The 119728-nt window shown below is 49.2% G+C and overlaps 6 protein-coding genes and 1 long non-coding RNA gene across 10 annotated transcripts; 5 read left to right on the forward strand and 2 right to left on the reverse strand.

Moving 5' to 3' along the window:
* Window positions 1-509: 509 nt before the first annotated feature.
* Acsf2 (acyl-CoA synthetase family member 2) lies at window positions 510-31680 on the forward strand. The gene is made up of 16 exons (XM_070028341.1): window positions 510-659; window positions 18401-18596; window positions 18923-19051; window positions 19328-19381; window positions 19510-19628; window positions 19772-19937; window positions 20517-20612; window positions 20753-20910; window positions 21178-21269; window positions 21792-21868; window positions 27965-28072; window positions 29294-29445; window positions 30751-30892; window positions 30989-31099; window positions 31298-31366; window positions 31549-31680. The coding sequence occupies exons 1-16, from the start codon at window positions 550-552 to the stop codon at window positions 31597-31599; spliced, it is 1830 nt and encodes a 609-aa protein (XP_069884442.1). The 5' UTR covers window positions 510-549; the 3' UTR covers window positions 31600-31680.
* On the reverse strand, window positions 22056-25972 carry Chad (chondroadherin). Its single transcript, XM_070028342.1, has 4 exons — window positions 25163-25972; window positions 23450-23613; window positions 23053-23198; window positions 22056-22571 (listed from the first exon to the last, which is right to left on the reverse strand). Exons 1-3 carry the CDS (start codon window positions 25934-25936, stop codon window positions 23057-23059), a joined length of 1080 nt encoding a protein of 359 aa, XP_069884443.1. The 5' UTR covers window positions 25937-25972; the 3' UTR covers window positions 22056-22571; window positions 23053-23056.
* Window positions 31681-36803: 5123 nt separating the features above from the next.
* Rsad1 (radical S-adenosyl methionine domain containing 1) lies at window positions 36804-43617 on the forward strand. Of its 2 annotated transcripts, XM_070028344.1 has the most exons (10): window positions 36804-37032; window positions 37352-37488; window positions 37621-37825; window positions 40215-40352; window positions 40458-40580; window positions 40803-40866; window positions 41270-41417; window positions 41635-41689; window positions 42308-42411; window positions 42587-43617. In XM_070028344.1, exons 1-10 carry the CDS (start codon window positions 36898-36900, stop codon window positions 42738-42740), a joined length of 1263 nt encoding a protein of 420 aa, XP_069884445.1. In that variant the 5' UTR covers window positions 36804-36897; the 3' UTR covers window positions 42741-43617. The 2 variants fall into 2 exon arrangements, with proteins under 2 accessions (XP_069884445.1, XP_069884444.1); XM_070028343.1 differs by having other exon boundaries at window positions 40215-40580.
* A 21634-nt stretch (window positions 43618-65251) lies between these two features.
* Window positions 65252-89583, forward strand: Mycbpap (MYCBP associated protein). Its single transcript, XM_070028345.1, has 19 exons — window positions 65252-65395; window positions 74280-74407; window positions 75614-75773; window positions 75900-76003; window positions 76728-76911; window positions 77638-77753; window positions 78083-78233; window positions 79970-80085; window positions 80168-80280; window positions 80696-80807; window positions 81596-81785; window positions 82246-82433; window positions 83657-83803; window positions 84219-84632; window positions 85298-85419; window positions 86086-86201; window positions 86841-86986; window positions 87132-87305; window positions 89441-89583. Exons 1-19 carry the CDS (start codon window positions 65320-65322, stop codon window positions 89522-89524), a joined length of 2841 nt encoding a protein of 946 aa, XP_069884446.1. The 5' UTR covers window positions 65252-65319; the 3' UTR covers window positions 89525-89583.
* LOC138831162 (uncharacterized) lies at window positions 67384-82599 on the reverse strand. Its single transcript, XR_011373126.1, has 6 exons — window positions 82280-82599; window positions 81582-81739; window positions 80826-80929; window positions 75536-75629; window positions 67917-68065; window positions 67384-67440 (listed from the first exon to the last, which is right to left on the reverse strand). It is a non-coding gene; the product is annotated as an uncharacterized lncRNA (long non-coding RNA).
* A 1796-nt stretch (window positions 89584-91379) lies between the features above and the next one.
* Window positions 91380-104267, forward strand: Epn3 (epsin 3). 3 transcript variants are annotated; one of them, XM_070028346.1, is made up of 11 exons: window positions 91381-91724; window positions 92539-92643; window positions 94936-95639; window positions 96825-96943; window positions 97566-97646; window positions 97840-97968; window positions 99158-99245; window positions 99746-100015; window positions 100192-100308; window positions 100411-100635; window positions 100774-104267. In XM_070028346.1, exons 3-11 carry the CDS (start codon window positions 95081-95083, stop codon window positions 101091-101093), a joined length of 1908 nt encoding a protein of 635 aa, XP_069884447.1. In that variant the 5' UTR covers window positions 91381-91724; window positions 92539-92643; window positions 94936-95080; the 3' UTR covers window positions 101094-104267. The 3 variants fall into 3 exon arrangements, with proteins under 3 accessions (XP_069884450.1, XP_069884447.1, XP_069884448.1); XM_070028349.1 differs by lacking the exon at window positions 97566-97646 and having other exon boundaries at window positions 91380-91724; XM_070028347.1 differs by lacking the exons at window positions 91381-91724; window positions 92539-92643 and adding an exon at window positions 92931-93242.
* Window positions 104268-108946: 4679 nt separating this feature from the next.
* Spata20 (spermatogenesis associated 20) lies at window positions 108947-117447 on the forward strand. The gene is made up of 16 exons (XM_070028350.1): window positions 108947-109132; window positions 109266-109445; window positions 109537-109601; window positions 109817-109971; window positions 110052-110195; window positions 110300-110501; window positions 111246-111376; window positions 111478-111582; window positions 111793-111867; window positions 111964-112173; window positions 112262-112454; window positions 113026-113194; window positions 113738-113949; window positions 115693-115892; window positions 116828-116908; window positions 117088-117447. Exons 1-16 carry the CDS (start codon window positions 109056-109058, stop codon window positions 117256-117258), a joined length of 2370 nt encoding a protein of 789 aa, XP_069884451.1. The 5' UTR covers window positions 108947-109055; the 3' UTR covers window positions 117259-117447.
* The last annotated feature ends 2281 nt before the right edge of the window (window positions 117448-119728 follow it).

The raw sequence follows: 119728 nt of genomic DNA on the forward strand, positions 1-119728 counted from the left end.
GGGTGCTTCTCCTTTGGCCTCTGGCTCACAACCAGGGGTGTGTGTATGGAGGGGGGGATACCACGTGACCCACGCGCTAACTGGGGAGCAGGGGACGCACCAGCTTTGGCCTTGGCATCTGAATTAACGCACGGACGACTTTTATGAAGTTAACAAATTTGTTGCTCTCCTCCCTGCCTGCCCCCCACCCCCACCCCCAAATTCAGGCCTCCCGATGGCTGGGAAGGAAGAGGCCCTGTCTGGGGCTGCGGCCCTGGCTTTCGGATCCAGAGGAAAGAGCCGGGCAATTCCTGGAGAGTGGGCCGGGAGGGCTGTGGGGGGACCCCACCGCGAGGGTGGCCCCGGGCGCAGATTCGCCACCTCTTGGCCTCTCCTGGCCTCTCCTGGCCCCGCCCCGCAGGGTCCCAGTCCTCCGCACCCCATAGGCAGAGGCGACCCTCCCCGCCTCCTCGCCCGCTCCGCGATCGCCCCGCCTCAATTCGCTTTAAAAGTTTGCTCTGCTCGGGCGGGGACGCGCGGCCCAAGCGAGCCTTGGCTGTGTGTCTCGGGATGCTGCGCCTGGGGAGACTGTGCGCCCGCAGTCTGGGGGTGCAGGGGACCCGAGCCACCCTCTCTCGGGGTTGGCCGGAAGCGAAGTGGCCATATGTGCGCGCTCTCAGGTACCGGGCCCGGGAAGAGAGGGGGCTGGGCAGTTCCCCTCCCTCCCCTGCCTGCCCCCCTCCCCCACCCTGCTGGAAAAAACTCGGGGGTCCCGCTGGCAAAGCCTTCGCTGGGGATTGGCCTCACTCCAGCTAGCAACCCCAGGCTGTCCAGTTTTGGAGGCTGCACACTGAGGAGGAGGTACCCCCCCTCCTGCCCCCTTCCCCCCTCCCCTAGCACCTAGGTAACTAAAAAAACTGGAGATGGGGGATGGGGAGGGAGCTGCTGTGGTCCTGCTCGGACTCTGAGTTCTAGATCAGAGTCTAGATAGTTGTTTTCCTGGCATACTGGGCCAGGCATTGTAGACCAACTTTGGCCGTCTATCCTGAGGGGCAGGGGCAAGGGCCAAGACTTGGGCCTAGCCCTCAGGACACCGCCTCTGAGTTGGGTCCCTTTCAAGGATCAATTTGGGGATCAGTCCAAAGTGTCTCCTACTCAGGCCTCTAAAGATAGCAGTCTCTCCTATTTCTTTCCAATATTCAAGTAGGAGTATCTGCTCCTGGGCCTACTTTCTTGTCCTCAGTGCAAAGCTGGGAAGGGGGCTGGCATGTCAGGATGTAGTAGAAGCTGGTGTCTCAGGAGATTGTAATGGGAAAATCCCAGGTTATGCTGTGGGACAGGGTCAGTGTGATGTGTCCTCACCAGCGAGCAGGGGGGCGCCTGCACAGCTCAGCCTTCCCTGCCACCCAGCCCCAGGCTCCATTGTCCACAGCACATGGGCCTGGCTGTGGACAGGGGAGCAGCAGCTTACACAGAGTGGTGTTTTGATATTTGAAAACAGAACATTAAATGTTGGAGTATTGAAAAGAGAAGTTTGAGAGACAGATTTTTTTTTTGTATCTTAAAATTTTACTTATTTATTTATTGCCAGAAATCAAGCTCATTCTTGAACTTTTTTTTTGTTTTTTGTTTTTTGGTTCTTAGAAACTCTCAGAAACTAGAAGTGTGCAATTTTATTATTTATTTTTCTGTACTGTAGATTTAACTCAGAGCCTCCCTTGTGCCAGATAAACACTCTACCACTCAGCTACACCCCCTCACTACATGCAATACTTCATTTACTATTTGTTGACATTATTATTCTCATTATTATTATTAATGATACCAGGGTTTGAATTTAGGGTTTCAAACTTCCTAGGCTGGTGCTGTACCACTTTAGCCACATCTCCACCGTGGCTTTTATTTGGTTGGTCATGGGGCTTGAAATCAGGGGCTGGGAGCTGTCCTTGAGCTCTTCTGCACAAGGCTAGCGCTCTACCACTTTGAGCCACAGCACCACTTCTGTTTTTTTAGTGGTTAATTGGAGATGAGTCTCATGGGGACTTTTCTGCCTTGGCTGGCTTTGAACTATGATCCTCAGATCTCAGCTTCCTGAGTAGTTAGGATTAAAGGAGTGAACCACCAGCACCTAGCTTCCCTCACTCTGTGTGTGTGTGTGTGTGTGTGTGTGTGTGTGTGTGTGTGTGTTGGCACAAGGGCTTGAACTCAGAGCTTGGGCTCTGTCTCTTAGATTTTGAGCTACTGAGCTCCACTTCTGGTGGCTAACGAGGTAAGACTCTCACAGACTTTTCCTGTCCTGGCTAGTTTTGAATTGATATTCTCAGATCACAGCCTCCTCAGCATGAGTCACTGGCACGTGGCTGCCCCGGCTTTTTGCTAGTTATTTTGGAGATGGAGTCCTTCGAACTCTTCTGCCAAGATCGGCCTCAAACTGATCCTCCAGGCCTCACTCTCCTGAGTAACTAGGATTACAGGTGTGTGCCACAGGCGCCTGGCTGCATACAGTACTTTAACAGGGCTGTACTGTATATTTTGTGGAAACTCAGTGTATCCTGGCTGGGGAGTGAATGAAACCTGAATGAAGGGAGTTGAGTACCCTTCTAGCCTGCCCTTCTGTGTTTCTCCTCCCTACAATGCCTACTTATACTTCCTGCACACACCCCTACCCTCATCTCAGGACTTGAGACCTCTAAATAAATAAAATTAATTCCAAAAGTATATATAAGTGCTGCATTAAATCAGGCCGCTAGGGCTACTTAACAACATTTTGACCTTTGACCTTTTTGTGTGTAAACAAAGTAGGTTACTTACCTCTTCCACACCTGTGATCTCAAAAGATCTGGGAGCCAGGCCTCAGAGAAATCGCCTTTTAAGAAGAGCCTTTGGTCTCATAAGAGAGTTCCTGAGAGTCTGGCCTAACTTCTTCCCATCCCCCTTACCCCATATCGTCCTTGTAGGCCCTATATCTGCTAAAGGGTCCTTTATTTGAAGCTTCAGACAACTTAGACGTTCAGTACACATTTTTTAAAATTGTTATTGTAAAGGTGATATACAGAGGGGTTACAGTTACATAAATCAGGTAATGAGTACACTTCTTTTTTTCAGTACATATTCTTGAGAACATTTGCTGTGGAGCCTCTAGTGGACATTGTGAGAATAAAACCAAGGAACTTGGCAGTCTGGTGACAGGAAGAACTAAATCAAAATGATCACTATAGAGTGTTACGGGCCTTGTGGGAAAGGAAGCTCCGGGACTTCTGTTTTCTATGCTTTCAGAGCATGACCTACTCAGAAAGGTCATGCTCAAAAAGTAGCTGCTTTTCTGCTAGCCAACAACTCCAGGCATGTCACATCAAGTTCCTGGTTTTGCCTGACAAGAGCAAGAATTTGAAGGTAGATTATTACCACCACCACCACTACGGCCCCATCCTGCCTCCCTGGTCCTGGGGCTTGAACTTAGGGGCTGGGCACTGTACCTGAGCCTCTTTGTGCTCAAAGCTAGCATACTGACACTTGAGCCACAGTGCCACTTCCTGCTTTTTCTGAGTAGTTTATTGGAGACTAGAGTCTCTCCGACTTTCCTGTTGGGACTGGCTTTGAGTAGCTAGGATTACAACTGTGAGCCACTGGCGCCAGTTTAAGGCAGGTTATCTTGGATGACAGCCCTGGCTACTCTAACTACTCTTGAGTGGCCTTGGACAAGTTACTTTGAACTTGGTTAGTTTGTTGCTAAAAAATATCTGCTTGCTAGATTGGCTATTAGATGAACTTAAAGCCTGCTTCCCAACCTTTTTTTTTTCTTTTTTTTTACATTGTGCCAGTACTGGGGCTTGAACTCAGAGCTTTATGCCCTTAGCTTTTTTTGTTGTTGTTCAAGGCTGGTTGGCGCTCTACCACTTGAGCCACACCTCTACTTCTGGCTTTTTCCCCCTGGTTATTAGAGATAAGAGTCCTGGATTTTTCTTCCTCTAGCTGGCTTAGAACCATGATCTTCAGATCTCAGACACCTACATGTATGAGTCACTGGTACCTGGCCTAATACTTGATCTAGTATTCATCTTTTTTTTTTTTTTTTTTTTTCAGTCGTAGGGCTTGAACTCTGGGCCTGGGTGCTGTCCCTCAGCTCTTCAGCTCAAGGCTAGTGCTCTACCACTTGAGCCACAGCGCCACTTCCGGCTTTTTTCTTTTTTGCTTATGTGGTACCGAGGATTCGATCCCAGGGCCTCATGCATGCAAGGCAAGCACTCTACCACTGAGCTACCTTCCCAGCCCTTTTTTTGTTTTTTGACCAGATTGATCCTAGAAAACTAAGGCCTAGGGCTGGGAAGGTGGCTCAGTGGTAGAGTGGTTGCTTTGCATGCATGAGGCCCTGGGTTCGATTCCTCAGCACCACATAAGCAGAAAAAAAAAAAGCCGGAAGTGGTGCTATGGCTCAAGTGGTAGCGTGCTAGCCTTGAGTTGAAGAGCTAAGGGACAGGGCCCAGGCCCGGAGTTCAGGACCCATGACCGGACCCCCCCCCAAAAAAAAAAAGAAAACTAAGGCCTAGATCTCATATGTACCTTTGATTCTTTTTTTTTTTTGGGGGGGTCCAGTCATGGGACCTGAACTCTGGGCCTGGTCGCTGTCCCTCAGCTCTTCAGCTCAAGGCTAGCATTCTACCCACTTGAGCCACAGCGCCACTCCCGGCTTTTTTCTTTTTGCTTATGTGGTGCTGAGGAATCGAACCCAGGGCCTCATGCATGCAAGGCAAGCGCTCTACCACTGAGCCACCTTCCCAGCCCCTGTACCTTTGATTCTTATCAAGGGAAAAGTATCTTAAGTCAGCCCCACACCTGACTCCTAGAGACTCCTGAAACATCTCAAGGGGAAATTTGGAGTAATGACATCTCCTAGATAAAACTATTTCAGGCTTTCATAAATTTCCCCTATCTTTTTTTCCAGTGCTGGGGAATCTAACCCAGGGCCTTGTACATACTAGAGAAATCCTCTACCCCTGAGTTACACTTCCAGCCCCTCCCCTCCCCACTTCCCAGCCTCCTGTCTTCTTGGAAGGGTTTGCTGAACCCAAATCACAACTTTTGGTGTGCTTTTTCTACACATCCATAAATATACATACATAGGTATTTCCATTGGAGCTACTCAAAGTAAAGCCTCCACCAGTAGAGTATCTTGTGCAGTATCTTTATTGTAGCTCCTACTCCTTTGTAGTCTTTGTCTTTCATAGGCTGTAGATTCCCTCAGAGAGGTTATATTGGGTGGTGATCATGAGGCTTTATGGTATAATTACATGTAGTTAAATTTCACAGATCTTAAGTATATTGTTCAGTGAGTTTTAATGGCCCTACTCTTTCGTTGTTGATGTTCTTGCTCTATGGGAATACCACAGAACTGAACGATTTATAAGAGATAGAGGCTCACTTAGCTCCTCGCCCTAGAGGCTAGGAATGCAAGAGCATCACACTGGCCTCTGCTGAGCACACGCGAGAGCCTTCCCTCTGGGTCATGACTTGGTAAAGGAGATCACATGGTGAAACAGATCAGATATGCCCAGGAGAACACACTTAAAAACAAGGCAACTTGGGGCTGGGAAGGTGGCTTAGTGGTAGAGTGCTTGCCTAGCATGCATGAAGCCCTAGGTTCTATTCCTCAGTACCATATATAAACAGAAAAAGTCGGAAGTGGCACTGTGGCTAGCCTTGTGCAAAAAAAAAAAAAAAAAAAAATCTTAGAGACAGTGCCCAAGCCCTGAGTTCAAGTCCCAGGACTGGCAAAACAAACAAGAAAAGACAACTCCCTCTATAACCTATGTATCCAGGAATGGATCACTCCATTTATAAGGGTGGTGCTTTAACCATTCAATCATGTTTCCAGGGTCCCACTTACAAGTACCACTTATATATATACATCCATATATGTATATACACACATATATACATATATATGTATATATGTAATATGACTTTGGGGAGTAAGGATCCAATATGAGAAATTTGGGGACACCTATATTATTGTTTAACACCTCAAGATACAGGACAACCTTTTATTCTTTCCCTCCCTTCCTCCTCCCTTTTTTTTCTTTCTCTTTTTTTCCCTTTTTTTCTTTACTTTGCAGTCCTGTGGTTAAACTCAGGACTTTGCACTTGCTAGGCAAATGCTCTTCCATTTGAGCCACAATACCAGCCCTTTTTGCTTTAGTAACTTTTTTTTTTTGGTCCGGTCATGGGACCTGAACTCTGGGCCTGGGCGCTGTCCCTGTGCTCTTCAGCTCAAGGCTAGCACTCTACCACTTGAGCCACAGCGCCACTTCCGGATTTTTTTCTTTTTTTGCTTATGTAGTGCTGAGGAATCGAACCCAGGGCCTCATGCATGCAAGGTAAGCGCTCTACCACTGAGACACCTTCCCAGCCCATGCTTTAGTAACTTTTTGAATAAGGTCTTGAATTTTTACCTGGTTTGGCTTGGACTGTGATCTTCTTATTTATTCTTCCCATGTAGTCAAGATGACTGGTATGAACCACCAGCTTTTTTTTTTTTTTGGTCGTGGGGCTTGAACTCTGGGCTTGGGTGCTGTCCCTGCGCTCTTCAGCTCAGGGTGAGAGCTCTACCACTTGATCCACAGCGCCACTTCTGGTTTTCCAGTGGTTTATTGGAGATAAGAGTCTCACAGACTTTCCTGCCCGGGCTGGCTTTGAACCATGATCCTCAGATCTCAGCATCCTGAGTAGCCAGGATTACAGGCGTGAGCCACCGGCACCTGGCTCCACCAGCTTTTTATAGGTTCCTATGATTTTTTTTTTAAATTGGCCTGGGCTAGCCTGGAACCTCAATTCTCCCAATCTCAGACTTCCAAGTACATAGAATTACATGTGTGAACCTCCTCTCCCAGCTTTGAGAGAGAGAGAGAGAGAGAGAATATGTGTGCACATGTAGGCTGAAGTTTGAGCCTAGAGGCTGGCATACTAAGCAACAGCTCTACCACTAAGAGCTATATTCCTAACCTAATGTTTGTTTGTTTACATGAGATGTAAGATTTATTCTAAGTCCAACTTTTCCCACTTTTCTTTTTAAACATCATAGGTTTTTTGTTTTGTTTTGGTCTTTGAGCTTGAACTCTGGGCCTGGGCGCTGTCCCTGAGCTCTTCAGCTCAAGGTGAGTGCTCTACTACTTTGAGCCACAGTTCCATTTGCAGTTTTCTGGTGGTTAATTGGAGATAAGTCTCTGGATTTTTCTGCCCTGGCTGGCTTTGAACTTCTACCCTCAGATCTCAGCCTCCTGAATAGAGCCTCCTGAATAGCTAGTATTAAAGGTGTGAGCCACTGGCACCCGACTTTATTTTTGTACTTTTACTGACCACTGCTAAAATGTCCTTGAATGAAGAAAATGACTATTTACTGCTCTTTTTTTAGTTTTTATTTTATTACTATTTTTTATTGTGTTTGTCAGAATAGTACCCTCATTTTCTACAATAATAGCTAAACATTGTAGCTGGTGTAAATATATCACTATGTATGTAGGGAGATAAAAATAGCAACTTTAAGGTTGGGTGCTCACATTTGTAAACCTAGCTACTTAAGAAGCTGAGACCTGAGGATTGTGGTTCAAAGCCAGCCTGGGCAGCAAAGTCTATGGGACTCATCTTCAGTTAATCGCCAATAAGCTAGAATTGGTGCTGTGACTCAAGTGGTAGAGTACAGCCTTGAACCAAAAAGTTCAGAGACAGTGCCCAGGTCCTTAGTTCAAGCCCTAAATACCAGTAAAACATACACACAAAGTTAACTTTATTTTTTTGATAAAACAGCTATTATAGGTTCAGACTCAGCAGTTCAGTTTGTCCTCCTGGCCAAGCATCCATCAGCCAATCTATACTTATGTCCAGACCCACTAGCAGGCCAACCACTAGCATAGTGTCTAAGCAGATGAGGAAAACAAGCTCTCCCCCTCCCCCATGCAGCGCTATAGCATGTGGCTTGATGAAAGGCAGATGGGGTGGGTGGTGTGCTGGGAAGGCAAGAGCAAAGGACATGGGAAAGAAGAGCTTACCACTGCCATGAGCTTGGAGAGGCATTGGATCATTTATCTAGAACACTAAAGTCTTTTTTATATCCTTCCTGTCATAAGTTTAATGTATATTGTATCAGAGAAGCATATATAAATATATTTTTGGTATTGGAGATTAAGCACTGTTTTTCTGAATGTTAAGAAAGCTCTATCCCTGAGCTGTATACATCTAGCTAGATGTTTTTACACACACACACACACACACACACACACACACACACACACACACTCACACATATACACATATATTTGTACTAGTCCAGGGGCTTGAACTCGGAGCCTGAGTGCTGTCCCTGAGTTTTGTTTATTTGTTTTTGTTTTTTGTTTTTTGGTCGGTTGTGGGGCTTGGTCTCTGGGCCTACGTGCTATCCCTTAGCTCTTCAGCTCAAGGTGAGCACTCTACCACTTGAGCCACAGCACCACTTCTGGTTTTCTGGTGGTTAATTGGAGATAAGAGTTTCACAGCCTTTCCTGGCAAGTCTGGCTTTGAATCGTGATCCTCAGATCTCAGTCTCTTGAGTAGCTAGGATTACAGGTGTGAGCCATCGGTACCCGGCTGTTTTATATTTTTAATATGTCCCTGATTCCATAAGCAATGTTTGTGTGTGTGTGTGTGTGTGTGTGTGTGTGTGTGTGTGTGTGTGTGTGTGTGTGTGTGTGTGTGTGTGTGTGTGTGTGTGTACTAGAACTTGAACTCAGAGCCTCTTGCTTGGTTTTTCCACTCAAGGCTTGTGTACTACCACTTGAACCACACCTCCATTTCTGGATTTTTGTTGGTTAATTGGATATTAGAGTTTCTTGGATTTGTCTGCCTCACCAGTCCATGATCCTCAGATCTTAGCCTCCTGAGTAGCTGGAATTACAGGTGTGAGCCACTGGCACTTGGCATATCATTTGGTTTATGAAGTTTACATTTGTTATACCTGTCAGTACTTGTGTTCAAGCTACATGAGTAACACGTGCTCTTCGCCTACATTTTTTTTTTTTTGTCAGTCGTAGGGCTTGAACTCTGGGCCTGGGCGCTGTCCCTCAGCTCTTCAACTCAAGGCGAGTGCTCTACCACTTGAGCTACAACACTACTTCCGGTTTTCTGGTGGTTTATTAGAGATAGGAGTCTCACAGTCTTTCCTGCATGGGGTTGGCTTTGAACTGTGATCCTTAGATCTCAGCCTCCTGAGTAGCTAGTATTACAGGTGTGAGCCACCAGCACCCGGCGTTTTGCCAACATTTTTTTTATTCATACATTTGTACTTTTTTTTTTCCTCTGCCAGTACTGGAGCTTGAACTCAGGGGCTGAATGCTCTGTCCCTTAGTTTTTTTGCTCAAGGCTGGTACTCTACCACTTGAGTCACAGCTCCACTTCCAGCTTTTTGGTGATTAATTGGCAATATGAGTCTCTCAGACTTTCCTGCCTAAGCTTGCTTTGATTGTGGATCCTCAGATCTCAGCCTCTTGAGTAGCTAGGACTATAGGCGAGAGGCACTAGCATCCAGCTGCAGGACCGAATCTGTAACAGTGGAGTTGCTGTGTTGAACAGAGGACTTTTTTTCAGCTCTCTTGGATATTGTCCTGGAAATCCCGGACTACTGTGACTACAGCAGCAGCTAATGGTTGCCATTGTCCTAGTTCATTGCAATTCTTAGTATTAGGAGCACATGTTGTACTGTGCGACTCTGGAGGTCAAAGGGCAGCTCATTGTGATTTTAATTTACATTCTATGATTACCAATGAGATTGAGTATATTTTGCAGTGCTTATTGCTTATATTTTCTGTGCTTCTGTTCCTGTTCTTTACTCATTTAGTTGTGTTGCATTATTTGTCGTTACTAATTTGTGTTTTTTGAATGCTGAGGATTAACCTCAAGGCCTTGCATATTCTACTCTAGCACTTGAGTTGTACACTCAGACTTCTTTGTCTTTATTTTTTTTGGAGGGACAGGGATTTGCAGCTATCTTTTCCAAGCCTGGCCTCAAACTTGTCTCTGGAGTAGTTGGACTTACAAGTCTATACTTCACCCAATTAAATTGTGTGTGTGTGTGTGTGCTGGTACTGGGGCTTGAATTCAGGGTCTTGGCATTATCCCTGAACTTTTTGTTATAGGTTTGCACTCTACCACTCAAGTCACACCTCCACTTCTGGCTTTTTAGTGACTAGTTGGAGATAAGAGTCTCACAGACTTTTCTGCCTGGCTGGCTTTGAGTCTTGATCCTCAGATTCTAGCCTCCTGAGTAGCTAGGATTACAAGTGTGAGCCACTGGTGCCTGGCTGTTTTGTTTTGTTTTGGTCCGGACGTGGGGCCTGAACTCTGGGCCTGGGCGCTGTCCCTCAGCTCTTCAGCTCAAGGATAGCACTCTACCACTTGAGCCACAGCGCCACTTCCGGCTTTTTTCTTTTTGCTTATGTGGTGCTGAGGAATCGAACCCAGGGCCTCATGCATGCAAGGCAAGCGCTCTACCACTGAGCCACCTTCGCTGCCCCTGGCTGTTTTGTTTTTTAAAGGCAGCTAAATATCAATCTTTTCTCTCTTATGTATACATTTTCTTTCTTTTGGGGCTGGCACCTGGAGACCAGTAGGGGAAAGGAACAGAAGTCATTATTAGATCAGGCCTTGAAACCAAACAGGATAGTGATTTCGCTTTCAACTTCAAAGGCTCTGCTGATGACTGGCCTGACACTTTCCCAAGGGAGTAATGGCCTTGGCTGTAGAACTCCCGCTGTGGGGCTATAGGTACTGTATGCAATGGTTTCTGGCATTAGGAGGCTTTGTCCAGAGCCCGAAGCAGTTGAGGCCTCCAGCAGGAGCAGGATCTACCTGCCAACCTCTGATCCAAGTTCCCAGCAGGTAATATGTGCAGGAGGAAAAACAAACAGTTTCTCCCCTTAGACCTGTTTGCTTAGGTGTTAGCAATTGCCCTTATTCCAAGTGGCTGCTTCAGAGCACAGCTCTGCTGTGTGTGTTCTGGATCAGACACTAAATCAGACTAAATCAGAATGATTTAGTCCTTCTACTTTAGGCCAGCCCTAAGATGTCACAACTGTCCATCTAGATTCCCTAAACCGGCCCAGCCAGATCACTTTTGTTGTAGTTGTTGTTCAGGTTTCTCAAGGCTTTACATTGCTCTCACTAGGTCTATACAGGCAGGCATTGATGGTTTGACATGTTTATGCCAGCAGAGGTGAGCTAGGACTATGAGGGCAGAAGAAGGGAAGTATGAGGATGAATCAAAGCCACAAATGCCAGGCTCCAGTGGTTCAGTCCTAGCTACTCAGGAGACTAAAATCTGAGAGCCAACGTTTGAAGCCAGCCTGGACAGGAAAGTACAGGACAATCTTTATCCCCAGTTTACCACCAGAAAGCCAGAAGTGGAACCTTGGCTCAAGTGGTAGAGCTACCAGCCTTGAGCAAAAAAGGGCAGCACCCAGGCCCTGAGTTTAAAGCCCAATGCCGACACAAAACCAAACAAAAGTGACAAGTAAATTATGGGGTGAGTCTGTATATTTGAGGAGGACCTTGGTTGGAGGCTGTTGCTGAAAGGGCTCTCCCTGGAAAGGATTTTCAGAGGCTTGTGGCCTTCTGCAGGTCCCATCCTCAATCCCCAGGGAAGTCTGTGAATAGGCTGTGGTAGAAAGAGCAACATATTCAGAGAGGGATACAGGTTTGCCATCCATCAGTATCGGAACAAACCTCTTGCTTTTGCATTCTGAAAAAGTAGTATAAAGTCAGGTATAGTGTCCTAGAAGTTACTGGAGGCTGACGCAGGAGGATCAAGTTCAAGGGCAGTCTGGGCAACTTAGGGAGACCCTGTCTCAAAATTTTGTTGCTGGGTACTGCTGGCTCCCAACTGTAATCCTAGCTACTCAGGAGGCTGAGATCTAAAGATTGTGGTTCAAAGCCAGCTTGAGAATGGGCAGGAGCATTTATGAGCCTCTTGTCTCCAGTAAACTACCAGAAAAGGGCAGGGAAGGTGGCTCAGTGGTAGAGCGCTTGCCTTGCATGCATGAGGCCCTGGGTTCGATTCCTCAGCACCACATAAGCAAAAAGAAAAAAAGCCGGAAGTGGCGCTGTGGCTCAAGTGGTAGAGCGCTAGCCTTGAGCTGAAGAGCTGAGGGACAGCGCCCAGGCCCAGAGTTCAGGCCCTACGACCGGACCAAAAAAAAAAAAAAAACTACCAGAAAAGCCAAAAGTGGAATTGTAGCTCAAGTGTTAGAGCACTAGCCTTGAGAAAAAGAAGAGCAAGTACAGCCTTGAGTTTAAAACCAGGACTAGCAACAATGAAAAAAAAATGGTTTGAAGAAGAGCTGGGGATTATACAAAGACTTCTTGCGTATTCATTCACAATACTTAAAGAGGGGAAAGAAGAAGCCAGGAATGGTGGTATATACCTATGAATCCTAGCTACTCAGGAGGCCAAGGTAGAAAGATTGTGATTTGAGGCCAGCCCTGGGTAAAAACAAGATCTGATCAATAACAAAACAACGATCATTACCAAGGGGAAAAAAAAAGGAGATAGGAATGTGGCTCAAGTGTTAAAACACCTGCATAGCAAGCATGCAGCTCTGAATTCAAATTTTAATACTGCCCCCCCAAAAAAAATAGAAGGAGGGAGGGAAGAAAGGAAGGAAAGAGAATGAGAACAAACTGATGGGAAATAAGGAAATCCATTCAGTAGAGGAAGTACTTTGATCACAATTGGAAGTGGTTGCTCTGTTCATTTGAATGCAGTGTTTGTCAAAGGACAGAATTATAGCAGGCTTGTTTAAATATCTATTTTAGCTTTATTTTTGGCTCTAGAGTCAAGCAGCACTACATTCCATAACATCAAATAAATGTAGGGCTGGGAAGGTAGCCCAGTGGTAGAGTGCTTGCCGTGCATGCATGAGGCCCTGGGTTGGATTCCTCAGCACCACATAAGCAGAAAAATCTGGAAGTGATGCCATTGCTCAAGTGGTAGAGCACTAGCCTTGAGCTGAAGAACTGAGGGACAGCACCCTAGCCCAAAATTCAGGCCCCACAATCAACAACAACAAAAGTGATACAGAAGAGTTTGGTCGCAAAGATAGAGAAGGGAAGAAAAACAAAAGCAAAGTCAATAGTGAATTAGTCCTTTCCAAGTTACTTTCCGTATACGGTCTAGACACAGAAAACTGTAGAAAAATACTTTTAGTTACAATCAGGTTATTTTAGGTTCTGTGTGTGCGTATGCGCATGCATACACGCAAAGATTAAAGCAAAGCAGATTAATAGTATCCTGATTTGGAAATTTGGCTTTTTTTTTTTTTTGGGTCCGGTCATGGGGCCTGAACTCTGGGCCTGGGTGCTGTCCCTCAGCTCTTCAGCTCAAGGCTAGCACTCTACCACTGGAGCCACAGCGCCACTTCTGGCTTTTTTCTTTTTGCTTATGTGGTGCTGAGAAATCGAATCCAGGGCCTCAGACATGCAAGGCAAGCGCTCTACCACTGAGCTACCTTCCCAGCCCCTTGGCTATTATTTTTCCTGGCTGCTTCTTTTTTTTTTTTTTTTTTTCTTTTTTTTTTCTTGGGTGTCGTGGGGCTTGAACTCAGCCTGGGCGCTGTCCCTCACCTCTTCAGTTGAAGGCTGGCACTCTACCACTTGAGCCACAGCACCACTTCTGGCCTTATTTGTTTATGTGGTGCTAAGGAATCGAGCCCAGGGCACTCTACCATTGAGCCACCTTCCCAGCCCCATTCCCTGGCTTCTTGAAAGAGCTTAATTTTTACTGTGTTTTTGGTTTTTCATTTGTTTGTTTTTGCTTTCTTAGTGGATGTAAAATGGTGCTTCAGAATGCTTTTTTTTTTTGCCGGTCGTGGGGCTTGAACTCTGGGCCTGGGTGTTGTCCCTCAGCTCTTCAGCTCAAGGCGAGTGCTTTACCGCTTGAACCACAATACCACTTCCAGTTTTCTAGTGGTTTATTGAAGAGTCTAATGGACTTTCCTGCCCAGGCTGGCTTTGAACCATGATCCTCAGATCTCAGCCTCCTGAGTAGCTAGGATTACAAGCATGAGCCACCAGCGCCCAGCTTTCATAGTGTTTTAATTTGCATTTCATATGCTTGTTTGCCATTCATATATCTTCTTTGCAGAGATGTCTATTCAAATTCCTTTACTTTTTATTTTTTTTTCTCACATTGTGATGCTGGGAATAGAGCCTCATACATGCTAGGCTAGCACTCTACCACCAAGCCACACCTCCAGTCTCCTTGCCTATGTGTGAATTATGTCCATTATATATATGTATGTGTGTGTGAGTGTGCGTGTATGTGTGTGCCCCCGTGCCAGTACTCTACCACTTGAACCACAGTTCCACTTCTGGCTTTTTTGGTGGTTAGAGATATGAGTCTCATGGACTTTTCTGGGATGACTTTGACCCATGATCCTTAGCTCTCAACCTCCTGAGTAGCTAGGATTACAGGCATGATCCCAGTAGCTAGGATTATGAGTGAGCCACTGATGTCCTACTCTGTCATTGATTTGTTTGTTTATTTATTTATTTATTTATTTATTTTCTGACGTGGGGCTTGAACTCTGGGCCTAGGCACTGTCCTTCAGCTCTTCAGCTCAAAGTGAGAACTCTACCACTTGAGCCACAGCACCACTTCTGGTTTTCTGGTCATTAATTGTAGATAAGAGTCTCACAGACTTTGCTGCCCGGGCTGGCTTTGAACCTTGATCCTCAGATCTCAGCCTCCTGAGTAGCTGGGATTACAGGCGTGAGCTATCAACGCCTGGTTTGTCCATTACTTTTAACTCATTCAATTAGTCATTCCTCTGAGTACCTCTTTTGTTTCAGGCACTGGGAATAAAGCAGTGAATACATTTGTTGCCAACTAGAGTCAGGAGAATATTTTCTTTAAAACTTCCTTGTTCCTGATTTCTCTTATGAAGTGGAATTTCTCTTATGAAGTTTGAATATCTATGGGGGCAGCTCTCTAAGAGCATCTTTAGGTAGGACTATGCTTTGTCTCTTGTCCCCCTGTAGCTCCTCCTGGCTTTAGTCCACCTGGCCACCAAGGGCTTTGAATTCTGCAGTCCTCAATCTAAGTAGCTGATAGCTCCAACACACATTTACTTCAAATTCCTGGGGACCACCTGGCTCTTCTCCAACTCCCTAAGCTCCCTCTTTCCACATTCTCTCCCTCTCTGTCCCTCACCCTCTTCTCTCTCTCTCTCTCTCTCTCTCTCTCTCTCTCTCTCTCTCTCTCTCTCTCTCTCTCTCTCTCTCTCTCTCTCACACACACACACACACACACACACACACATACACACATACCTACTTTTCCTGAAACCTCTCCACATCTCTGTAGGAACATAAAAAAAGGAAGCAGTTGCCCTTCTTGGACATATGTGGGATATGGGGTGTTGGCAGGGGACAAGAATCCGTGTGTTTCTGCTTGTGCTTCTGAAGTGATTAAACGGCAAGGGTGGTTTTAGTGTTTATGAGCAAATTGTATTGATAAACGTTTCTATAACTTGTTTAATTGCTTGGAACAGTTACCTGGTTCCCCCTCAACGCTACCCTACCCTCATTGATTTTTATTTTTTTAGGATCAGTTATAGAAAGTGTGGAAGAGGTAAAGTTGAAGATATTCTCTGATAATCAGCCAAAGTGGCAGGAATAGAAACTGTCTCTTAAGTACTCCTGTCCTGGGTGGGATGGGCAGGGCAGGCTGGCTGTGACAGGTGAGGCTGTTCTTACTGGATTTCCAGCTTCCGGTTCAGCAAGTTACCATCCCTGCAGATCCTTGGCCTCTCTGCCCTTCAGCTTTCTTAAGAATGGGTTGTTAGGGCTGGGAATGTGGCTTAGTGGTAGAATGCTTGCCTAACACGCATAAAGCCCTGGATTTGATTCTGTAGTATCACATAAGCAGAAAATGCAGGAAGTAACACTGTGGCTCAGGTAGTAGAGTGCTAGCCTTAAGCAAAAGAAGCTCAGGGACAGTGCCCAGGCTCTGAGTTCAAGCACCAGGACTGGCAAAAAAAAAAAAAAAGCAAGAAAGCAAGAAAGCAAGCAAGCAAGCAAGGAAGGAAGGAAGGAAGGAAGGAAGGAAGGACGAAAAAAGAAAAAAAAAGAATGGGTCCTTATAAGTCTCACCGGTATTTTTTATGTTTAATTATTTTATTTTTGTTAGTTGTGGGGCTTGAACTCAGGGCCTGCCAGCTCTCTACCCCTTGAGCCATAGCAACACTTCTGGTTTTTGAGTGGTTAACTGGAGAGAAGAGTCTCGTGGGGACTTTTCTGCCTGGGATGACTTTGAATTTCGATCCTCAGATCTCAGCTTCCTGAGTAGCTAAGATTATAGACATGAACCACCGGTACCTGTTTTGTTTTTTAGTATTAGATTCATGAGTATCAAAGGAATCCCTTGTTGAGAGTGATGGTGACATAAAGAACAGAGTTTCTGGCCTAGTGCTGGTGGCTCATGCTTGTAATCCTAGCTACTCAGGAGGCTGAGATGTGAAGATTACAGTTCAAAGCCAGCCTGAGCAGGGAAGTCTGTGAGATTTTTTTTGGGGGGGGGGTCAGGCATGGGGCTTGAACTCTGGGCCTGAGCTATCCCTTAGCTCTTCAGCTCAAAGCTAGCACTCTACCACTTGAGCCACAGTGCCACTTCTAGTTTTCTGGTGGTTAATTGGAGATAAGAGTCTCATGGACTTTCCTGCCTGGGCTGGCTTTGAACTGTGATCCTCAGATCTCAGCTTCCTGAGTAGCTAGGATTACAGGTGTGAGCCACCAGCGCTCAGCTTATGAGATTTTTTTTTTTTTGTCGGTCGTGGGGCTTGAACTCTGGGCCTGGGCGCTGTCCCTCAGCTCTTCAGCTCAAGGCGAGCACTCTACCACTTGAGCTACAGCGCCACTTCCGGTTTTCTGGTGGTTTATTGGAGATAGGAGTCTCACGGTCTCTCCTGCCCCAGCTGGCTTTGAACCGAGATCCTCAGATCTCAGCCTCCTGAGTAGCTAGGATTACAGGCGTGAGCCACCAGCGCCCGGCAGCTTATGAGATTTTTATCTTTAGTTAATCATCAGGAAGCCAGAAGAGCATTGGCTTGAGCGTAAAAGCTAAGGAGCCTAAGCTCTGAGTTCAAGCATCAGTACTGACATTAAAAAAAGGAATGGAATATCTTTTTTTTTTTTTTGTTAGTCCTGGGCCTGAACCCTCAGCTCTTTAGCTCAAGGCTAGCACTCTACCACTTGAGCCACAGTGCCACTTCCAGCTTTTTCTGTGCCTGTGGTGCTGAGGAATCGAACCCAGGGCCTCATGCATGCAAGACAGGCACTCTACCACTGAGCCACATTCCCAGCCCCTGGAATAACTTTTTGAAGAATGGCTAGTGTGGTACATCCTGTTACCCAGACTTCTCTCTGAGTGTTCTGTGGTGCTCAGGATCGCCATCTCCTGCTCAGGATCGCCATCTCCTCCAAATGCCACCATCTTCTTCCATCACAATTACCTCTGCTTTGCAATATCATCTGAGGGTAAGAGCCTGAGCCCAAGTGCTATTTGGAACATAGGGGGGTTCTCCCCTTCATCTGCAGTTACCCAGTGTCTTGCTGGCACCTGATACTTCACCATGGCTAGCCTGTCAAGTAACAGGAGCCACTTTTAGCCCCTCTCCTAAAGCTGCCACCCAATCTCCTTACTTTTCTGCCTTTGAAGTTCAGGCCCAGAGGACAGAAGCTGGTTGGCCTACTGAGGATCCAAGAAGCCAGATTCTCTAAGGCCTTGGATTTCAGCTCTAGGAGCAAGTATAGGTTTTACCAGTTGCTGGGAAGGAGTGGGGAGAGACCCTCATGACCTCTTCATCCCTCAGTAGGCAGATGGGTAAGTGGTTGTGATGACGTCTTATAAGCTCTGTCTCTGTGTGAGTGGACTCTCCCAGGCTTCCGTCAACACTTCTTCCTTGCCAGGAAGGAACGGGTAGGCCTCTTTGCCCTTATTCTGCTTTCTCAGAGTTAGACTTGAAGTTAGGAAATAAGACAGTGGTGATGTTCTAGGCTTACAAGAAGATGGGGAGCTGGATGCCAGTGGCTCATGCCTGTACTTCTAGCTACTCAGGAAGCTGAGATCTGAGGATTGTGGGTGAGAGCCAGCTTGGGCAGGAAGGTCTGTAAGACTCTTCAGTGCCAAAAGTGGCACTGTGGCTCAAGTGGTAGAGTGCTAGCCTTGAGCAAAAGGAGCTCAGGGACAGCATCCAGGCCCTGAAAAAGCTCCACAACTGAAGAAAAAAAAAAAAAAAGAAGAAGAAGAAGATGTGGAGCCAACCTGGTAATAAGCAGCCTCAGTTGACTGTGCAAAGGAGGCCCAGCCTGACATAAGTCCAGCTTATGGCCCTTCTTCCCACAGTTCCATCGAGATGGAGCGCACTCCTCCCCTGCCTGTTGGAGGTCTTAGCTACGTTCAGGGCTCAACCAACTTCCATCTTATCGACCGGACTGTGGGTGGGTGTCTGGATGCCACAGCACAAAAGTTCCCTGACCGAGAGGCCTTGGTCATTGTCCATGAAGACATCAGGCTGACTTATGCACAGCTCAAGGAGGAGGTGGGTCCTAACCTTGAATCCTCAGAGTGGACAGCTGGTAGTCCTTAGTCTGCCTTGGTTGGGTGAAGCTAGAGAATGGGTACATGAGTGTGGACACCAAGGGATAGCAGTGGAAGAGGATGTGGCTGAATGAAGCAGGGGTGGCCTAGATGTTCCTGGGCACTTGTTTTAACTGTGTACTCCTCAGCTGGACTGCAGGTCCACCAAAGCCTAGATATCTACTTGGTCCCTTGCTTCTGTCAAGTCTGATTGACTCTCTGGACCGAAGGCCTGGGGTAGGAGTCATGCCTCCATCTCACTCCTTGGCCCCCACTTGTTTCCACCAGGTAGACAAGGCTGCTTCTGGTCTCCTGAGCATTGGTCTCCGTAAGGGTGACCGGCTGGGCATGTGGGGACCCAACTCCTATGCATGGATTCTAATGCAGCTGGCCACTGCCCAGGCAGGCATCATCCTGGTAAGGAGGAGTTTGTCTGGCACAATGCGGGTATATGTGTGTGAGTGGAGGGGGCAGGAGAATGTCATTCAGAGGGAGCCTTCTGGGCTCCTTAACCCCATAATCCAACCAGTCAGTGCCTGGCTGGCTTCAGAGTCAGTAATGCTTTCTGCTCAGGCCCACGAAGAAGCCTGGCAGGACAGGGTGCTACCTTGGACCTTCTGAGAATGGAGGGAGGGCAACAAATGGGAGAGTAGGCCCAGGACACTGACACACTAGTGAGGCCTGTTCCCCCAGGTGTCTGTGAACCCCGCCTACCAGGCCTTGGAACTAGAGTATGTCCTCAAGAAGGTAAGTAGGACCAGCTGGTGCCTGGATCTGGGGGCTTTCCGTTGTTTTCAAGGAAGAGTAGGCACATTGCAGAGTGTCCCTCTGGGGCTTCCTGTTGACGACCAGTTCGGGGGACTCCCCTTCTACAGGTGGGCTGCAAAGCCCTTGTGTTCCCCAAGGAATTCAAGACCCAACAGTACTACAATATCCTGAAGCAGATCTGTCCGGAACTAGAAAAGGCTCAGCCAGGGGCCTTGAAGAGTAAGAGGTGGGTGTATCCTGTCCCAGGTTTGGGAAACACCATGCATTATTCCTGGCCCATTCATCACCCCCTAACACCAAGGGTAGGGCTTTTGCCACCCCAGGCCCTTCCTCCCCCCCCTGCTTGTCACCACCTTCCCTGTCCCCCAGGCTCCCAGATCTGACCACAGTCATCTTGGTGGACGCCTCTTTGCCGGGGACCCTATTGCTAGATGATGTGATGGCAGCTGGTAGCTCAGAGCAGCATCGGGCCCACCTCCGGTACACCCAGCAGTTCCTGTCCTGCTTTGACCCCATCAACGTCCAGTTCACCTCGGTAGGGTGGAGGTCTCCAGGTCCTGAGCTCACCTGACACTGTGTCCCCCTACCCCTATGACCCTTTCCCAGGGGTGGGAGAAGGCAGAGGAAATTAGGAGAGCAGGCACTCTCCAGACACAGACCTCCAGCCTTCTTGTCCATTTTGGGAAATCCACAAATGATATCCTTGTCACATACTCGCTTCCCAGCTCTGTTGCTCCCGGTAGCATGCACATTTACCCATCTCACCAGGACTCAAAGGGTCAGTACTAGCTAAAACTGTCTCTGTTTAGCTGAGGGAGATTCAGAGGCCCAGAGAGGGAATTTGCCCAAGCCCTAAAGTCAGTGGGCAACAGAGTTCTTATAAGACACGTAAGTGGCATAAAGACAGAGACCTCTTCCAAATTTCGGGATCCCAACATCTGATACTATGCATCACATTGTAGACCTTTTGCCCATACACAAAGAATGAATGGATCTGGAGCAACAATCCTAGGCCCTGAACTCTTAGTCCTATGTTCTTCTGGGCAGTAGCCAGTCAAAGGTGGGAAGGAGACAGGAAGAAGGCGGCCAAGCTGTTATCTGCTTGTCTTCTCAGGGGACCACAGGCAGCCCCAAGGGAGCCACCCTCTCCCACTACAACATCGTGAACAACTCCAACTTCATAGGCCATCGCCTGAGACTGCCTTTGAAGGTAAGGCCTGTGATCCTCCCTTCACACACAAAAAGGCTTCCAGGCTGTTGGAACAGCCATGGGATGGTTTGTGGGCTCCCTCTGCTGGCTGGAGGGATTGACCCCATGATAGACCTGGAGCCTTCTGTCTCCATCTCTAGACAACAGAGGAGTTGCGGTTTGTCCTGCCCAACCCCTTGTACCACTGCCTGGGCTCCGTGGGGGGCACAATGATGTGTGTGCTGCATGGTGCCACGCTCTTCCTGTCCTCTCCAAGCTTCAATGGCAAGAAGGCGCTGGAGACCATCCACAGAGAGAAGTGGGCATTGCTGGACAGGCCATCTATAGGCTGATGAGACCCTCCTAGTCCTCACTCCTGGGCCCTGATCACTTTCTAAGAGGTTTTTCTGCCCTCCATCCAGGAAACCTCAGATGGGAGAGTGGGGGATTCCCAAGAGAGGACCCCTTCCTGCCTTGAGCTTTTGGCCTTGGCCCTTGCTAGAGGGTCAGCGTGGGGGGTGGGAGGGGTGCGGAGAGGGAGTTTGTTCCATTTCCAAGCCTAATTTTCAGACTGTTCTTTATGCAGAGGCTCCTTCCTGTATGGCACCCCTACAATGTTCGTGGATATTCTGAACCAGCCAGACTTCTCCAGTTATGACTTCTCCAACATGCGTGGAGGTGGGGTAGAGCCAGGTGTCGGGAGGAGGCTGCTTCCGAATGGAACAGCTTAACCTAGCCAGTTTTTAATGTAGGGGCAGGAAGGGCATCGTAGAGATAGGGGTGGGAAGAAAACCCCCAGTGTCCCTGGATACCAGATCAAGGCCAGCTAAAAGGTAGGGGAACAAAGTCAGGAATAAGGGAAAGAAGGGAGTCCAACAGGCCTGGAAATGGAGAGCTGTGTGTATGTGCATGTGTGTCTTTCTTTTGTTCTTTTTGTCTGTCTGTCTTTTCCTTTTTTTTTCCCCCTCATGATAGTACTAGGACTGGAACTCAGGGTCTTGTACTCTTGCTTAGCTCTCTTGCTTAAGGCTGGCACTCTACCCCTTTAGCACACCTCCACTTCTGGCTTTTTGCTGGTAAATTGAAGAATCTCACTCAGGCTGACTGGCTTTGAATTCTATCTTCAGATCTCAGTCTCCTGAGTAGTTAGGATGATAGGTATGAGCCATCAGTGCCTGGCAGCCTTTCTTTCTGATTCAGGTGTGATTGCTGGGTCACCTGCACCCCCTGAGTTGATCCGGGCCATCATCAACAAGATGAACATGAAGGAGCTGGTGGTGAGTGATGGATAGAACTGAAACGTGGGGGGAGTGAATATGGACAAACAAACCACACCAGGGGTCCAAAGGAGAAAGGAACAGCCCTTCCCTCCAGAAAGAGGTGGGACAAAACAGACTGACCTCATCAGTACCTAGAGAGGTGTGGAGACAGGTGATGGAGGAGCAAATATTCTACATACATAAATTTATATTTGTAGAAATCTGGGGCAGAAATGCAGCATGTGCAGCAAAGCACCGGTGTCCTATTAGCATGTCCTGGCAAATGGAGGCCAGCAGAGTTGGGAAATGGACTTGAGGCCCTTTCTGGAAGCAAAAGGGGGGGGGGGGTTGGGAAGGGTTTGATGTTTGTTTTTTAATGGTAGGGGAAAAGGGAGCAACGTAAGGCTGATTCTGGGAAGGTGGCTATTCTGAGAATCATCGCATTCTGGTTCTAATAGGGTTGGGGATCAGCAACAGCTGAGGAGCCACAATGGGATCCAGTCTTGATGGCTGAGGAGGGGCTGTGTCTGCCCCTAGACCCCACTAGTTGGAGTTGGGTTAGTAGTAGAGTGTCTGAGGCCCCCTGCCAGGACGTGTCTAGTTGTGGACAGCTCTGTGGACAGCAGAGGCTGTGGGGAGAACATGTAGGCGGCAGTGGGAAGGTCAGTAGTCTCTCCAGCAGAAGGCAGAGGCCAGTCACCAGGACTGGCTGGGTCAGGACCTGTGTGGGAAGGCAAAAATTGATGTCAGGATTCCAACCACTAGGACAATGTTGGAGGGAGCAGTGGAAGTCCAAGATACAGTCCTTGAAGGAGGGGGTGGGGGCTGCCCTCCCCACCTCTTCCTATAAAAAATGGAGGATCTTCTGGCCACCGGTAGGTCCTGCCTGTAATCCTTCTCAGAAGGCTGGATCATTGTTTGAAGACAACCTAGGCAAGACAGTCCATGAGACTCTTATCTCCAATAAACTACCCAAAAAAAGCCAGAAGTGGTGTTGTGGCTCAAATGGTAGAATGCTAGCCTTGAGCAAAAAAAGCTCGGGGACAGCAGCCAGGCCCCGAGTTCATGCCCCAGGACAGATATAAAAAAAGAAGGTCTGCCTATCTCCTCAGTGGTGGTATTATCTTGGGAGATAACCAGCATTTTATTAGAATCTCTAAAGGGGGAGAATGGGGAAGGTGACCGGACTGGCCGGCCCTTACCTGTTTAATGGCGGCCAGCTTTCTTGGACCTCTTGGTGGGAGATTTGCAACTGCGGAAGGCATCCGTGTGACGGATGTGCTGCCCCTTAAACTTGATGGGTGTGTCGCAAGTGGCATCCGAGTGAATATTCTTGGAATCTAGCCACCTGGAAAGACAGAGAGTTGCCGAGGAGGGGAGATGGAGGAGAGTACTTATGGGAGAGAAGAGTGAACTTATAGGGCTAGGAGAAACTTGGCTCTAGAACAGTCTGAGGCTTCCATGTTCATTTTACAAAGGAGGAAACTGAGGCTTGTGGGGCTTCCTGGTCCATTAGGTAGCAGATATCTAGGATGTATACTAGGATGTCTTGGTGAGGGGAGGGGCTCTAGGGGGAGCATGGCATGGGGCTGGTCTCACCGACGAAGGCCATGGAGCTGGCAGGTACACTTCCAGGGGTTGTTGATGAAGGTGAAGGTTTCCAGGTTATCAAAGGAGAAGCTGGAGGGCAGCTGACTCAGGCGGTTGTTCTCCAGATGGACATGCTTCAGTGATGTCACACCCAGGAAGGCATCATCTGTGAACTGGGGGGGGGGGCAGAGGGGTAAGCAGTGAGTACCCTAGCCCAGGGTCCTGTTCCAACACCTCAGGGGGGGATGCTAGGCACAAGCCTGCCCTGGCACTTTGAGAAGTTGCAGAGTGACCAAGTAGTCTGGATGATCTAATCCATAAAGCCCACTGGGAGATAGCTATTGCTTCTAGTATGCGGATGGAAAAGTAGAAAAAGTTTAGTCCTTCAGCCACAGTCACACTAGCAAGTAAACAGTAGCTGTGAGACCCCACCCGTCCTGTACCACACTCTCTGTACAAACACTGGGGCCTGGGGAAGTAGCCAGAGTTTGGCCCCAGACGGGCACCAAATGAACCTGGTCAGTGTTTGGTGGGGTGGGCAGTAAGCCCAGGCTCCCCACAACCCCAGGGTCCCGGGACTCCCTCCAGTTCTGTCCTCACCACTCCCTCTTGGCCTGCCAGATGCTATTTATGGAGCCACCTTGGTAAAGACTTCGGCCAGGTTGGATGCCTCCAAAGGAAATGTTCTATTGGTACCCACATCTTGGCCCAGGTACCACAGTTCCTGTCTGACCTCCCCTGCCCCCAAACAGCCTCTAATATGACTATCCTGCTGCTCACCAGAAAACCATTCTGGCATTGAGGGGCCTAGCAGGGTCTCTTTTCAGCTTAGACAAGGGCCCAGGCTGAAGAAGGCAGGCTGGGAGGCTGTGTTTATTCAAAGGTTGGTCACTGCCCAAGTAAGAATCTACTCTTGCATTGTTTAGTACTCCAGGCTGTCTTCTACCTTGTCCTGAAGGCCCTGTCCCAGAAAAAAAATTTCCAGTCTCAGTGGAGACTGGCTAGAGTGGCCATCCAGGGAAGAAGGACAATGGGATGGGCCAAGGGCAGCTCTGTTTGGAGGCTCCTCAGGCACCACGTCTGCAGCCTGGAGAGCCTTAGGGACCCAGGCCTTCGCTACTAATTGAAATGGACCTGAGAATGAAATGAACTGTGCCTATATGGGGCGGGGAGGAACCAGTTGGGGGACCCAGCATCCATCAGGGCCTCCATGGGATGTAGAGATCTTCCTTAGACATTTTATATCACACTCACTCCACAACCCCCACCTCCCTTTCTACCTTAGCACACATGCCAGCCCCCAGCAGGAACAGGGTCTCTTTGTGGGCCTGATTTTCCCAGCTTCTCTGGAAGGCTCCTCAACAGACAAACCTCCCTTTATGGGATGGTAGGCTTACCGGAGACTGGGAAAAACAGCAGAGGAGGGGTAGGAGGCCCAACAGGCAGAGGTGGTAATGCCTCCGAGTGGGGATTTGGGAGTGTTGGAGATGACGCCTAAGAGGACATTTGGAGGCCCAGGGGAGCCCCACTTCTCTTCTAAATAGAGCAGTGGCTGAGACAAGCTCTGGACAGAGATTAGGGTGGAGATGTGACAAGACTAGGGAGAGAAGTTGAAGATAGTCCTATGGACAGAAAGTCTGCCAAGAAGAGATGGTACCCAACTCAAGCCTCTGAGGGAGGCAAGAAGGAGTCAGGGCCAAGTTCTGCAACCTGAGCACTCACTTTTTCCAGGTGGGCGTGGTCCAGCCAGAGGATATCCAGGTATTTGCCAAAGGACTGGAAGGCTTTGGCAGGAATGTTCTTCAGACGGTTGTGGGATAGCTTGAGTTCCTCCAACACCCTCAGCTTGCTCAGGGCGGCTAAGGGGTAGCTGGAGAGCTGGTTCCTATCCAGGTGCAACTTGACTAGGTTCTCCACATCATCCAAGGCATTGGGGTGCAGAGAACTGATGGAATTACCAGACAGGTAGAGCCAGCGCAGATCCTTGGCACCCTGGAAAGTGCCGGGCTGCAGCTCTCGAATCTTGTTATTGTTGAGCTGTAGGATGAAGAGGTTGGGCAGAGTGGAGAAGAGCGCGGGGCGCAGCTCAGTCACCTTGTTGTGGTCCAGGTAGAGGTAGGTGAGCTCGGTCAGGTCCTCGAAGGCGCCCGGGTGCAGCACCCGGATGTCGTTGTTGGACAGGTATAAGTAGATGAGCTGGTGGAGGCCGTGGAAGGCGCCTCTGACCACCTCGCGGATGTGGCAGTGTTGCAGGTGGAGCGACACGAGGTTGGGCATGTCCTTAAAGGAGTTCATAGCCAACACCGGGAAGTGGTTGCGCTGGAGATTGAGCAGCTTGGTCTTCTCGGACATCTTGGGGATCTTCTCCAGCCCCACCTTGTCGCAGATGACATGCTGCAGGTCCCCGTGGCAGTGACACTTGGGGGGACAAGCGGCTAACATCGGCAGGAGGCCGGCGAGGAGGCCGAGACTGAGAAACAGTCTCGCGTGGGCCATGGCCAAGGCTGGGGGGTGGGGGCCGCCTGGAGCCGAGGCTGGGGTGGGGTGGGGGGAGCAGCGGCCGCCGGGGCGCGGGCAACGGCAAGTTCTGAGCGCGCGGGTCTCCGCCTTATTTATAGGCGGGTCCCGACCCACCGCAGGCCGGGCGCCGGGCTACGTGGACTTAACCCCTGCGCGCCCGGAGGCCCGCCCCCCTCCCCACGGCGGGCCATCAGGGGCGCACCCCTGAACCCCAGCCCCTCATCTCCTGCTCCCCACCCCCCGCCCAGACGCGATGCTGATTCAATAAAGCCACAAGGCCATTTTAATTCTTGGAATGGGGAGGGGGCCGTCATGGGTGTCTGTACACAGGACCGAGGAGAAGGAGGCGGGCTCTGGACTTATTTGTTTGCTCAGGTTTGGGTCTCCGTGTCTCCAAGTCCCCGTCCTCATCCCCCCCCCCCGCCCCAGCCCCCATTCACCCTGGGCCTGGGGAGGGCGGGCGGGGCGGGCACGGCTGCGTGCGGCTCCTGCGGCCCCGCGCTTTAATGGGGCCCTTGTGCGGCGCCAGCCGAGCGTGAGAGCCGCTGTTGCTCCGGCGTCTCGGGCTCCCCCTTCTGGCTAGACACCCCCACAAGGAGGGGCTGGCCTCTCACCCCACCCTTGGACTCCTGCCTAGCCCCTTCTCCTACCTAACCTTAGGCTTGAGATTCTCGTCCCCTCTTTTATTTATCTAGGGCTGAAAGCTAAGCAGAAGAGTGGGAATTAGTGAGGGGTGAGTGAGAGAAGGAGACCCCTGGACAAGTGCAGTTACACACCCCCTTCTTACTTAACCTCCCCCCAGACATCCCCATCCCCTTCCCCCCCACCGCGGTCAGGACCCGCCTCTCAGGGAGGGGGGGGTCTCAGGGTGGCAGCCCAGTGGCGCCAGGGTCTGTTTGGCAGAGGCCACATCTGGGCAGTGGCCCCGGAGACTGAGGACCAGGGAGGGGGCTGGTTCCTGGTCACAGGGCATCGGCCTTGGCCACAGCTCAGGCTGCCAGACGGTCGGTTGTGGTCAGACTCACCCCAGCGGACTAGATCTTCATGTGCCCAGTTTTGAGCCATGGTGTCTGGGGTCCTGTGGACAGGGGAGGGCCAGCCGGCAGGTCACAGCTCTGGCCAGGATGAGCTCCAGGCTGCCTGACAGTCAGTATTGTCTGTTTGGGGAGATGGGGAAGAAGAGCCCAGACCCGAGCTGTGCCAGAATCACACCAGCTGATACAGAGAGGGCAAAGACCAAGCTCTGGTAGAATATGCTAGCTGGGCCCTTCTCCACTTCACACAGTACCCTCTCACAGTTGTGGGGGACTCCAGGGCCTGCTCTTCCTCCAAGCCCCTTTTACCCCTTTCCTCTAGATTAGGGGGAGGGCAATTCTTGGCCTAGAACTTTCTCTGATGGTATTTAGACTGGCTTCTGGTTTGTCTGTTGCTCAGGATGTTCTAACCACTGCAGTGTGGTGCGGTGGGAGGGAGTCACAAGCATTTAAAATCCCTGTTCTGGCTATATTTTTATTTTGATGAGAATAAAGTTACAGGAAACTCCAGAGCTTGGGGGAGGGCACCCACCCCAAGGCCAGCCAGGCACTTGTCTTGGATTGAGGGTGTTTGTATGTGTATGTATTGCTCCTGTCAGAGACCAAAGCAGGCTGTCTTTCTCATCAAGTTTATGGGTCTTTGGCTTGGAAGGGAAGGGATGGAGGATGTTGTGGCCTGAAATCAGGAAGGTGGGGAACTCAGGCAGTCTGGGGATAGGGAAAGAAGTCCAGTGGCTTCTATGAGCCACAGGTATAGACATGTGAGTGCTCTAGTTGCACAAGGGACAGAGAGAGCCCTGGCCAGGGAAGAACGGCTTCCTGGCTGTCAGTTTTATTTTAGATCTGGGGCGGCTGCAGAGATCAAACGCCTCTGTTTTCCTACCAATGCTGCCTCAGTTACTAAACTTCCACTGTGCTGACCCTCTGCCATCACTGAGCTCCCTCCAAACTCTCTTCTGGGACCCTCTAGATTGCTTATGGAACCACAGAGAACAGTCCTGTGACCTTCATGAACTTTCCAGATGACACTGTAGAACAGAAGGCAGAAAGCGTGGGCAGAGTTATGCCCCACACAGAGGTGAGTCCCCCTTCACTGAGACCCGCCCTTCCCCCCAAAGCCCACCTCCCACCACTCAGGGACATTTGTTGCTTTGTCTCTGAGATCCAGACAACTTAACTCTAGAAGCTGAGGGCCTGGGGCAGTGTGGGCTCCCTGGGTCTGGCATGAATAGGGGAGAGCTGGGACAGCGGCCCTGAGCAACTGCCAGCTGAACCTCTCCACAGCCTCCCTTCCTGTCTGAGGTGTGTTTTTGCCAAGCTCCACTGTCTGTTTTGGGGCAGCCAGGATAGACTCAAAGGGAAGCCAGAGCACAGAGATTTTTCCTACTCAGCTCTCTCTTCCCTGTGGGCCCACAACCTCTCACTTTGGAAGAGTTCCTCTTTTGATTGGGCACAAACCCTTCATTTCCTAAGCAGCCTGGGCCTTGTGTATGTGTGTGTGTGTGGCAGGGGCTGGGGCGCGGGGAGGGAGGGGGGAGCCCTCCAAGATCACCCCAGAGCAGTTCTTAAATCTCAGATTCCCAGCTGAGACTCCTTTGGCGTTCTAACCCTGGGACTCCAATGGCAGCCAGTTTCCTTGTCCCTGTGGGGTTCTTGTCTGGCTGCCCATGCAGATGCTTCCCTGGGCTGACTGCTACCCTCGCCCCCTCTGCTCCAGAAGCCTTTTAGGGAGAGGGTGGGTGTTGTGGGGACAGACGCCCCCGCTCAGCTCATGGATCTAACACCCCCTTACCACCATCTTTGGGAAGTGGCCTGGAAGATAGATGAAGCAAACATAATGGTCTCTGTATTCCAGCTGCAGACATCAAGACACACAGAGACTGCTTCCTTTGCCTGTTGGCTAGGGCTCCTCTCTCTACTAGGCATTCAGATGCTATTTCCCCTGTTCACATGGCATGGCCACGCCACCATGTTTAGCTTCTTTATTTGCCATCTCATGGGAAGTGAGAAGAGACTGCCTTTCCTACTGAGTGGTTTGTAACTGGCAGCTGGCCTGGCCCTCCCTGGGCTGCTCCTCAGCCATCGTGCCCACCCCTGTCCACAGCATCCTGCCAGAGCTTCAAATATTCTTTCATGTCTAGCTCAGGTCTCTGACTGGGGTTGATCTACTCTGGCCCTGCTCTCCCTTCCTGGACCTGGATGGACAGAGCCTAGAAGCTTCATTTAGTTGGAGGGTCTAATAATGAAGGCCTGCCCATCCTGAAGCAGGAGACCCTGGCCTGACGCTGACCTTTCCTAGGCCCAGATCTTGAACATGGAGACTGGGGAGCTGGTGAAGTTGAACACGCCGGGGGAGCTGTACATCCGGGGGTACTGCATCATGCTAGGGTACTGGAACGAGCCTCAGAAGACCTTTGAAGCAGTTGGGCAGGACAAGTGGTATCACACAGGGTGAGAAGAAGGGATGGGGTACTTGCTTTGGCTGCTGATGGGAGGCTATGGCTGAGCTGGGAACATTAAATTAACCTGAATATCCAGGACTCTTTGAACCCCGAAAACTTAATTTCTAAAATGTGTATGATAAGGGTATATCCACTTGCCATATTGTCAAGACACTAAAAGAATGGACTACACCTGAACCCTCAAAATATGATCCAGGATTTGGTCACTGTGTGTGTGTGTGTGTGTGTGTGTGTGTGCGCGCGTGCGCGTACGCACGTGTGCGTGTGCCAGAACTGGGGCTTGAACGAGGGGCCTGGCACTGTCCCTTAACTTTTTCACTCAAGGCTGGTGCTCTACCACTGGAGCCATACCTCCTCTTCCAGCTCTTTGCTGGTTAGAGATAAGTGTCTCATGGACTTTCCTACTTGTGCTGGCTTCCAACAGTGATCCTCAGGTTTCAGCCTCCCCAGGAGTTAGGATTACAGGTGTGAGCCACTGGGTACCTGATTCTTGGTCACTCATTTGTGAGTTTAGCACTTTCCTATTGTACACTTCCTGAGTACCAGCACCCTGCTCCACCTGGTGGCCCAGTGGACCCTGGTTTTACTTCCCACATGTCTGGTAGAGGTAGACAGATAATTATAGACATCAAAAAAATTTACAGGTTACAGGAGAGAAAGTGGCTGTGGTGGGGAATGAGAGCTTTTCTTAAACTGGGTAGTCAGAGAAGCCACTGAAAACATTTGAGCTCAGGTTTGAAAAAGAAGCAAGCAAGCCAGGCATTGATGGCTCACACCTGTAAGCTCAGGAGATTGAGATCTGAAGATCCTGGTTCAAAGCCAGCCCAGGCAGGAAAGTCTGTGAGACTCTTACCTCCAGTTAACCACCAAAGAGCCATAAGTGGAACTGTGACTCAAATGTCCTAAAGGACAGTGCCCAGAGCCTGAGTTCTAACCCCAGGATACACATACACACACACACACACACACACACACACACACACACACACACACACACACACACACACACACACACACATTAAGCCACGAAAAGCCTATGAATTGATAGGGAAATAGAGAAAAAGAACGAGAGAAAGAGACAGGAGAGAATGAGGAAGGGGACAAGTATTGTACTGCTTTATTTTTCTTTGCCTTCGTACCTAAACTGTAAGTTGTAAGGAGTTTGTTTTCTACTGTGCTTCCCGGAGTCTAATGCAGTAGTGTAAGACATGTTATAGGGACTCAATGCATGTTTGGTGAATGAATGTGCAAGGCATAAGACAGAGGTGAGAAAATGCCTGGGTTTTCCTTCCAGGGACATTGCTGTGATGGACGAGCGGGGCTTCTGTAAGATTGTGGGCCGTTCCAAGGACATGATCATTCGGGGTGGGGAGAACATCTACCCTGCAGAGCTTGAGGACTTCTTTCACAAGCATCCACAAGTGCAGGAAGTACAGGTGAGGCCGTCAGCCTCGCTGAGCTCCCAGGAGACAACAGGTAACGCTGGCTGGGGAAGAAGATAATGTCCCATATTTGTCTTTGAATCTTGGAAGGTGGTCGGAGTGAAAGACCAGCGCCTGGGGGAGGAAATCTGTGCCTGCATCCGGCTGAAGAGCGGGGAGAAGACCACGGAAGAGGAGATCAAAGCTTTCTGCAAAGGGAAGGTAGGATAGTCAGCCACCCCATACCCATGGTGCTCATTCGTTCACCTATCTCTCTTTCCCTGCTCAGCAGCCTGGGGTGTATGTGGAGGGTGAGGGGGAGAGTGCTCTGCCCTGACTTAAGCCCTTGGAGTCCCCTTGGTCTCCCCTTGGAATCCCATGATCTTGCTGAGCCTTATGCTTTACCTCTCTGGTCTACAGATATCCCATTTCAAGATTCCTCGATACATTGTGTTTGTGGAAAAGTATCCTCTTACCATCTCAGGAAAGGTGTGTAAGGCGGAGGAGACTGGGGAGGGACAATTGGTTATGTTATCCAGAGTTTCTTGGGTTTAAGCACTGAAAGCCTGAGAAGCACCCTCCCAATGCTCCCAAGTCCCAGAAGACTTGACAGTAGTCACCCTAGTGGACAAAGGCTCAGCCCAACTCCCATGCTCTTATCTTTCTTCTAGATCCAGAAATTCAAACTCCGAGAACAAATGGAACAACATCTAAAACTGTGAATCAACTGAGGAGAGGTCCTCCCCACTGCTCCTCCATGTCCCTGTCTTTGTGATTTGGCATAAAAAATTCTTTGTTCGATAGGTCTCTGGCAAGTGTGCTCTTTCTGCAGCTACTCTGGGAAGGAGGGGAGAGGGTGGAGAGCCGGTACCTTCAGATCTATTCCTCTGAGTGCTTTGCTAGACACTAATTTTTTTTATATGGGTGGGGTTGCCAGTACTGGGGCTTGAATTCACGGTCTTATGTTCTCCCTTAGCTTTTTTGATTATGCTTGGCACTCTGCCACTTGAGCCACACCTGTGCTTCTGGCTTTTTCCTGGTTAATTGGTGATAAGAGTCTCGTGGATTTGTCTTCCTGGGTGGGCTTTGAACTGCGATCCTCAGATCTCAACTTCCTGAGTAGCTAGGATTATACATGTAAGTCACCATGCCTAGCTCATTTTTATTTTCTTGATCTTTGCACCTGGGGCTTCCCTGGCCAACAGGGAGCGTTAAATAAAGCAGCTTGACCCAAATACAAAAGAGTTGACTTCACAAGGCCCATGGGTACTGTTACCAAACCAGGCCTGTTTTGCCCATCAAAGGATGGCCAGCCATTGAAATGACAGGTTTTACAAAAGAGAATTCGTTAATTCATGCAGTAACCAAGCATGACTCAAGTTCAAGCTCCAGGACTAGCCAAAAAAAAAAAGAGAAAAGAATAGAAACACAAAAGATGCAGGATTGGGGCTGGGAAGGTGGCTCAGTGGTAGAGCGCTTGCCTTGCATGCATGAGGCCCTGGGTTTGATTCCTCAGCACCACAGAAGCAGAAAAAAAAGCCAGAAGTGGCACTGTGGCTCAAGTGGTAGAGTACTAGCCTTGAGCTGAAGAGCTGAGGGACAGTGCCCAGGTCCAGAGTTCAGGCCCCACGACCGGACCCCCCCCCCAAAAAAAAAAAAAAAAGATGCAGGAGATTGCATCAAGGCATTTTATTTCTGTACAGAAGGGTGCACTGACATTCTCCCTAGAGCTAGGCAGGCAGACTGGGCCAGGTGGTCTGCTTGTTTTTTTTTTTTTTTATTGTAAAGATACTATACAGAGGGTTACAGTTACATGAGTGAGGTAATGAGTATACTCCCTACTGAACATTGTTACCCCCTCCATTGTTTTCCCCCTACCATCCCTTCCCTCCCTACCTTCCCCGAGGTTCTTTTTTTATTGTGATTAAGTGATTACGTAATTTCCCAAATTTCACAGTATTGAGGAATAATGATGCTCATTTAAAGTCACAAATTCATTCTAACTTTCCTGGAGCATATTGTCTATCACAGTCTATAACATATAACGGTGTTCACATGTTATACACCATACATGTGATCAGCAGCATGGGGATATTTAGTAGTGGTTCGACCAGGTGAGTGGGAGTTCTTTGTTTCTTAAGTCCTGTTAGTTTTGTCGTATCACCTAACATTTTGGATTTAGCATCCACTTATCAGGGAGACCATGTACCGTTTGTCTCTTTTCTGCTTGGTTTTTATCCTAACCCAAAGTGTGTGTCACTAAGAAGTCAGGTTCATTTCCCCCCTCCCCACAATTGGTTACCAAGGTGATAGGGTAATACAAGGAAGTTAGAAAGCGCTCTAACCATCAGTGAAAGGTCCCTACTGGGTTGGAGTGCTGCCCTTTTTGGAGGCAAAGGCATAAATTCCTCTTTTCATGAATGTCTGGGAATGGGGCTTGGAATGAGGCTGCTGACAGTTTCAATTAGGGGAGGTTGGTAAAGTTAGTGGAAAGTTTTCACTCGGGGTGCGGGGTTCTTTTTCTTTCTTTCTTCTTTCTTTCTCTCTTTTTTCTGGTCTTGGGGCTTGAATTCAGAGCCTGGGTACTGTCCCTGAGCTCCTTTGCTCAAGGCTAGTGCCTTACCACTTTGAGCCACAGCTTCACTTCCGGTGTTTAAATGTTGATTAGCGATAAGAGTCTTAAGGACTTTCCTGACAAGGCTGGCTTTGAGTTTCTATCCTCAGATCTCAGCCTCCTGAGTGGCTAGGATTACAGGTGTGAAACTACTGGCGCCTGTCTCAGAGGGTCGATTCTTTAACTCCATTGGTAAGGACTCATACCCTTAACATGGCTGGTTGTTCACAAACCAACACAGCTGATAGTTACAGTTGAAGTCAAAAAGCAAATAATTTTAGGAAGTATTAGAACCAGGAAATATCAGCACAGCGCCACTTCTGGTTTTCTGGTGGTTAATTGGAGATAAGAATCTCACGGACTTTCCTGCCTGGGATGGCTTTGAACCACAATTCTCAGATCTCAGCCTCCTGAGTAGCTAGGATTACAGGTGTGAGCCACCAGTACCAGCTTATCTTTTGTTTTCTATTCACAGACTGGGGATTACCACAGACCTTCAGAAAACAAATTCATAAATAATATTAGTGTCTCCATCGAGGCCCTGCATCCCTTCCCCTGTCTTAAAAAAATAAAAGTGCATGAAAGGTTCACACGTCAGGTTAATAGCAGGATGGTCATTTAAGGGGGCTTGGCACACCATCTTCCAAGCTGGATTGTTATTAATGAAGCTTCATCCTCCTCCTCATCCAGTCTCCTTGTTATCAATTCAGTGACCAGTGATTCTCCAGGGAGAATGTTTACAAAAGGGAGGAAGTCCTCTGGCCCTTGAGTTCTGAGGGCTCCCCCATCCCTGCTTCAAGGCTGATGATCACTTTGGTATTTGAGCCATGCCTCTACTTCTGGATTTTTGCTGGTTAATGGGAGATAAAAGTCTCCTAAATTTGTCTGCCCAGGCATGGCTTTGAACCAAGATCTTCAGTTCTCAGCTTCCTGAGTCACAAGGATTATCGGTGTGAGGACACATTGAGGTAAAGATGAAGAAAGTTGATTTGTAAAGCAGAGTGATGGAAAGGTAGAAAGTGCATAACCCAGACAAAGGTGTGGGCACATGACAGGTGCCCGGAGCACTCTCACATTATGGGTGTTTATGGGGAAATAGTAGGTTAGGGTTTGGCTCAAATCTACCTTGGGTGAAGAGCTCTCCTTTGTTCTGATACCTGCTACATTCCGTCATTCTTGATGGTACACCATTTACCCAACCTCGAGTTTGGCCTGCCGAACTTGGGTCACTGATGTAGTTGGGATTTTTCTCCAAATCTGAGTCATTAGTGTCTGGACTTTTTTTTTTTTTTCCCAGACAAAGGATGAATTCTGTCATCTGCTTTCAAGACAGGTGTCCACCCTTGAGACAAATATTTTCCTCAGTCAGTGAGCCACTTTGTCGTCACAATAAGTGTCTCTCTTCTTTGCTCAGTCTTACAGCATGCTAATTAGCTGGGCACCAGGGCAAGGACAGCTGGAATATACCCGTTTTGAGGGGGTTGGTTTTGTTACGTTGGTGCTGGGGCTTGAACTCGGGGCCTAGGTGCTCTCACTTGGCTCTTTTACTCAAGGTTTTGGCTCTACCACTTGAGCCATAGCTCCGTTTCTGACCTTCTTACTCATTAATTGGAGATATGAGTCTCATAAACCTTTCTGTCCAGGCTGGGCTCTTGAGTAGCTAGGATTACAGATGTGGGCTACTGGCACCTGGGAGGTTTTGTTTTTTTTTAATTAAATGTTGTAGCTTATGAGAGAATGTAAGGCTTAAGGCAAAAACAGTGTTTCTGTGCTTTTAATTAAGCTATTTGTCTGTATAGTGTTTTTCTCTGAATTCTTGGCTGCCATTTTTCCTATCTCATTTTCCCTGATCTATCCTACCTCATCCTGAGTCACTGGCTTTATCTGGCAGCCACAGAAGCAGATCCTTGGTTCATTTACAGTTACACAAGTGTCTGAAGTAGGATTACTAGGCACTGATCACAAATGTGTCTGGGTCCTAAGAGGCAGACACTGGCACATGTTACATGAAGTATGTGTATTGCTTATAGAGAGGCAGTAGAGAACAACAGAAGCCCAGGAGTCAAGCCAGTGCCTCATGCCTCAGAAAAACTGCCTGGTTTGGATAGAGTCCATTTGTGACTGCAGCCCAAGAGCGCTACAAGTCTGCCTGCGCTAGGTTCTACATACCTGGGTTCATGAATGCATTGAAGGACATTTTATGTCCAGTGGGGAATGGAATAGAGCCTGAGCTTTCCTGCTCCGATCTTTATTGTTCGTGATTCTGCGCTTCCAGTACATTCGTGTGTGTGTGTGTGTGTGTGTGTGTGTGTGTGTGCACATGTACATGTGTGTGCCTGGATCCTGTCCCTTAGCTTTTTTCCACTCAAAGCTCACTCTCTGCCACTTGAGCCAAAGCTCCGCTTTTGTTTTTGTTTTTTTTTTCTTCTGGTTAATTGGGAAGAAGAATCTCATGGACTTTCCTGCCTAGGCTGGCTTTGAACTGTGATCCTCATATCTCAGCCTCCTGAATAGCTAGTATTACAAGCATGAACTACAGGCACCCAGCTACATCCTAGGTATTCTAAAGGATTATAAACTAAGAAAGAAGGGGAGAATTGAGGCTGTCCCAGGCCCTTCAAAAATGGCCTTGAACTGTGTAAGTCCAAAGCCTGTGGCCTTTCCAAGGACATAGCTCTTCTGGGGCCTATCTCCTTCCAGCAAGTGGTACCTGGGGTGGCCTGTCCAGATCAGAGTCTACTCTCCTGACCAAGCCAATTCCCTAAAACTTTTTGCTCCTCCACCATCCAGTCCAAGAGCCCTCTCCTCACACTGACTCACGTTCCAGTAGGTCCCCACCTCTCCAGCCCTGACCTGGTGTCCAGCAGGGTTTGTATTGATACGTGTTGGTTTGCTTTTTGTTTGTGGTCAGATCACACCCTGATCTTATGCACCTAGCTGTCCCCATGACCCAGCTCTTACCCAGGGAATAAAAATGAGAAGGAACTGACTGCATAAACTAGGAGCTCCTGGATGTGCTAGGAAACTTTTTTTTTTCTTTTTTTTGCTTATATGGTGCTGAGGAATCGAACCCAGGGCCTCACGAATGCAAGGCAAGCGCTCTACCACTGAGCCACCTTCCCAGCCCATGTGCTAGGAAACTTGCCCTGGCACAGAGAACCCAAAGGACAGCTGGGGGCCCCAAATCCTTGGGGAAAAGGACTCAGGCGGCTGCGACGATTGCATCGGTGTCCGGCAGGTGGCGCCGCAGGGCCGAGGTTCCGGGCCTTGTTTGCGGAGGTGACGCGGACGCTCTTCCTTCCGCCCCGACGACCCGGGCAGCTCAGCTCTGCGCGAACCTGTGCGCCCTGGACTGGGGCGCCTGGGCCTCCGGCTCAGTTCTCTCTCCCTTGCTTCTGGTCGCGCCATGGGTCTCTCGGGTGCGCGGGCCCGCAGCTGGGTGGCCGTCACCAAAGTGGCCCAGAGGCGCCACCTAGTGGACAGTACGGGAGAATCCCCTAGTCCCGAACCCGCGACCCGGCGGGCGGCGCTTTATGTGCACGTGAGTGGGCAGGGCTGGGGGCTGGGGAGGAGGGGCGGTGACCCTGAACCCCGGAATCGCTTGTCACTGGGACCCCACCTTGCTGAGATCTGGAACAGGTTTGGGGGCCCCACTAGGGACATGGAGACATGAAGTCGTTGGTGCTGGGATTGCTCTGCTGAGCCTCAGTTTCCTCAAATGGGAGCAAGCCCAGTGTGCCCTGCCTTGGGAGATGGGATTGTGGGCTAGGAGCCTTGGCAGTGGCCAGGACATCTCTTCCTCTCCTCCCTCTCCCCTCCCCGCCACACCTCGCCCTGCACGTGCACCCCCTGTCCCCCAGTGGCCCTACTGCCAGAAGCGATGCAGCTACTGCAACTTCAACAAGTACATCGCCCGTGGCAGCCCGGAGGAGGCGGCCCTGCGGAGCTGTCTGGTCACCGAGGCCCGGACGCTGCTTCGGCTCAGCGGGGTGCGAAGGTGTGTGTGTGTGTGTGTGTGTGTGTGTGTGTGCGCGCGCGCGCGCGTGTGTGCGCGCGCAAGATCTTGGGGATTGTTTGGTGGAGTTGGTAGGACCAATGCAAGGTCTCACCTTCACCCTCTTTTTCCCAGGATAGAGTCTGTGTTTTTCGGTGGGGGCACCCCCAGTCTGGCCAGCCCCCACACGGTGGCCGCTGTCCTGGAGGCCGTGGCACAGGCAGCTTATCTGCCTGCAGATTCAGAAGTCACCCTGGAGGCGAATCCCACTTCAGCCCCAGGCCCCAGGCTGGCAGCGTTTGGAGCGGCAGGAGTCAACAGATTGTCCATTGGCCTACAGGTAACTGGTCACACATCTCCTTCCCCATCCTGGGAAACCCCAGACCATCTGGGCTGGCTCCCTTCTGGTGGTGCTTAATTATTGCATAACGCTCCCCCCCTCCTTTCATTGGTTATGGGGTTTGGACTCAGGGCTTGGGCACTGTCCCTGAGCTCTACCACTTTGAGCCACAGCACCACTTCCTGTTTTCTGGTGGTTAATTGGAGATAAGAGTCTCACAGACTTTCCTGCCCAGGCTGGCTTTGAACCTCAAACCTCAGATCTCAGCCTCCTGAGTAGCTAGGATTACAGATGTGAACTACCAGCATCTGGCAGTACATCATTTCTGATATGTTCCTTTATTTGGTGTGGAGGGGGGAGGGGCGTTAGTACTAAGTTTAAACTCAGGGCCTCATGCTTGCTCAGCGTGTTACTCCACTTGCTTGCTTGTTCTGCTGGTGTTTTACTACTTAAGCCATGCCTCCAGCCCTACATTTTGCTTTTTTTTTTTTTTGAGATGGAGTCTTGTAGACTTATTTTTCTTTTGGGGCCCAGATTGGATTCAAACTATCATCTTCTAGATCTTCATCTCCTAAGTAGCTAAAAGGTGTGAGCTATCAGCCCCTGGCTTTCCTGAGATGTTTTTGCCTAAAATGTGTGTCTTGAAATTAGGTAAACCTAAATCAAGAAACCCGTGGGACTAGGGGTGTAACTAAGTGGTTGAGCACTTGTTTAGCATGCTTCCCTCAATCCTCAGCACCGAAAGGGGGGGGAGGGCACCTCTTTACTTTGATTAGAATGAAATCTTCCCTCATATCACATGTTAATGTATGTAGTACATGTAGCAGTATTAACTGTGTGCACAGTGTTTTGTAGTGGATCTCTAGCATTTATCAAAATATATTTTCAAAACAAATTGGCTTATATTCTTCAAAAAATTCAGTGTTAGGGCTGGAACATAGTTCAAGTGGTAGACCACTTGCTCAGCATGCACAAGGTCCTGGTTTCAATTCTCAGCACACACACACACACACACACACACACACACACACACACACACACACACACACACACACACACACACACACACACACACACCAATGTTATTCAAGTGGTAGACCACTTGCTCAGCATGCACAAGGTCCTGGTTTCAATTCTCAGCACACACACACACACACACACACACACACACACACACACACACACACACACACACACACACACACACACACACACACACACACACACACACACACACACACACACCAATGTTATTAAAGGCAAAGAAAAGCTAAGAATCCAGAACAAAAGAGGCTTGAGAGGCACTGACAGCTGAAGGCAGTGTGTGACCCCTGCCCTCTGGCTGGGAAAGAAGAGGAAAATTACTTCAGTAGACATTACTGGCCAAGCTTGAATATAACTGTATATTAGATAATGGTGGTATATTAGTCTCACACGTCTAGAACTCTGTAATTGGATTGTGGTTATGTAACTCAATGGCCTTGTGTTTGGGTAATACATACTTCAATATTTAGGCATTAAGGGTACAATATCTGTAACTGTACTGTCTGGCACAATAGCCACTAGCTATGTGCTAATCACTGCAATGTAGCTCTTCTCAGCATAACTCACTTATGTGTGTCCAGTACTGACTGCACTGGGAAGTGCAGATAAAAGAACATTCCCATCATCGCAGGAAGTTTCTGTGGGCAGTGCTGGCCCAGAACTCACATTCCCATGTTTCATTTAGTGATATTTAGAGGCAAAAGAAATGTGGCCAAAGGTTGTTGATGGGTCTAGTTGAAGGCGTTTATTTTACTTGCAACTTGTTTCTAGGTTTAAGTTGTCCCAAAGTAAAAAAGTAAAGTTAAACAAACCAACAAACCAAAATAGTCAGACACCAGTACCTGAGATCCGTAATCCTAGCTACTAGATAGGCTGAGATCTGAGGATCACGGTTCAAAGCTACCTTAGGAAGAAAAAGTGAGGCTCTTATCGCCAGTTAACAGGCAAAAAGGTAGAAGTGGAGCTGTGGCTAAAGTGGTTGAATGCCTGCCTTTATTGAATAAGCCACGCAGGAAGTCGAGGCCCTGAGTTCAACCCCAGTAACAGGGTACATGTGCACGTGCATGCATGCACCCACACACCCGCACCCCACCCCCACTCTCACATCCTCTCATGGGTTTGGAGTCTAAATTCCAGGTTTGACTTTGTATTTATTTGACCTCAAGAGCCAGTCACAGGATTAAATTTACTCTTAGATGAATAAGGAGTTCTGGGTACTCTTGACCATGGTCCCCATGTAGCTCCCCACCATATGCTGTGTGCCCCCCATCCTAGCATCACCATAGGGCAGAGCATTCTCTTCCCACTGACCTGGCCAGCATGCCTCTCCTGTCTCTCTCTTTAGTCCCTGGATGACACTGAGCTCCAACTGCTGGGGCGGACACACTCGGCCAGCGATGCCCTACAGACACTGGCAGAGGCCCGGAGGCTCTTCCCTGGCCGTGTATCTGTGGATCTGATGCTGGGACTGCCAGCCCAGAAGGTGCGGCCATGGCTGAGGCAGCTGCAGGAACTGCTGTGCCACTGTGACGATCATCTCTCTCTCTACCAGCTGTCCCTGGAGCGGGGCACCTCACTGTTCACCCAGGTACAGCAGGGCATCCTTCCTGCCCCTGACCCAGAGCTGGCTGCTGAGATGTACCAGGAGGGCCGGACAGTCCTGCGGGAGGCTGGCTTCCGTCAGTATGAGGTCTCCAACTTCGCCCGGAACGTGAGTGTCCGGGCAGAGGATGATGGCTGGAGGGGCGGAATGGGCAGGTTGACTTGTGAACAGGGAACCAGGATCTTCTGAAGCGAAGGACCCATACTGGGTGGGATCAGGCTTGAGATAGTGGGACAGTCTAACCAGATGCCCATTATCTGGGCAGAAAGAGGACATTCCCCTCCCCCTCAACTCTTTCCTCTATGTTCGCTCTTCCCTCCTTCCCTCCAGGGGGCGCTCAGCACCCACAATTGGACTTACTGGCAGTGTGGTCAGTACCTTGGCATTGGGCCTGGTAAGTTCCCTGTGGATGGCAGAAGGGATGACTCAGGAGAGGATACCATGGCTGGATGCGTGTGGGCAGCTTATTTCCTCCTTCCAAGCTTGTATTTCCTCCCATGTAAAGTGCAGCAAAAAGTAACATCCATCTTCTAGAACTGTTCGGGTAGTGTAAGGTGCTTGGTCTATTGCCAGGTGCGTCTCAGAATCCCCTGCAGGGCTTGTAACAACCCCACATGCCGGAACCCACCCTCAGAATTTCTGATTGGACAGGGCTGAGGTAGGGCCTGAGAATTTACATTTGTAGCCTGGAAGGTATTGTCAGTCTCAGGGCCAAACTTCTAGGAACCCTTGATTTAAGTCTGGTAAAGTGCCCATTGTTAGCTCCTATCCATGTGGGGGTGTTGTGATGTTGTCAGGGGCCCATGGCCGATTTGTGCCCCAGGGGGTTGAAGATCACCCCCGGGAGGCTCGGATCCAGACGCTGGAGCCTGACCACTGGATGAAGGAGGTGAAGCTGTTTGGACATGGAACCCGGAAACGTGTCCCTCTGAGCAAGCTGGAGCTGTGAGCATCTAAGGGCACATGGCTCTTTAGCCAGGCTCCCACCCCGGAACCCCAGAAACTTCTCCATGTGGACATCCTTATTGCCTGCTTTGCCCCTTACCCCCTGCTCCATGCTCCCGTGGTCCATTAGCTCCCATCAGCCCCCATCTGCATGTCGGGGTTAAAGACAAGAGGCTCAGTTCTCCTCTCAAAGACTCCTTGATGACTTTTCTTCCAGGCTGGAGGAGTGTGTGGCCCAAGGGCTGCGCACTGACGTGGGGATCACTCACCAGGTAAGGGGTCAGGGGGTTCTCACAGAATACTGGCTCCTCCTGAGTCTGTCTCTGTCTCTCTCTCCTGCCCAGGCCCTCCCATACACTCCCTGTGTCTTCCCATTGTAGACAGTGTGGTGCAGTGGTCAGAAAGTTGGAACACAGACTGTAGAGACTCGGTTCTCATTCCTGTTCTACTACATCCCTGAGCACAAATCCTTTCCCTTCTCTGAACCCCGATTTTCTCAGCTGTGTGAAGGAACAGACTAGACAAAGGGGTTCTAAATGTTTTTGAGCCGCATCAGCTAGAATGTGCAGTAGAGCTGCTCTGGATGAAGTCAGAGCCCCGAAGCCCTGGTTGGGGCTGGCCCTTCCCTGATTGGGAAGTAGGAGGCAGGAAGGGTTGGGAGAAGAGAAAGAGATTTGGCTTGGCTGGAGCTGGGTTTGGGCTGAGTGAGCAACAGGGTGGGAAGATCCTTACCTTTCTGTCATCCCACTGACCTGTCCCAGTGTTCCTGAGCATCCGCTACTGGGATCCCACTGGGGACGGGACCCTTCCTCAGCCCTTAGTAATATCTCAGCCACATGGCCCAGTGAGGCTTAGGCAACTCCTCACCTCTGACCTTCTGCTTTCCCCAGCACTGGCAGCAGTTTGAGCCCCAGCTGTCGCTGTGGGATGTGTTTGGAGCAAGCACAGAGGTGAATGACCTGCTAGAGCAGGGCCTGTTGCTGCTGGACCACAGGTGGGTTGGGGGAAGTGTGTTGGCATGGGCGGGGCTGACTTACAGATCCAAAGACTCAGCATGCTTGAAAAGACTGGTGAGGATGGGTCTGTGGGTGCCAGGGGCTCACGTGGGTGGGAGTGAGCTTGAACGAATCAGGACTGAAGAGTCACATCCAGGCCTCTTGATTTTGCAGGGGTCTCCGGTGTTCCTGGGAGGGTCTGGCTGTGCTGGACTCTCTGTTGCTGACCCTTCTGCTTCGGCTCCAAGAGGTCTGGCAGCAGAGAACCCCTGTGCCAGGAGGTTGGTCAGCTGTTCCTGTGTCCCAGGACAAGGCCAGACAGACTTAGAAGGCTAGGCCTGCACTGTGGACGTCTTTGGTAGCGGTGCTACCTCTGCTTCAAGTGATTAGTGCCTGACCCTGGCATTCCCAGGGGAATGACTCTAGTCAGGGTAGGGGAGGACATTTCAGGTCCAGAAACAACGGGTATTCCATTCAGCATCTTGAGACCAACAGCACCAGCACTTGGTTTATCAGCTTCTGATGGCCTTTCTGATACCCAAACAATGACATGTGTTTGGAAGTCTTTCAACAGAGAATTGCCCAAGGAAAACAAGTCTTCCTCACTCCCGAGTGAGATCCTAAGACAGTTGCATGAGTCAGGAATACTGAATCTCCTCCAGGTATCTGAAGCAAGAAGAAATTTAATATAGGAACAAGATAGTTACAAAACCATTGGGTTTTTCAGTTAAGGGTGCTTGTTGTATAGAAAGTTTCACATTCTGGGTGAGTATGATTGTTTCCCAAGGATTGGATTCAGGGTGAATATTTTTAGCAAGAATGTTACGTGGAAGCTGGGCACCAGTGGCTCACACTTGTAATACTAGCTACTCAGGTGACTGAGTTTCAAAGGATCAAAGTTTGGTGCCAGTCAAGACAGAAAAGTCCATGAGACACTAACTCCAAAATGACTAGCATAAGCCAGGTGCCGGCGGCTCACACCTGTACTCCTAGCTACTCAGGAGGCTGAGATCTGAGGATCTCAGTTCAAAGCCAGCCCAGGCAGGAAAGTCCATAAGACTCTTATCTCCAATTATCCACCAGAAGACCGGAAGTGACGCTGTGGCTCAAGTGGTAGAGTGCTGTCCTTGAGCTGAAGAGCTGAGGGACAGCGCCCAGGCTCTGAGTTCAATCTCCATGACCATATGGAAAAATAAAAAAAAGAATACTATGTAAATGTTGTTTGACTCAAGATCCATAATGTCATGTCAACCCACTGTTAGTAATGCTGATTTTAGCTGGGCACTGGTGTTTCAGGCCTGTAATGGTAGCTACTCAAGAAACAGATCTGAGCACCAAGGTTCAAAGCCAGCTTGGGCAGAAAAGTTTGTAAGATCAGGTAAAATTCTAGAAATGGAGCTGTGGCTCAGGTTGTAAAGTACCAGCTTTGATTAAGAAAGCCAAGTGAGAACATAAAGCCCTGAGTTCAGACCTCAGTACTGGCACAAAAAAATGCTATTTTTGATCACTCAATTGAGGTGGTTGATATTCTCCTTCTCCATTGTTAAGTAGTTTTTCCTTGAGTTAAGTAGTTTCTCATTTGTGGCTTGGATTCAGAGATGGTCCTGTTCCCTCTCTTTTGCCCAATGATTTTGATATTGATTGAGATCATTGCTCAGATAAGTTCTTGAGTATGGCTCTACCATTTCTTCAACATCAATGAACTAGCATTTATCCTTTTTTTTTTTAAAAAGAACTTTATTTTTTGTTTGATTTTTTCTTTTTTTTTTTAATGTTTTCTTTTTCTCTTTCCTTTCTTCCTTCCTTTCTTTCTTTCTTCCTTCCTTCCTTCCTTTCATCCTTCCTTCCTTCTTTCCTTTCTTTTTTGTTGTTGTTGGTGGTGGTTGTGGGGTTTGAACTCTGAGCCTGGGCACTGTCCCTCAGCTCTTCAGCTCAAGGCTAGTGCTCTATCACCTGAGCCACAGCACCACTTCCAGTTTTCTGGTGGTCTATTGGAGATAAGAATCTCATAGACTTTCCTGCCTGGCCTGGCTTTGAACCACAATCCTAGAATCTCAGCCTCCTGAGTAGCTAGGATTATAGGAGTGAGCCACCGGTGCCTGGCATGGATTTTTTCTTTAACTACACTATTTTTGGTCTCTATAGGTACTGTGATTAAATCTAGGATAGTGCACTTGCTAGGCAAGTGCTTTGCCACTGAGCTACATCCCAGCCCAAGCTTTCTTTTTTTTAACGCTGGAAATTGAACTCAGAGCCTTGTTTTTAAGTAAGAACTGAGCTCCACCTCCAGTCTTTATCTTCTCTTTTTGTGAAAAGCTTATATCATCTTCACCTGGAAATTGTATGTGGAGCGTGTGTGTGTGTGTGTGTGTGTGTGTGTGTGTGTGTGTGTGTGTGTGTGTGTGTGTGTGTGTGTGTGTGTGTGTGTGTGTGTGTGTGTGTGTGTGTGTGTGTGTGTGTGTGTATGAGAGAGAGAGAGGAAAAAAACAGGGATAGAGACAAAGAGAGGGGGAGAAAAGAGGGCGTATTTTTTCTGGGAAGAGTTTCTGTAACTGTATTTATTTGCATCATTGGAGATTGCCTCTCACCTGCTAGGTAAAGGGTACCATGATGCCCACGGTAACTTGGTATTACAGCAGATGGAGGCACCCTAGGCCCCGTCTTCTATGAATTACAGAGGACAGGGTACCTGCCTCTCAAAGGTGAGCACGTGTTTTTCCTGTGGGAGGCTGAGTGTGCATGTCAGCCCGTCTTTGACCTGTGGTAATGTGGTAAGTGTTACTCCCTCTTCTTTATTCATGAGCTATTCATCTAGCACCACACTGGGCACACTGAGAGGAATAAGACCTGCCCAGACCTCAAGGAACTCCCTGCCCTGCTCATAGATGTGGAAAGAGATAAAGCCCAGGCTGGTTGGTTAGGCTGCTTAGGCAGTTGGGAGAGCCTGAGGCACTTTTGGTTCTTAGAGGTGGCTGGGAGCAAGAGAGGGGATTGGATGTGTTTTTCTTACCAATTCCTCACCCTGGGACTCTAGAAAGCCCGGCCCCGGGGCAGCTTGCTGCCCAGAGAGATGTGTCTTCCTGAGCCTTCCCCTGATCTTGATATTCAAGAAGCTTCAGCAGGTGTACCATCAGATAGTCTGCACGCACTCGGGTTTCTTCCCACTGCCAGGGCTTGTGCCACCTGAGATGCCAGGCCCCTCCCTGCTGGGGCACAGGGCTGGGTGGAAGCCAGGACCAGGCCAGGGTGGCCCAGATCACCGTCATGACTCAGCCTGGTCCCGCCTTACTAGAGAATCAACCTCCAGGAGGTGGAGCCCAGGAATCTAGCCAGCTATTAAACACGTCCTCAAAGTCTGGTTTGGGAAGTGCTACTTACTTCCCTCTCCTACTTCCTGTCCTGAAAGGCTGTGGTCAGGAGAGGCACACGGATGCCCTTAGGTAGGCAGTATTAGAGTGGGGTCCTTCTCTCCTCATCCTGGCCCTCCCATGGCTCCTCCAAGAAAGGGAGTCTCTGCCTTCATGTAAGGACTTTGGGTGTCAGCTTCTCGCCTATCCTCCTGGAGTGTAAGGAAAGGGTTGGATGCGTACTTTGATGCAGAAGTTGGGGACATGTAGTATGTGAGGGTGTGGCTATTGTTTGAAGAGCCAAGCCTACCATGTGCAAGATCACTGACAGTTGTTTGTGTGAATGTGTGCTAGTGCTGGGGCTTGAACTCAAAGCCTCAAGCTCTGGCTTGTCTTTTTCACTCATGGCTGGCACTTTACCATTGAAGCCACACATTTACTTCCTGCTCTTTGCTGGTTAGCTGAAGATAAGAGTCTCGTGGACTTTTCTGCCCTATCTGGCTTTGGACCTCAGTCCTCAGCTCTCAGCCTCCAGAGTAGCTAAGATTACAGGCATGAGCAAGCACTGACAATTCTTAAGCCTTTCTTCCAAAATAATCAGGGTCTCTAGTTTGATTTCCATTTTACTAATGGAGATATTCAAAGAGGTTCTTTAACTTGACTCAGGTAAATATTGCCATGTGTTACTTTTTTTTTTGTTTGTTTGGTTCCGGTCGTGGGGCCTGAACTCTGGGCCTGGGCGCTGTCCCTCAGCTCTTCAGCTCAAGGCTAGCGCTCTACCACTTGAGCCACAGCGCCACTTCCGGCTTTTTTCTTTTTTTTGCTTATGTGGTGTTGAGGAATGGAACCCAGGGCCTCATGCATGCAAGGCAAGCGCTCTACCACTGAGCCACCTTCCCAGCCCCCATAGTGCTCATTTCTTTCCAATCTCATCACTAGAAACTATGATCAAGTTTTCTGAGAGGTTCCAGTCTGGAGAGCAAGTTTTTATTTTCTGTTTTTGGGTGGGGGTCAGGGGTTTCCAGATGGAACCCATGCTAGACAAACTGTCCATACACTGAACCTCTACCCCCAAAGACCATTCCTAACCCTGGCTTTATTATCATCTAAAACTTACTCCCAGGTCCATCCCAGGAGAGGCTTGGTCCACCTGATCTCTGTCAAGTCAGAAAGCAAAGAGTTCCAGCCTTTGGGCTAGAATGCTGGGCGTGGTGGCACTCAGCACCCAGCACTCAGGAGGTGGATGGAGATAGAAAGATCTTCAATTGAGGCCAGTCTGGGCTATATAATGAGGCCTGTCTAAAATAAGAAAGGGCAAGGGGAGTGGTGCCAGTCAGAGCAGGTGGCCCATGCCTAGAATTCTAGCTACTCAGGAGGCTGAGATCTGAGGATCTCAGTTTGAAGCCAGCCCAGGCAGAAAAGTCCATAAATCTCTTATCTCCAATTAACTGGTAAAAGCTGGAAGTGGAGCTGTGGTTTGAATGATAAAGCACCAGCCTTAAGCAGAAAAAGCTAAGGGAGAGTGCCCTGGCCCTGAGTTCAGGTCCTAGTACAGCCACAAAAAGAAAAGAAAAGGGAAAGGGGGTAGGGAGACTAGAGCTGTTTGTCCTGTCTTGTAAATTTCCTCCAGGTTTCTCTCACCCAGAACTCCCTGGGGGGCAAAGCCCCTATTTCTCTTCTGCCTTCCTCTCCCCACCTTCACTTTGAGGGGAATTTTAAAGCAAAATATGCTTTAGTCTATGCACCCCCTCCCCCGCCCCCTTTCCCTGCACTGTACTGTTTGTCTTCCCCATTTCCTCCCCCTTTCCTGTCCAAAGATGGGCCACACTTTATTTGACTGAGTATCCAGAATGGGTTGAATTTTGCAGCCTGCCCCTTTCACGTCTCATTTTTCATAAGCAGTTTTCCACCATGTTCCTTGGTTATCATCTTTCTCATTTTAATTGTTGCACAGTGTTCCAATGAGTGAATAATTTAATAATCATTACCCTAATGTACGTCTCTTACATGGCTACTGAATTTCCCCATTATGAATAAACATTGCTGTGTGTGTTTTTATAGATAGTGGATTATTTCCTCAGGGCAGGGCCCTGGAGTGACACAGCTGGGTACAAGGGCATGAGTGCTTTCCTGATTCTTGGCAGGAATTAATTGTTCCTTACATTATTCTCCAAAGGGTTTTCTTTTTTCTTTTTCTCTTGCTTAAAAATGGGGCGTGCAGGGCTGGGAAGGTGGCTCAGTTGTAGAGCGCATGCCTTGCATGCCTGAGGTCCTGGGTTCGATTCCTCAGCACCACATAAACAAAAAGAAAAAAGCCAGAAGTGGCACTGTGGTTCAAGTGGTAGAGCACTAGCCTTGAGCTGAAGAACTGAGGGACAGCGCCCAGGCCCAGAGTTCAGGCCCCACGACCGGAACCCCCCCAAAAATGGGGCGTGCATAGGATTTTCCCCCCCAATCATGTAGAATAAAGCAAAAATTCCACAATAGATACCACCATGCTTGGACAACCATTCCTGTAAACATTTTGTGATGCATAGATCTACATCTAGATGGAGAAATAAAAATAATTTTTTTTTCACAAAAGGAATCTCACATGCCAGTTTTGCAACATGGTTCTCCTCCTCCTCCTCCTCCTCCTCCTCCTCCTCCTCCTCCTCCTCCTCCTCCTCCTCCTCCTCCTTCTTCTTCTTCTTCTTCCTCTTTTGTTTTTACTCAACATGTCCTGGGTTTTCTGATTGGTCTGCCAGCTCCCATGCTTAGGTGCTAATGTAGTATGAATATATATGTATGTATGTGTATATATATATATAATATATATATATATATATATATATGCCTGGCACTGGGCCAAGAATTTTATCTGCATTAGTTCACTGGAGCTCGACCAGAACCCAATGAGACACTGTCTATTATTATTGTGACTACTTTAACAATGGAAACAGGCTCAAAGAAACTGTCTGCCCAAGGCCACAGGACTCAGGCGCTGTAGGGCTGGTGCTTAAGCTAAGTTTTTTCAGACTCTGAAACAGATGCTTATACAAGTAATATATGGACATATTCTTTAACACATACACATATTCTTATTATAAAAAATAGTAACATAGAAAGTAAAGTGTGAAAATCCCCTTTACACTTCCACGGAGGTTTGGGGTGTATGCCAGATAAATTTAAGTTCAATTGCATATAGCAGAAAACCAAAACAGCATTAGGTTTAAACAAGATGAGAGTTTATTTCTTTCACATAGAAGAGGTCTGGACATGGTATTTCAGGGCTGGCTTTAGTGAACAGGGCATCATGGGTCATGAAGACCCAGAGTTCTGGCTTCCTGCCCTGGCTTCCACTCTTAAGGTCTGCACGTGGTCACCTGTAGTCCCCAGAGCTCCAGCCATCCTGTCTGCATTAAAATATGAATATTTCCCCTTCATATGCAGTATGAAGGGGAACAGCTGGCCAGGTATTGGTGTATTTGCTCCCACTGGAATCATCCTGCCCCTACCAGCTTTCCATAAAGTCTCTGTACTCCCAAGATATCAGCTTACTTCTGATTGGCTACCTTCAGACATCAGGGAAACTGGGTAATATAATCTTGTGTGTGTTTGCCAATACTGGGGTTTGAACTTAGGGCCTGAGCTGTCCTTTAGGTACAGCTCCATTTTTGACTTTCGGGTGGTTAATTGAAGATACATTTTTCTGCCTGGGCTGACTTTGAACCTTGATCCTCAGATCTCAGCCTCCAGAGTAGCTAGGATTATAGCTATGAGCCACCAGTGTTGGGTTGCAATATAGATCTTAAGCTCAGCACATTGCTGCATCTCTTTCCCACTACCCCATAATAAAAGGGCTTAGTTAATGAAAGGGATGGAAGGATGGGTTTAAGAGGCAATCAGACAGTTCTGCCAGCGTGTATATCTTTTCCAACTCTTTTCTATAAATTTAAATATATGCACATATTTAAGAACATAGCTTTTAAAAATAGTCTAACATGTAAATGGTACATTGTTTTAATTTACATCTTGAAGTTTTGTTTCGATGGGGCACTGGTGGTACACCTGTAACCCTAGCTATTCAGAAGGCTCAGATTAGAGGACCAAAGTCCAAAGCCAGCCCAAACTGAAAAGTCTGTGAGACTGTATCTCTAATTAGTTGGCAAAAAAAAAAAATGTCAGACTGGTGAAAGTAGGAGGTCCTGAGTTCAGGTCCTGGTACTAGGGCGTGCACACACACACACACACACACACACACACATGTTTTGTTTTTGTTTTTACTACTTTTTGTATTGTGTATCCGTTTAAACTCCTTGCTTATTTATTTGAATGGGTTGGCTAGCTAAACATAACAATTGTATTAACTCTTGGTCTTGCTTTCAATATGCTATTGGTTTTGTTTATTGAGATCATCTTAATGTGAAATTCAGGCTGGCCTCTAACTCACAGTTCTCTTGCTTTAGTCTCCTGAGTGCTGGAATTACAGGCATATACCACCACACTTGACTCAATGCTACCCTTTTTATCTTTCATAGGTTTTTTTTTTTTTTTTTACTCTTTTGGAAGTGAGTTTTGTAGGAATTTCAAGTATATTTATATAGTTGAGTCCATCTGTTGCCTTGTGACTTTTTCTGTCAATCCTGGGCTTAGCCAGACCTTCCACCCCCAGAGACAAGGTGAATGTTTCAGTGGGCTCTCTCTCCTTCTGAGAGTCGTCTAGTGCTGGTGTGTGAGTCCACCTGGCTCTGAATCTCCACTCTGTCACTTCCAGCTGTCTGAGCAGGTGGGACTCTGCTCTGCTGAATCTGGTTTTCTTGACTGGTGATGAGGTTGGGCCAGCCCCAGGCCTCAAACTGATCCATGCAGTGAGTCAGAACCACCAGAGGCTCTGGTAAGATGCACATTCCTGCCTCATCCCCCAGATTTGTAGAATCTAGATCTCCCAAACCAGAAATGAATGATGGACAAGCTCTCCAGTGAGCCTGTAGCTAACTCCACAGGAACTGTCAAGGTCTGTGGTGGCTGCCTGCCCCGGCTCTGTGTTTGTGTGTGTGTGTGTGTGTGTGTGTGTGTGTGTGTGTGTGAGAGAGAGAGAGAGAGAGAGAGAGAGAGAGAGAGAGAGAGAGAGAGAGAGAGAGAGAGAGAGATGATGCTGTCACTTAGCTGCTGTTGCTGCCTCCTCCTCTTCCTCTTCCTCCTCCTCCTCCTCCTCCTCCTCCTCCTCCTCTTCCTCCTTGTCCTCATTCTTCTTCTTCTCCAGTCCTGGGGCTTGAACTCAAGGCCTGGGTGCTGTCCCTGAGCTTTGTGCTCAAGACTAGCACTACTTGAGCCAGAGTCCTCTTCTGGCTTTTTCTGAGTAGTTTATGGGAGGTAAGAGTCTCACAGACTTTCCTGCCTGGGCTGACTTTGAGCTGAGATTCTCAGATCTCAGCCTCTGAGTAGCTAGGAGTACAGATGTGAGCCACTGGCATCCAGCTTCCCTTAGCTTCCCCCCGCCCCCACACTTCAAAGCTAGCTCTCTACTACTTGAGCCACTTTCAGCTTTTTGCTGACTGATTGAAGATAATAATCTCACAGACTTTCCTGCTCAGGCTAACTTTGAACCTTGATGCTCAAATTTCAGTTTCCTGACTAGCTAGGATCACAGGCAGGACCCAGCTCTTAACAGTCAGTGAGGGGGTGGGCTGCAGCTTGGCCCCTGTATTCCCTGAAACATGCTGCCCTGGCTCTTCCTTTTGCTCAGAGCTCTCATTTCATATCCAGCCTGAACGACTGTCGTCCTCCCCACTTCCCCAGGATGGGTGATCAGAATCTTGGGGGCTGTCTCAACCACACCCTTGGGAGGGGGCCATGCCACTTACTGAGGGTCACCTCAGTGTTGGGTCACTCACTCTGTGAGTCTCCCTATCTTCACTGCTGAAAGCAGGGACCTGGCTTCCTGCAAGGCTGTTACAAGGAAGTTGATGGATGGATGGATGGATGGATGGATGGATGGATGGATGCATGCATGGTTGGATGGATGGTTGGATGGTTGCATGGATGGATGGATGAATTGAAAGAGCTGTGGACAGTTTTTGCACAATTGTGTGTGTGTGTGTCACTTACATATGGAAGACGTTGCTATTGGTGTCTGCATTGTCATTTATTGCTGTAGCAGAAGCAAGTGTTTGCTTTTATTGTCCCAGGGTTGATGGGCTGAGCCAGAGAATTAATCTTACATTAGACAAACAGAAGAGTACAAATTAAAACAGGATGTGTAACATGGGACAGGGTAGCCATATAAAGACAACAAGGCCTAAAAACATAGGACTGGACATGTAAACCCTGAATTGGACAAAGAGGAGTGAACGAAGAACATAACAAAGTAGACTTACTTGGCTGGGGTAGTTAATTGGGTGGAAAAGTGACTAGAAAGACAATGATGGGTTTAAGAAGATTGATTTATACAGATTTTCTCCTACTCATGTGTGTGTGTGTGTGTGTGTGTGTGTGTGTGTGTGTGTGTGTGTGTGCATGTATGTGTGCACGCGCGCGCACACATGTTAGGCTGAACCGAGGGCCTTGTGCTAGGCAAGTGCTGTACCACTGAGCTATACACTCAAGCCCCTCATTTGCTGCTTTTAAGAAGAACAAAGAAAATCACAATGATTTTTTTTAACCCATCCCAAGCTGACCTTGAACTTGCTGTTGTAGCCCAGGCTGTCCTCTAGCTCTTAATCCTCCTGCTTCTACCTCTGAGTACTGGGATTACAGGCTGTATTACCATACTTGGCTCAGAGTGATCACCCTGCATCTACTGTTTTCCAAGTGTCCTTATTTTTATTTATTCCTAAGGTGCTGAGGACTGAACTCAGATTTTTATCATGTTCAAGGCAAGTGCTTTACCATTAAACTAGATCCCCAGATTTTCAACTGTCTTAAACTCAAAACAGTTAATATGCCAGGGTGGACATGTTTTTAACTTGATTACACTGCCCCAGTGAGGCTGGCTCTAAAGATCTCAGGTCCCTAACAGGGATTCCTGAGGCCTGACAAGAGAGAGACCCATCATTTCCCTGTGATGCTGAAATATGTCGGTTGAGAGCTTGGACGCCTGGGAATATTTCTCATTGGCTTAATAGAGAACTTGCCACCTTCTGGCTGGCTGGATGTGTGCCATGGAGAGACTGGCAGCCTCTATGCACCAGGTACCCACCCAAAATGACTCCTCATATCACTGGCCTTGCCTTTGTCAACAAGTATAACAGGAAAGGACCCATTCTTCAGGTGGCAGATCAATCCAGGCAAGGATCGCCCTCTGCTGGCCCATTGTCCTTGGACTTGACCAAGTTGCTCAGGCCTTCAGTGCTTTCTAAGTATTCTTGTAGTCATTAAGACCCAGGAAGAAGCCAGATGCCCTTACTGAGGGCCTTAGCTGCACTGATGAGGCAGATGAGGGGGCAGAGTTAGGGTCGCAGCAATAAGAGTCTCACAGACTTTCCTGCTAAACCTAGCTTCAAACCATGATATTCAGATTTCAGCCCTCTGAGTAGCTAGGATTACAGGAATGAGTCATGGGTGCCCAGCTTCACCTTTTTTGGTTTTTGGTTGCGGGGGTTGGGCGCTGTTAGTGAGCTCTTTTGCTCAGGGCTAGGTGCTCAAGCCATAGCTCCATTTCTGGTTTTCTGATGGTTAATTGGAGATAAAAGTCTCACAAACTTTCCTGCTTGGGCTGGCTTGGAACCACAATCCTCAGATCTCAGCTTTCTGAGTAGCTAGGATTACAGGCATGAACCACCAGTGCCTGGCCTTTTTTTTTTTTTTTTTTTTAATACTGGAAATCCAACTCAGAGCATTGCTCTTGCTAGGCAAGTGTTTTATCACTGAGCTACATCTCAGCCAGGGCTCAGCTTTTGATCATTGAAGAAGTTGCCATGGAAACACCTCATCTCCACGAAGCTCAGACCTTTCAGAATAACAGTCACAAACAATAAAGGAGTTACAAAAATAATCAAACTAGTCAGGCATCGTGGTATATGCCCATAATCACAGTCTTCAGGAGGTAGAGGCAAGAGGATGTTGAATTCAAGGCTAGCCTCAGGAAAGTATCAAGACCCTATCCTGAAGACAGAATAAAAACAAAAGCGTCAAGTGGTAGAATGTCCAATACCAGCACACACACAAAAGTTAAACCTATGAACCGTTAATAGCCATATGAACCAGTAACTGCCCCCGACCAAAGTCCATTGTTAGATAACTGGATATAACTAAAATGCCATATATTCATGAAGTATACAATGGAATATTACCCAGCAATTAAAAAAAAAAGTCAAAGGGCTGGGAATGGGCTTAGTGGTAGAGTGCTTGCTTAGGATCATGAAGCCCTGGGTTTGATTCCTCAGTACCACATAAACAGAGAAGGCCAGAAGTGGTGCTGGGTCAAGTGGTATTGTGCTAACCTTGAGCAAAAAGGAATCTTGAGGACAGTGCCCGGGCCCTGAGTTCAAGCCCCAGGACTGGTTAAAAAAAAAGAGAGACAAAATATATGTATTGTGTGGATGACTTGTGAAAAATATGCTGGCAGAAATCAGATACAAAAGGCTACGTACTTCATGATTTCATCTATATGGAATGTCCACAATAGGCAAATCCATAGAGACAGAAAGATCAGTGGTTTCTAGGGACTATGGTGGAAAAGAGAATGGGGAATGATGAATGGGTATAGGATTTCTCTTAAAGTGATGGAATGTTCTGGAATTGGATAGTGGTGATGGTTGCACAACCTTGAGAGCATGCTTTAAAAAAAAACTACACACTTTAAATGGTGAATTTTGTATTATATAACATTTTATGTTATGTGAATTATCTCAATTTTTTCCAAAACAAGTCTGCATGTATAAAATGCTCAGATGCTTGTTCATGCATGGTAAGCCCTTGGCAAAGTTAGGTGCCATTTATGTATGTATGTATGCTTTTACGCTGGTTCTGGGGCTTGAACTCAGGGCCTGAGTGCTGTCCTGGAGCTTTTGTGTTCAAGGCTAGCAGTCTATCACCTGAACCATAGTTCCACTTCCAGCTTCTTTTGTGTAGTTAATTGAAGATGAGAGTCTCACAGACTTTTGGACTGGCTTTGAACTGCCGTTCTCAGAGCTCAGCTTCCTGAGTAGCTAGGATAACAGGTATGAGCCACCAGTGTCTGCCTTCCCATTTATTTTATACTGCATCAAATTTATGGGTTGGTTCAGATAAGGCAGAAGGGAAACAAAACCCTGAGAGGAACACTGCCTTTAGAGATTGAACGCACTCATTTAATATTAAAGCATTCATGTTAAAGCATTGATTTGTATATTTTTCCTTCTTTTATTTATTTTCATATTCAATCTTGATTTTTACATACTCTCCATATAGATATAGATATATGTCTATCCACACACTTCTAATGTGTAAACATTTATTTGTTGTTTAAAATTGTGATTTTCATGATCACTTTTCATTTTATTTTTTGTGTCGGTCCTGGGCTTGAACTCAGGGCCTGGATGTTGCCTGTTTTATATTCAAGGGTGGCTCTTTACCACTTAAGCCACAGGTCCACTTCTGACTTTTTGGTGGTCACTTGGTGATAACAGCCTCATAGATTTTCCTGTCCAGACTACCTTGGAACAGTGATACTCAGAGTTTAGTTTTCTGAAAACGGATGATATGACACAAATCAAGACACATTAACTGTATACATAAACTGCTTTATTAAATGGCAAAAAGTCAATACATAACCTAAAAATCGAGAAAAATGAGGGAAGAGGTGAGTTGGGAGAGGTGGGTAAGAATGCTGAAAGGCACTCAGCTGGGTGCCCGGTGGCTGACACCTGTAATCCTAGCTGTTTAGGAGGCTGAGATCCGAGGAGCAAGGTTCAAAGCCAGCCTGGGCAGGAAAGTCCTTGAGACTCCTCTCCAATTAACACCAGAAAACTGGAAGTGGTGCTGTGGCTCAAAGTGGTTGAGCCTTGAGCCTTGAGCCGAAGGACAGAGCTCAGGCTCAGAGCTCAAGCCCCATGACCAAAAAACCCCCCAAAAAACAAAACCCCGAGGCACTGAACTCATAACCTGCTTTGTTGAATGGCAATTCCTTTGTACAACTACTTAAATATAATAAAAAATATTAAAAAAAAAACATTACAGGAGTGGGAAGGTGGCTCAGTGGTAGAGTGCTTGCCTTGCGTGCCTGAGACCCTGGGTTTGATTCCTCAGCACCACATAAGCAGAAAAAGCTGGAAGTGGCTCTGTGGCTCAAGTGGTAGAGCACTAGCCTTGAGCTGAAGAGCTGAGGGACAGCACCCAGCCCCAGAGTTCAGGCCCCACAACTAGCAAAAAAAAAAACCCCACAAAACAAAAAACAAAACAAAATAAAACTGATTACAGATGTGAGCCATGGGCAGCTGGCTCACTTTTGATATTGTATTGTGTGAAATGACTCTGATATAGTATTATATTTTCATAGCATGAAATGTGTTTCTAAAGCTCAGATTGCATTTGGTTTGAACTTCAACCTAGTTGAGTCTAGGGCTGCCATGTGGCTCAGGGAGTTTATTGAAGGATAGAGCTGGCTGCTTCACTGACCTTGAGGTGGAAAGGCCTGACCTTGAGGCTTAGCTCTGTTGCCTACAAGTGGTTTGATTTGGGACAAGCCTAAGCTTGTTGATTGAGAAAGCAAAAATCCCAGTGTCCAGTTACATTTGAATTTCAGAAAACATTTTTAGTGTAACTGAGTACCTTTTCAGTATAACTATGGCCCAAGTATTTCATGGGCTGATTTTTATACTAAAAAGGTACTTCTTTAAGCCAATCTATAGTTTATCTGGTAACCCAGACAGACTTTTTATTTCTGTGAAAAGAAGGCTTGTCGAGGAAATCACATTTAATTTTCACAACTTCCGAATTTTGAAATGGAAGAGCCTGACTCAGAGCTGTTGGGTGATCTGACCCAGGGTCATCCAGCTTTGAACTTGGGTGTGTCCAGTGTAGCATGATCTGCTAAAATGGAACTCAAGGCAGTTATGCAGTGACCTATTTAATGGTAGCATGAGAGCCATGAGCTAACTTGGGAAGAACAGAAGCTTCCACTGACTGAGACAGACTAAGAAAAAAAAATTGGAGAAATCAAATTGAAAGCAGTATTTCTATGACCTTATCTATATTAGTTCTTTTCTTTCTTTTTTATTTCTATCCCCCTTTGATTTTTTTTTTTGAGACAGGGTCTCACTGTGTAGCCTGAGCTAACCTGGAACTCCTAATCCTTCTACCTCAGCCTCCAAGTATTGGGATTACAGGTGTGCACCACCATACCCAGCTCCTCAGTTTAGTTCTTATTATTGCCATTACAAATGACCACACACTTAGTGGCTTAAAGCAGCCTAACTATATTAGCCAGCACTCTGGAAGTCAAGTCTCAAGTGCCTAAAATCAAGGGGGAAGAGCCTGGAGTCTAGAAGGAATTGATTCCTTTTCTAGCTTCTGACAGCTGCTACTGATGGTCCTGGCTGTGGCCACCATATTCTGACCTCTGCTTCTGACCCCAGGTCTCCCTCTCTGGCTCTAGCCCCTCCCCTCTCTCTTTTTAATGATCTTTGTGATTACAGGGGGCTCATCAGATAATCCAGGATAATCTCTGCATCTGAAGATCCTTAATCACATCTACCCAGTAAGTCCTTTTTACCTTGTAATGGGAACACACAGCTTCTGGCAATTAGGATGTGCCTGTCTTTAGGGAGCTGTTATTCTGCCCACCATATGACCCTAGAGAGAAATTAACTAATGTATCTGAGTGTGCTGGGTCTTAGCTATAAATCCTTAGAGGACTTCCACAGATATCTCTTTGTATTTTTGTTTCTTTTCCTCCTTGATTGGATTCTGGGAAATTGAGGAGTCTGTACTGTGTGGGTGATGAGTGAAACTCAGGAGAAGCACTGGGCCAGATCACACAGGTTTGTGAAAGAGACTCAGGCCCAGGCATCGGTGTGTGTGTGTGTGTGTGTGTGTGTGTGTGTGTGTGTGTGTGTGTGTGTGTGTGTGCGCGCGCGCGCACGCGCGCACGCGCGCGCCAGTTCTGGGGCTTGAACTGGTGGCCTAGGCACTGTCCCTTAGTTAGTTTGTTTATTTTCCTCTCACCACTTCTGGCTTTTTGCTGGCTAACTGGAGATAAGAGTCCCACGTCTGGGTTGGCTTTGAACTACCATCCTCGATTTCAGTCTCCAGAGTAGCTAGGATTACAGGTGTGACCTACTGGCTCCTGGAAGGCACAGGCTTTTAATTCAGCATCATCGTGGCCCGTTCCCCCCAGTTCTTAGCCATGGTGGAGTGAGGCAAGTCCTCAGATACCCCTCCAATCCAGAGGATCAAGCTCTCATGGGGAGCCAGCTCCTCCAGCTCAGCTTTTGTGCTCTGCAGAATCTCTCTATTGACCAGGGTGAGAAGGCATGGAGGGGTATGGGCAGAGAGCCTTCTTTTTGTGGAGAGCCTTGGCACAGAGCTCCAGAACTCAGTGTCCATCCCTGTGAGGCATGTCCTCGAGACCATCCCAGACTGAGACTCTGCCTGCCTGGGGGGAGCTCAGATTCTTAGAAAAGCCTTCTTAGAACAAACCTCCCAGGATGCCTCATGCCTCACACCGTGGCTTGTGGTTTTGCCTTTGGGTGTTGTTTCATGGGAGGAGCCCATTTCTTCCCCACAATTTCCCCAGATGCTGGAAGGAGCTGCCATGAATCCCCAGGGCTTCTGTAGGTGGCCCAGCGCCCACCCACCATGGTGGCCTACATGTGCCCAGCTATTCCAGGAACTCAGTTCACTGATGTGACAGTAAGTCCCTGACTCCTGGAGAGTCTGCTGCTATAACAGGCAGATATTTCAGCAGAAGAGCTTCTGGATAAAGCCCCAGAGACCAGAAAAGGTCAGGCCATGTCCCCACTTGTAAAGAGAATGGCCCATGGAGGGACAAAGGAAGATACAAACCCACACATTCTTTACTCCAAAGTCCCCCTTATTCTAGATAGTCTCTAGAAGGGCCCTCTTATGACCATATCTAAAAGGAAAGTAGAGGCCAGATGCTAGTGGCTCATGCCTGTAATCTTAGCTACTCAGGAAGCCAAGATCTGAAGATCAAGGTCGAAAGCCAGCCCAGGCAGCAAAGTCTGTGTCACTCTTATCTTCAACTAACCATCAGAAGGCTGGAAGTGGAGCTGTGGCTGAAGTTGGTAGAGCACTAGCCTTGAGCAAAAATAGTTAAGGGAATTGGATGCTGGTGGCTCACACCTGTAATCCTAGCTACTCAGGAGGCTGAGATCTGAGGATCACAGTTGAAAGGCAGTCCAGGCAGAAAGGTCCACGAGACTTATTGCTGATTAGCCAACAAAAAGCTGTAAGTGGAGCTCTGGCTTAAGTTATAGAATGCTAGCTTTGAGCAAAAAAGTTCTGCAACAACAGCTAGGCTCTGAGTTCAGGCTCCAGTACTGGCATACACACACACACACACACACACACACACACACACACACACACACACACACACACACACACACACACACACACACACACACACACACAAAAGCTGTGTGGTGGATTAATAGTTTCATGCCAGCCTGGGATATATTAGATAGCAGGCGGGGAGGGGAGTTGGGCACCATCTGTGTGTCATTCCTCAGGCTACACTCTGTCCACCATGAGGACAGATTCCAGCTGTGGCGTGTGTTCAGTGCTGAGAGGACTGGACGTTTCCTGTTGAGTGTCAGCCAAGCAAGATAGTAGGAAGGACAGGGAGAGATTTGTCCTTAAAGGGGGATCAGGGGTGACAGCCAGATGTTCAGGCCAGCTGTTGAGAGTGAGCTGCTGTGGGGATGGCCAGATGTGGGGGAGGGGAGAGACGCTAGAGGAAGGCACCAGGTGTCTGTGGTTATGAGACAGAAGTAGGGAGCCAGAAGAGTAAGCCAGATGCAAGAAGCTTGAGAATAGGTTACCCCCAAGTAGGCTCTGGGAGCTGACTGTGTTCAGGAAATGTTTCGCCTGTATTCAAGGAGGCTGTTGCCTCTGGAACCCAACACCTGGCTGCGTGGAAATAAACAGAGCCATGAAGCAATCATTTACGCCATGCCCTCTGTCAACCCAGCCACCTCCTCCTCCCAGGGCTTGAGGAAATTGCTCAGAGTTGTCACCTGGGAGGAAATGGTTGAAGCTATTCAGGTTGAATTATGAACATAGGCTTCCTGCCTCTGGGCCTTCATCCCTGCTCTGTACTACCTCCCCACCCCTGCCTGCTGAACTTCATCTTAGTGGCCCAATTCAAGAGTTACCTCCTCCCCCGCCCCCCAAAAAGAGAGTTACCTCTTCCTAGGTGTCATTTGTTTTTTGTTATTGCCTTTTGTCTTTTGAGGAGGAATGGGGTGTAGGGGGAGTGGGGGGGTGGGGCGGGGAGGCAGGACAGAAATGGAGGAAAGAAGGGGAACAAATACAGTCATGGTTCTCAGTCAGTAATATGTAGAAAATCAACTATGCAACTTGTGAGCAGGGATGGGAGGGGGAAACTGGGGGAAAGGGAAGGAAGGGCTGACATTGTCCAAAAGAAATGTACTCATTATCTGACTTATGAAATGGTAGCCCCTCTGTATATAGCATCTTAATCATAACCAAAAAAAAAAAAAGTTACTTTCTGCTGTACTTTCTGAGCGCCACATACATTAGGGCTGGAAATCTTCTATGAGATCCAATTCTGGGTCTAAAGTACATTGACTTCATCCCTCTCTCCCCCCCCACCCCCCACAACTTGTTCAGAGAACACCTGGGATTAAGTAGAAAATCATGTGCAAAATTAAATGTACAAATGAGTAGATAAACAAAATGTGATAGCCAGCGGAATATTGTTTAGCCATTGGGAAAAATAAAGGACATGTTAAACTAAAAGACTAAATATGGTATGATTTCACTTACATGAAATATTCAAAATAGGCAAATCAACAAAGACATAAAACAGTTTATTGGCTAACAGGGGTTAGGAGAGGAGAAATTAAACTGTGGTATGTTTACAAGATTTCCTTGTGAGTTGATAAAAGCATTTTGGAAGTGGATGGTAGCAGTAGTTGTATAACACCGTGAGGGTACAAGATGTTACAAAATTATACAGGTTAAAATGGTGAATTCAAGCCAGGAGTAGGTGCCTCACACCTGTAATCCTAGCTACGCAGGTGGTTGAAATCTGAGGATCACGCCTCGAAAGCTAGACTGGGCAGGGGACTCATCTTAATTAACCACCAAAAAACCAGAGGTGTAACTGTGGCTCAAATGGTAAAATGCCAGCCTTGAGTGTAAAAGCTAAGAGACAGGGCTCAGGCCCTGAGTTCAAGCCCTAGTACTGGCAAAATAAATGCATGCATAAATAAAGAAAAAATTAAACAGTGAATTCATGTTACCTGCATTTAACATGAAAGAAAATGGAAAGCACATTTCTGGCGAGAAGGTGGCAAACTTTGATGAGACTCTCAAAAGGCTGAGTAGCTCTGATGTCGTCTGACACTTTCATGAGGCACAGGAGGAATGAGATCTGTACGAGGTCACTCAGGGGCTGGTGCTAGCAGAGCCCAGTCAGGTTGCATAGCTGCCTGACCCTCCATCCCTCTCACCTGCTCTTCCCTGGTCCTTTGGTCTCCTTGAAACCTTCCAGACAGGCTACCCCCAAACTGTGACACTCTCCCAAATTAAAAGGCCTTCGGAGAAAGGCATTTCAAGAGTGTTGGTCTTTTTGTATTTTTTCTCAGTGGACTCTGATCTCCAAGAGGGGAAGAGAAGACATTTCTCACTTTTCCCGTGTTTCTCAGAGTTCCGGTGGCAGCCACAGAGGTTCTAGAAAGAACTTCTCCTCACCTGCAAGGAGGGCACTTTGCTGGCAGCCTCTGATGAACATTCTTTGTCCTTGGATGCTGGGTTAGCTTAGGCTGTCAGATCTGTAACAGTCATGACTCTCCTGGCTCAGGCTTGTTTTCTTCCCCTTTAACTTTTTTTTGTTTTATTTTTCTTTTGCTGGTACTGGGGATCGAACTCAGGGCCTGGGCACTGTCCCTTAGCTTTTTTTTTTTTTTTTTTTGATGGTCCTGGGCCTTGAACTCTGGGCCTGCTGACCCTAACCTCCTTTTGCTCAAGGCTAGCACTCTACCATTTTGAACAATAGCACCACTTCTGGCTTATTTTGTGATTAAATGGAGATGTCTCATGGACTTTCCTGCCTGGGCTGGCTTTGAACCATGATCTTCAGCTCTCAGCTTTCTAAGTAGCTAGTATTAGGGCATGAGCCACTAGTACCCAGAGTCCCTTAGCTTTTTTGCTGGAGGTTGGTACTCAACCCTTGAGCCATAGCTCTGCTCCCAGCTTTTTTGGTTGTTATCTACTAGATGAGTCACAGACATTCCTTCTGGGGTTGGCTTTCAATCTTGATCCTCAGATCTCAACCTCCTGAGTAGTTAGTATTACAAGCATGAGCCACCAGTCTGGCTATATTTTATTTTTAATTGGCAAATAAGTGTATATATTTGTGGGGTACAGTGTGGTTTTGATGCCCATCTTCTCCATCTTCCATAGGCCTTACTGAAAGTGCACATAAGCTCTCCAAATCTCAGAAGTTTCCCTTCACTTTGGCCTGCCCTATGTCTGACAGATTAACTGCACAGTAAAGTTAGCTAGGTGCACACAAACCCTTTCTGCCCAAGCACTTCCTGTAACTCCCAAGTTACAGGAGAAGGTGCTGACCAGCGACTCTGACCACAACAAACACCAGACCCAAGTCACTTTCATCAACACAAAAATTGATTATTCACTGTCTTCATTTCTTTCTCCTCATCTTCATCTTTCCTACCTTCTTCTAAAAATTTTTTAAATATTTTAGGCAGAGTCTCTAATGTAGCTCAGGCTGGCCTCAAACTCATGATCCTTCTGTTTCGGCCTTCTGAGTGCTGGGACTACAGACATAAAAAGACCTCCCCCCCCATTTTTTGTCGGTTGTAAGGCTTGAACTCTGGGCCTGGGCACTGTCCCTCAGCTCTTCAGCTCAAGGTGATCACTCTACTGTTTGAGCCACAGCACCACTTCTGGTTTTCTGGTGGTTAATTGGAGATAAGAGTCTCATGGACTTTCCTGCCTGGGCTGGCTTTGAACTGTGATCTTCAGATCTCACTTTCTTGAGTAGCTAGGATTACAGATGTGAGTCACTGGCGCCCAGGTAAAAAAACTCTCTTTAGAGCAAGTTGTAAGATGGCTATGGAAGATGAGAGCCTGCCATCTTCTCACAAAGCTTGTTCTCATTCATTCTCCATTCATCGGTTCCATTGGTTGGCAGCAGACCCAAACCCGGTGCAGACATCTCATCATAGCCTGTCCCACCCTGCCATAAACCTTCGTCCCTCCCTGCCATAAACTTCATGCCCTCCCATCTCCACCTCAGCATTTTGTCTGTTCCCAGGCGAACCCAAGGGACACAGCATCACATGGTGTACCCTATAAAGGTAGCCAGTGCATGCTCATGGAATGGATGAACTGGAGACTGAGGGTATACCTCAGTTGGAGGGGAGGGGCTGCCCTTGGAGGGTATCTAAGTGTAAGGGAGCCTGGAGAAGGGCATGTCGCTGGAGAGGGGTCCAGCACTGGGGAGCACACAGGCATTCCAGCAGTTGGCCAGCTCCACCATCTTCCCCAGTGCCTCCTCTGGAGAAAACTGCTGCCATCCTCAGAAATAGATTTGAGAAAACCAGCTTCAGACTTGTGGTTTTTGTATTCCCTCTCCTGTCAAGAACCCAATTTCTCCATCTAAAAATGGATACATAAACCACTAAAGATACTAGTTTAAATGTATACTTGATTCTTACAGTAGGGAAGGGAAGCATTGTACATTTTTTGTTGTTTTGTGTGCAGGTCCTAAGGCTTGAACTCAGGGCCTGGGCACTGTCTCTGAGATTTTGTGCTCTAGGCTTATGCTCTACCTCTTGTGCCACAACAACATTTCTGGTGTGTGTGTGTGTGTGTGTGTGTGTGTGTGTGTGTGTGTGTGTGTGTGTGTGTGTGTGTGTGTGTGTGTGTGTGTGTGTTGAATTGGAGATGAATCTCACCGACTTTCCTACTCAGGCTGACTTTGAACCTTGCTCTTCAGATCTCAACTTCCAGGGTAGCTAGGATTACTAGCACAGTGGACATTTTAACTTCTGTGAGAAACCTTCTGCTCAGACTGATTAAGAAACTGCAGAATGCACAGTCAGCAAGCAAGGAGAGTTGGGAAGCACAGCTAGTTCTGTCTGGCTCTGAGTCTCCATTATTGGACACACAATCACTGAACAATAGTCCTAGACTAAAAACTCTGGGATAGGGTGGAGCAAAGAGACTGGCAGTCCCTGCTCTTGTGGGGCTTACATTATGACATTGACTTGACAATGGGTGTCCTCATAAACAAGCAGAATAAATTCCAGAATGCATTAGAGAGAGCTCTAAAGAAAGAAAAGGGGAAAGTGGCATTGTGGGTCAAAGTGGTAGAGTGCTAGCATTGAGTGAAAAAAGCTCAGGGACAGCGTTCAGGCTCTGAGTTCAAGCCCCACAACTGACCAGAAAGGTAGGAAGGGAGGGAGGGAAAGAGAGAAGGGAAGAGGAGGGAAAGAGAGAAGAGGGAGATTGAGGGATGAGGAAGGAAGGGAGAGAAGGAGGGGAGAGAAGGGAAAGAAAGGGAATAAAGAAGAAAAAAATGGGAAAAAGTGGAAAGAAGGGAGGGAAGAAGAAAAGGGGGAAAGGGAGGGAGAGAGGAAAGAGGCAGGAAAGACAGGAAAAGCAGGTGTCCTTATAAACTTGCCATCTCAGAGAAGAGCTATTTTATTGGGTCAGCATCTCTAAGGACGGAGAGGAGCAGCGGGAGAAGACCCCTACATCTGGGCACAGCCTGGGCAGGCTGGGAAGTGATAGAAGGCTGAGGTGGCTGCAGGGCCGGTCCCTGGATGGGGGCGCTCAGCGCGGGGGTGGGGACAGGTATGGGGGGGGTGCCTCAACTCCAGAAAGCCAGCGGCCCGGGGGTCCACATCACCTCCGGGGAGGAGCAATCCTGGGTCACCATGTTTGCAGCAATGGCAGTCTAAAAGCCCAGGGCTGATCTGCAGGCCGTGCTGGGGGTCAGAGAAGGAGGGGAGGAGGCCGGGGGTCGACAATCGCGGTCGCCTGCTGCGAGGGTGCGGGGGTGCGGGGAGGGCTCGTCTAGTCCCCCGCCCCGGCCGCTCCCGCTGCGCCCCCACTGCCTGCGGCCCAGGCTCCCCACACCGGGTCTGAGCCAGTGACCTCACGGCGCGTGCGCCACGTCGGCGGTGACGTCACGAGCCCCGCTCGGGTGTTCTGCCGGGGGCGCGCGCGCGCGGTGAGAAAGATGGCAAGCAAGCCGTCGCCGTGCACGCTGCTCGGTGGGGGCGCGCCCCCGCGCGGGGGCGCTGGTTGCTATGGACGCCGCGGCAGTCGCTGGGCCGGGCCTCGGGGGGGTGCGGCGCAGCGCCGGCGTCTCGGGACCCAGCAGGCTAGGACAAGCTTGCAACTGGGGGCGGCACCATGAAGGCCATCAAGAAGGAATCCCGGATCAAAATGCTCACTAGCAGGCTGGTGGATTCCACAGACGCCGTCAAAGGTGGGCGCTGGCTGCCCCGGGCGCTCAGGAGGCCCCCATGGGGTCCTCGGGGACGGGGGTCCGCCGAGGGGGTCCGGAGGATGGGAGTGACACCAAGATGGCAGTGAGCCCTGGGGCACAGGCTTCAGGACTTACGGATAGTAGACCAAGGCAGAACCTCCGAAGGGCGGAGGTACACCACACGGGGCCTTAAGGATGGAGTCGTAGAAGGTGGACTCTCAGAAGGCCCTCGGGGGCAGTGGCTGCAGAGATCCTCAAGGGAAAGAGATCTCCACCTAAACCACAGCTCCAGACAGGATACTTGGGCTGGAAGCCCTGCCCAGGAACCAGGAAATGGTGCCCCTCCCCCCAAAAAAGGAGCCAGTCTCTGGTGGCTCACGCCTATCATTCTAGCTACTCAGAAGGCTGAGATCTGAGGATCACAGTTCAAGTAAGTCGGGTTAGGAAAGTCTGTGAGACTCCAGTTAACCCCTAGAAAACAGGAAGTGGCGCTGTGGTTCCAAGTAGTCCAATACTAGCCTTGAACAAAAAGAGTTCAGGGCTCCCAGGCCCGGAGTTCAAGCCTCACGACCAACAAAAACAAAGGGCGGGCAGTTCGAGAAGTACGTTAAGATGAAGAAACTCATCTAACAGTTCCACTGGAAAAATCTAAAATGTCAAGTTGACTAGTTCTTTCAGACCACCTTTTCCTGTCCACGCTAGTCAGCCATATGACACTGTGTTCAACCAGAGGTCACTAGACTTGACTGCTCCACAGTTCCCATTTGCAGCCCCATTCCCTGGGGATGGAACTCAGAGCCTTGAACATGTTTCACTTCTGTGCTACCTCCTCCCCTGGAGACCTGTTTTCACTGCTATGTGTGGATGCTATGTTGGGCATCAACAGTGGGCATTTGACAGTATTGGTGTTATATATATATAAGAGATTCTAGCCTCAAGAAATTCTAAATCAAGCCAATGCTGGTTCTTCACCTCGTGATCCTAGTTAGGAGGCTGAGATCTGAGGATTGTGGTTTGAAGCCAGCCAGGGAAGGCAACATCCATGAGACAATCTCCAATTATTCAGCAGAAAGCTGGAAGTGGAGGTGTGGCTCAAGTGGTAGAGCACCAGCCTTGAGGGGAAAAGCCAAGCACAACACCATGAATCCAAGCCCAGTCCTGGCACATGTGCACACGGGCACACAAGCACGCGTGTGCGCGCACGCGCGTGCACACACACACACACACACTCACACACCAATTCATTCTAGAAATGCTGGAGGAGTCCCCTCATGCTGTGATGCAGATGCCCCTGTGGGTGAAGAACTCACCCTTGGGGGTGAGGAACCTGACACAGGCCTTGCATAGTAGGCTTAGGGGAAAGAAGGTGAAGTAGAAGGGGAGATCTATGACAGATCTAAAGAATAAAAGTGTTGGGGATACGGTTCATTAAAATGCTGTGGGTATAGTTCATTAAAAGAGCACTTGCCAGGCATATGCCAGGCTTGGAAACATTTTTTAAAAAATTGAAAGAAAAAGTATGCGTGTGAGGAGTTTTCTCCAGGGTTAGGGAGCAGCATAAGTTCATGAACCTATGAACATGAGATCCAGAGTGGCGTGCCAGTGAACAGGGACCAGATGATGAAAAGGCTTTGCATACAAGGTTAGAAAGACAGGTTGTGCTTTTGCAGGCCCTGGGAGGGGCAGGCCCTCAGTCAGCAGGGTCCCCTGGGAGGCCTGGAAAACTAACAGAAGCCTTGTTGCTTTTCAGCCTAGCTTTCTTTTATGCTTCTTCATAGTATAAAAAGCTGATGCTGGTTCGTGACATACTTTTTAATAGTTAAGAGAGAGACAGGAAGAATATACAGCTCTGGTTCCCTTTCCCAAGGGCAAGTCAAGGACTTTCCTAGCCACTGCCTCCTGCTCACCCACCTTTCTGCCCAGTCTTAATCAAATTGACCTTTCAGCTGTCAACAAATCAAAGGAAGATTTCTTTTCACTGTATATTGATTTTTAATAAGGGGAAATTCAGTATGTTAAGTAGTCCTTGGGTTAAGAACATGCACCTGGGAAAGGAAGAAAACAAGGAAGTATTTATAACATGCAAGGTCCCTTTTTCCTGAACTTTCTCAGGGAAGCCTCTAATAGGGGAGCATTTACTCCCTGCTCCCCTATGTAAAATAGCCAACCTGCCTATGGACTGTGGTACCCTTGGGCTGCATTTCTTCACAGTCTCTGAGTTCTGGACACAAAGGCAAGCCAAAATGGTGACTAGAAACCTATTTAGGGACTCAACAGGAAAGACTAATTTTAGCAGCACCAGATCCCCCTCTCCCACTGGCTAAAGCTCTGTACTGGTAGTCCCTACCTTAGTTTCTAGTGCAAGCCTAGGTCATTTGCTTGCAGATTTTCATTAACGTTAGAAAGAATAATATTTAGATGAATGGAGAAGCAGAAAAATCAAATCCAGGTTTCTTCTCCTTCAGTAGTGTTCTCCCCCTGCCCCCCCCCCCCCCGCCCCACCTCCACTCCAGCCTGGCACCTGGCTTCCAGCTTCTTGGTGTAGCTGTAGCAGAGCAGTCACCTGACAGCCCCGTGCAAGGGAGCTGGTCTACCTGACCCTCAGCTGCTAGGATGCATGGAGAAGTGCCAACTGTGAGGCTCAAGAGCAGCTCTACTCAGCTCGGATTTCTAGAACAAAGAACAGGAAAGAAGCTGAGTACCAGCAGCTCACACCTGTAATCCTAGGCTGAGATCTGAGGATCAAGGTTTGAAGCTAGCCCAGGCAGGAAAGTATGTGTGACTCACCTCAAGTTAAACCCCTGGAAAGCTGGAAGTGGATCCATGGCTCAAGTGGTGTAGAGTGCTTTCCTGGAGCAAAAAAGCTAAGGGGCAGTGCCCAGGCCCTGAGTTCAATCCCCCCTCACACTCCCCCCTACACAAATGAAAAGGAAAGAGCTGGCTGGACCTTTACAGGCTCAGGAGTGATGGATCTCCACCCTGTGAATTCTCTAGCAAATCTAGAGGTGCTCTTGGAGAGCACATCTAAAGAGAAGGAGCCATTCTGTTCCCTTCATAGCATCTATGTGGTTTATAGCACATACAAGGTGCTTGGTGAATATTCTTTTTTTTTTGAGGGGGGGGGTGTCTGGTCGTGGGGCCTGAACTCTGGGCCTGGGCACTGTCCCTCAGCTCTTCAGCTCAAGGCTACCACTCTACCACTTGAGCCACAGCACCACTTCCAGCTTTTTTCTTTTTGCTTATGTGGTGCTGGGGAATCGAACCCAGGGCCTCATGCATGCAAGGCAAGCGCTCTACCACTGAGCCACCTTCCCAGCCCTAGGTGAATATTCTTAAGGGTGAATTTAACTTTAATATGTGCAGATTTTTTTCTGCCGGGCCTTGAGGCTTAACCTCTGGGCATAGGCCTTGTCTCTGAGCCTCTTTTGCTCACAGCTAGCACTCTACTACTTGTGTCACCACAATGTCACTTCTGGCTTTTTCTGTGATTTAATTGTAGATGAAAGTCTTACAGACTTTCTTGTCTGAGCTGGTTTTGAACCATGATCCTCAGATCTGAGTTGCTAGGATTACAGGCATGAGCCACTGGCACCTGGCTTGCAGATCATTTGAACTAGTGTTTGTACCATACCCTGGTTGTATGCAGCATTAGAATATTTATTGTACTAATCTCATAGGCCAAGCATATACATGGTGCATGGCTATAATCCCAACTACTTGAGTCAGGCGCCGGTGGCTCTCACCTGTAATCCTAGTTACTCAGGAGTCTGAGATCTGAGGATCTCAGTTCAAAGCCAGCCTGAGTAGGAAAGTCTGTGAGATTCTTATCTCTAATTAACCACCAGAAAACCGAAGTAGTGCTGTGGCTCAAGTGGTAGAGCACTAGCCTTGAGCTGAAGAGCTGGGGGTCAGTGCCCAGGCCCAGAGTTCAAGCCCCAGCTATTTGGGAGGCTGAGATAGGAGGATTAGGGTTTGAGACCAGCTTGGGCAAAAAGTAAATAATACCTATTTCAATCAACAAGCCAGGCATGGAGTTTCTTTTGTTTTTGTTTTTTTGTAACCCCATCTATGTGGGAGACATAGGTAGGACCATGCTTCAAGCTGGCCCCAGGCAAAAACAAGACCTTATTTGACAACTACAAATGGGAAAAAGGAGGAAGGGGGGATAGGTGGTATGACTCGTGGTAGAGCATCTGTCTAGCAAGTGCAAGGCCCTGAGTTCAAACCCCCGTACCACCAAGGGAAGGAGAGATAGTTCAGAAAAAACCCTGATCAAAGTTTCTCTGGCTGCTTCAATTCAACCAATATGATAAATCAGCTTCTGTAAACAGGGTGGAAGTTTTAGTGTCCAATCCTCTTCAGTAGTGTTGAAGGTTTCTACTTAGAAGTGACCATTTCCCCCTTACCAGGGAAAAACCCATCTAAAGACATTTAGGGAGGATGTAGACCAATCAAGGTGATAGACAGAAGAAAAGTGGTCCCGGAAAATATGTCAAAACATTTATAAAATTCCAAGTAACTGGAATTACAGGCCTGCATCACCACGATTAGCCTCTGAGATAACCATCTACAATACAGTGCAGTAAATGTCCTGTAATAGCATACAGTCAGAGGGTAGTATAGTCTGGTCAATAAAATATTCATTAAGCCGGGCGCTGGTGGCTCACGCCTGTAATCCTAGCTACTCAGGAGGCTGAGATCTGAGGATCGCAGTTCAAAGCCAGCCCGGGCAGGAGAGACCGTGAGACTCCTATCTCCAATAAACCACCAGAAAAACCGGAAGTGGCGCTGTAGCTCAAGTGGTAGAGCGCTCGCCTTGAGCTGAAGAGCTGAGGGACAGCGCCCAGGCCCAGAGTTCAAGCCCCACGACCGACAAAAAAAAAAAAAAATTCATTAAAATGTGCACATTTTAAATACCTTCAACTAGTACCAGTTTCCTTGTGTGTGCCCACCTGAAAGGTGCGCAGGAAGAGCAAAATAGAAATGAATCCAAGTGGGGCATAGTAGTGCTTGTCTGTAATTCTAGCCCTTTGGAGGTAGAGGTGGGAAGATGGAGAGCCAGCTTGGGTTACATACTGAGACTCTGTTTTACAAACAAAAATTATTCATGCAAACAAACAAAAATTAAAATCCAAAGCTGCAGATCATGCCAGGATGGGTCAGTCTACTGGGCTGGGACTTATCCACATTTAGGGGATAGGTAACGTCTGAACTTCTGTTGTTCCCACTTGTGGCCAAAGGCAGAGCTTGGAGTTATGTTCAGAATGATGTTTGAATGATTCTATTTTTTTTTCTTCCCCACTCTGTGGACCTTAAAAAGTTTAATTTTGGCTGGGTGGTGGTGGTGGTTCATGCCTGTAATCCTAGTTATTCAGGAGGCTGAGATCTGAGAATCTGCAGTTCAAAGCCAGTCTGGGCAGGAAAGTTGGTGAGAGTCTTATCTCCAATAGCCACCTGAAAACCAGAAGTGACGCTGTGGTTCAAGTGGTAGAGTGCTTGCCTTGAGCTGAAGAGCTCAGGAACAGTGCCCAGACCCAGAATTCAAGTCCTAGGACTGAAAAACAATTTAATTTTGTTGACCAAAACCCCTGTCTTGATAAGTCTCTTATTAAAGATTGATGTGGTATCTTAAAGATTAGAGTACCTTTGTATGAAAATGTCATAATAAAAACTTATTTTCTGAAATTAATATTTGCTAATGAAATCTTTTTTGGGTAATATTGGTGTTTGAACTCAGTACTTCGTTCTTGCTAGAAAGGTACTGTATTGCTAAACCAGACCTCCAGCCACATTTTTCCTTTATTTTTTTGAATAAGATTTTATGTGCTTGGGGCTGCACTGGATGCCCTCTTGCATTGCTGGGATCACAGACCTGAGCCACTAAAAAATGTTCTTAAAAAAATACAAAAAGCAGAGTCCTTTGAGCAGCAGTAGATAAAACACCCTAACACAGGGCTTGGGTTTTTCTTCTGATTGTTTTGCATAGAGCCTTACCTTAAAGTGTTCTGAACCAGAGGGAAAAAGACAAACAAGATGTACCTTTGAACGGGTGAAGCCACCTGTAGGAAGGCAGGGAGTGTGTGTCCTCTTCTGCCCCATGTCATGTCAGTATCCTCCATTCTGGCTGTCACTTGAGAGAAGTTTAGATCTCACTTTTCCCCAGGCCTATGAGCCACTGTCATCATCCATCAGTTCATTTTCTCCTGCAGACTCTTGAGTAATCTGGTCCTCAATCTCACAGTCCCTAGGCTACCTGTTGGCCTGCCACTGCCCCCAAGTAAACACAGGAGTCCTTGGCACGGCTCACTAAGCTCTTGGTGCTTTGGCTTCTACTTTCTGCTTCCTACTTTCACCTCACTACACCCCAGCTATTTTTCCATGCGTGCTTTGAGTTCCAGGATGATAACCCCTCTCCCGTGTCTCTGGGTCTCCCTGTGCAGCTCCCATTAGGACATTTGGGCTAAAATGCCATTTCATATCTCTGGCTTTCCATTTAAACATCTCTACCTTAGGAAAGTTCCCTGATCATTCTATAAGGTGGTTTGGGTTCCATGGGTCTCCCCTAGTGCCCCAAGATCTGACAGTCTTGTTTCCTAAGGGAAACCTAGCCACCGTAGTCTGCAAAGATGGAGAGTCTTGTCTCCTCAGACCCAGCCCAGTGCCTGGTGTGTGGAAGCTGCTTAGACTATGAAATACTATGAATACTATGAAATACTATGAATACTATGAAATACTATGAATACTATGAAATAGGTGGTCAGTGGTGAAGCATATGCATTTTCACCAGTGTCTTAAGATTCCTGATTCCTTTACCCAGAATAGATGGGTGCCAGCACCGGAGGAGGCTCAATACATGTCTGGTCTGGTTGTCCCAAATCACTGAACCACCAGGATTGCATTTTTAAGTCCTGGGCTCTATATAGTAATCAGGAAACTGCATTTGTAAAACTCAGAGGCTAATATTTATAAGCCATTGCTTTAGTTTACTTTCTCATCTTTTCACAAATAGAAGATGAGGCCCAGAGAGGTTAAGGTGGTCCAACCTATAAGTAACACAGCCTGAAACAGGATCTGTCTGTCTGTCTGTCTGTCTATCTTATCTACACAGAGAGATGTATTAAGTGGCATTAGCATTTGTACTCAGAGCCTCATGCTTGCTAGGTAGATGCTCTTTTTACTGCTGAGCTATGCCTCCAGTCCTTTGTTGTATGCTGGTTTTTCTTCTCTTTTTCCCTTTCTTTTCCTTTCCTTCCCTTCCCTTCCCTTCCCTTCCCTTCCCTTCCCTTCCCTTCCCTTCCCTTCTTTCCTTTCCTTTCCTTTCCTTTCCTTTCCTTTCCTTTCTTCTCTCCTCTCCTCTCCTCCTTCCTTCCTTCCTTCCTTCCTTCCTGGTGCTGGTACTGGGGCTTGAACTCAGAGCCTGAGCACTGTCCTTGAACTTTTTTGCTCAATGCTAGTAATGCTCTACCACTTGAACCACAGCACTACCTGACATTTTACTGGTGAATTGGAGAAAGAGCCTCACCAGGTACCAGTAGCTCACACCAATAATAGCTACTCAGGAGGCTGAGATCTGAGAATTGCAGTTTAAAGCAACCAGAAAAACAGAAGTGGCTCTGTGGCTCAAAGTGATAGAGTGCTATCCTTGAGCAAAAGAGTTTGAGAAACTTAGGACTGACAAAAAAAATCTCATAGACTCCTGCTTGAGCTAGCTTTGAACTGCTGGTCCTGGGGCTTGAACTCAGGGCCTGAGTGCTGTTCCTAAGTTTCTCTTGCTCATGACTAGCACTCTACCACTTGAGCCACAACACCACTTCTCACTTTTTGTGAGTAGTTTAGTGGAGATAAGAGTCTCACAGACTTTGCTGCCTGGGCTGGCTTTGAACTGCGATCCTCAGATCTCAGCCTTCTGAGTAGCTAGGATTACAGTTGTAAGCCATCAGCACACAGGTGTACTGCTTATTTTTTGAGACAGAGTCTGGCTTCCTGCCCAGGTGCACACCAAACACCATCTACGATGTCATATTTCCCATCAGAGCTAGGATCACAAGTGCATGCCACCATGTCCAGTCCCTTAACTTTTCTTCCCAGGCAGACCTTGAACTGTTATTCTCCCAATTGCCATTTTCCAAGTAGTTTACAGATGTAAATCACCAGGATCTAGCTGGAAACAGCATCTTTTGTGTGTACGTGTATGTCATTCCTGGGGTTTGAACTCAAAGCCTGTGCACTGTCCCTCAGCTTTTTCTTGCAAGGCTATCATTCTACCACTTGAGCCTCAGCTCTACTTCCAGCTTTTTTGGTGGTCAGTTGGAGATAAGAGGCTCACAGGACTTTCCTGCCCAGGCTGGCTTTGAACTGGGATCCTCAGAACTTATCTTGAGTAACTAAGATTATAGGTAGGAGCCACTGGCATCCAGCAAGATAGCATCTTTTGATTTCAAGTTTCATGCAGAAATCTCAGACTCTGTTGAAGTCCAAGAGGGAATGGGCAGGGGGGCCCTAAAGACAAATTCCCATCACCCCACTAAAGTGCCTCCCATACCATCATAGCAACTTCTGCTGTCCAGCTGGCTGGCCTGGTCACCACCCCACAGTCTAATATGGATTTGTTTATTGTTTGAGATGAGATCTCCCTATGTAATCCAGGGTGGTTGAATTTACCATCCTTTAGCCTCCTGACACCTGGGATTATATTTGCCACTACATTCCACTATTTCTTTGCTTTTCTCATGGTAGTAGGGATTGAGTCCAGGACTTAACTGTCTCACACATTGCTAGGCAAGTGCTCTACCTCTGTGCTGCAGCTTCAGTCCTAGACTGACTATTTTGATTATATATATATATATAAAACTCTCTGAATGTGGCTTAATTTTCTGCTCTTCAGACAGGAAGCGGGCAAAGGCCCCTGAACAGCCAACACCCCCCATTCAGGAAGAGCCGGAGCCTGTTAGCAATGTCCTACAAGGAGATGATATTCTTGCTTTAGGTATTAAGAAGGAAGACTTGGAGAAGGTAAGGGTGAATGAAATTCAGGGTTCCCTCACTGTGGACCCCTTTCCCTGCCAGCCTGTGTGGGCTGGAATATCAGCCGTGCTCACTGTGTTTCCACTGGTTCCCTGCTCAGAAGGAGTGTCTGATTCCACGGAAAAGAAGCCATTGACCACAAGTTCTTTTCACTTTAGCATCTGAAGGAATGCCTGTGCTGTTTGGTTTTTTTTTCTGAGATTTTGTAGAACCACAGAGGACATGAGCAAATGAGATATCATACTTCTCAGAGAGGCATGTGCCATCAGGTTCATTTCCCAGGTAGGAGATGAGTGTATACATCCAAGGCAAAGACATGGATAAGGCTGTTTACCCTCTGCCTTTTTTTTTTTTTAAACCTGAACTCTGGAAGTAATCAGCTGTGATTTTTTTCTTCTCCAGGTGGTTCCAGTGTTTCATATCTGTTACATAGGCATTTCTTTATTATTATTTATTTTTTTTGACATGAGTGGGGCTTGAACTCTGGGCCTGGGCGCTGTCCCTCAGCTCTTCAGTTCAAGGCAAGCGCTCTACCACTTGAGCCACAGTGCTACTTCCATTTTTTTCTGGCAATTAATTGGAGATTAGAGTCTCACGGACTTTCCTGCCCAGGCTGGCTTTGAACTGGGATCCTCAGATCTCAGCCTCCTGAGTAGCTAGGATTACAGGCGCAAGCCACCAACACCTGGCTAGTATTATTAAAGTAGTTGCATGAAGAAGTTTCAATTCAACAAATAAATTTAGAGGTACAAAGCATCTTGATCAGTGTCACCTCTTCCATCTTTCCCCATCCCTGCCAACCCAAGCTATAGTCTCAAGTTACCTGGCTGCATCTTCCAGCATGTACAGTGACTATGTTCTGCCCTTCCTCTCTCCATTCTTCTGCCTTCCTCCCTTTGACCCTCCCACCACTGACAAAACATGGCTTAGCTTCCTGACGTCCATTTTGTCAAACTAGCTAGTGTTCAGAGGAGTTACACCACTGGGATCCTACCAGGAGTATGCCATACTTTAGTCCATTTACTTGTATATATATGCATATGACCCTACATTGATATTTCTTCTCTGGGACATCTGGATGGAGCTGGGGAGGCGTAAGCCTTGGGGAAATCTCACCCGAGAGACTGAGGCAGAAGGGATGGGTGGTGCTCTTTCTCCTCATCCCAGATGACATGCTCTGTTGTTTCTCTTCAGCAACACATTCCTCAACCTATTAGTCCAGAAGACAAGCCTGCTATTACCCAGAAGTTTATCATCCGTAAGCTCAAACCCAAGGATTTGAGGAAGAAGGTTTCCCACTTGGTAGCACATTCTACTAATCCGGACATGACCGCCAAGCCCCTGGATTATTCTGGTATGGCTTGTTTTGGCTCTGGCACCACTAGGCTTTGAAGAAAAGCCTGATCTCTGAGCAAGTCATCCCTTGGGTAGTTTATATCTGCTATCCACAGCCCATCTTTAATCCCTCTTTTCCTTTCAGGTTTAGGTGACAAATTAGATGATGGTGACCAGATCCTACCTCATCATATCTTGGGGAGTCTCCAGGATTTCAAGAGAATTGCACTTGCTCGAGGGAACATCAAGGTAGGCTTGCTCAGAAAGGCCTGGCCTAGAGAAGTCACCATTTTAATGTGCCACCTGCAGGACCAAAGCAGGTGTGAGCTACAGAGACTCCAGTCTCTGGGCCTGAAGCCTGAGATGAAGATGACAAGTGACACCAACTCCCACGAAGCGATTTGCTTTCATTGTAAGCCACAAGATTTCCTATAGGGATGTAGAGCTAGCCTCGTGGAACCTAGAACTGAGAAGGCCAAACCCAGAAAGGTTTGGCCTAGATCCTTCCTCGGTTCTTTTGGCTGCACTGTGCTGATGTCATTGTTATTTCTCTAGAGACGGGGCTGCTGTCCTCAGCATGGTGGAGAGTGGTGGTGTCTCACAGACTGTGGGACCACCTTCCCATCATGCAGCGCTTCTCTGTCTCTCAAATCCTTCACATCTGTTGGGCACCTGGAGAAAGGTGCAGTTCAGGAGTTGTGTGGGACAGAGCCATAGTCTTAAAAGAAAGTTCCCTTTCTGGTGGAGAAGGAGCTGACAACCACTTTCAAGGCCCCTCCTCCCCTCCCCCCCCCCCCCCCGCCCCGGTTCTGCCATTAAATTTCTGTCACTTGTCTCCTTACAGTCCTGAAGAAGAGGGATTCTCAGCAGAGTAGAACAGCAGCAGAGGTCTAAGTTTCAGGAAATCTCTGCTGGGCCCCAGATCAGAGCTTCTCCCTCGCCCCACTTTGCATGCCCGTGTTGTACTTTTCAGCTGGCTGAGATGATACACATAGAGCCCTATCAGAAGACTGTCATCTCAGCTAAAGAAGAGCCAGAACCAAAGGCCCCAAAGGAAGAGAAGAGACCTCCCTGGGCCCCACCTCCTCAACACAACTCTCTGAAAAACTGGCAAAGACATGTCACCCTGTGGAAGAAGCAGCAGGAAGCCCTCAGCGGTGAGCAGCACAGACAGGGCCCCTGCCTGGCCTCCATCTGGCTTGGGGAGTCTACTGTATGCTTTTTCTTTCCCCTACCTGTCCAGAGCCTGGGATCAAGCTGACCACATTTGTGCTGATCACTTCCAAGAGCTTCTTCCTCTCAAGGCTAAGTAGGTCCCAAATCAGGCCTGAGAGTAGGCTGCTAGCTGCATTTCTTTTCCTTTTTCTTCTTAATGCTGATATTAGGACATGAAGTCAGAGCATTGTACCTCATTTGGCTTGCCTTTTTTTTGGGGGGGGGGCAGTCCTGGGGCTTGAACTCCAGGCCTGGATGCTGCCTCTGGGTACCTTTTGCTCAAGGCTAGCACTCAACCACTTGAGCCACAATACCACTGCCGGCTTTTTCTGTGATTAATTGGAGATAAGAGTCTCACAGTCTTTCCTTCCTGGGCTGGCTATCCTCAGATTCCCAGCCTCCTGGTAGCTAGAATGAAAGGCATTCACCACCAGCACCCAGCATCATTTGGCTTTTTATTGTTCAAGGCTGTTGCTCTACCATTTGAGCCATATCTACACTTTGCCTTTTTGGTGGTTTACTTGGAGATAAGAGTCTCAACAGACTTTTCTGCCTAGTCTGGGTTTGAGCCTTCATCCTCAGGTCTCAGCCTCCTGAGTAGTTAGGATTATGGGAGTGAGTCACTGGTACCAGCTTTACAGCTGCATTTTTATCTCTCATTGTTCTAGAGCATCTGAACAAGCCAGTGAATGATCTGCTGATGCATAGTGGGGAGTCCTACAGACGGATCCAGGAGGAGCGGGAACTCATTAGCAGAGTACTTCCAATGCAATATAATGAGAAAGTGAGGACTCGACCCCTAAGTGCCCTGGCATGGGTGCCCTGGCGCAGGGATGGCTTGCCTCAGGTTGCCTAGTTGGGGAATCTATCCATTGCAAAAAGACATTGTTAAGCCCTCCACTCAGTTCTGTTATGGACATGTTTGGGGGTAGGAAAAGCGATAGTGGGGTATCCTGAACACGGGGGTAAGTGAGTGCTTCGCTTCTACCACCAGGGTGGGAATGGCTCCTCAAAGGAAGTGTCTGTGGTCAGTGGTACTCTTGTCTTCCCAGACCCCTCCCAGCCTCTAGCCAAGGTGTCAAGATGACCTACTGCTTTGTCCTTCCTTGCCAGTGCTGCAAGACCACCGCTGGGTTCTGGAGCCCACTGGAATGCTTGGGCGATGAGATGACAGGTGTGATCATGACCAAGACAAAGACACAGTATGGCCTCGTGGAGCCCATCACTCACATCAGGAAGCCCTGCTCCATCCAGATGGAGATAGGTGAGGAACGGGGCTTTCAGCCCACTAGCTTCTTGTGCCCTGTGCAGGATGCACATCTGTGTGGCAGCATAGCTCTGCTGGGAGACAAACTTGGGACGCAAGCCAGATTTGTTGAGGCCTTGGGTGAATGACCTTCCAGAGGTCCAGTCCCTGCTTCTGTAAAGCAGCAACAGAAGTGGTAGGAAAGGCAGGGTAGGAGACTGGGCCATTGAGGAATTCTGAGCCACATTCAAGCATTGACATCTGTAGTGTGACCAGTGGCCAGTTAGTATAAACCTGAGACTTCAAAGACTAGTGTTTTGTTGTTGTTTTTTTTTAAAAGAAAGTTTAGACTGGTGCTGGTGGCTCATGCCTGTAGTACAAGGTACTCAGGAAGCTGAGATTGGAGGCTTATGGTTCAAAGCCAGCCTAGGCAAGAAAGTCCATGAGACTTTTCTTTTGTTGGTCATGGGGCTTAAACTCAGAGCCAGAGCTCTGTTGCCAGAGCTCTGTTGCTGAGCTCTTTTTGCTCAGGGCTAGTAGTGTTCTACTACTTTGAGCTACAGATCCACTTTTTCTGGTTGTTAATTGGAGATGAACAACCTTTCCTGCCTGGGCTGGCTTTAAACCATGATCCTCAGATCTCAGCCTCCTGAGTAGCTAGAGTTACAGGCATGAGCCACCAGTGCCTAGCTTCCATGAGACTTTTATCTCCTTACCTGCATAAAGGCAGAAGTGGAGTTGGGACTGAAGTGGTAGAATATAAGCCTGTGGAAAAGCTAAGGGATAGTGTCCAGGCTCTGATTTCAAGCACCAAAAAAGTAGAGATATCTGTATATAGATATCTATTTGGATATAGATAGATACATAGATATCTTTCTGGGTGCTGGTGGCTTATACCTGTAATACTAGCTATTCAGGAGGCTGAGATCTGAGGATCAGGAGGTTGAGATCTGAAGATCAAAGTTCAAAGCCAGCCTGGGCAAGAAAATCTGTAAGACTATCATCAAATAAAACTATTCAAAAAAGCCAGAAATGGCACTGTGGCTCAAGTGGTAGAGCGCTAGCCTTGAGCACTAGAAGCTCAGGGACAGCACCCATGCTCTGAGTTCAAACCTCATATAGTTAGATAGATACAGCTATCTATATATATCATATGTATGATATAGTCTATCAATCCATTTTATACTGATTCATGTGAGATAATAATTTTGATGTACTGACTTAGACAAATATTAAAATGACTCTCACCTCTTCTGACTATTTCAATGTGGCATCTAGAGAATTTGAACCGGCATTCATGGTTGGCATTGTATTTTGGCTTTAGAGCCCACCAGTCTATCTGGGTTCAGGTCCTGGCTAAGGTGACTTTCTGAATTCCAGTGGGATATTTGATCTTTCTGGTCTTTAGTTCCCCAGGTGAGGACTACTCAGGGTTATGGGTGGGGGTTAAAAGAGACATGCTATGTATTAAAATATTCTGATCTATTGTTAATCAACCACCAATAGGCAGCTGCTATTATTATTTTGATGATACTGCAAAGATTTGGCTGTTTGGGAGGTAATTTTCCAGGAGTCCAGTGTGGAGCTGCTGAGGAGTTATGAGGAGCAGCCAGCTGCCCCAGGGAAAAGGCTAGATTCACCATCATTCTCAGAAACTCTATTAGGAAGGCTGTTCTTAGGGCTCCTGGATAGTAGGTGTGGAGGGCTATAATAGCAGCCTGTGCTGAGGGTCTTCTGACCCTTTCCCACTTTAGGATTACTAGATAAGAAGGATGCTTGGTACCGCTACACCTGGGACCGGAGTCTGTTTCTGATCTACCGACGCAAGGAGCTGAAGGACCTCATGGCTGAGCTGGATTTCAGCCAGCAGGTTAGTAACACTCTTCTCATGCCTGGGGTGGGAAATCTTCAGCTTCCAGTCAACTAATCTTTGCTATCCCTGTCCCTCCGAGGATATTGATGGCCTGGAAGTGGTAGGCCAAGGGCAGTCCTTCTCATCCCAAACAGTGGACGATTACTCAGTGTTTGAAAGGAACGCAGAAAGCTCCTCCTCGGAAGATACTATGTGAGTGGAGCCTGTGCTCCAGAGAGAGCTCCTAGAGGGTGTAGCCTGGGCAGGCTTCCCTCCCTGAATGCCTGGGTTCCATCCCAGCCTCTAGTGCTAGCTCATTCCAGCACCATGCTAGCTTTCCTATCACTGTCTGCCTTTTTCCAACAACCAGTACTTAATGGGCTTCCTCCACATGTTGCTTTATGAGTTAAATGGACTCTCCCATGACTCCTGCTGTGTTCCTAACAGCTCAGAGGTCTCATCTCAAGGAATAGATGGGGAGAAGCTGAGCGGGAGCAGGCGGGTCACACACCACTGCTGGGCAGAGCTGGTGATGGCTCTAAACCATCATGACAGTTTCCATGGGTTCCATGTGGCCTTGATGATGTAGCCCATGGGGAAGTTAAGTCATTGTTTTTTTTTCTTACAGAGATTTACTTAGCTGTTACCCTGATTCAGGCCCCATGCCTATTCTTGGCCCTTCTCTGATGTTCTGTGGGAAGCCTGCTGTCTGGATCAGAAACAGTAACCCAAAGGGCAAGGTAAACACCCTCACTTACTTGCAGCTCCAAGCTCATGTGAGCAGCTCCAAGAGGTGTAGCAGTCATAAGGAGTCTGCATGGTCTCCTATTTGTGTTTTTATCTGGTCACACATTGAGCATGTCTGAAAATGGTAACAAGCAACACTGACTTGAGAAAGAATAAAATCATAAGACTGCAAAGAGAATGTCACAAGCTACTTCGTATCTAGGATCCCTCCTCCCCACAAGAAGGCAAATAGCAAACTCTTGCATGCAGTTAGGGTCTTAGGATGATGCTGAAGTATATTCTGCAGATGCTGAGAAGCAGAAATGTTCATTGGGTCTGGGAACTGGTGGCTCACACCTGTAATCCTAACTACTCAGGAAGCTGAACTCTGAGGATTAAGGTTCAAAGCCAGCCCAGGCAGGAAAAGTCTGGAGTCTCTCATCTCCAATTAATGACCAAAAAGCCTGAAGTGAAGCTGTGACTCAAGTGGTAGAGCACCAGCCTTGAGCAATAAAGCTAAGGAACAGTGCCCAGACCCTGAGTTCAAGACCTAGGACTTGTTAAAAAAAAAAAGAAAGAAAGAAAAAGAAATGTTTATTGTGTATGTATAACATATATTTCTCACTATTGATGGTTACCTCAGAGGCACACACTATTGAAGTTCTAAGGCACTTGGAAGGTGGCCAGGACCTGGAGACTTCTAGTTCAAAACCCAAAGAAGTCCCAGGCAAACTAGGATAAGTTGGTTTACCTTAGGGCAGGACCTCCAGCCTAGATGGTTCTCATACCTGCCCTTTCCCAGAGAAATGTTGGAATTGCTGTTCGCTTGACTTTCGAAAATCTTGAAGGGGAGAAAACATCTTCAGAACTGACTGTGGTCAACAATGGCACTGTGGCTATTTGGTATGACTGGCGACGGCAGTCACAGATGGACTATTTCCAAGACCTGAAGAGAAATAGGATGCAGAGATTTTACTTCAACAACCGGGAAGGTACTGGAAGCTGCCCTCTTCTTGATCTAGCTCCTGTTTTTTTGTCTTTCTGTATGTATCTGGGAGATGAAATCTGCTAATTAACGGCAGCTCTTGCAAGTTTTAAGCCCTTTGTCTCCTGGTCCTGACCCTCCCCCCACATTTCTTCTGAAATATGTGTTCTATGTATTGGGAGAATGGTAAACTCTTGAGAACACAGGTGAAAAGCCTCCCTCCCTTCCCCCTCCACTCCCCAACCAGATTGTAGAAATGTTCTATGTGCACAGACCCAGGGCCTAGACTGACCAACCACCCTTGTTGGCATTCAAAGTCACACATTCCAAACTAGGTAAACTAGGATGGCTGGTCACCAGACCTAGGCCATAATGAAACTTAGTGAACTAACTCTGGTGCTCAGTGAACTTTGCAGGGCTCAGCTAGCTCCTACCGATTGAAAACCTCTGCCTTTTGTCCCTCACAGGTGTAATTCTGCCTGGAGAAATGAAAAAGTTTACCTTCTTCTTCAAGTCAGTGAATGCTGGGGTCTTTAGGGAATCCTGGGAGTTTGGAACCCACCCCACCCTTCTGGGAGGTTCTATCCTGCAGGTCAACCTCCTCGCAGTCTCCCTGGCCCAGGACATTTTTAGGGAGGAGAGGTTGCTGCTGGAGGTAAGGGACCCAGAACCTAATTCGCTGAGGACACAAGATCTGTTATCCTGGTGTTCTTTCTGGAAGTGCCTGCCGGTGGGGATCTTATTTCTTCTAGCCCAAGTGTGTACATGCGTGCGCACACACATGCACACGCGCACACACACACACACACACACACACACACACACACACACGGTGAATATTTCACCAACAGGTGACTACTGTTACTCAACAAACACCTCTCTGGGCTTTGTGATGTAGGCAGGTGGGGCGGGGCTAGTGCAGGACAGCATGCCAGCCCACTGTGCTTAATGCCCATTAAGTTAGAAAGAAATGAGCCCCAGAGCCCCAGGGTACAGAGTCTGTGGAAGTACTTACAGAGTCCAATCGAATCATGTGACTCTTTTATGGTGCCCTTGGTTTGTTCACTGTTATCTGATACTGTACAAGTGGAACAGTATTTGACAAGGTTTTCAAACCAGATACAATTTCCAATAGCATATTTCCCCAGCCCACTTGGTAAGCCGATGCTCTGGAATGAGTGTGAGGTGGGACCTGGGAATCTACTGCCCACATCTCCCAGTAAGTCCTGGTGTGGCCATTTCTTGCTGTGGTTCTTGAGATTCTATGGAAACCTATGCTTTTATGGTCCCTGTGGCCCTGCAGACCCAGCTACCTATTTCAGTGGGCAAAGTGGTGACATGTCAGGTTTGCTTTACTTGCTGACTAACGGAGAGATGCATAAAAAAATGTTCTTCTACTGGGTTTCTGGGATCCCGACTGCATGGTGCCCAAGTGTGTTCCCTGGCCCCTGCCCTGTCTTCCTCATCTAGGGGAAATGCAAACCCAGTGCACGAACACTGTCCCATCAGACTGGTGTCTCGATCTTCTCATTCCTCTTTTAGGGAACTAGGATATTTTGACAGACCCAGAGGTTTTTTGAGTCTTAGAATAGCTGTGTGTGGATAAGTAATATATATATATATATATATATATATATATATATATATATATATATATATATATAGAGAGAGAGAGAGAGAGAGAGAGAGAGAGACAGACAGACAGACAGACAGACAGACAGACAGACAGACAGACAGACAGATAGACAGACAGAGACAGAGACAGAGAGAGAGACAGAGACAGAGAGAGAGACAGACAGAGACAGACAGACAGATGAGGACAGGAAAGTCTCATCTGAGAGATTGGGCTGCCATCTGGTATCACCTTCCCTTCTCCAGAGCGAGCTGAATGCCCAAGAGGCAATCACCGTTGCAAAGAGTATGCTGGAGGAGATTCTGAGGGGGGTCTTGACCCCAGAGCGCACACCATCCCCCGTGGATGCCTGTCTCACAGAGGAGCAATTATTTCAGCACAAGCATCCCCAGGTACAGGCCAGGCACCCCATGTTGTTCTCGGCGACTGTAGTAGCAGACCATCCTATGTGCCAGGACTTTTATGAGTAACTTACTTTCTCTTCAGAGCAGTCCGGTGACACATCCTTTCTGTTTCTGTCCACATTAACAGCAGCCATTATTGTGCCCAAGTTGCTGTTTAGCAAGCTGATACTGAATGGGAATAGACAAAATGTCATAACTCCTCCACTCCAACCCATCTTTTCTGGAGGCCCAGTTTTAAATGGGATATGCTTAGGTTGAAGGGGAAATGGGTGAGTCCCTCTGGCCATTGGCTTCCTTTCTGCCTCCTACTCGAGGCAGTGGGAGAAACCCCAGCTGACTGGCATGGGCCCAGGGTGCCTGGCCAGCCTCTCCCTTACTTGTTGCCTCTTAACCTCTGCTGCAGTTGTATTACAAGCATCAAGTGATACAAAATTTGCACCAGTTGTGGCATGAGTATATAATCCTGCCCTTCAAAGCCCAAGATCTCCGGCTAAACCAGGATGAGCGCCTGAGCCCCAAGGCCCGTGGCACCACAGCTCCAACAGCCTATAAGGGAAAGAAGACCCCAGCTGAGCACCTGGCCCACATTAGGAGCCTTCTCATGGAGCCATCTCAGCAGGAGCGTGATGGCTACAGGGACTCCCGAGATTCTTCCCTGCCCCAGAGGCCTCCAGATCTCAGGTTCTCTCAACGGAGGAGCATCATGGAGGAGGTCCTGGTGGAGGAGAGCCCAGACCTGGAGGGCGCCAGGAACCCTTGGGAGTCAGACAGCCTGCCCCTGCCTGAGTGGAACCTCAGTCTGGTGGACTTCAGAAAGGTACTCCCCCTCCTTTTCCTTCTCCTCCCCCTTCTCCCCCTCGTCTCCCTCCTCCTGCTGCTTTTCCTCCTCCTCTTTTTCCTTTTTCCTTCTTCCTTCCTCTCCTCCTCCTCCCTCTTCTTCCTCTTCATCTTCTTCTTCCTCTTCCTCTTCCCCTTCTCCAACTTTTCCTTTTTTTTGTACCATTACTGGGGCTTGATCTCGGAGTCTCGCACTCTTAGCTCATGGTTGGTGCTCTATCACTTGAAACACGCTTCCAGTTCCCAGAAAGATGCTTCCAAGACTCAGAAGGGGTTGGTGGAAAGTAGCACTGGACAGCAAGATGTGGTGAACTGGTCCTGAACCCCCAGGGAAGGGCCCAGAAGCTCCCTTTGACCAAAGGATAAAGAGATCAAATCTTCTAAGAGAACAAAGAAAACGATCTTTGGGGCCACTTCGTTCATAGGTTGTAGGAAGGATTCCCTCCGTGATTCTGGAAAACCTTGGAGAAGGGGATTGCTAGGTGGGGAGCTCCCAGGCCACCACAGAGTGTACCCCAGCCTCTTGGTTTCTGCTTCATCTACCTGTCCCCTTGTCACTATGCCAGACACTGGGGGACACTGAGGTTCCTTGGAGCCCTGGGGTAGAACAGTTAGTGATCCATGATGCCCATGACTGTTAACTAGGCAGTGATGACACTCCCTGAGGAGCACCAGAGAGAAAATGCCCTAGCCCGGCTCAACAAGGCAGCACTGGAGCTGTGCCAGGATCAGATGCCATTGCAGTCCAACCTCCTGCACCAGCTGTGGTAGGTGCCCCCCTCGCACCCCAGTTGAGTTGTATCTGGGCAGAGATCCTGGACTAGCAGTCCAAGACTCAAGGGGCTGAGCTCCACTTGAGCTCAATTTGCCATACTCTGGAATCTGCTTCTTCTCCTCTCCCCTCCCCCCACCCACCATTTGCCTGTAACCTCAAGGCAACAGTCACAGCAGGGATGTTTCCCCCTTTCTCTTCTCACTGAGATGAAGAATGAGGACAAAAAGAGAAGGTAAAGAACACCAAGTGGCAGGTTCAGTAAATGTGTTGCGTCTCTCTTGTCAACATTGTCTGTTTAGCGCTTGCTTGGAGAGGCGTGGGGACCCATCAAACATGGCCCCTCCCTGGAGCCCCATGCTGGAAAGCTCATGCAAGGCTCATGCCTTCCAGTGGCACTGGAGCCATGGCTCCAAGCTGGAGTTTAGACTGCTGAAGTAGGACTGAGTTTATGCAGGCCTCCGAACCCTCATCCTAGACCATCTTTTCTTGGTTGTTGCTTCAGGGCAGCCAGGCTCGTGCTGGGGAGGGTGCTGGCTACTTGGTGACCTAATAGCAATCTGGGAGTTCTTGGCACTGGGGTCTTTGAGACACCTGAGTATCTGCATGTTCAGGGACAAATGAAGAATGATGGCCTTTTTCAATGTGTCTTGCTCTCTAGTTTGCAACTGTGGCGTGATATGATTGACAGCATGGTGGGCCATTCTCTATGGCTAAGGGTTGTGCTGGGCCTGCCTGAGAAGGAGACCGTCTATGTGGATGTTCCAGAAGAGACAGGTCAGGCACACTTCCGTGTGATCTTCCCCAGCTCTCTGCCCTGATGCCTCTGGTACCTTTGCCATTTGTCCTTCTGTGGTGGACACTGCCAGGTTGAGTCCATTGAGTGGGTCCTTGTCACCATTCTATCAGAATTTGAGACCTAGAAGCTGCCTCAGTGACCATTGTAGAGAAGTTCCTTGTCTTGCAAAAGTAGAGTCCCAGAGACTATCTGTGGAACTGGGTCAACAACCTAGGTCTCTTGATCCAGATGCTTAAATGGGGTTCTTGAGGTAAGCATTGTGGTGCTGAAGACTTTCCTCTGCTCTCAACGTGTATGAATTCTCCCAAGTCTGCTGAGAACAGGGTTCAAAACCATTGCCCTTATGTGTGTGTGTGTGTGTGTGTGTGTGTGTGTGTGTGTGTGTGTGTGTGTGTGTGTGCGCGCGCGCACGTGTGCACATACACATGCACCCGTGTATGCCCATACTGGGTCTTTGAACTGCAAATCCTCAGATCTCAGCCTCCTGAGTAGGTAGATTTGCAGGTATTGAGCCAGTGCCAGGTTAAGGCCATTCCCTTTTACTATCCCATGTTGTCTCAGCCTTGTCATAAAGTCACAGGAGCCTGCTACATGTGTCTTCTACTCATCTTCTTTAGGTCGAAAATTATCTCCTACTTCAGAAGCCAAAACACCAACCGTGAAAGTTGGGAAAGAAGAACGAAAAGTGGCAGCCCAAGAAAAGAAGCAATTGGGAGTCAGAGAGAAAGAGGACAAAAAAGGAGTCAAGACACCAGGGAAAGAGGCATGCTGGGACATGGTTGGGTTCCTAGCCCTGGGTTGGGCTGGGAAAGGTGGGCAGCTCAAGGGCCAGCTCTCCCAGAGAGCTACTGGGGAGAGAAACTGCCCTGGAACCACTGAAGGCTATGTCTGTCCATCTCTTCAAGCAGGACCGGCTCAATAGTAAGAAGCAGAAGGCCAAAGATGAAAAGAAAGTAATCAAAACTTCAAGTCGAGACAGGCTTGCCTCAGAAGATCCTGCAGCAATGGACACGACCACCACTTCCCAGGAGCCAATGGACCCCCAGGTCATGGAGAAGTACACCCGACGGCTGTACACAGAGGTGAACCCTTGCCCCATTCATTCCACTTATCCCACCAGTGTGTGCCCTGTTTCATCAGTGGACCATCATTCAGAAACTTGAGGAGAGATGGAGGGTGGCCAGGGAGAGAGCCTGAGGCTGGGGGAGCAATATACAGAGGAGAAAGGAAGCTCACTTAGTGGGAAGAAAGAGCAGCTGCAGACAAGGCATGTGGGTGGCCATGTGAGGCTTTCTCTGTGAGCTGAAAAATCACGCAGATTTGGCATGGAGGAGTGACATGGGTCTACTTAAGTTCTTAAGAATTACTCTGGCTGCCGTGTGGAAAACAGAATCTCAGGGAAATTAGAGGAAGAAGTCCTTTTCCTTCTGCTGTTTCCACCTCTCCTTGTGGTGTTCACTCTGGGGATGTGTTTCTTGGGAGAAGAACACATAGAGTTGTCTTAGCTTTCTGTCGCTGTAACAAAATGCCACAGATGGGGTGATTTATAAAACAAGAAGTTTATTTTGAGGCTGGGAAGTCCAAAGGCCTGGCACTGGGAAAGGCTTTGTGCTGCTTCAACTCATGGTGGAAAGCAGAAGAGCAAGTAGGCATGTGAAGAAGGGGCGAAAGATAAAAGCCTTACTTCCTAACCAGTTAGAATCTCTTTGTAAGCATGGAGCCAATCTTTGGAGATCCCGCCATGTCTCAACTGTGAGCATTTCAGTGGGAGCATCAGAAGGGACCAACAGCTTCAAAGGATAGCCAGTTTGCATCCACTGAAGACTTTTTTTTTTGACTGTTTCTGGGGCTCAAACTCTGGACCTGGGCACTGTCCCTGAGTTCCTTTTTGCTCAAGGCTAGCGTCTTACTACTTGAGCCACAGCATCACTTCAGACTTTCTCTGTGATTAGAGATAAGAGTCTCATAGATCTTCAGATCTCAGCCTCCTGAGTAGCTAAGATTATAGGTGCAAGCCACCGGTGCCTGGCTGGAAAGACTTCATCATGCTCTGTTCTTAAGCACCAGTCCTTAGAGATTAACACAGGGTTTTTATTTTTATCTTCTGATACTGTGGCTTTGGGAGAGGGAGAAGGGAGGTCTACAAAGCCACACTTGATGTGTCAGAGTATCTAATGGTGAGGATTTGTTTCCCTTGGATGTGGGCAGTTGGGGAGCTGGATTATATCATGGTGCATATGGTAACACTCTGGATTTTGCTTGATCAGTAGTTCCATTTGCTGCTGGTGACATCACCAAACTTTCTGATGCTTGATGGGGTCTAGAGAGTAAATAAAGGGCTCAGAAGACTCAGAGTATAAGCTGTTCCTTGGCTGTAGGATACTCTGAATCAATTTGCTCAGGCTTGTGTGGTCTAGCCCCATTGGAGGGCTCTGTCTTGGAGACCTTCCAGTGTATGGATCTATGATCTTACAGGAAGGGCAGATGGCTGGTAAGCCAAGAGTAGAATTGGGACTGAGCGCAGTCTCACCCCAGGTCTGAAAAATATAACTATTTACAAAAACACAAGTACAACTTTGGTTCCCTCATCTCCTGTTTTTTGTTTTTTTTTTCTTTCTCCTTTTGTGGTGCTTGAGATTTTGAAATAAGGGCATCACACTTACAAAGGCTTTCTTTTCTTTCCTTTTTTTCTGGTCCTGGGGCTTAAACTTGGGACCTGGGCACTGTCCCTGAGTTTCTTTGTGCTCGAGGCTAGCACTCTACTTCTGGGTGAAATCAGAGACTCAATGTGGGACTGGGAATGTAGCTTAGAGGTACAGTGCTTGCCTGGAATGCATGAACCCCTGAGTTCAATTCCTTGGTCTCACATAAACAAACAAACAGAACAGAACAAAAAGAGTCTCACAGACTTTCCTGCTCCTGGGCTAGCTTCAATCCTCAGATTTCAGACTCTTGAGTAGCCAGGATTACAGGTGTGAGCCACCAACACCCAACCTCCATCCCTTTTTTGCTTTAGTTATTTTTCAGGAAAGGTCTTGCATTTTTACCCATTGTGGTCCTTGGATAGCAATTCTCCTACTCATGGGCTCCTATGTACCTGGGATCACAGGTACTCACCACCACATCAGCCCTCTGTTTACTTTCTTGTAGCCAGATGACATGTAGGTACCTGCGGTATAACAAATTTTTGTGTGTGGTGTCTGTTCCATTCTTCTAGGTCTATGGGCTGCTAGAGTCCCTGCTGTCCGACATGATGGTCCTGGCTGACGAGATCAGCTCTATGACTGTCAACAACTCTTGAACCCAAGCAACCTCACAGGAAACATGTTAACAAGTCAATAAAGGACCTTTTGGTTTCTACCACTTGGGTTGTGCCTCTGAGTCTTGGATGTTGGATTGCAATGAGGTCAATTTATGACCTCCCATGTCCTTCCTGCCCTTAGATTCTCCTTCTCCTAGTTCCTGGAGCTGTTCCCATCTAGGGAAGTGACGTGGGGGTGACAAGTAGAAGAGCAAGTTGGTAGCAGGACAAGGAATGAAGTCAGGTGACAGGATGATTAGTCCCTTCCCTTAGACCTGCCTTGGCCCACACTTTTAAGATCATGCCTCCTGGAGCTAGTCAGGTGTCATCACTGAATATGACAACATCTGTGACTACAAGTAGAACTCATAGGACTCCCTCGGATCCTCTACTTCGCTTGGGCTCCCAAGTCTCCAACATGGCACTCGCTATGACTCTTAAACCTTAAAAGTTCACCCCCATTGGCCTCAGCCAGAAATCATTATTTTGGGTCCTGTGTGTTCCTTGTGGATATCTATGAAGCCCTGAGCCATTTTTCTGCCATGATTGCACACTCCTTTAATCCTAGCACTTAAGTAGCTGAGGCAGGGAGATCTTCAGTTTGAGGCTAGCCCAGACTGAATTGCAAGGCATTACTATAAAGAAAAAAATAAAAAAGCTGGGCTCTGGTGGCTCATGCCTGTAATCCTAGCTACTCAAGAGGCTGAGATCTGAGGATCAGAGTTCAAAGCCACCCTGGGCAGGAAAGTCTATGAGACTCTTATCTCCAGTAAGAAAAAAGGAAGTGGTGCTGTGGCTCCAGTAGTAGAGCATTCACCTTGAGCTGAAGAGCTGAGGGACAGAGCCTAGGCCCAGAGTTCAAGCCCTATGATCAAAAAAAGAAAAAGGAAAAAGAAAAAAGAGAAAAAAAAGAAAAAGAAAAGAAAAAGAAAGAGGTGGGGGGAGGGGAAATGGGAGCAAAACAGGGAGGGGGTAAAATGTTGGACAAGAAATGTATTCATTACCTTATTTATGTAACTGTAACCCCTCTGTATATCACCTTTACAATTAAAGTAAATTTAAAAGAAAAAAGAGCTTTAAGAATTCCTACTTCCTAGCTAGGCACCAGTAGTTCATGCCTATAATCCCAGTGAGATCAGAGGATCGTGATTCTAAGCCTGCCAGCCAGGAAAATCTGTGAGACTCTCATCTCCAAGCCGGAAATGGAGCTGTGGTTCAAGTGGCAGACTGCTAGCCTTGAGCATAGGGACGAGCACCCAGACACTGAGTTCAAGCCCAGGACCCGCACCAAACAGCAACAAATTCCCACTTCCTTATGGAACTGAGGAATGTGGGCTTGGAAGGGTGGCGGCTTGGGAGGAAAGGTGCCACCTGCTCAGACCAGTGCCACATAGCTTTCTGTCATAATAACTCTGCACAGCAAATGGCAATGGGCTGATGGAGCAGGAATGGTGCTTAGGGGGATGGGGCGTCAGGGGAGGCTTGGCTTGAAGTCTCCAGGACTGATAAGGACCTCTCTGGCCTGCAGCAGCCTTCAAGTGAGACAGGAGAGGAAAAGGTTTGGAGAGAGAGGACAAGGCACTCCTTGAGTTGGAGGGACAGAGCTCAGTGTCCCCTCAAGGAGGCTGGAGAGTCCCACAGGGGGACCCGAGCAGGCCCCAGTCACTAGGCTCCTGGCACTAAAAGAGGAAGGGGTGGGCATGGCAGAGGCATTGCAGCTCCCTCCCTTTTCCTGCTGAGGAGGCAGGCGAAGGGTTAACTCATTTCAGAGTGGGAGTGGGTCAGGTCCAGATCTGCACCTCTGGGGCCACTCCTCCCCGCTTCCCCCAGCAGGCAGGTGGGTGGCCAGGAAGGGGTTAATGCACCGCCCTGCCCTGCGTCCTCCTGTGTCCTGTTACTGCTGAGACAGACCTGCCCTGCCAGCTGAGCAACTTTCCTCCGGAGTGTGTGTGTGTGTGTGTGTGTGTGTGTGTGTGTGTGTGCCGGCTGGCTGGCCGCAGGAGTCCAGCCCCGCTGCGGGGACCCCACACTGCCATTGTGAAGGGTCGCTCCCTCCCCATAGAGGGTGGGTTTCCAGAACTGGGGGCCACGGTTCATGGCTCTGGACCTGCTCTTGAGGCTGTGCTGTGCCCCTGCCACGCGGGTCAGAGGGTCACTGCAGAGACTGCTTGGGCCGGGGCTAAGGGAGCCCACACAGGAGGTAAGCGCTCTTCCAGGGCACCTTGGGGGTGGTGGCACCTTGCATGGAAGGTCAGGAGACAAAAGAGCGGGCTGGGGGCAGATGAAATGGTAGGGCTGGGCTGTGGAGAACCTGAAGGCTTCTTACTTGAGTCCTTTCCTCCCTCCCTGATATCTTCAGGAAGGGTGGCACTTAGCATCTTTTATGACAGTCCTTACTCCGCTGCGCCCTCTTCCTTAACCCCCCCTGAGTCCCCCTCTCCCCTTGCACATGAAGCTCAAATTAGCCGGCAGAAGCTTAGGGGCTAGCAAGATGATTCCCTGCCCCCCCCCCCATCCCCAGCAGCAGGAAGGGCACTGCCACTCCCCCCTCCCCCTCCCCCTGCTGTGTGCATTGGACTTGGTGGAGGGCAGAGGACAGGGTGGGGAGATGCTGGGTGGGGGGGCACACACAAGACTTTGGCAAACTCATGCACATGACTGGACAGATCTGGGTTCTTTTCGTCTCTCTGAACCCTGACTCTGGGGATGCCATCTGCTTCCTCCAACCTGACTTTTGGGGGAACTCTCTAGCTCTCCCCCTTTTCTTCCTACTGTCTGTCCAATCTGTGAGCTCTGAGAAGGGAACCTCCACACAGCACTCCCCCCACCCCAAGTTCTTATTGAGACCACCTTGTGTACAGGAGACATAGGGTTTATACTCAGCCCCCCACCCCCACATACACCAGCCCAGCTGACTCCCCTTCACAGCTGGGTCCTCTGCCTCCAGCCTCTCCCCATCTCTGAAGTGGCCTCTCCAAGCCTGTTTTCTCAGTGTCCTTCCCTCCACCTGACAGGGTCTGGCTCAAGGTCACTGCAGTAATTCCATACCGACTGCCCGGGGCTGCCTCTGCTGCTGCTGCCACCGCCGCCACCGCCACCACCGCCTTATCGGCAGCTGGGTTTGTGTTTCACTCCCTTTTATTCCTGAGCATATTGTGTTCGATAAAAACCCTTTTGCTTGTAACTCGCCTGGCAGGGCTCCCGGCGCCCGCTCCCGCCTTCCTTCCTCTCCTCCCCCCTCTTCCTTCCTACCTTGGCTCCTCAAACTCCATGGCTCCTCCCTGTTTCTGATGCTTCCCTTCTCCTAGCTTGGGCAGAGATGGGCTGAAAATGCCCACCTCCTTTTGACAAGCGAAGTCCAGGAAGAGATCCTAGCCCCACACAGTGGGCCCCCTCCCACTAAAGCCAGTGTCCCCACCCAGGAAGGCCTGCCCGTGCCCAGGCAGCCAGGCCCTGCCAGGGCTCTGGTGGAGTCAGGATTACCGACTGGTTCTGCTAGTTCCAGGGGCCAGAGGGAGGGGCATCGGATGGGGCGGGCTTCCAGCACAACTATTCCCGAATTGACTGTGCCACTACTAGCCTCCCTCCCACCCAGGAGGTGAAGACAGGTCTGAGTCACATCCAGGGGGAAGGGCGGGAGTTAAACAAGTTGTGGCTGTGGCATCTTCCACAAAAGGTCTGCCACTGGCTGGACGGAAAGACAGACAGCAAACCGAAGGTAGGCAGCGCTTGGGGCCAGGTGCATTCCTAACTCCCAGGGATCCCAGGCTCCTGGGCCCTGGGATGGGGGTGGGGGGAACCTGCCAAGGCTTGTGAGTGGTGGTGGCTTTGAACTGAGCCTGGCTGGCGATCATTTGATCCATCATTGGTTTGCTTCACTGTGCTGGGCTGGAAGGAGAGTAGTGCCGGGGGGGGGGGGGGGGGGTGGAGGGGGTGGAAGCTGTGGAGCAGGACAAGCCTTCTGGTTACTGTTCCCAGCCTCCTGGGTGCTAGCGGAGGCACAGTTTCAGCAGGGACAAGAGGGTGCTGCAGGCGAGTGAGCTCTTCACCTGTGTGGAGTTTCCTGGGGGAAAGCAAAGGAGCTCAGGCTTGCCAGCGTGCCTGGACTCATACAAACACACACACCGGCTTTGCTTTCTGGTAGGGCCTTGGGAGGGCTCTTCTTTAAGGCCTGGTCCCGAGGCCAGGGAAGGAGATGAGCAGGCCCTGATTTTCCCCTTGGACTGTCAGAGGTCTGCCATGTGCTTGAGCCTTGGAGATCTGTCCTTCCCTTTGTGAACTTCTCATTCTGCCTGAAACCAAACTAGGTGACACTAACAAGAAGTATTGGGTTAGTCTGGTGGAGATCTAGGTGTCAGTACCAGCCCTGCCACTTACATTCCATGTGACATGGTCAGATTGATGGCCTTACTGCTCCTGTGTTTGCCTATGGGTGGTTGGGTGGTAGAGTCTGGGTCTCTGCCAGGCAGGCTTCCCTACAGGTTTCTTCCTTTAGCCTTCTGGCCTTGATGGTTTTTCCACTTCCTCACCTTTCCTTAGAGTCTTTCATCTCCCCTCAGCCATCACCTCCTCCAGGAGGTCTTCCCCTGGCTTTCTTCCCTTGCATCTTCTGTATCTCTTGACATACTCACTCTGGGCTGTGATTATCTGTACATGGTCACTGGATGTGCGTGGGTCAAGCATGTGGGTTGAGACTGGCTTAGTGCCTGGCTCAGAAAAGGCCCCCAGGAAAGAGGTACTGAATGAATCTTACTATAAAAACTAGCCATCTGAGGAAAGAAGAGTGAATGGAGAAGTCAGAAAGGTCAGGCAGGAGCAAGGTGGACGCTCCTGGCAGTCACATGAGGGTCCTTGATGAGCCAAGAGTTCATGTGGGTGGCCTGGGGCTATCCCGATCTCCACTCAACAGCTTTGTGATCTTGAGCCCATCATTGAATCCATCCATGATTCTTATTATCCCCCCATCTGTGAGTGGAGGGGGATGACTACAGTATCTTGGGGTGAGCCCAGAGCATGGGACCTAGCCCTGCCTGAGTAACAGAAGAAAAATAAGAGCTAGGAACCAGGGCTCACCTCTCCAATTCTAGCTATTCAGGAGGCTGAGATCTGAGGATCATGGCTAGAAACCAGTTGGGGCAGGAATGTCCATGAGACTCTTATGTCCAAGAAACTACCAAAAAATAAAAAAGTGGAAGTGGAGATGTGACTCAAGTGGTAGAGCACTAGCCTTGAGCTGAAATGGTGAGGGGCCCATAGTTCAGGCCCCACAACCGACAAAATAAAAATAAAAGTGTCCATGGAAGGCTGCTTCTGGCAGCAGAGACCCTTTGGGCCAGGCTTTAGTGAGTTGGTGGCTGAGTGCCTAGTAAGGTGGGCCACTGTCCCTGAGTCCCAGACCTTCTCTTCCTCAGCCCCATGTGGAAGCCAAGGGCAGAGCCGCCCTGCTGAGAGCACGGCGGCCCATCCTTCGAGATCGTGACCTCGAGACGTCGGTGGCGCTCGGCCCTCCACCTCCGCCACCGGGGGCGGGGGCCACCCACCTCCAAGTCCCCAGCCATGACCACCTCCGCCCTTAGACGCCAGGTGAAGAATATTGTGCACAACTACTCCGAGGCCGAGATCAAAGTGCGGGAGGCCACCAGCAATGACCCCTGGGGACCCCCGAGCTCCCTCATGTCGGAGATCGCTGACCTGACCTTCAACACCGTGGCCTTTGCTGAGGTCATGGGCATGCTGTGGCGACGCCTCAATGACAGTGGCAAAAACTGGCGGCATGTGTACAAGGCGCTGACGCTGCTGGATTATCTGCTCAAGACGGGCTCTGAGCGTGTGGCCCACCAGTGCCGGGAGAACCTCTACACCATCCAGACGCTCAAGGACTTCCAGCACATTGATCGGGACGGCAAGGACCAGGGCGTCAACGTGCGCGAGAAGGTCAAGCAGGTGATGGCCCTGCTCAAGGACGAGGAGCGCCTGCGCCAGGAGCGCACGCATGCCCTCAAGACCAAGGAGCGCATGGCCCTGGAGGGCATGGGTATTGGCAGTGGGCAGATGGGCTTCAGCCGCCGCTATGGAGATGACGGCCGTTCTCGGGGTTCCCCGTCTTCCTATACCTGTGAGTGAACCTGGGTGTGACCAGGGAAGGGAGGTCACTCTGAGATTCCCCCCCCCCCAAGTCATGATCAGATACCAACCTGATAATATTCTGAGGATTCAGTGAGACAAGGAAAGTAATGGAGCCTGGTATATAGTCGGTGCTCAGCAAATCAGCTGAGACCATACTCTTAGAGTCTTGGTCATCCTTATTGCCAGTGTGCTATTGATAGGGTGGTGTGGTGGTAGGAAGCAAAGGCTCTGTACACACAGACCATTCTTTCTGCTTCTTTTAAGCTGTATGACCTGGGCAACCAACTCCCTGGACCTCAGTTCCCTCCTCTGTAAAATGGGGTTAATTGCACCTGCTGAGACCAGGCCCAAGTCTTCAATCCTTTGTCCAGGCACAGGGCACTTAGTGTTAATATCCCCACTCCAGGGCACCATCAATGGGAAGTTCCTGATTAGGCTTCCACCCATGATGGTGGCCTCTGGCCCCTAGTGGTAGCCTTCCACCCATAGTGGTTGCCTCCCTAGCCTAAGAACCCCAGAATGGCCCTCCTTCCTTAAAGCCTGTGAGAGCTTGCCCAGGGCTCTGAAGCAGAAAACTTGTTTAATTTCTTTTTAATTTTTATTTTTTAGTGCCAGTCTTGGGGCTTGAACTCAGGGCCTAAGGCGGTTATCCCTGAGGTTTTTGTTTAAGGCTAGAGCTCTACCACTTTGAGCCACAGCGCCACTTCCAGATTTTTGGTAGTTGAGTGGAGATAAAAGAGTCTCATGGACTTTTCTACCTGGGCTGGCTTCGAACTACAATCCTCAGACCTCAGCCTCCTGAGTAGCTAGGATTACAGGCTTGAGCCACTGGCACCCAACGACCTTGTTTGGTTTAAAGATCATCCCTTAGTGTCCCCCCTGACCCCAAACGGGAGGGGATTCAGCTAGAAGAGTCCAAGAGCTAGAGTCAGGAGGCCTGGATTAAATCCTGGCCAGGCATTCCCCTGAACTCTCTGCCACCTACCAAGGGAGCCATTGTCTCTGTACCACTGGGTGGAACAGGAAATCTATATGAGGTCTCTAGGACCCTGCCTGGCTTGCTGGTGTCCTTGATGGCCCACAGTTTCCCTCTGTGAACCCCGAGTTTCCTGGCAGGCTGACGGGAGGGCCAGAGGGTACTTGGCGTGGTCAGAGGGTACCATGCTTGTTGCAGCTGCTTCCTCATCCCCCCGCTACGCCTCGGACCTGGAACATGCACGACCTCAGACGTCAGGAGAAGAAGAGCTGCAGCTGCAGCTGGCGCTGGCCATGAGCCGAGAAGAGGCAGAGAAGGTAAGGCCTGCGGCTGCACCTGGTAGGCCGCAGAGGAAAGAGTGAGGCCAGGTTGTTCCACAGCCTTGAGTTGGGCTGCCCAGATAACAGAGGATCTGTGTCCTGTGGGCTTGATACAGGCAGGGACTGCCTCTCACCCCCAGGGGTCTCTGGCATTGGGTGTTGGTTGGGGTACACAGTGTGTTTTCAGGATGAGTCCTGCTACCTCTTCCTGGTGGGGGGGAGGGGTGTGATGGTTACATTCCTAGGGAAATTGAGGATTAGTGCTCTTCCATCAGCTGTACTTTGGTCAGGGGATGGAGGGGGACAGGGATATAACCTCTGATACCCTTTCCTTTTATATTACTTCTGGGAATCTGGTCAGACTGGGCAGGAAGAAGCTGAGGCTCATCTGCAGGCCTAGGGGAGCTCTCAGCACCTGGAAGAAAAGATCCAGCTTCCTGCTCCTTAAACTGCACCATAGATTCCATGCAGGGACTCACCCCCCTCCTTACCCCCAGTGGGGTATTTCTAGAAGTCTTTCCACCCCTGTTCCCTGCGCAGGGCTGCCCTGTCTCTCAGCTGCAGGATGCAGAGGTGGGAGCTCTGGGCCAAATTCACCCCCTCTTTTCCTCCCTCGCAGCCAGTCCCCCCAGCCTCCCATAGGGACGAGGACCTACAGCTGCAGCTGGCTCTGCGTCTGAGCCAGCAGGAGCACGAGAAGGTAGTGAGTGGGTCAAGCTGTCTGGGCTGCAGATGCTGCTGCTGGTGTCCATGCTGGTGAAGGCGCTGGGGTGCATTAACCAGCTTCTCTACTGCTCTAACCTCGGTGCCTCCCACACTGCTCTCTTCTGGACCCCAGCCTTGGGGATCAGGTCCCTCTCTCAAGGCCTCTTTGTCCTCTGGGTCTTCTGCAGGAGGTGAAATCCTGGAGAGGAAATGACTCCCCAGTGGCCAACGGTGCAGAGGCCGCCTTCCGCCACCATCGGGACAAAGAACCTGGGAGAGAAGAGAGGAAGGAAGAAGAGAAGCTAAAAGACAGCCAGGTAGGAAACATGCCGGGATGCGTGGGCTAGACAGGTCTAGGAGGTAATTGTGTTGGCATTTGTGAAGCGTGTACAACAGTACTTGGTGTAGAGCAAGCACTACTTAAGGGTTTATTGAAAGGAAATGGGGGTGGAGGCTGGTATCAGCCCCTGGTCCCCTGGAATAACATGGAGTCAGGCTGAAAGCTGGGATATCAGAGTCCTGGTTGAGCCCTTGGCCTTGCTGCCACTTACTTTATGATTTGGGCATGTCTCTGGCTTCTGTGTTCCTCTTTTGCACAGTGTGCTTCCCTGACAATTCCAGCTCTGGCATCCTAGGATGGTGAGAGTGTAGATGAGCACTATGGGCTGGCTGAGTGTCAGTGGCTCACATTTGTAATTCTAGCTACTCAAGTGGCTGAGATCGGGAGGATTGCAGTGTGAGACCAGCCTGTACAAGAAGGAAAAAAAAAAGTTTACTAGATTCTATATCTTTCAGAATAATTAGCAAAAAGCAGGCCTGGAGGCTCAAGTGGTTGAGAGCCGGCTGAGAGAATGTAAGGCTGAGTTCAAGAGCGCTTGCTTAGCAAGCTCAAGGTCCTAAGTTCAAACCCCAGTACTTGCCCCCCTCCCCCAAACTCTCTAAAAATAGACTAGTGGCTGGCACAGACACAAGGTGCTGAAAACATCTTGGGCTCCCTGGGAGAGGGAGAAGATGGCCACTGGGAATGAGACTGTCTTCTAAAGCTGATCATGCTTCCCTGGGTGCCTTTGTACCCTTCCTGCCCATGTTCACTGTGGCCAGTTTCTCTTGAAGATTGACCTAGGGGGGGTAGGCTTGTTGTACAAACTCCATCTTGGTCCATATTCCCCCTTTCTCCTGGCCTGGGGTCTATTCTAGTTCTACCTCTCCCCACTTGTGTGACTTCAGGCCAAGTGTTTCCCCATTCTGGGCCTCAACTGTCTCGCCTGTAAACTAAGTAAATCATCTGCCCTACCTGCCTCACAGGATTGTTACAAAAAGCAGGGACTAAATGGATGAGGAAGCGTTTTATACACTGAAAGCACTGTCTGTAGGTGAGGGATCATTATGAGATGTTTGTGAAATGAATAAAGGAAGGAATGAGCTGGAGTTAGGCTGCAGGTCAGGACCTGCCCTCCCTCTGGGCCCAGCCCACTTCTGAGCCACTACTGCCTCTCCCCTCCACAGTCCTCCATCCTGGACTTGGCTGACATCTTCGTACCTGCCCCCACCCTGCCCTCCACACACTGCTCTGCGGACCCATGGGACATCCCAGGTGGGCATGCAGGGCTGGCTGCAAGGGGCTCCCAGGCCGGCCCCCAAGAGCCCCTTCCTTCCATCACTTGCCTGCAGACCATCTCCCCTAAATAAGTGAGGATCACTGGACAAGTGCTTGCCTCTAAAGCCTCAGCTGCCTCTGGGACATGGCTGTGGTACTAAGGTCTAGGATGTGGTCTCTGGTGCCTTGCTCGGCCCAGCCCTGATGCTGCCAAGGCCTGTGTGTGTGTGTGTGTGTGTGTGTGTGTGTGTGTGTGTGTGTGTGTGTGTGTGTGTGTGTGTGTGTGTGTGTGTGTGTGTGTGTGTGTGTGTGTGTGTGTGTGTCCAGGCTCCTAAGATAACTGCTGAGTTTGGGCTCCAGCTTGCTGTGTGGTCCTGAGTTTGCATCCTCCCTATGAAGTGTACCCCTATACTTCCTAATCTGGGCTGGATCCCTGGGAAGGTTCTAGACAGGGATCTGGTGAGTCTGGGGTCATGGTTTTATTGTTCCCCTTCCAGGTCTCAGGCCGAACACAGAGCCCAGTGGCTCCTCCTGGGGACCCTCTGCAGACCCCTGGTCTCCAGTTCCCTCAGGAAATGCCCTTTCCCGAAGCCAGCCTTGGGACCTGCTTCCTACACTCTCTTCCTCTGAGCCCTGGGGCAGGACCCCAGTGCTGTCTGCTGGACCCCCTCCCACAGATCCCTGGGCAGTGAACTCCCCCCACCACAAACTCCCCAGTGCTGGGGCTGACCCTTGGGGGCCCTCTGTGGAGACATCCAACACACCTGGTAAGTGGAAAGCAGGGGGGGTGTAGGAGACTAGGGGCATCTGAGTTCTCCTCCTTTCCTCCCTGCCAAGAGCAGCAGGTGCTGCTAGCTTTAGAGGGCCTCTTCCTGGGTCAGAGGTCACCCTCAGCCGGCCATTTCTGCCAGTTCATCTCATCTCCTTCTTCCTCCTTGGCCAGCTCTAGGTGGTACTCCAACCTTCCACCCCCTTGCCAAACCTCCGGATTCTACAGACACCAAGCAGGAGCTGGAGTGTGCCCAGGCTCTGCCCCTGGGGAAGCCCAGAAGCCCTGTGGGTGAGTAGGAGGCTCTAGGAGGGAAGGTTCCTAGAATGGGCCTCTGTCCACGTGGATGGCCTGTCCGTGCCCACCACCGATGAGCACGCCTATCTCTTCCAGAGCTGGATCTGTTTGGAGACCCCAGCCCCAAGCAAAATGGCACCAAGGAGCCAGACACTTTTGACCTGGGCTCGCTGGGGGAGACGCTAACCCAGCCCAGCAAGGAGACGCGCCCTTGCCGGACCCCAGAATCCTTCCTGGGTCCCTCGGCCTCCTCCTTGGTCAACCTTGACTCGCTGATCAAGGCGCCCCAGGCTGCGAAGACCCGGAACCCCTTCCTGACAGGTAAGGTTCCCCTCTCCCCATCCCTCTGCACTGGGGGACCCTTGCTGTCGTCACTGCCCTCCCATCAGACCCTGCCCCGTCCTACAATCTGGGCTGATTCTAAGGACCGCTCCTCCCTGTCTTCTCTCGGGTCCGCAGGTCTCAGCGCTCCGTCCCCCACCAACCCGTTTGGCACCGCCGGAGAACTGGGCAGGCCGACCCTGAACCAGATGCGAGCCGGGTCACCCGCGCTGGGCCTGGCTGCGGTCCCCGGCTCCATGACCTACAGCGCCTCTCTGCCCCTGCCGCTCAGCAGCGTGCCGGCCGGCATGGGCCTCCCCGCCTCGGTCAGCGTCTTCCCGCAGGCCGGGGCCTTCGCCCCGCCACCCCCCAGCCTGCCGCAGCCGCTGCTGCCCACGTCCGGCTCGGCGGGCCCGCTGCTCCCCACCCCGCAGGCCGGCACCAACCCCTTTCTCTGAGCCTCTGAGCCGTCCTGTGGGCCGTCGGTGCGCCATGCCCACACCCGCGGGTCTCCTGGCCCACGGCGCCCGCCCGTCCCGTCGGTCGTGCAGGTTGAGCACCGATCCAGGCCTCCACCAAGCTCGGACAGCTCCCGAAGCTTAGAGACTGAAGACCTCCGGGGGTCCGAGACCGCACAATGAAGACTGGGACTCATGCCCTCAGATCTTACCAAGTGGACTGTTTGCGAGCTGTGGCAGCTGGGCCTGGATCGCCAGCTGCGGAGAAATGTACTATTGAACAGTCTGGGAGTGCAGAAATACCTCTATTTCCATCACAGCTTTTCAACCCCCAACCCTTACCTCCTGTTCTAGAAAGCGCCTTCCAGATGCTTCCAAGCTGTCACTCATTCCACTCATTTATCACACATAGGCCCTGGAATGATCCAACAGCCCCCAGCCTCCAACAGAACCAGTTGGCTCCTATTTATTGTACTTTTTTTTTGTATGTCAGTACTGGGGCTTGAACTCAGGGCCTGGGCATTGTCATTTAGCCTTTTTCTCTCTCTCTCTCTCTCTCTTCTTTTTGTGCTCGAGGCTTGCATTCTGCCACTTGAGCCATAGCTCCACTTCTGGCTTTTAGGTAGTTAATTGGAGATAAGAGTCTTATGGACTTTTCTTCCTGAACTTTTCTGTAGGCCTGAGATCTCAGCCTCCTGTCTAGCTAGCATTACAGGTATGAGCCACTGGTGGCCAGGCTGTTGTGCACTTTTTAATGTGCTGGGCACTTTAGGCAGATAATTTAACTCAATCATTGCAACAACAGGCCTCTAAGGCAGACAATATTGTTAACCTCCACTCAGAACTGGCTACACATTTTGTATGGCCAAGCGGCTTTTTGTCCACTGCTGGGGGTAAGATCTCAAAACAGGGACACATAATGTCAAACCAAGCACATAGCCATCCTAGGTACAATGGCACAGATATTTCTCTGTCTCTGTCTCTGTCTCTCTCTGTCTCTCTGTCTTTCTGTCTGCCTCTCTCTTTCTCTCTCTCCTCTCTTTCTGTAGCTCCAGCTTTGTAGTTGAAGTCAAGTGGCATGCTCAGAGCGTGGGTGGCTTGGGGCTGGGATTCAGATTAGACAGTCTGGCTCCATAGCCCAGAGCTCTCAGGCGAGGGCCCAGATTTAATCCAGCAAATATTGACTGACTGCTACAAAGTGCTGGGCTGGCCTGGGAGGGATCCAAACTGCTGAGCTCACAGCCTCCAGGAGGAGTTCAGAGCACAGGGGGGTGGGGGAGTGGGCAGGCAAGGCAGGGGCATGTGGCACAGGAAGAAGTAGGAGGCAGCCTGGCTAGGTACAGGAGCCCCCATGCTTCTTCCTTCTACAGACTCACTTCCCTTCTCCGCAGGCCACGTGGCCCAACTCACTTCCAGTCAATGCCCCCAATCTATTGTCCTCTGTGCTCAGGGTCTGGCCCTGTAGGGGGCCTGTTGCTGCCCCTCCCCCTTTGGGGGCATGGAGGGCAAAGGCCTTCCATAGGCCAGAAGCACTAAAGTTGTCAGTGTGGAAGGGTGGGCACGCTGTCATGTACTGGGCAGGGTGGGGGAGGAGCTGCTATTACAGACCAGATGGGCTAGATTTCCTACATAGGAGTCAGGCCTATGTGGCAAACTGTTGCTCCAAGGGTTGAACTTAATGACAATCGCTTCCTAATAGGTGGTTATGCTTTTTGACCTTGAGTAAATGACTCCACCTGGCTATGTTCTGTGCCTCTGTTTCCTTGTTAAATGGGATCAGGAATGCCTTCCTTATGGGGTGCCATACAGGTGCTCCTTGGCTAGTGTCCATTTGCCTGGCAGTCTTCTGTCAGGCTCCATCTTGCTTGTTCAGGATCCTTCTTTGTGCTTACCTCACACTCCCCAGGGGCTCCCTAGGGGACTGTTTCTCCTCTGTTTCAGTCTCTGAGATATTGGCAGCCTGGCTTCCAGGCTGCCTGGACCACCACCTTCCTCCTGGGAGACCTAGAGGCTGGCGCTCTGCCCGGCCTAGGCTGCCACTCCTCATTCTTGGGATGCTTTCCTCCTGGCTCAGTGTTCTTCCCCACCCAGCTCCTACCTCATTCCAGTTCCACCTGACTTCCTGATCCCTGAGCTTGACTTCTCAGCTGCTTGACCTCCCAGCTGCCCTGGTGCATGGCCACCTGCAGAGTCTGTCATCACCTCAAATACTCCATGCTCAAGCTGGCTTCCCGCTGTGGAGCTGGGAGTACCCCCCGGGGAAGAGGGACCCAATCTTCCCACCAAGTGCCCTCACATCAAGCGCCCATCCACTCTTCCCTACCCCTAATCCTCTCTAAGCAGTATCTACTCACAGCCAGACATTGCTAGGGGCATCACTGGGCCAAGCCCATATAGGGCTTGGAGTTGCTGAAGCCAACGGTCTATCCTGGCCATCCTATTTGGCATATATGTATGCCTTGCACTTTTGTTGTTGTTGTTTTTTGCTAGTACTGGGTCTTGAATTCAGGGCCTTCTTATTAGCCCAATAAGTTCCCTTCCCATGGCTTAGCATGTTCCTTTCCTAGATAACACTAGGCCCATTTAGTTAAGGCAGTGAACAATAAGCCTCCAACCCCTTTTTACCTTTTTTTGGGGGGGTCAGTCATGGGACTTGAACTCTGGGCCAGGGCGCTGTCCCTCAGCTCTTCAGCTCAAGGTGATCGTTCTACCACTTGAGCCACAGCACCACTTCTGGTTTTCTGGTGGTTTATTGGAGATAAGAGTCTCACAGACTTTCCTGCCAGGGCTGGCTTTGAACCATGATCCTCAGATCTCAGCCTCCTGAGTAGCTAGGATTATAGGCATGAACTGTGGGCTCCCAGCCCCCTTTCACCTTGAGATGGTGCTCCCCTGAGGCAGCTACCACCTTGTAAGGCAGCAAGATCCCCTTAGAGTTACCTTCACATCTGGACAGCCACAAGACCCCTTCCTTATCTACTACTCGGGCAGCAGCCATAAATCCTAGAGAGCCATGATAAAGCCCCTGGTCCACACATCCAGAGTCTCTGCCTCCTAGCCCATCCTAAACCTTATAGGTTAGGTCAACTCAGACAATAGCCAGGACTTCTCTCCTGTAAGAAGGGGTCTTGCTGATCCCTTTATTGGCAATAAACCTTCTCTTTGTTCTTTGTACCTGGATGTCGGTGTGGTTTTTCTGGTAAAGTCTAATATACTCTAACACTTCTGTTTTCTCAGCTTTTGAGTTCACAACTGATACTCTACCACTTGAGCCTGGCTCTTTTCTTGGTTTATTGAGGGTGAAATTTTGAGGACTTTCCTGCTTAGCCTGGCTTTCAACCATGGTCCTCCAGGCCTCGGCCTCCTGAGTAGCTAGGATTACAGGCATGAGCCATTGGTACTCCTCACTTTTCGCAGGCCCAGGAACTTCTCTGGTCTTATGCTCTGTCTAGTACCTGGCTTAGTTTTTACATGTCCACAAGCCTGGATATGAGCCCTGGTCTCCATTTTAGCTTCCCTGTGTTGTCTCCTTGATCGACTCCTCACACCTGAGACCCTCATTTGTCTCCCTGACAGTCTCCTCTTCATGCCCCCAAGCCTTACCATCACCACATCTCAAAAGTAATGCCCTCCCAAAATATACAAGGAACTAAAAAATTAACACCCTCCAAAACGAGTAAACCAATCAATAAATGGTCAAAGGAGCTTAAGAGAGACTTCTCAAAAGCACGAATGCCAAATAGACACAGGAGGAAATTCTCAACATCGCTGGCCATAAAGGAAATGCAAATCAAAACAACTTTGAGATTCCAGTTAGATCAGCTAACATTAAGAATACAAACAACAACAAATGCTAGTGAGGATGTTGCAGGAGGAGGGGAGGGTGTAAGGGGAGGAGGAGCTAGAGTTCTTTTTTATTACACCACCCTGGAGGCAATTTGGAAAGTCCTCAAAAAAAACTAAACATAGAACTTCCCCATAGGGAAGTCATACCACTCTTGGGCATCTGCCAGAGCAAGGCATCTACAAGCCAGGATATGGTAAAGACACTTGAGCATCCATGTTCATTGCTGCACTATTCACAATAGCTAAATTATGGAAACAGTCCAAATGCCCTACAACAGATGAGTGGCTTGATAAAATATGGTACTTATACACAATGGAATTTTATTCATGCATTAGAAAAAATAAGATTATGTTATTTGCAGGGAAATGGATGGCCCTAGACCAAATCATGCTAAGTGAGGTAAGCCAAGCTCACAGAGACAAACGGTACATGTTTTCTTTTATATGTGAAAGCTAGGTCTAAAATATAATGACCTATACAGGACTCTAGGTATTTACATATGACAGTCAGACTAAAGGAGGCTACTCTAAGGGAGAAACTCAAAGGTATAACTTCTCTTAACACTTAAAATACTATTGATTAGCCCAGCACTGGTGGCTCACACCTGTAATCCTAGCTACTCAGGAGGCTGAGATCTGAGGATCACAGTTCAAAGCCAGCCTGGCCAAGAAAGTCCATGAAACTCTGATCTCCAATGAACTACCAGAAAACTGGAAGTGGCACTGTGGCTCAAGTAGTAGAGTGCTCTCTTTGAGCTGAAGAGCTGAGGGACAGCGCCCAGGCTCAGAGTTCAAGCCCCACGACCACCACCAACAACAAAATACTACTGATTGAAATAAATTCCAAGAAATGGAAACATGAGTTTTTGGTCAGTGGTGATGGTGTTTGTTTTTGCTTTTTTTTTTTTTTTTTTTAGGGACAGTGCAGAAAAGGAGGGAGGAAGGATGGACAAACACAACTATGCTATTCAATATACAGTATGGTATATTGGAGAGGGAAACAGGGAAAGCAAAAGAAGGGGTAACATTGTCCAAAGAAAGTAATGTACTCATTACCTGATTTATGAAATTATAATCCTTCTGTATATCACCTTAATAACAATAAAATTGTATATTTAAAAAAAACATATGTTTAAAAAGCCTCATGACCCTCCCCCCTGGCCTTTTCAAAGAATAAGCCCATCTGCCATCATCTTTGACACCTCCGTCTTCTCCCAGGAGTTTCTTTCTTCACTGTCCTCCATTCTAGCTTTTTCTATAGCTTCCCTGGTTCACATACTAGTGTGGCCTCACGACCCCTTTATCCTTTCTTTCCTCTCTGTAGTCCATTCCCCCTGGAAGTTGGCAGGCTCTTTCCAAAGTACAGACCCCTCTGGGTCTTTTTCTTCACTAAAGTCAACCAATGGCTTCTTTCTATTCTCATCAAACATCCCCTTGTCTAAGCTGGGCATAGTGATACCTGCCTGTAGCCCCAGCACTTAGGAAGCTGAGACAGGAAAATCATGAGCTCTAGGCTAGCCTGGACTCCACAGTAAGACCCTGTCTCAAAATAAACAAGAAGGGGTAATATTGGTCAAGATGCTTTGCATGTATAAACTGATTTGTTGAAATTGGTAATACCTTTGCCCAACTATTGAAAGATAATGAAGATATAATTAAAGATAAACAAAAATGTCCCTGTTAGACTGAAAAAGGCAGAGAGAGAGAGATAGGAGGCAGCTCCACATGCACACATGAAGGAAAAGGAGACCGTCTCCGGCAGAAGCTAGTTCCCAGTGCTTATGGACTGGGGGCTTTATGATTGACCAGTGGAAAAGTACTGAGAGTGCTGACCAGGCAGGGGACATTTTTGTGGTTTGGATACATGACAAGTTGCTAGCAGGCATTAAGGATGTATCTCTCCAACAGGCCAGGTGGCATAAGCTGATGAAGTTGTCCAAGCTAGAGGAGGAAGAGTTATGGTGGTGAAATATTCTAAGTGAGTGTCTAGACCAGCAGCCAAGCAATTCTAACAATCACCTTCTTATCATTTGCATGTCCTCCCAGGATCTGGCCCCCCAGGTCTTCTTGACCTTCTAGCCTCATTTATTACCTGTCTCCCTTTGTTCTCTGTCATCTAGCCATTTTGGTCTTCTGCAGTTCATTTCTGACTTGCTGATGTGTCATAGGACCTTTGCACATACAGTTCCTGCTACTTACTTATTAATTTAATGTATTTATTGGTTGACGGGTGGTATTGGAAGTTGAACTCAGAGCCTTACTTCTACAAGGCAAATATTACCACTTGAGCCATACATCCAACCCTCCTCTTGTCTGCTTCTTTTTGTTGTTGTTGATTGTAGGGCTTGAACTCAGGGCTTGGGAGCTATCCCTGAGCCTCTGTGCTCAAGGTTAGAGTTGAGCCACAGTGCCACTTCCAGCTTTTGAATGGTTAATTGGAGATAAGAGTCTCACAGGGACTTTTCTCCCTGGGCTGCCTTCAAACTGTGATCTTCAGATCTCAGCCTCCTGAGTAGCTAGGATTACAGATGCCTGGCTGTGTCTACCTTTTTTTTTTTTTTGCCAATCTGGGGGCTTGAATTGAGGGCCTGGGCACTGTGCTTGAGTTTTTTTTCCCCCCCTTTTAAAGCTAGCACTTTTCTACTAGAGCCACTGCGCCATTTTCTGTTTATGTGGTACTGAGGAATCTAACCCAGAGCTCCATACATGCTAGGCAAGTACTCTGCCACTAGGCCACCTTCCCAGACTCTGTTTCATTTTATTATTTGGTGCCGGTACTGGAGCTTGAACTCAGAGCCTATGCCTTGTCCTTTAGCTTTTTCATTCAAGGCTAGTGCTCTACCACTTTAAGACACTTCTGCCTTTTTTTGGTGGTTAATTGGAGATGAGTTACATGGACTTTCCTGTCGAGTCTGGCTTTGAACCACCATCCTCATATCTCATCTCTCTGAGTAACTAGGATTACAGGTGTGAGCCACTGGTGCCCAGTTAGTCTCTATCTTTCTCAACAGTTTGTGAACAAAATCATCTGAGGGGAGGAGCCTTGTCTCTGTGTTCTCAACACCAGGCTCGGTAGCCGGTAGAGCACACTGGATAGAGCACCCGGCAGCACTGATACTGGCAATGGTAGGATTGAGCTGGGGAGGCAAAACCTGAAGTGTGACTTGATCCTTAATTTCTCGCTTGTAAAAAGGGTGTGATGAAATGAACCAAAGCTCTGAAATCCCACGACCCCATGTCCCTTTCTGTGGTGAAGGTCATTCAATTACAGGGTCTCCTTAAGCCCAGCACAATTTTAGGCATCCACCTAGCCCTCCTGAGCCATCAGCTTGAATTTCCACACTTGGCCGCCGGACGGCGCTGGGAGACCAGCCAGTAGGCTGGAGTCTCAATAAGGATTAGCCCTTCCAAGCCTCTCACCCAGCCTGCCCGCTGCACTGCCTGATCAGATCAGCCATGCTGGGCATGCGGGCCTGGTGAGCATGAAGCCTCCTGCTGGCCAGAGCTGGCCTGGGCATTGCCATGAGCCCCAGGTAAACCTGGCACTGGTCTGCAGAGTCTGCTTGGACACCCTTGTGTGCCTGGTCCTGCCTTCACCCTGCCTGACTCTTCCACCTGGTCCCCAATTCTGCCCTCCCTTCTCGTCCCCCTTTAGAGCTAACTCCCATGACTGCTCTGACACCATCTCCAGGAAGCCTTTCTTGAAGACTGTGCTGGGCCCAGAGCCCTTTTCCAATAGCGCCCAGTGTCTAGTTACAATTCTGTAGGGCTGTTGGGGCATGTTATTATTTTGTTTATTTTGGTTAGCACCCAGGCTGAAGTCCCTGAGATGTGCCTGACCAGTCCCCTGGATTGTCCTGTATGTGTGACCCAACAGAGTGCCCTGTGAGTAGGGGCTGACCCTAGATCCAACTCTTCCCCACTGGCAGTGGTCACACTTCAGGCATGCCAGAGACGCCCACAGTGACACCACTGTGGGGGAGGGGCCTGGCCAGGGGGCCAGAATGAAGCTGGAAGGCCCATTCTGCCCATTGTGACCCGCCTTGACCTCACAGTCAATCTTCCCACCGCCAGGCCGTAGAGGTTGGGGGAGACTAACCTGGCAGGGAGCCCCCAATGAGCCACCTCGCTTCACCCCCCCCAAAACATAAGGGGGAGCACAAAGGCCACGGTCTCCCCCGTGGTTCAGAAAGGTGGGCTGGTCTGGGAGCAAGGATTTCTGGGGGAGGGAATTCCTGAAGGTGGGGGTGGGGTAGGGAGTAGGGCAGGCTCTTGAGTGGGCAGGGGGAAGAGGCCCTTACCTGTATGATCACTTCACGGAACCAGGGGAAGCTCCTCCCGGGACAAGGACCGAAGTGCTACGGTCAATAGTTCAGTGCCCATGCCTGCCGGAGGGAAAGGAAGCCGGCCTAGTGCCCCCACACCTTCACCCCAGAAGACCCCTAACCGCCTGATCAATGAGAAGTCACCGTACCTCCTCCAACATGCCTATAATCCTGTGGATTGGTGAGTCCCTCTCTGGTGGCCTCTAGGCGGTGGGGGGGGGGTCTCAGGATCTTCTGGGCTGCTGAGTGATGTCCCCTTGTTCTGGATCCAGGTATCCCTGGGGACAGGAGGCCTTCGACAAGGCCAGGAAAGAAAACAAGCCAATCTTCCTCTCAGGTAAGGCACCCGCTTTCCCTGGAAGAGGAGGGGGAAACTCAGGGAAGGGAAGTGGGTGGGGAAGTTAGGGAGAGGCAATGGATAGGGGGACTCTCTCTTGGCTTTCTGGGGCTCCCCTGACATTAGGAGTTAGAAGTTTAAGCTTTGTTCAGTCTGGCTACGAGGCCACTTTGGCTGTTTCCTCGGCTCACCCCCCCCCCCCATCTCCATTCCAGTGGGATATTCCACCTGCCACTGGTGCCACATGATGGAGGAAGAGTCCTTCCAGAATGAGGAGATTGGCCGCCTGCTCAGTGAGGACTTTGTCAGTGTGAAGGTGGACCGGGAAGAGAGGCCTGACGTGGACAAGGTGTACATGACATTTGTGCAGGTGAGCCGGCCTCCCTGCGGGAGCTCTTCAGCCCACCTGTTGGAGCAGCTCCCCTGATCCCCATCCCCTCTCTCCACCAGGCCACCAGTAGTGGTGGGGGCTGGCCCATGAACGTGTGGCTGACTCCCAACCTCCAGCCCTTTGTGGGGGGCACCTATTTCCCCCCTGAAGATGGCTTGACCCGAGTGGGCTTCCGCACGGTGTTGCTGAGAATCCGGGATCAGGTGGGTGCCTCTCCCAAGGGAAGCACTGGAACTAGGCTGAGGAAAACAGGGCACCCCACCCCCACTCCATGCTGACCCCCAAGTATGCCCCTCTCCTCCCTCAGTGGAAACAGAACAAGAATACTTTGCTGGAAAACAGCCAACGCGTCACCACAGCGCTGCTGGCCCGGTCAGAGATCAGCATGGGTGACCGCCAACTGCCACCCTCTGCCTCTACCATGAACAGCCGTTGCTTCCAGCAGCTGGATGAGGGCTATGATGAGGAATATGGTGGCTTTGCTGAGGCCCCCAAGTTTCCAACACCAGGTCAGTGTCCACCCTCATGCCTTACCCCCAGATCCAGTCTTCTGAACCCTATCTTGGCCATTTTTTTTTAATGCCATTACTGCCATTACTTAGCTTTTCCATTCAAGTCTAGAGCCATTTGAGCCACAGCTCCACTTCTGGCTTTTTGCTGCTTATTGGAGATGAGAATCTCTCAGATTTGTCTGCCCAGGCTGGCTTCGAACCTCAGTCATCAGATCTCAGCCTCCTGAATAGCTAGGATTACAGGAGTGAGCTACCAGCACCCATCTTTCTTTGTTTTTTGTTTTTGTTTTTGTTTTTGTTTTGTTGTTTTGAGACAAGGTCTCACTATGTAGCTTAAACTGACCTTGAGCTTGAATTTACTAGTTCAGTTTTTCTTTCCTCAGCCTCCCTAGTGCTGAGATTACAGATGTGTTCCACTACGTCCGATGGTCTTCTGACCTCTGGTTTAGTTAACCATCCTGTCCTGCTGACAACTCCTAGCTTGTCAATAAGAATCTAGTAAAGTCATGACCTGTGCTCTTAGCAGTGATCCTCTGACTCTGACCTACACGATGACCTTCTAACCTGGTCAGTGACCTAGTAAGCGTGACCTGCTTATATTACTGATGTGGTTAGTAACTTTCTGATCTCCAGTGGACCAGTCAATCATAGTCTGACCTCTGGTGTGTGGCCAGAGGCTTCCTGACCACCACCTCCCCATACCTGTCTTCCTCTCATCTTCATGTTCTTGGTGTCCTGCAGTGATCCTGACTTTCCTGTTTTCCTACTGGCTCGGCCACCGGCTTAGCCAGGATGGCGCTCGGGCCCAGCAGATGGCCTTGCACTCTTTGAAAATGATGGCTAATGGAGGCATTCGGGACCATGTAGGGCAGGTGAGGGCAGACTGGGTATCTCTCAGAGGAGCAGTGGAGGCTTTATGGGCTAGGGACAAAAGCTGGGACCAGTCACTAGACTTGCTTCTTGCCTGGCACAGGGCTTTCACCGCTACTCCACGGACCGCCAGTGGCACGTTCCACACTTTGAGAAGATGCTGTATGACCAGGGACAGCTGGCAGTGGCCTATTCACAGGCCTTCCAGGTGACCCTTGTGTCCAGCCCGAACCCTGCCATTCATGAGACCTTCACTAGACACTGTAGCTCCCTCTTAATGTCAATCCTTAATTTCCCTCCCATAATGCCTTGCCCAGGCTTCCCTAGTCCACCTTCCTGGGAAAATGTCTTCCTTATATACTGGGTCAACCCCACGTACCTCTACTTACAGCCTCCCTCCTCCCCCCATTCTTCCCAGATCTCTGGTGATGAATTCTACTCTGATGTGGCCAAAGGTATCCTACATTATGTAGCTCGGAGTCTGATCCACCGGGTATGTGTCCAGAGGGGCAGGTGGGCCTGGCTGCGTTGGGGCTGGAACCTCCACTGCTCTCTGCACAGAGACTAGCCATCTCCTCCCTCCCCATAGTCTGGAGGCTTCTACAGTGCTGAGGACGCAGATTCACCCCCAGAGCGGAACATGCGGCCCAAAGAAGGTGCCTTCTATGTGTGGACAGTCAAAGAGATTCAGCAGCTCCTCCCAGACAGTGTGTCCGGAGCCACCGAGCCGTTGACCTCGGGCCAGCTTCTCATGAAGCACTACGGACTCACGGAGGCTGGCAATATCAGCCCCACTCAGGTGAGAATTTCTGGGGACACAGGAGGTGGTGTCCTAGACCTGCTACAGTGCTTGGGTTCCCTCAGACAAAGACTGTTGTTTCCCTCAGGACCCCAAGGGGGAGCTGCAGGGCCAGAATGTGCTGACTGTCCGTTACTCGCTGGAGCTGACGGCTGCCCGCTTTGGCTTGGACGTGGACGCTGTTCGAACTCTGCTCAACTCAGGGCTGGAGAAGCTCCTGCAGGCCCGGAAACATAGGCCAAGGCCACACCTGGATAGCAAGATGCTGGCTGCCTGGAATGGTGGGCCAGCCCTGTCGGAAGTCCTATCCTGTTTGTAGAGCTCCCCTCTTCCCAAGCTCCTTCTATCTCCCAAGTCTTCTCCCTTCATTAGCTTCCTTCATTGTAATTTACAAATGAACAAACTGAGCCATGCCAAGTGGCTCACACCTATAATCCTACAGCTACTCAGGAGACTGAGATGATGAGGATCAAGGTGTAAAGCCAGCTTGGACAGAAACAGCCAAGAGACTAAAAAAAAAAATCTCCAATTAACCAGCAAAAAGCAGGAAGTAGAAGGGTTTGTGGTTCGTGGAAGAGCACCAGCCTTGATCAAAAAAGCCAAGCAAGCAAGGCCTTGAGTTTAAGCTCTTGTACTAGCTCTCCCTCCACACATACACACCCAAAAGGCATACATATACACCACAAACACAACTCCCCCAAATAAACCAAACCTCAGAGGAGCCTATTCAATGGTCATGCACCCAGGCCAGGAGTGTAGCCCTGCCTAGCTCTGGAGCCCTTGGTATGGGGTGGAGGGTCCTGGAAGGCTTTTCACCACCCTGGGCCTGCCTCCCTCCTTCTTGCTCTCTAGGCTTAATGGTGTCTGGCTTTGCTGTGACTGGAGCTGTACTGGGTGTAGACAAGCTGATCAGCTATGCCACCAACTGTGCCAAGTTCCTCAAGCGTCACATGTTCGATGTGGCCAGTGGTCGCCTGAAGCGGATGTGCTACGCGGGCAGTGGGGGGACTTTGGAGCACAGGTGAGGGGCTGGCCGGGCATTTCCCAGCCTACCTGTGCTGCTCCAGGTGGAACTGTCAGTCCTCGCTCTGCCACATGCTTGTTGGAACTCTTAGCGCCCCTGGGCCACACTCACTCAGCTGGGAAATGGGCTAAAGGGTAGCCACAGGAGAAGGAAATTATATTTATTTCTTTGGTAGTCGAGGTTGAACTCACGATCTCACACTTGCTTGGCAGTCTATCATTGGAGTCACTCTACCACCCCAGTTTGTGTGAGTTTATTTTGAGATAGAGTCTTACTTTATATCCACACCAGCTTGGTGCTCAGTCCTATTTATGCTTCCCCGAGACACACTGGCAGGTATGTGCCACTGCACCCAGCCATTGGTTGAAAATGGAGTCTCGTGACTTTGTTTTTTTGTTTTTTAGGCTTTCCTGGAACCATGAACCGCTAACACCCTCTCCCCAAGTAGATAGGATTTCAGGCTAGAGAGGTGCATTTTGAGGATTAACATGGACATCTCTAGGCATGTCCCCACCCTCTCTTTCTCTCCTGTGTCCCCAGCACCCCCCCCTGCTGGGGCTTCCTGGAGGACTACGCCTTCGTGGTGCGAGGTCTGCTGGACCTATATGAGGCCTCACAGGAGAGCGCCTGGCTCGAATGGGCTCTGCGTCTGCAGGACACGCAGGACAGACTCTTCTGGGACACCCGGGGCGGCGGTTATTTCTGCAGCGAGGCCGAATTGGGAGATGGCCTGCCCCTACGTTTGAAGGATGGTCAGTATGGGGTTGGGTTGGCCTTGGGGTCCTGGACCTAGCTAGTCCTTCCCATCTATTCCTTTCTCTTTCCTTTTTTTTTTTTTTTTTTTTTTTTTTTTTTTTTTAAGTTAGAGTGCTGGGGAATGCAATCAAAGAACTTACAGCTAAGCAAGCATTGTACCCTGAACTAGGTCCCTAGTCCCAAGCCTCAGTTTCTTAACATTCAAAAGGAAGCCAATCCTTTACTACCACCGAGATGGTGGCAAGGTTATTCTAGCTGTTCTGTGAACATATTTAGTACAGTCACTGGCATCCACAGGCTCAAACACTGAACAAGGCTGACTTGGTTCCTCCTGGCAGTAAGCTTAATGTGAGAAGGGGAGACAAATACCCAATAACATCACATGTTACTAGTAACCATGGAACCATCTGCCAGGACCCCTCTACCAGGGGCCTACCCTGTCTTACTCCAAGACTTTGTCATGGCTGCATCCCCAGTACCTGGAACATGGTAGGTTTGCAGTAACAATTCGCTGAATAAATAGAATGATCTAGAGAGAAAACCACAGAGGTTTTCTAGCTCAGCCTGAAAATGATCAGACTAAATCTGAGATGGGTGTCGCTTTACCCAGGGCTGGGAGACAAGCTATGTAGTTATGGAACAACTTGGGGGAGAATTCAGACACAGGGGATGGTCTGTGACAGGTTGAGAAAGGGCTGATGAGTACTTCCAGACTGGGGTGAGGGCAAGGGTCAGGGTAAAAGGAGGGTGCCGAAGCCAGCAGGGTAAGGTGGAGGTGATTCAGGAAGTTTTTTTGTTTTGTTTTGTCAGTCATGGGGCTTGAACTCTGGTCCTGGACATTGTCCCTGAGCTCTTCAGCTCAAGGCTAGCACATTACCACTTGAGCCACAGTGCCACTTCCTGTTTTCTGGTAGTTTATTGGAGATGAGTCTTACAGACTTCCTGCCTGGGCTGTCTTTGAACCTCGATCCTCAGATCTCAGCCTCCTGAGTAGCTAGGATTATAGATAGGCATGAGCCACTGGCACCTGTCTATTTGTTTGTTTTTTGGCCAGTCCTGGTGCTGGAACTTAGGGCCTGGGCACTGTTCCTGAGCTGCTTTTGCTCAAGGCTAGCACTCAACCACTTGAGCCACAGTGCTACTTCTGGCTTTTTCTGTGTATGTGGTACTAAGTAATTGAATCCAGGGCTTCGTGCATGGTAGGCAAGCACTCTACCACTAAGCTACCTTCCCAGTCTATCAGGAAGGTTTTAAGCAGATCACGATCTGCACTGGCTCAGTGTAAGGAAGTCACTGACCAATGATGGAGACAGCATGGAAGCAGGGTACATGGACATCAGCTAGGATGACATTCATGGCGTTCAGTTTGGTATGACCAAGGACGGATTAGGAAATGAGGAAACAGGCAAGGATTGAGACATTTAGCTGCAGCCTCTAGCAGGACTTGTAGATGGATCAGAAGTAGGGGTGAGAGTCAGCAAGGTTGAGGCTACACTGACTCATGTGGCTGGGTGGCTGGACAGAAGCATCAGAGGCCTGGGGACCCAGAGCTCAGCGGAGGACTTGAGAGCTCACATGTCAGAGAATCAATCACTGTTAGGGGCTGAACTCTCAGAGCAGGAAAGAGCAATCTCTCTGTCCTGTCCATCCTCTGGAGCTCTTGGATTCAGTCCTGGGCTAGCATCCTGAAATCTGATGACCCCCCCCCCCATTCACCTCTGCCTTCTTGTTTCCTGCAGACCAGGATGGTGCAGAGCCCAGTGCTAATTCCGTGTCAGCCCACAACCTGCTTCGGCTGCACGGCTTCACAGGCCACAAGGACTGGATGGACAAGTGTGTGTGCCTGCTGACAGCCTTCTCTGAGCGCATGCGCCGTGTCCCTGTGGCATTGCCGGAGATGGTCCGAGCTCTCTCAGCCCACCAACAGACTCTCAAGCAGGTGGGGTGAAGCTGTGACCCAGAGTAGGAGGGGACTTGGGAATGTGTCCAGGGATAGGAACATGAAGTGGGATTCTGGGGTTGTCCCCAGAGCTCAGGACTGTGTGTGCCCAAGGGCACAGGAGGTGGATCTTTGTAGAGGAGGTGTCTGTGGGAGGTGGTTGTCTGTGGAGACAAGCCTCAGCCCAGGCACGTGCCTCTGACTGCCTGTCAGAGAATGGAGGCAGGAGGCCAGGGACTAAATATGGGTCCTTGGTGGCTGGTGAAGTATTTCTCTGTAAGACTCTGCAAATCAATCTCATTATTTCTGTCTCTGTGTGTTGTGTGTGTGGTGTGTGTGTGTGTGTGTGTGTGTGTGTGTGTGTGTGTGTGTGTGTGTGTGTGTGTGTGCATGTGCATGCATGCACATGCATACATTGCTCAACTCTGGAAATGTGTGTCTGTCTTACTGGGTTTGTACTGGTGTATTTGCCAGTATGTAGTTGCTTATGTCTGCCTGTGTATGTGTGCCTCTGTGCGTGTGTGTGTGTGTGTGTGTGTGTGTGTGTGCGTGTGTGCACGCGTGCGCATGCGCATCTGTGAGGTTGGTATATGTGTCATCTGCTTCTCCATGGGCACTTGTTGTATGTGCACATGACTGCTGTGTATGTCTGTGTGTTCTATGTTTTCTAGTGTATCAAGTCTTCCACGTATGTCCCCTGTGTACTTCTACCACTGTGTATGATGTTGATACTTTGTGTATTATTCTCTCTTGTGTGTGTGTGTATTTCTCCTTGCCAAATGTTGTCTAATGTAGCCTCCTGGCTGGCAGCTGAGAAGAATGTCCCGTAGGGTTCTGTAGGGTGGTGTGGTAGGAGGAGGATGGGGAAGGCGGAAGGTCTGGAGGCCCAGCCCCTCTCTCATTTGACCCTGAAATGACCTTCCTATTCTGACCAGATTGTGATCTGTGGAGACCCCCAGGCAAAGGACACCAAGGCTCTGCTGCAGTGCGTCCACTCCATCTACATCCCGAACAAGGTACCTGTCCCCATGAGCCTAGCCACCCTCTGCCTTCCACTGTGCTGCCCTTTCCCCTTTTCGGCTCCCCAGTATCTTCCCCTCTGCAAGCCTGAGGAGGAAAAGGACACCTCCCAGTAGGCTTCTGCTATACCCAGCACCCTTCCCCAGGTGACTCTGTCTGCTCTGCCACTGTCCAGGTGCTGATTCTAGCTGATGGCGACCCCTCCAGCTTCCTGTCCCGTCAGCTGCCCTTCCTGAGCACCTTGCGACGGCTAGAAGACCGGGCCACTGCCTATGTTTGTGAGAATCAAGCATGCTCGATGCCCATCACGGAGCCCAATGAATTACGGAAAATGCTACACCAGTGACTGCTCCGAGCCCCTTGAGCTGGGCCAGAAGGTTGAGCTTCCCAGTCTATCAGATTCAGGCCCTACGGGCCTGTGTAGAACCTTCGGCCCTCTTTGGGCTTCATGCCACCTGGTGACCTTGGCCATCCCCGCTGCTTCCCTATGGGCACCCACTTTCCCTGGAATAAACCTAACAGCGTCCCGCGGTGACCTCAGGACCTCAGCCTTGTTTGTGAGGGAAGGGGCTTCTGTTCCAGCAGGGCAGCCAGAGGCTGCCACCTCTTCTGAGAGTTCCTACCTGACTCCTCTGTGTGCTCCCATTGTCCCTGCCTTTTCTAGAGGCCACTAGACTGATGAAACCACAGCAGACCAGAGTGGAAGACTCAGTGTGTGCTAGCCCAGGAAGGAGAAAGCCTCATCTTTGTTACCAGGAGAGGTTAAGAAAGGGCCTGCCCTCTCCTTCCCACTGTTGTTTTTTGTTATTGTTGTTTGGAGCTCAGGAAGTGATAGAGGATACTTTATATGAGCTTTTATATTTCACAGAATGGTGACATTTGCATGTGTCCTGTTCGCTGTGGGGGCTGTGGTTACCATCCAGCTCCTCCCCCCACCCCCCGCCCTTCACCCCATCAGGAGGGAGGCAAGCACGAGGTCGTATTTGTCACTCATTGCCTGCTTCATGCTGGTCTGGGAAAGAATTCTCTTTCGCTTGAGGCATCTGTTGTGTTGGAAATATTTCCCCAAATCTCTCAGTCCTCCCTGCGAGGAAGCTGGCACCTTCGTGTGACCTTCTGCCCCTTTGATGCTGGGAGATGTTCTTAAGTCCTGTCCTTGGCACACACATCTTTACAGGCTCCAGGAACCTCCCCCCCTCCTTCCCCCAAGTAGGGGAGGAGACTAGGAGGCCTGCTTTGGGATTGGCAGGTGTAGCAGGATGGTGCTGGCTGGTGGGAAGGCCCGCTGCTCTGGGGTCTGCCAAGCCTGAGCATCCTCCTAGCCTAGCAACACAGATAGACCCCCAAAAAAGTCACTAGGGACAAGGAGTCCTGAATGGAACCACTGCTAGGAATGTCAACAGTGGGGAGGAGCAAAGCAAGAAGCGGCTGGATGTGGTCACTCTCTGCACAGGGTCACACGCAGCCACACATGGTTACCAGGACCATAGTCGGCATTGGGCAGCAGGCCCTCATTGCAAGCCACCAGCCCATCTGGAGGGGATTAGCACACCAGCCAACAAGGTCAGTTGGCCCTCCTTGCTGGAGCCCACTCAACCTTGCCAGGAAGTCAGAGGCTGGACATGTGGCCTGGGGGCAGCAGGGAAGGGGGGCAGTATGGTAAGGCACAGGTGGCCTTTTTGGCAGCCCATGCCCTGGCTTTGGAATAGTCTGGGCAGTTTGCACAGCCACTGTTGCCTTACTGACCCTTTTGGATGAGATAGTGAGGTAGGTACCTTCAGCCTTCTATGGATAGGTATTGGAGGTCCAGAGAGGTTAAGAGTCTGGCCTCTGAGACTTGCCCATAGAGAGTTCACCCTAAGATCTTCAAGGGTATGATAAAAGCCATTGAACTTTTCCCATTTCCCAGGACATTGAGACATGGCTGTAAAGAAAGGTGCATTTGGGGTCTTCTCCCTCCTGTCTTTTTTCTGTAGTGGCATCCTGAAAATGGGTTCAGAGGAGGATGTTAGGGCTTAAAAGTGTTAGTTCACCCAAAAAAGGGAAGATTTCCCAAAGAGAGTAAGATTAAACATGACCATTGCTAAATGTGGGATTTGAAAATTCTGTGTTAGCCGGGTGCTGGTGGCTTACACCTGTAATCCTAGCTACTCGAGGAGGCTGAGATCTGAGGATCGCAGTTCAAAGGCAGCCCAGGCAGGAACATTGGTGAAACTCTTATCTTCAATATACCACCAGAAGACGAAGTGGCGCTGTGGCTCAAGTGGTAGAGCACTTGCCTTGAGCTGAAGAACTGAGGCACAGGGCCCAGGCCCACAGTTCAAGACCCACGACCGACCAAAAAAAAAAGAAAGTTCCATGTCACCCCTTCTCCTTGGCCTGGTGTGTTTTCTCTTACCAGTAGGACTGTCCTAAGGCATTTGTGGATCAGGGTCCTGGGACAATGTGACCTTTTGGTTTGGGTAGTCACTTAAGTCATTTAATCTCTCTGAACTTCAACTTCTGAGAAATGAGGAACCACCCACTCAGCTCTGTGTGTGTGTGTGTGTGTGTGTGCGCGTGCATGCTTATACTGGGGCTATACTAACTCAGGGCCTAAGCACTGTCCTTAGCTTTTTCACTCAAAGCTACTGCACTATCACTTGAGCCATAGCTCTACTTCTGGCTTTTGCTGGTTAATTGGAAGACAGCCCCAGGCTGTCTTTGAACCTCAATCCTCAGATTTCAGCCTCCTGAGTAGCTAGGATTACAGGCATGAACCACCAGCAATCGGGGCTGCTGAGAAACCAAACGAGATAATGAACAAAGCACATCAC

Source organism: Dipodomys merriami, unplaced genomic scaffold (assembly GCF_024711535.1).
Source record: "Dipodomys merriami isolate MVZ:Mamm:240054 unplaced genomic scaffold, mDipMer1.0.p SCAF_19, whole genome shotgun sequence".
Lineage (NCBI taxonomy): Eukaryota > Metazoa > Chordata > Mammalia > Rodentia > Heteromyidae > Dipodomys > Dipodomys merriami.

Coding starts and splice junctions, on each gene's coding strand:
- Epn3 (XM_070028346.1), top strand. CDS start 95,081: ATGACCACCTCCGCCCTTAGACGCCAGGTGAAGAATATTGTGCACAAC. Junction 96,944..97,565: donor GCCGAGAAGAGGCAGAGAAG/GTAAGGCCTGCG, acceptor CCTCCCTCGCAG/CCAGTCCCCCCAGCCTCCCA. Junction 100,636..100,773: donor CCGGAACCCCTTCCTGACAG/GTAAGGTTCCCC, acceptor TCGGGTCCGCAG/GTCTCAGCGCTCCGTCCCCC.
- Acsf2 (XM_070028341.1), top strand. CDS start 550: ATGCTGCGCCTGGGGAGACTGTGCGCCCGCAGTCTGGGGGTGCAGGGG. Junction 28,073..29,293: donor GAGTTATGCCCCACACAGAG/GTGAGTCCCCCT, acceptor GACCTTTCCTAG/GCCCAGATCTTGAACATGGA. Junction 30,893..30,988: donor CACAAGTGCAGGAAGTACAG/GTGAGGCCGTCA, acceptor GAATCTTGGAAG/GTGGTCGGAGTGAAAGACCA.
- Chad (XM_070028342.1), bottom strand. CDS start 25,936: ATGGCCCACGCGAGACTGTTTCTCAGTCTCGGCCTCCTCGCCGGCCTC. Junction 23,614..25,162: donor ACCACGCCCACCTGGAAAAA/GTGAGTGCTCAG, acceptor CCCCCCCCCCAG/TTCACAGATGATGCCTTCCT. Junction 23,199..23,449: donor CAGCTCCATGGCCTTCGTCG/GTGAGACCAGCC, acceptor CTGTCTTTCCAG/GTGGCTAGATTCCAAGAATA.
- Rsad1 (XM_070028343.1), top strand. CDS start 36,898: ATGGGTCTCTCGGGTGCGCGGGCCCGCAGCTGGGTGGCCGTCACCAAA. Junction 37,489..37,620: donor CGGCTCAGCGGGGTGCGAAG/GTGTGTGTGTGT, acceptor TCTTTTTCCCAG/GATAGAGTCTGTGTTTTTCG. Junction 37,826..40,214: donor GATTGTCCATTGGCCTACAG/GTAACTGGTCAC, acceptor CTCTCTCTTTAG/TCCCTGGATGACACTGAGCT.
- Spata20 (XM_070028350.1), top strand. CDS start 109,056: ATGAGCCACCTCGCTTCACCCCCCCCAAAACATAAGGGGGAGCACAAA. Junction 110,502..111,245: donor CCCCAAGTTTCCAACACCAG/GTCAGTGTCCAC, acceptor GGTGTCCTGCAG/TGATCCTGACTTTCCTGTTT. Junction 111,377..111,477: donor TTCGGGACCATGTAGGGCAG/GTGAGGGCAGAC, acceptor TGCCTGGCACAG/GGCTTTCACCGCTACTCCAC.
- Mycbpap (XM_070028345.1), top strand. CDS start 65,320: ATGAAGGCCATCAAGAAGGAATCCCGGATCAAAATGCTCACTAGCAGG. Junction 83,804..84,218: donor TTCAGCACAAGCATCCCCAG/GTACAGGCCAGG, acceptor CCTCTGCTGCAG/TTGTATTACAAGCATCAAGT. Junction 84,633..85,297: donor GTCTGGTGGACTTCAGAAAG/GTACTCCCCCTC, acceptor ACTGTTAACTAG/GCAGTGATGACACTCCCTGA.